Source organism: Microtus oregoni, unplaced genomic scaffold (assembly GCF_018167655.1).
Source record: "Microtus oregoni isolate MIOR12 unplaced genomic scaffold, Mior012 000005F_ref0000423, whole genome shotgun sequence".
Taxonomy (NCBI): Eukaryota; Metazoa; Chordata; class Mammalia; order Rodentia; family Cricetidae; genus Microtus; species Microtus oregoni.
In genome coordinates this window covers 57,911,424-58,040,836 of record NW_024543064.1, presented here as the reverse complement: position 1 = coordinate 58,040,836, position 129,413 = coordinate 57,911,424, and the positions used below count along the sequence as shown (strand labels likewise).

General features: G+C 42.2%; 1 long non-coding RNA gene across 3 annotated transcripts; it reads left to right on the top strand.

The window, feature by feature from the left end:
• Positions 1-30,846: 30,846 nt before the first annotated feature.
• LOC121448484 lies at positions 30,847-99,309 on the top strand. Of its 3 annotated transcripts, none has more exons than XR_005974368.1 (5): positions 30,912-30,960; positions 69,160-69,337; positions 69,905-70,023; positions 98,043-98,144; positions 98,605-99,309. It is a non-coding gene; the product is annotated as an uncharacterized LOC121448484 (long non-coding RNA). The 3 variants fall into 3 exon arrangements; XR_005974366.1 differs by having other exon boundaries at positions 98,043-98,178; XR_005974367.1 differs by lacking the exons at positions 69,160-69,337; positions 69,905-70,023 and having other exon boundaries at positions 30,847-30,960; positions 98,043-98,178.
• The last annotated feature ends 30,104 nt before the right edge of the window (positions 99,310-129,413 follow it).

Sequence of the window (129,413 nt, the reverse complement as noted above, 5' to 3'; positions counted from 1 at the left end):
TCACACCTTGCGACAGATAGAGCAATTTTCTGTTGGCCATGCCTTACTATTTAGTCAGCCAGAAAAAAAATAGTAAAATATTCCAAGAATCCTGTTTTGCGTGTTTTTACTTTTTTTCCCCCTTTGAGCTGTGGTTGTAATTCTGAAGTTAAAATAATAATGTTTCAGAGACAGAGATAACGTCACACATACAAAAGTAGGTCTTAAAAATAAGATCCCTGGACGTGGGCTTAGCTACTTGGGAAGCTGTGACAGGAGGGTCCCTGGAATCCGGAAGTTCAAAGACCGCCAGTGTGTAACTAGCCAGGCCTCCTTCTACAACCCCGAAGGTCCGGTTCCACGTGTCCACCGTATAACTTAGTTTGCCCTCTTACCTGTTTTAACCCACCTCAGCCAGTATTTGATTTTTAGTTATCATGTGTAATAAAGGGCATTTACGCAGGAATAATGAAACAATAAAACACGGGCGTGGTGCTGGGCCTGTCATTAAACAGGCTGAACCTGTCATTAAGCCCTTCTCTGAAGATGTAAAGATCAAGTGCTGCACTTCCCCCTAATCTTCCTAGGGGAGTTGGGAGGAACATACCGTTTTACAGATTTAAAATGTTACAACTGATGCTGCAGTGAAATTGGAAGAGAGCCACAAGCTGTACGCCTGTTGCCAAACAGCTCTGGGGAGATGCGTGAGGATGACTGGGCAGTTCTTATTTCCAAAACAGGTTCAGAGTGCTGATGAGGACAGCCCTCAAGGGAGGCTGTTTTATTTTTAAAAAAGCAAAGGCTTCAGAACCCACCTTCTGGTACCCGTTTGTGAGATTCCCCTTGAAGTAGTATTTGTTGATGGCTGCTTAACTCTTAGTCTTCGACAGGGAAGAAAGTCTCCTTCTGGGTGAGACGTGCATAAACTGTTTCTGTTTTTTCTTGGGAACCAGCCCCAAATATATTTGCTGTCACAGGTGTTCCCCAGGTAGAATGGGAGAGAGGAAGATAGTGGGAAATCTGAGCTGCTGGAATGAATGGCACTGGTGTTTGCTACCAAGTGGAAATACTAAACCAGCAGGTTGATATTAATGGATGTGATTCTGTCTCTGCCCCTCCCACTCCCCCAACACTGTGGTGATAGCTGTGAGCCAGACAGTGCTCATCGTTTTTATGCAGATGCTATGATTTTGAGCTCAGATTCTCATGTTTATGCCACAAGCTCTTTTACCCACGGAATCATCTTTCTAGCCCCAGGTGTCTGTCTTTTAAGGATGTTGTAGGGACTATTTTTTTCTAATGGATCCAGTAATTAAATTTAGTTAATATACTTTTATTGACTATTGACTATGTTCTATATTTTAACTTTTAATATGGATACATTTTAATATATATATTTTTTTTGATTTTTTTTAATAATTTTTTTTATTAAGAAAAGAAGAAAAAAACATAAACAAAAAACAAGTTTCCACCTCCTCCCAGCCTCCCATTTCCCTCCCCCTCCTCCCACCCTTCTCCCCCTCCTCCCACCCTTCTACCCCTCCCCCCACTCCTCTCCCCCTCCCTCTCCAGTCCACAGAGCAGTCCAGGTTCCCTGCCCTGTGGTAAGTCCTAGGTCCTCCCCCCTCCGTCCATATCTAGGAAGGTGAACATCCAAACTGGCTAGGCTTCCACAAAGCCAGCACATTAAGTAGGATCAAAACCCCGTGCCATTGTCCTTGGCGTCTCATCAGCCCTCATTGTTCGCCATGTTCAGAGAGTCCGGTTTTATCCCATGCTTTTTCGGTCACAGTCCAGCTGGCCTTGGTGAGCTCCCAGTAGATCAGCTCCACTGTCTCAGTGGGTGGGTGCACGCCTCGTGGTCCCGACTTCTTTGCTCATGTTCTCCCTCCTTCTGCTCCTCATTGGGACCTTGGGAGCTCAGTCCAGTGCTCCAGTTATATATATTTTTTTAACCGAGGTATTTTGGTATTAAGAAAGAGAGGAGTTTAACTCTGGATGAAGGTTCAGGGAACGTTTTAGAGGAGTTTTATTGAAGATAGTCTTTATCTGTTTGCTTAATTATTTTAGTACTGGCTACTGAACCCAGGGCCTTTCGCATACTAGGCTGCGTCTCCAGCATGTGCTGAAGTTGTTAAAATAGTCACCACAATCACATTACTTCATGTAATCCGTGAGCTTTGGACTTCTTAGAAGCTTGCAAAGTCAAAGGTACTTTGAACCAATTTCTAAGCTACTTTCTGTATAGTTAACGTTTCTGGGGATTAAACCATTTATAAATAAGAAAATAAAAAGAATTGTTTTCCTTTAAAGGGAACACAAGAAAATCACAGTAATACAGGAGAAAAGCAAATGAGCAGAATGATTGAGAATTTTTCCATGAGGAAGAAATGGGAGCTTTGCTCAGCGGAAGGAAAAGCATTTGGGGTAGGGGCAGCGCTTGCGGAGCGCGCTATTGCAATTACCAGCACCAAGGACAGCGCCAGCCCGTCTCGCCAGTCTGGGTGGTCCTTACCGGTAGCAAGCAGAACTCGAAGAACGCCAATCTCGACGGTTTATTGCCACTTCCGCCCCCACCTGGAATTTCAGCATCTGGGAGGCTGTGGCAGGAGGATTGTGGCAAGTTTGAGGCCAGCCTGGACTACAGGGCAAGACCTTGTTTTAAAAGCACAAACAAGACAACAGGAAACATCCTACGAGGAAACTCGATGGGCTTTCCCCCTAAAAACCTGCTCAACTTGTTTCCCATATATTATTGTGTTATTTACTATTATCTCTATAAAGAATAATATTCTTGAAAGAAGGAAAACAAACACTTATTCTGTTTCCTGTTCCAAGTGCTTTCAAAGCAGTATTACATTCCACCTCCATAAAACTCCTATGTAACATACACTCCTGTTGCAATTTTCCAGATAAGACAAAATTAATCAGAGAAATAAGTAACTTGCATATTACCTAATCACAGAGGTGGGATCTAACCTGTGTGGCTTCAGAGCCTCTGCCCTTTACACTAGGTAGTATAGGGCAGCACCTGTGGTAGGCTCAACAGGAAAGAAGCAGGAACATGGTCAGCAATTATTTTCCAAACTATATTTTTTTCAGGTAGCTCACACCATAGCACACCCTTAATATAAGACTTGAGTGATGGTATTTCATATGTAAGACTTATATGTTAATGTGTTTGTCTTGGACAACAGAGTGAGATAATTAGGCATTTTATCTGTCCCTGGAGCCCAGCTGCCTTCAGGATGAAGGACAACCTCATGTTTGTGACTCAGACCCAGGGAGAAATGAAGCAGGGTTGAAACATAGCTTCAGCGGAAGGGTTTCAGCCATATCCTGGTCGAGTGGAGTGCTCACAATTGAGGAGGAAGACAAGCCAAATGATAAACTGGCTTGAAGTTTGGAGAACGGCTAGAGGGAATGGGTAAAAGTGGTTCCAGTATTGTCTATCATGCAGGTCACTGAGGTGTTGATGTTACAGTGTGTGACACTGGATACGAACTCACTATGAAAGTGGAAATGGAATTAGGTAAGTGGCCGAGAAAAGTAGTGACAAAACGGTGTCATCTGTGTGTCCAAGTACAGTGCTTCCTGGTGAGGCGAGAAGGAAATACAGAATCATTTCTGGGACTCTTCAAATTATATACAACCCACCTCCTCTTCAGAAGGCTTAATTTTCTCTATTCCATTAGTTGGTAATAATTATTACAGGATTCACATATCCCACTTTGTGTTTTTTTTTTTATGTCATCATGCTCTTCTTTCATCCTTCCCTTCCCTTCTTATCCTGGGCTTTTGAGACAGGGTCTTACCAAGTTGCTCAGTCTGGCCTTGAACTTTGCCCTCCCCATCTCAGCCTCCTAAGTGCTGAGCTTGTAGGCATGCACCCATCGCTGGTTTCTCTGGTCCTCTCTCTTATTGTTAGGGGATTGAGGAACAGTGGTATCTTTATTGTCTTTATTTTGCAGGGGGACTATCTCGAAAGAGGACCTGCTCTTCACCACTGCTTGGTCATCATCATCCAAGAAAGTGAGGACAAGCACTAAAGTGTTTTCCGACGCACTCGTAAGTTTTCAAGGTGATGAGTTATCTCTAGCATATTCTGAAAATGATTAATGGTTTGAAGATTGTTATAGATTTAATTAGTTTGCTTCAATCCTGTAGAATTTTTGCTGATGTGTGAGCTCTGTTGTTGGTCCTTTGTATGTTGGTTCCTGAATTCTTTTGGCATGACGCCAATGGTCTTGCTCAAAATCTCTAACTTCTGATGGTGTGTTCTAGTGTTAATCTTGCACACTTCCTGTTGTATACTTATTACCAACAATTTCTTTTGAGTAGGAAATAATACTTAAAAGCCACAATCTGGGTGTTGGTGGAACATTTTTGCTTCCAGGTTGGTCACTATATGTCTTGGCCCTTGTAACTTTATACATGAAACATAATTGGCTCTTTTTTTTGTTTTGTTTTTTCAAGACAGGGTTTCTCCATGTAGCCCTGGCTTTCCTGGAACTTATTCTGTAGACCAGGCTGGCCTTGAACTCATGGAGATCTGCCTGCTTCTGCCTCCTGAGCACTGGGATTAAAGGAAAGTACTACCACCTCCCGGCACTTAGTTGGTTCTTAACTCAGAATAATTATATATAATTTCATCAATATGAGCATCCAAGGAGTTGTTAACAATTCAGTAGCATGGGCCTTTGGGCAAGTATGTCCTTGGAATGATTACTACTACCAAAGAAAAGCATCAGATAAATATCCAAAATGCCCCCATAATATGCCTGTTTTGGAAAGACCACATTTAAATAATGTATCGGTAATGAGAGATGGAATCAAAATACTATTTAGCAAAATCAGGAGTTTTCCACCTCTAGGGGACAGTTGCTTCCCTCTCAGCACTGAGGCCATTCCTTCTACACAGTCCCACTCCTCTCAGCCGTGTTGGGTGGATTTGGACTCCTTCCAGTGCACACATGGTATATTGTACTCTTACATGTAATAACTTGCTTGTTAATTATATCACATCATGTCTGAGCTGTGGAGCTCATTCTCTAAAGCGAGCATATCTAGTTGAAGAAATATAAAGTCACACTTGAAGAAGAAAGATTACTGGGCCTGTGAGATGGCTCAGTGGGGAAGGGGATTTGCTGTCAAACCTGAGTTTGATTTCTGGATCCACACAATGGGGTACAGGTCTGTGTTGGTTGTTCATTTCACCTAACCGTCATCAACAAGTGTTTGTTAAGTGCCCGTCATACCTCAGACGCTCTTCTAAGTCTTCAAAGCTCGCCAGTGACCAAGAACAACAGCCACACCCCCACCAAGCCAAGCCCAGCATGGGTCCTTTGGCTTTTGTGTTCTAGCATGGACAGTAATTTCTGCTATAAAATTAATCACAACACAGAAATATAAAGTCACACTTGAAGAAGAAAGATTGCTGGGCTTGTGAGATGGCTCAGTGGGGAAGGGGACTTGCTGTCAAACCTGAGTTTGATCTCTGGATCCACACGATGGAAGGAGAGAATGGACTCCTACAAGCTGCCCTTTAATCTCTACGGGTGTGCCATGACACACACCTCACTCCCCCAAAAATTAATGAATGTGAAAATGAAAAAAGTTTACATATCATTTAACACCCTCCATTTTTTTTTTGGGGGGGTTTTTTGAGACAGGGTTTCTCTGTGGCTTCGGAGCCTGTCCTGGAACTAGCTCTGTAGACCAGGCTGGTCTCGAACTCACAGAGATCTGCCTGCCTCTGCCTCCCGAGTGCTGGGATTAAAGGCGTGTGCCACCATCGCCCGGCTCACCGTCCATGTTTTATACTTGCAATAAAGCAGGTTAAGACTGGCTTGTAAGAAATGAGTATCCAATCATGTATAGTCATTAAAATATTTATATTATATAGTAAATAAATAATAAAACAATTATCTTAATATTTTTTTTAAGTTGACTGCTAAATGACAGCACATCTGAGAAAACCTTGGCAGGGTTAAAGCTTTACAACAAGCAGAACTTGGTTCGAAAATGAAGACAGCATTAAATTCTTTTGATTTTTGTCGTTCGTAGATTAGAAAATACTCAGGCATTCAATAGTGAGAAATCTAGATGTCATCACAAACCAAGACATAGTCGAACTGAAAGCTTCAACCAAAGCATGGTAAGCCAGAGTTCAGTATCATTATGATGGCAGCAGTTTTAGGATTTTAACCCTGACACCCTCATCTCAAAGCCTTTGATGTGGTCATCAGCCACATCACGCTGAAATGAAAGTGACGAGCTAGTTAAAATCAAGAGTTAACAAAAGCATGTGCAGCAAACTCAGGAATTTTCATTTGGCATGTTGCTTTTACATTAGTACTTGAAATTAACAGTCCAGGGGGTGGTGGTGGTGCATGCCTTTAATTCTAGCACTTGGGAGGCAGAGGCAAGCAGATTTCTGGGAGTTTGAGGCCATTCTGGTCTACAGAGCAAGTTCCAAATCAGCCAAGGCTACAGAGAGAAACCCTGTCTTGAAAAATAAAAAAAAAAAAATAAAAAAAAACTGAAAAAAAGAAAGAAAAGAAAAGAGAAAATTATCAAAGAAATATTAGTCAGCTAGAGTAGTGCACACTTAAAATCCCAGAACTCAGGGGACTGAGGCAGGAGGATTGCTTTGATTTAAGGCCTCCCTTGGATTATATAGTGAATCCCGGGCCGCCTGAGGCTTCACAATGAGACCTCATCTCAAAAACACGTGTTAACTATGCTCAGGAAACTATGTTGCTGATTGTGATGAACTTTTCAAACGGCTTAAATTGGGACAATTTTAGCATAAACAATAGGATGCAATTTAAATTACACTGAATTTGAGAAAAGATCTGGGGTGGGGGAGTCTTTCAGAAGTGTGGTACCTAGTATAGAGTGAGTTCTAGAATTAGAAAAATGTCATATTTTGTTCCCTCAGTCCCCTGTTGGAGTGGCAGAACCACTGATAGAGTGTAGTTAGGGGAAAGAATATTTTCATGATCGACCTCGGGTTTATTAATGAAAGACAGATGGAAGGGAATGGAGGAAAGAGAAAGAGAGAGGGAGGAAGGGAGGAAGGGAGGGAGGAGGGGGAGAGAGAGGAAGGGGGAGACACACACATACACAGAGGGAGGGGGGACAGGGAAGGAATCTCTGAAAGAATATTATGATAACCACACAGTACAGAGGAGGTCCTGACCATATAATCTAAAGTCCATCTGAATGAAATTCTTAATAGACTGTTTGATCCAAATTTAACCAGAAAGGAACTGGCCTGAATTTCACAGGTCTGGATTCTCTGCAGTAGTGTGCTGCTTCCCAAAGAATGTAAGAGAATATTGGTGGCCACAGTGTGGCTTCCCCTCTGGTCTCTGCTCTCCCGACCCCCGCGTGACTCACTTTGTAGAAGTCACTGTGAACATACCACTGAGGCACACACCTGCTGTTGCCTGTGTCTTCTGGAAGCTGGTCTTATTCCAGGGTTGGGTGGAAACAGAAATGTAATGGAAAAATAACCCTTTTATTTTAGTCTGTATCCTATCAGAAATAGTTCAGGGACCAGTTTTCAGGTACGTTCAAATTTCCATTTTATTGGGCTCACTGTGTTAATTTAGCTCACTTTGTAATCACCAAGATTTGAATGTTGTGATATTAATATCACACTGCTCAAATTAGTATTGTGATTCATGATTCAAATTGCAATATATTCTATTATAAAGTGGATTATGGATAATCTGACTATAACAAGTATTGATTTCTGTATGGTGCCATTCCACTCATAGATCTTTAAGATTCTGGATCCAAAGACGTAAACTCAAAAGTTCTTCATGAAGGGGAATGAGTGAATTTTAGTTGTTTCTGCCATGTAGTGTATGCATGCCTGTTTCTGAGGTGAGACTTGGCGTTCCAAGAGGTCATCAAGCGTTTAGGGACCACAGTGAAGCATCTTGCTGCCAGGGAGGTCACACAGTGGGCACAGTGAGAAATGCAGCCAGCATGTCTGTCAGAGCTGCTTTGCGACTCTTAACTCATGGCAGTCAACATGGCTGCCATCAGGAAAACAAGCAGCAAATGCGGAAGTAGAGAAACTGAACTCTTGCCCAATGCCTGTAGGAGCATAAACTGGTGCAGCTACCGTGGAATGCAGTATGGAGCTTCCTCAAAAAAAATTGAAAATAAGACAACCATATGACCCATCTATGCCACTCCTTGGTATATTTCTGAAGGGTTCTGTGTCAGCACACGGCAGAGATGAGTGCAGGTGTGCTTGGCTGCAGTATTTACAACAGCCAAGAGAGAGAACCAGCCTAAATTCCAGGCAGTAGATAAGTAAAGACAGTGTGGCCCTTACGTATGACGGAATTCATTCAGCTGTGCAGAAGAATGACGTTATGACATTTCCGGTTAATTGGATGCAACTGAAGATCATTAAGTTATATGAAATAAGCCAAAGCCTGTCACACGTGGAATCTAGATTTAAACATTGTATGTGTGTAGGACGTGAGGCAGAAGGAGCACTGGGAGGCAGTGGGGAGCAGCAAGTGATAAAGGATGATGTGCAGCATAAAAGCAGAAGAATGGGGGACATTGGTGGGGTGAGTGAACAGCAAGACTGGGGATGTACAGTGTGGAAGGGTAGGTGGGTGGGTGAGTAAGAACAAGGTATAATGATATATGTGTGTGAAGACATCACAATGAACCCATTTTTTGTCAGCTAAGCAAAGCAAATAATCATTTATTCATTTATTGGTGAGCACATAGGCTGACTTCACAGCGTGTCTACAGTAGATGTGGGTGTGCAGGTATTTTTATGGTGAGCGGGCTTGGATTCCTTTGTGTGCATACCCAGGAATGGTACAGAGCAAGATCATATGGAAAACTTTATTTTTCAGTTTTGGAGGAACCTTTGCACAGATTTCAGCAGTGGCTGGATCAATTTCCCTTCCCCCCTAGAATGCGGAAGTGTTCATTTTGCTTTGCATGTTTGCCAGAATTTGTCATTTGTTTCTTGATCCTTATTATGACTAGGGTGAGAAGGAACCAGTGTAGTTTTTATTGCATTTCTTTTCTGGATAAGCATATAGTACTTTTTAATGTAGTTATTGCCCATTTATATCTCTTCTTTTGAGAACTATCTATCCAGTTCATCAAATAATCACTTTTTAAGCAAGCAAGTGCAGTTAGATTTGCTGTACTAGTAACAAAACATGTCCAGATACTTCCTTAAACCACTATCATGAAGTGCAATGAACAGGTAATTGGTGTATTTATAGAGCGTATTTATATTTTACACAGTCACTGTATTGCTCCACTATGTTTGTTGAATTCTCAGACCACTATTGTTATTTTCTTCTCATTAATTCTTCTCATAACAATTTAAAAATTATTAAGCTATTTTAAAGTTGTGTGTGTGTGTACATGCGGGCATGCATGTTGAATGCAGATGACTGTAGGCCAGAAGCATCAGAACCCCCTAGAAATGCAAAGTGATTGTGAGCTGCCTGACATTGGGTACTTGGAACTGAACTTGGGTCCTTTGCAAGACCAACACATGATCTCAAACATTTAATGTTATTTTCTAAGTATTTTTCTTCATAGTGACTCACCTCCTTAAACCTCTCTCACCTCACTTTAAGCAACTTTATCAGTAAGATCATGGATTTTTGGGCAATATCATATTTTCCTGATGTGTTCCACAACACAGACCTTAAGCAACTTGTGAGCTGCTGTGATGGTAGATATCTGTAGCCAAGCACTTGGGAGGCTGAGGCAGAAGAACTGCTCCTACCATGCCACCAGCTCCACTAAGGAAGAAAATTTCAAAACTAAAAGTCAAATTATATACAGTTAGACATGAGAATGTTGGAGTCTTGTAATAACTTAAAGATAGACCAGACATAAAGACATGAGCGAGCCGTGACCCCCAGAGTGGATTTCCGCAGCTGAGCTGTTCCCGCCTGCCAGCCTCTGTAACTCTTGGCCTCTTGTAATCACCCCCACTTGAGTAACTTTGGTGCCGTGAATGGAACATGACAGCCTTGAGAACCTGCCGCTTCCCTGATGGAATGCAAATTGTTGTTGTTCCATCTTAAGAAGACTCTTTCTGGCTTTGATAGGCAAGTCGCTGTGGGAGAGGTCTTACCTGATGCGATCAAGAGGGTAGTGTCTGGACGGCAGACAGCAGCACGCAGGCCTTCAGCTCAACATCCCTCAAGGGAACAGATCCTGCCTGTGATTCATCCCTAAGACAGCCCTTGACTGAGACCCCTTGACTATAGCCTCGTGAGAGACCAACCATCATGACGCAGTGGCCCCAGTGGAGATGTCCCAGAACCCTTTCAACAGCTCACAGATGTTTCATGGCAGTAGGTTTTTGTTTTTTTTACTCTTGGGGAAGGGGCAACTTTTTATTGGCAGTATAATACTAGTCTCCACACTTGCCGTCAGAAGGGTTGCAGTGGAAGTGGGAAGCGAACAGTCCTGACCTCAGGCCTCAAGCCCCAGGGAGCACAGCTCTAGTAACCACAGCTGACATTGGACATCTTTGCTTCTTCTCCTGTTCTCCCACTGTCGCCTTCCCTCTTTCTTGTTATGGGCTCTGTGCCTTCCTGTTCTTTTAATTAACAAGACAGCTAAACCCATAAAGGGAGCCAACACAGAGTAGATTCCTGCACTGGTAAAATGTCCCCTGTAGTTTGTTTCTGCAGATGCCCTGCTAGGGCTTCACATGGTGCACACACGTAGGTGGTGCTAGCAAGGGTTTGTTTGTTGAATCATCTTGAAGTTGCTTCATCTCTGTCCCTGCCACCCTGAGTTCTCGTTTTTTTCTCACGGAGGGAGGTGGCTTTGTTCTTTAAAGAGCCCTGGTCGCATCCTTATGCTCTCTCTGTGTTCCTCTGCAGGAACTTGATGGTGCTGATCAGTATCACAGGCTGAGTCAGATGGGAGCCACTTTTCCTGCAGGTACCCCCCCCCCCCCGAAAAGGATGCTCTCGCAGTGACCGTGGGGAAATGTCATCTATGCTTTGTGTCACCTTCCCCCACCCTGGTTTTTCTAACCACGACACTACCTAACACTGTTTTGCTTTAGCGGATTGTTTACTTTTCACCTGCGCAAAGCTGAATGAAGCTTTGATCGGTGGCAGGGATAGAGTAGGCTGAAACAAATAGTGTGTCTGAAACAAATTGGATCACAAGCCCGAGACCGCATGACAGCAGGATTTAATAACAGCACTTCTCAATGCACATATGCAAACGAGGCGCGCTATAGACGCTTTCTGCAAGTGCTGACAAGTCGGACTTACCCTGAAACCTGCCTCCCCAATAAAAACCCTCCTAATTAAAAACAAGCCTGCCCACAAAAGCATCTCATATTATAACAATTATTTGCAACTGGTACAAGACTTGATTAGAAACTTCGCAGCAAGCTTTCCCAGGTAAGAATGTTTTGTCTCCACAGTAGGCAGCTGTCCCGTGCACAATATTGTGCGGACTAGAGTAGAGAGACGTTTTCTCTCCAGTAATGAGTACCAGATGATCAGTCTAACAGACGCCTGCAGTGGCACGGTGGGACCTAACTTGTTCGCTGGGTACCAAGACAGCGTATCGGGTGCCAGGTGATTTGTTAGGTACTGAGGTGCTGTATCAGGGCATCCTCTCTGCATCCAGGGAGCAATCTTTTCATTTTTTTTTTCTTTCTGGTTTATATTGAGGCTTAAAGTGGTCTCTGGGATTTCCCAATGATTCAAATACTAAGTAGCAACTACCATCTGAGCTAGATCCCAATCCCTTTGACCTGTTTCTTTTGGGATTTTCTTTGGTTCTAGTTTGTTTTGAAACTTGACCACATTTTCTTCTTTGTTTCTATTTTTTTTTCTTTTTTTTTTAGAAAACTTGTTATTAGCCAGCCTAGAGATTTCTGAAAAATGAAAACTCCACACCTACTACGAGGGGTGGGTACCACAGGCATGAAAGATGGAGGAAGTGGCAGGGCCTCTGCAATGACAGTTCAAAGAGATGCTGAGACCCAACCCTGAAATTATTTCTAAATTATTATTTATTAAAATTATTATTTCTAAATTATTATTTCTAAAATAATAGAGCCTGCCTAAGAGTGACCTCCATAACCCTACCAAACTGAATGGTACTTAGTAGCTGTGTAATTAGTGGTAGCTCTAGTTGCTATGACCCTCAGTTTAGTGTCCTAATTTCTCTAAGCATTTCAGAGGACTGTTGCCTAACTAAATGGCTTACGTTTACATTCCGCTAACCAGTGTTGAAGGTGCTTGGAACTGTTTTACTGGTTCATAATTAAAGTGCCTTTTTCATCTGGACCAGGAAGCATACTCGAGAGTGACCTACACATGGCTGAATCCTGTCATCTCTCACTTCTGGATGTTTGCAGTGTGAGTGGGAAGTCTGAGCGTCTCAAACTCTGTCTGTGGTGCCAGAGGGAGCACCGGTCCATTTGTAGCTTGCGGCTGCTAGCACAGTGGCTGTTTCTCTGTCTGTGTGAAAGGCCACCAGCTTTTTTTTTTGTGCTGTCGGGTTGAGCCCCACATCCTGCGTAGGTCACAGTGACTTTCTGCTGTGTAATTCCACCTCATTTCTAGAGATGAGTTTGGCTCTTGAGAGTGATAGTGGTTTTTTTTTCTTAAAGCATTTTTTACATACGATATATTTTGATCATGTTTTCCTCTTCCTCCAACTCCTCATTTCCCTATCTATCTGACTTATGTTCTTTCTCTTTCAATACCCCCCACAAAGTGCAAAAACTAAAATCAGAACTAGCAAAAGAATAATAAAACAAACAAATTTTTATTAATAAATTTTTATAATTTATTTTATTCATTCATTCATTTCATTAATAAATTTTCCTGTGAGTCTTAACCCTTACAGGTGTGAACTTACTTCAACAGACAATTTTGGCCAAAAGAGAAAACTGTACCAATCACTCCAACAAAGAAGCCACAGGACAGGGTCTAGATACTGATTTTTTTGTTGCCATCACTGCATTTTTTAATTACATGTTTTTCATTTATTTTATAGACTGACCACATTTTCCCCTCCCTCCTCTCTTTCTATCTGTCCTCCTCCCATCTACTCCCCTCCCCATCCACTCCTCTGTCTCCGTTCAGAAAGGGACAGACCTCCCATGGGCGTGAACAAAGGCACATCAAATTTAGACAGGACCCAGCTATCACACATATACAGAGGGCTTGGTCCCATGCAGGTTCCCCAACTGTTGGTTCTGAGTCCGTGCCCCAAATGCTTGGTTGTGGATCTCTGCATCTGCTTCCATCAATTACTGGATAAAAGCTCTCTGATAACTATTAAGGTTCTGACTACATTCTGACTACAGTAGATGTCCAGTTTCAGCACCCTCTCCTAGGCGTTTTAGCTGGCATCATTGTTGTGGATTCCTGGGGATTTCCTCGGCACCAGGTTTCTCCCTGATCCCAAAATGCCCCCACCCCCATCAAGACGTCACTTTCATTACTCCCTCCTCTGTCCCACCCCCAGCTGGCTTCCTGTGGCCAGACTACCCAACTCTGATCCCTCATGTTCCCATCTCCTCATCCCACCCCTGTCCCCAGTTTTCCCAGGAGATTTCTTCTATTTCCCCTTTCCAGGTAAATCCATGCATATCTCTTTGGGCCTTCCTTGTTAACTAGCTTCTCTGGGGCTGTGGGTTGTAGGCTGGTAATCCTATATTTTACTCCCAATATCCACTTATAAGTGAGTACATACCATGTGTGTCTTTCTGGGTCTGAGTTACCTCACTCAGAATAATTTTTCTAGTTCCATCCATTTGCCTGCAAATTTCATGAGGTCATTTTTTTTTTCCAGCTGAGTAATACTCTCCATTGTATAAATGTACCACTAGGTTGTTTCCAGGTTCTGATTATTGCTTATAAGGTTCTGATTATTGCTTATAAGGCTGCTATGAAAACGGTCGAGCAGGTGCCCTTGTGGTATGATCAAGCATCTTTTGGGTATTGATTTAACAATTGTAAATTCTTCATTTTATATGCAACTTTGATTCCTGCCAATGGAAGAGGTGCTCAGTTTTCTCCCCCTCTCTTTAAAACCCCTTTCTAGCTCTACTTTTCGCTTCTTTTCTCTCACGATGAAGACTAACAACAGGTGGGAGCAGACCTGATAGCAGGCAGGCAGCCCATTTAATCGCATAAGTTGGCTCCAAATGAACTTTTCTATGTTTCAATTAAAGTATACTGTACACATGCTAATTAAATGGAAATTTTCAGTATGAAGGTAGTGCTTGTGAAAATGGGCAGTGAGAAAAGGTCTCAAACAACCAATAGGATGGAGAGCCAATACTAAAAATCTTCACACGTTGTATATTTGTATATAATAAGACAATTAGTAGCTAAAATAAATAATTCAAATAACAACAGAAGAAAAATTGTAAAAGCTTAATTTAGGTCAATATAATTCTGGAAGTATGGTGAGATGGTATTTCAGTTGCAACAGAAACAGGGTTAGTCTAACTGGTTTTGTGCTGGCGACTTTGTTTACTGCTATAAGTGTGCAGATATTCCAGTCTTTCAAAATTATCATTATTCTATAATTCATTTGTTAATGATTACTTAGGTGATTTCTTAGTTTACTTGTAGTTGATTCTTCATAAGGGACTCACACATTTGCTTCATGGATAGTGTTTCTTCTGACTTCATCATAGATACTCATATCTACCTGAGGCCAATTTCCATGGCCTAATTGCTTAGAGATCCAATCAGGTGGTTAAATTGAAAATTCAGAAGAAGGCAACACCACGTCCTGATTCTGCGAGGTCAAATTGATCCAAATGTGAGGGACTTGACAGCAGGCAGCCCTTCAACAATCTAAAAATCCTGTGCAGCAGTTCGGCACTCTCTCTCTCTCTCTCTGCTGTTTTTGTTCAATCATTTGTGTACGTATTTGGCTTCCTCACTTGTCTGTAAGGGGAGGGGGACCATGCCTTATCCGTCTTTGTGTCGTTCATGACTTCTAGTACAAGGCCTGGCCCTGAGTGATTGCTCAATGTGTATTAGAGAAATATTTATAGATGCACTAGAAGTCTTAATTAGAGTCCTGAACCCGAGCAGTCAGCTTACTGGGTGGGATCAAGAAGAACTACAGGGTTTAAATGCACTCTGGAAGGTGGAGTAGCTGGTAATAGCTGCCATGCCAGTTCAGCGCTTACTCCGCCAGTCCTTTCCCATGCTCGGTGACTCTTAGCCTGGCATGTTTGGGCAGGACTCTTTACCTGCTTTGTATCATCTGCATTGGTTTCCAGTTCCAACAAGAGCTGTCTGCACACAGTGTAGCTGTCGGACCATAGTATGTCACCGTTCTTTTTACATGTGGCCTCCTCTTTTAGAAACAGGATAGGCATCTTCAATTCACGCCGTTCCTGTTCCGTGTGCGTTGTAGATTAATTTTAGCCTGCTCCCTCTTTAGCTCTCACGACATTCAAGATATTTTCCAGCTCTACTTCCTGTATCAGAAAATACAGACTGATTTACCACAAAGGGAAGCAGAGATTGGGGGATAGTATTTAAATCAGGCAGAGAATCATATCCTGGTTTGGAAGGAAATAAAAACAAAGTGTTGAATGAGTTTTTTTTTTTTTTATATCTCACGCATTATTCTATATTCCACTTGCAGGATAGCACATTAAGGTCTTGTTCAGCTTTACTCTTTGATTTCGGAGTGAGTCTGGGAAAAAGACAATAATACATATTTGGGGCTTGATTTAAAATAAGAGGCTTAGTAAAACTCTGTTCTACAGTTAGGAAGAAATGAACAGGCAGGGTAACCGGGATCAACTCTGAGCACTGTTCTGCTAGGAGCACGGCATAACAGTTGAAAGCACTAAAAACGTTCTTGCCTAAGTGCTGTGCAAAATCTCATCACAGTTCTGTCCCTCATGGTGCTTACATAGTCATAGTTCTTAGCTGATAGGTAAGCTTAAAGGTGTAAAAAATAAGATAGCTTTTGGGGAGCACTTTTGTTGGTGCTTAGTCTAGTTTCCTTGTCACTTCTGGAGGGCACAGGAAATGCAGTCCTGCGTAGGAGGTCTGAGTTTGCCACCTAGAGGAGAGCTGGGAAATTTAAGTTTTCTCCAAGTTACTAAAATTCATTAAATTCACTAATGTTTCTTCATTTACTTACTTACTTATATAATTATTCAAAGCATGGAATATCTATGAGACTTAATTATAATTTTTGCCAGGATAAACTTGATAAACCTATTCAGGATAGAGCTCAAATTATCTGCGATGGGTGTTTTATGTTGTCTTTAAAATCTTATTTGGAAGAACATGTAGCCTAATCTTTAGATGTGTCTAAGTATCTCTTTTGGGGATGAATATTACATTTAGTTTGGGGGCTATAGCAAAACTATGTATTTTTTGATAATATTGTTTCTTTACTTTTTCCTTTTAAGTCTCTGACAAGTTTGAGACAGACAGGCAAATGTCATGTCTTCTTGTTTGATGTGGATAAGATATAATTTCTTCTTTAAAGAAATCAGAGGAACACAGGACATGGTATCACATCCCTTTAATCCCAGCACTGGGAGACAGAGTCAGATGGATCTCTATGAGTTCCAGGCCAGCCTGGTCTACAGAGAGATTTCCAGGACAGCCAGGGCTATGCACAGACATCCTGTCTCAAAACAAAAACAAAATAAAACCTAAATCAAAACAAAACAAAAAGAAATCATAAGAGAATAGTTTAGTGAGAAAGGCCAGTAATTCTGATATACTTCATTTTTAATTTCTTTACCAGTCTATATTCATTTTACATAGTATTAAGCTTCACAAGGACACTTTTTAAATATTTATTTATTTATTTATTTATTTATTTATTATGTATACAATATTCTGTTTACATGTATGCCTGAAGGCCAGAAGAGGGCAACAGACCTTATTACAGATGGTTGTGAGTCACCATGTGGTTGCTGGGAATTGAACTCAGGACCTTTGGAAGAGCAGGCAATGCTCTTAACCGTTGAGCCATCTCTCCAGCCCAAGGACAATTTTTCTTTTACATTTGTATTTTCCCACATTCATGTTTTCTTAGTCTTCCTTTCGCTTCCTCTTTCTGCTTCCTGTGAGTCCCTGGCGTTCTCCTAGTCTCCCTTCTATTCTCGTGTTACAGTAGTTCCTGAATGGTTTTATTCTGGTATATTTTATTTATATATTTGTTATTTGATAGGGTTTAATCCTATGGTCTTGTGCATGCCAAGTCAGCATTCTACAGCTAGCCTGCATCTGAAGTTCTGTTCTAATATGTTTGAAGTGATAGGGTGTTTAGAATAAAGTCATCATTTTGCAAAGTTAGCATACATGTATGCTTATGCCACTTACTGTATTTTTATTACTTTTAGAGCTAACAAAAGATTTTTTTTCTTCTTTAGCACACCAGTACTGCCCAACATAGTGAATGCATGTTAAGTACTCGAGAAATAATGATCTCATTGCTAGCTTCATTATTTTGGACTAGAGCTTGATCTGAAAGCAATCTAGACATTGATTTATCTGAGAAAATTCATAGCAAGAATATCTTCTTTGTCAACATTTCTTGTCAGTATAATTTATAATTCCTTTGCTAAATAGTTCTAGGAAACAACATATGAAAATACTTTAACAAAAACTTAAAACTGCATCTAATTTGTAGAGGCCCAGATCCATTGAAAGTAGATTAAAAGACTAGACCTTGTTACTGAATAGAGAGGGTAATCACTAATGACTGGCCTAGAGCTGAGCATTTTGTCTTTAACAGCTTACCTGAACACACCATCTCATCTGTCTGTCTGTCTGTCTGTCTGTCTGTCTCTCTCTACAAGGACCTGCTCAGTCAGTCCCCTTCAGTACAACTCTCATATATCTTCCATTGAGATTTTTCTCTCTGTCTTTGCCCTTCTCGCCTTTATGTGGGAATAAGATTCAGCCCTCCACGTACAAGCAGCAACCTGTCACTGTGTTGGCCATTGTTTCAAGCGTACAAGACCTTTCTGGTCTGAACCTTAATGTTGGTACGTGTAGCAGTATTGTTCTGAGTTGTCAATCATGAGGTTCCGAGAGATGGGAGGCAGCAATATTTTCTGCACTTTTTGAGTAAGGAAATGCAGGTGACTGAACTAAGAACGGAATGGTCGATTACAATGGATATCCGCTGAACTCATATACTTCCTCTACAGTCAGCTTAGAGATGTGGCTGAGCCGTTTAGGCATGGTCCACTGTCTGGTTTCTTTGAGGCCTCGGCTCTTTAATGAATTTCATCAAGTCTTTAGGCTCTCAGAGTTTTCTCACTCTAATTGTTGAGATGAACTGTGATTCTGATTTCCCCATTTGGTGTTTTGAAACCCTGATCCCTAAGTTCTCAATCAGTACAGATGTAATTACTTAATTACTTAAGATGAGGTCATACTGCAGTAGCGTAAGCCCTAATTCAGTATGACCAGTGTCCTATGAGAGGAATTTTAGCCATAGAGACCAAGCAGGCCAAGTAGAAAATACTATCTGAAGATTAAAATTTTGCCACAAGCCAAGACATTACCACAAACTAGGAGGGTGGTCTGGAGGAGAGCCTTCCTTCCCGAGAACCTAGAGAGGGAATTTGGGCTGCTGGCTCCCTGACGCTGGTGTTTAGCTTTCAGAGCTGTGATACAATGAATCTCTCTTTCCTAAGCCACCCAGTTCGTTGCCCTTTGTTACTGGAGCACTAGAAAAATTCTGTTATTTTAACAGGGATGATAGCGGTGGAATTGTATAACCATGCAATCATGTTTTTTAACTCTTGTGACAATCTTTCAGTGTAGATAATAATGTCTTATCTGTACGAATTAGTAAACTGGCTCTCAGAATAATCAAATGACAAGCTTAAGATATCGCGGCTGTTTCATTATGGTGCCAAGTGACTCCAGTCTTGCCATCATCCTGTTCCAGACTGCAGTTGGAGGTGTGGGTGGTATCGATGTGCTGAGGAGCAAAATCAGACCATCGAAGGAGTAGGGCGAGATAGGCCTCTGAAGCCAAGCAGTCACACAGCGTACACTAAATGTAGTGGCGTTGTGCATGGACATGGATTCTCTGTACCCTTGGTTCTGAAATTTGCTTATTAGTCTAGTTAGCCTCATTATGTAAGAGGAAGCAGGCCACGAGAGACAGTGGCATGTCTGTTGGGCCTCCTTGTACCTACCTGGGTATTTAATATCCGCAAATCCACATGCGCCTGAATGTAGAAATGTAAACTAAATTATGGTGACACAAAGCTCTCCTGGAATCTGGCTTGATTTTGAGGAAGTTTTTGTCAGACTGGCAGGAATAATATTGTCACTTTACAGCTGAAATGGTCAAGAGGTTCTCTGCCCTCCCCACCCACAGATCAGTCCTGGGTGCAGTAGGGATCCCCTAGGGTTTCCCATTTCAATCCAGTGGCAGCAGCTTGACTTCCTCTGCCCTCTCTTTGTCCATGCTGTGTGTTTCCACAGCTCCCCCACCCTTTCCCAGGACATGACTGTCTAGCAAGGAAGACCCCTAATGTGAGAACAGAAAACAAAATGGACCAGAGAGGAGGATGGCAGACAGGAGGGAACACAGATGTCCTGTAATTTATTCACAGGGAAGTCTTTGTCACACTGTATCCAGAAAGTTCTTGTCAATGTCTCATAGGCATCTTAGTCCCAGGACACTTTTTCTCTACCAGGAAGAGTTGCTTAGGAAAGAACAAAAATTTTTGTTTGGTTCCACTCCAGGGCCTAGGATAATGCACAGGGAAAATCGTTCTAATTCTGCTGTTGAAGGCCGACAGATAATGCGTTCTCTGAGCTTTGAACATTTTCGGTAGAAATATGGCTGAAAAAAAAAATACCAGATGCCAATCTTATTTATGTTCCGTGTTTTCTGCCCCTAATGTTATTATTATTATTTTTTGGTGATTAACAGATGGAACTTTATTCAGATACTAGATTTCATTAGTCAATGCACTTGTCTTTTTCTTTGTAGGAAAAAGGGTTACCTATGTAGCATTACCTAGGTAGAATTATAATGTAGAACACCAAAAAGTCACATGGGGCCACCAGAGATGTTTTGCTTCTTTCCTAGTAGGAGAAGGAAGCTATATGGGATGGTTTTTCATTTCTTCCCATCCCTCTCCACTCTTCTAAACCCCAAACTGAGAGAAGGTTATACTCCTAGGCCCATGCCATGCTAACAGAAGGAGCACTGTGGCACTCTCCTCCAGCCTTAGACACAAAGTCTCCTGCATGGCACACTGTGACTGAGCACAGCCTGCTGTTCTTAGGAGGAGCACGGGCCTCCAGTGCTGTACTCAGTTGTGTGGTCTTTTTCTGCTGCTCTTTGAACCACACGGAAGCATGTGTTCACAGAGCAAGCTGCTACACAATCCGCTCTTTACTGAGAAAAATGAAAAACATTAAAAAAAAAAGTGCCATGACTTTGTTTGCTAAGCTAAAAATAAAACAAATGCCAAACGTCTAAAGACTCGTTAAAAACAAAACAAAACAAAAAAACTAGCCACAGCTTCCTCCTAAAAGAGATTATTCCCTCCTTAAATCCCCAATGTGTGGGCTTTATACATGTGAAAGTGCACACAGAAACTGCAACAGTTTGTTCATGTGTGCGATGAACACGCCACCTTGTCTTTGTGCTCCCCTGTCACCACCCAAAGGTTTAGCTGAAAAACTGGACCTTTGTTCTCGGCCGGTGGATCTGTGTCACAGGGGGAGTCAGGTCTTCAGCAGTGGCGACCTCAACATCTCTCCGTGTAAAACTATAGCACATGTTTGAATTTACTGTTTGGTTTCAACTGTGCCTTCCTTAATAGCAGCTGGGACAGGAAGAAGCTGGGAGAAGCCCCAAGTCATTTAATCTTGGCAGTTAGTGATTTTCATTTATAATAAAGCAAAATAATTTGTAGATGCTACAACCCAAGTAACTGTCTCAAATCCAACATTACCCTTCAGCTTAAAAATACTTCGTTATAATCTAGGAAGCTGAAGAAGTCCCTGCCAGTCCTCTTTTTTTCTTGGGGAGTTAGCAGGACAACCACACCCCTGGGGTTTCTTTCTGGGTTTGGGCTGGGAAGGTGCGGAGGGAAAGCTGTCCTCAGAATCGTACAGCTAACATGCAGAAAGACACCTACCTTTTAATAGGGAGAGGGGCTGGATAAAGAGGCCACTGTCTCTAGAAAAGTCTCCCAAGTTTTGAACCAGGATTTTGTTGAGAGATGAATATAAAAACACCCTGATCTGGAAGTTCTCCGTGCATCTTACAATACATGCTCACTCCAAGAAGATCAAAACCTTCCAAATAATGATGTTTCATGACTGCTTGCCATAAAAAGCTGAATCCATTTGACTTATGTTTTTTTTTTCTACTGAAGACAATTTGCAGATCCAAAAGCAGCTTTTTCATTTCGAGAGGGGGAAAAACTATGTCACCCAGAAGCAGTAGGGAGTAGCCCTGCTCCTGAGCTTTAATTTATGTGTGGCTAGAGTTCAACTTTCTCAATATGCCATGATCTCAGTACAACTGGCCAGACTCCACAGTGGGCGATCCACTCTATCTTAGCAGGGCAGATTTTGCTCTGGGAATCTGTGAGCCTAGTTTGCTGTGTTGTACAGAGAAGTTGCCAGACCTGCCTGGCTTGCAAGAGGACTTGTCGAGCAGGTTCTGCAGTGAGATCACCGCCAGCTCAGTTTTATTGGGCTTGGCTGGGAGAAGTCAAGAAATAAAAATGGCCTGACTTTGAGTATCTGAAGTTATTTTTCCTATTTTCTCTTTCAAATTCCGTTTACCGTCTCTCTGGGGGATGAAACCTTCATTCACAAGTTTATTGACCACTTCACGAAATATTTGCTGAATACTGGCAAACCTTCAGGAACTGACCTGACACTAGATACCTTGATGGGCATATAACAAATATTTATGAGTATTCATGAAAATGTTATAATTCACTGATATCAGCAGTTCACACCATTACTTCCTGTCTTTAAAAAGCAGAAACTGCATAATTGCTCTTGGAAGGGGCTGGCAGAGAATGGCCTTTGAGCTGCCAGCATATCACATGACACCTGGTCTACACCTTACCAGCAATTCGTCTCCCCACTGCACCCAAGCTCCACATGGCCCACTCAGGCCACCAGTGCAGGACTACCAGGGCATGAGTCCAGCAGACCAGTCTTTGTTCAAGTGCTCAGACTCAGTAGCAAGGTGACCGTGATGTAAACCGTGGCCTTGTTCCACTGGAGAAGGTTCAGCAGAGGTCTTTGAATCTTTGCCACCAAAGCTCTGATGTTTCTGCAAGAGTGACTTGAATTCTGACTTTTTCTTTTACGTAAGCGTACAAGAATGATGTTTAAACTCTCCAGTTCTGTCCATAAAATGCATGATTTGGTAACATAGTGCCACAGCTATGTGCACATGACTTGGGAATCTGTTTACAATGGTGTTTTATGGTACTCCTTGGAATATGCTGTTATTCTGATGCGATTGCAATGCTTTTTAAATAAGAATTGTAATTCTGTTTTTTTTAATTAAGGGCTTTAATTTTTCATTAGAATTGTAAAGGACTATAAAGTTTATATTTAGGTTTTTAAACTTTAAATTACTTTTTAACAGCTATTATAGCTTTGTCTATGCTGTGCAGGGCAATTTGTTAAACTTTGTTTTTATTTTTTAAAGCAATTGAGAGTTTGTGTTCTCCATGAATTTTAAGCACCAGGACAGTCTGTCTCCTATTCTGTCCCCCCACCCCAAACAGTAAGAAAGCATTGATATTGATGGAGTATGAATTACTTTAAGGCTTTTCCACGTTTACTGTCTTTATGTGTTTTTCTTTAGCAAGAACTGTCTGAATAAGGAAACTGTTCTGATTGGAGAATTATGTTTACCGCCTGTGTGGTTCTTGATTGTCTACAGATCTGTTGGTGTTCAGATGTTGGGCATATACTAGTGTACTGATCCAGATGAAGCCTGCATTTGCCTTCAGAAATGTATAGTCTGGTGAGCGAGAGATGTGTCCATTTGAAGATGTGGTCCTGCTTCCCCTCTCCCTGGATGGTAGAAATTGCTGTTTATGCTTCCTTTCCCTGTCTCAGACATCAGTGATGCATGTCTTATCCTCAGGCCCTTTGTGCTGTATCGCTATGATTCTGGAAAGGTGCTATTGTTTTGAACTTAGTTGAGCTTGTTTGATAACAGAAATAATATTGAATCTCTGGATTGATGTGCTGGTTAACAGTATTTCCAAATCAAAGACTTTACTCTAAGTATTTGACTGCTAAGTAAGTACCGCTGTCCATATCCACTTCCAGTCCGGCCCTCAGTCTTTCCCACAGCGGAGGGGAACTCTTCCTGTATCATCAGTCCCGGGGATGAGTCTGGCAGAAGGAAAACATACAGCAGTGGGAGCCACAGCAGTGGGGACAAGAGCAGTTTATGGAGGACGTCACACTGGCCATTTCACTTCTCATTTCTACAACTTCTTTCACGCATGGACATTTCAGAGGCACGGGGCAGAGGGCAGGGAAAGGGGGGCGGGGGCGGGGGCGGGGGCGGGGCTGGGTAGCTGTAAGCCACACATGATGTGATACTTTCTGGCTACTTCTCTTCCTTAGTGAGTCGATATTTCATACCCTATTAGCACATGCAAATTATACCTGATGGTGGAAGGGAGAGTACCGGCTCTCAGCATTTGCCGTCTGTGAAGCAAAGGAACAATCCCAGAATGAAGACATTGGTGCCAGTTACACTGGACGAACTGACGGCAGAAAACATTGTTTTCTTTCCCCTCTTCCAGCTGTTTTTATTTTTTTAGCCTCCCTTGATGCTAGTCAGCAAGAATATTTTTTCTTTTTTTCTCATTTTTTTAAATTTTATTTTTTTTAGAAATGAAAACTATCTTTTTCATTTTACATACCAATCCCAGTTCCCACTCCCTCCCCTCCTCCCATTCCCTCCACCTTTCCTGCCACCTCACCCCATCATCTGCAAGAATATTTTTTCATGATGAACCCTGAAGGCATTGCTCAGAAGTCTTTGCATTCAGAGTCCGTAATGCCAACTTATTCTTGTTATTTTTGCTGTTCTTTTGATGGTCTCACTCGTGGCCCAGGCTTACCTAGAATTCACCATGGAGGGCAGGCTGACTTTGAATGTGGGGCGATCTTCCCCCCCGTCTTAGCTTCCTAAGGATTGCAGGTGTGTGTCATCACCTCCAGCACCTACCTGCCTGGTTAGACTCTGGAGGAGTCATCTTAGAGACTATAAAAATAAACACTTTAATAAACATTGTCAGAAGACATGGAAGTATTAACATCGAACTTCCGCATATTACAAAGGAAAAATCTGAACCTCAAGGAAATATGGCGGCACCCTCCCTCGGGTTCTGTAGTTAGCGTCACCAACATAGGAGCGGCACTGCAAATCGCTTCTTGGCCATTTGGCTAAAATCATCTAGAGAGTTGTCGGGGGGGGGGGTTGTTTTTAGAGATATATCCGTTTTTCTTCCAGTGTTTGGTGAGTTGTAAGCATAACTCTTTTTGTTTTAGGTGTTTTTTTACTCTGCACTCTTTCTTAGCAGTGTGTCTTACACGTGGCTGATGGGGCCTGATTGCTTTTTAACTTAATAAATGCTACAACGGACTCCATAAACTTGTTTAATTTTTTTTTAAAGACAAAGTCACACGAGCCCAAGCTGTCAGTGAGTTCACTTTGTAATTGAAGCTGGTTTTAAGCTCCAGATCCCCTAATTCATCTTCTAAGTGCTGGGATTACCAGTGTGCACTACCATATCCATATCTGGACTCCAAACCCAGTTTTTCATTGTTCTTTGTCATGGACTTTCCAGACCTGTGCCTTAGTTTATTTTCCTGTTCCTGCGATGGGGTGCTCCGGGAAGAGGAACTTAAGGGAGGCTGGCTGTATTTGGCTCTCGATTGCAGGTGGTCAGTCCATCATAGCAGGGAAAGCCGAGACGGCAGGGACTTGAACTGGGCAATTGCCTTACGTCCGCAGCAGAGCAGAGAGCAGTGATTGCTGCATACACGCCTGTGCTCAACCACCTTTAGTTCTGGCTCCAGAGGATCCAACACCTCTGGTCCCTGCAAGCATCGGCAGACGCATATACAGACCCCCCTACACAACTAAAAATAATAAAACAATTCTTTGAAAAGAGGAAGATGAAAAATCTAGAGTTGTATTGACTAGGTTGATTAAATACTATAATTTGCATAAATGGTAGGAGTCACAGGACATAGTGAGTTATCATTAGCAATTGTGAAACATTAGCTGCTGTGGTAGTTTGAATGTAGTTGGCCCCCATAAGCTCATAGGGAGTGACTCTATTAGGGGCGTGGCTTTGTTGGTGTGAGTATGGTCTTGTTAGAGGAAGTGTGCCACTGTGGGGCGGGCTTTGAAGTTTCCTATGCTCAGGATACTGCCCAGTGTCGCAGTTGACTTCCTGTTGCCTGAAGATATAGGACTCTCAGCTACTTCGACAGCACCATGGGTTTGCACCAGAGCAAACAGAAGTGGACACACACACCCACCCCTAACTCGGAAGCAATCTCTAATTGATAACCACTTGCAAGTGTAAATTTAGTTTCCTCCAAGGGAGCTTCACTGGGAAACAAACCACTCTTAAGGTTAGGGTGCATGCCCATCAGTAGATGATGAACAGACAATGAACTCAAAGGTGTCTTTGGAGGTTCCTTGTCTCACAATGTCATTTCAGAGCTCTTCCTATTTTTTTTAAATTATCTTTTAGTCTTACTATATACATATATGTGCATACCATACCTATATATTTACCTCTTTATACCTTCTAGGTCCCTTGCTTGTAAATTTAATGTTTTATGTGATTCCTGAGTGTGTGAAATGAAATGAAAGTGTTTCTGTGTTTATTATATCTATTTCCTATGCCTTTTCTAGGGCTCTTTTCTTTCTGCTTGTTTATTTTGTCCTATTCCAAAGTATTATCTTTTGTTTTATCTTATTTTATTATTATCCCACAGTAGCCTGCTTGTTTTGTAATAAGAGACAGAAAGGGTGGTTCTGGATGGTAAGGGAGGTGGAAAGGGGCTGTGAGAAGAGGAGGCTGAAACTGTGATCAGAATACATTCTGTGAAGAAAAAACATATTTTCAACAAAAGGAAAACACCAACAAAATTATTATCATGTATCTAACTGAAGTATTAGTAATTCTATAGGCGTGACATTAGATTTGATACTGCTTTAAGAGTGTATTTTGGAGGATGAATTAACTGGTGAAGGTCAGTGTGCATCTTCCACTTTGTCCTCATTTTAAAAAACAACTTAATGAAAAAAGCAAAACAGCCTGCTTCTCTCACCGCAGCCCCTTCCTGTGTCTCCTATCAGTTTTTTTCTTGCTTCTTTCTGTTCTTCTTGGCATCTGGGCTTCTTCTTGTGCCAAGTGAGTCATCAGAGAGGAAACATTTAACCCACATTGCTACCCTGGCTGGGAGAAAAGGCTTGAAGGCAAACGTTGCCCGCATAAGCTTCTTTAGGACCCTGATGTGACTTTCCTGGTTCTTCTGAGGACATTACTGGGAATTCAAATTAAAAAGTAGTAAATTGCCCAATTTCATATATACATCTTCAAAGATCAAGTCCCATTTTAAACTTTTTTTCTAAAATTGTGAGGACGTTTCCCTGCATCAACATATATTTTCTTACTATTTAGTCTCCTGCAAAGGATTTATTTTAAAAGCACAAGTAATAATAATGAAGAGAAATTATTTAAATTTAAAAATTTATTTTTATTTTGTGTTTATGGATATTTGCCTCCATGTATGTCCATGCAGTGTGTGTGCATGGTGCCCACAGAGGTCAAAACAGGACGTCAGATCCTGCAGAACTAGAGTTACATATGGTTGCAAGTCACCTTGTGGGTACTGGGAATCCAACCCAGGTCCTCTGGAAGAGCAACACATGCTTTTAACCACTGAGCTGTCTTTCTAGTCCTAAACAGTTGTTTTGGAAATGAGAAGAATAATAAGTAGAACCATAAAGCAAACATGGTGTGCATTCTGGCCCAGAATAACTACTTTCTGTTGAATGCTGCACCCCAGACATAACACCCCACACCCCTCAAAACTTCAGAACTTCTCTTCTTCGCAAGAGACACTGCTTTGAGTCACTTAGGCTTTGTGGAAGTTAGTTAATGTAATTCCGTGTTGATAGTTTTTGGTGCAAGTGGAATTTGCATTCTCTGGTAGTCTCCAAACCATACATAACCCCTGCCCTGAAGCTTGTTTTACAGCATAGAACTTTCCTGGTATTGTCATCAGATACACACATCCCATTGTCTAAGGAGTCAGCACCAGTATGTGATGCAGACTTCAGGGCAGTGGGGTGGGGGGAGAGGGAGAGAGAGAGAGAGAGAGAGAGAGAGAGAGAGAGAGAACAGAGAGAGAGAACAGAGAGAGAGGGGGAAGAGGGAGGAGAGAAGGAGAGAGGGAGAGAGAGAGGGGACAGAGAGAGGGGGAAGAAGGAGGAGAGGAGAGGGGGGACAGAGGGGGAGAAGAAAGAGAGAGGGAGAGAGGGGGGTGGTAGAGAGAGAGAGGACGGGGGCAGAGAGAGATAGGGGACAGAGAGAGAGAGAGAGAGAGAGAGAGAGAGAGAGAGAAGAGAGAGAGAACAGAGGGGGGCAGAGGAAGGGACAGAGAGAGGACAGAGGGGGCAGAGAGAGGGGACAGAGAAAGGGAGAGAGATAGGACAGAGGGGGACAGAAATAGAGGAGAGAGAGAGAGGGAGAGAGAGAGAGAGAGGACGGGGACAGAGAGAGGACACAGAAAAGGACAGAGGGGGGCAGAGAGAAAGGGAGAGAGAGAGAGGACGGGGGGCAGAGATAGAGGGGACAGAGAAAGGGAGAGGGGACAGAGAGAGAGAAGGGACAGAGAGAGAGAGGGGGGACAGAGAGAGAAAGGGAGAGAGAGAAGAGAGGGGACATAGAGAGGAGAGGGGAGAGAGGAGAGAGAGAGAGAAAGGAGGGAGGAGGAGAGAGGGGACACAGAGAGGGGGAGAGGGAGGAGAGAGAGGACAGAGAGAGAAAGGGAGAGATAGAGAGACACAGACACAGAGACAAAGGTATTCACACCCACTGAAGCTCCTGCTCCCGTTAGCTACCTCTCCTGACCCCGCATTTCTCCAAAAATTTTCCCTCCTCCTGCCCAGTGCAATAATCTCTTCTGAGTTACAGTGTGTGCTCTTGAGTTACAGTTACAGCTCCTCATGGCATGTCTGAGTTTGAATTCAGTGTCATCATCTGAATATGTGCTTTTCTTAGAGTTGGGTCATTTTAAAGCTCTTTGAGTTAAAAATATTCTTAGATATTTTTGTTTGTTTTTCGAGTCAGCGTTTCTCTGTAGCTTTGGGGCCTGTCCTGGAACTAACTCTTTTTTTTTTTTTTTTTTTGGATTTTTCGAGACAGGGTTTCTCTGTAGCTTTTTGGTTCCTGTCCTGGAACTAGCTCTTGTAGAACTGGCTGGCTTCAATCTCATAGAGATCCGCCTGCCTCTGCCTCCCGAGTGCTGGGATTAAAGGCGTGTGCCACCACCGCCCGGCTCGAGATCTTCCTTTTTTCCTCTCAGTGATTTCTTCAGTCACCAACAATGTTAGGCAGCAACAGGAGAAATGAATGGAGTTTGTAAACGCCTTAAGTGGTGGGCTGAGACATGTGGGGGAGCACACGCGAGAGAGGAGGTGGGGGAGGCATGGGCGTATAAGAATGTCCCATTACTCTAACCTCGAGTGTTGCCTCTGTTGCCATTTTGCTGGCTGTTTTGCCAGTGAATACTTGTTCCTAAAGATGCTATGGGATCCCAGGGGAGTCATTCTGGCAAGAGGCATAGTAGTATCCTGGCTATTCTGCCACGACTCAACAAATGTCTATCCATTGACTGTTATTAAAGTCTTAGTTCTCCCATTCAATGATTCAAATCCCTCCTGATAGCATCTCTAAATGTTTTCTAATGTCTGGGCTAATGAGTTATGTGCTTCTTTTCAGGGTCAAGCGGTGTGATTAAATAGATCCGAGGGCTTTCCTGAGTCACAATTGGGGTACCTGTCTGACTGCTTGGAAACCATATGTGGTAGCTGGGGGAGGCAGAAAACTACAACCTTAACTGCAGGAAGTTCTCACACAGCTTATTGCCACATAGGAAATGTTCTTGCATCCTCAGTGGAAAGGCTGGAGCCTTAGGGAAAGTTCCTTTCTCTTCTGTACAAATACAAACCTGCCTGTGGCACTAACCGAAGAAACTCAGCCCTTCCTACTCAGTGTATGGCCCAAAGGTGCTTTCCCCATCACCATCCTCCCTTTGTCCTCTGCACTTGGACTCTTCCCCGTGCGTCTCTCTGAAGGCCACCATCCAGTCACCATCTGCTCTTACCCAAGACGCCACACAGAGACTGGCTCTCACAACAGCCAGTGCTGTGGGCCAACTGTTACTGATAAGGCAAAAGCGCTCCAGCCTGGAGCAGGGGCAGAAGAGAAACAGGGACCCCTAACCTGTAAAATAACACATTTCCATACGATTGTGAGGAAAGGGAACCAAAATAATGCCTGGAGCGCTTTAAAGATTGCATGGATGGCACAGTGTATGACGAGTGCTAATAACCATGTAACTAGTTATTAATTTTTCCTCAGAATACTTTCTTTAGGGGCTGGAGAGATGGCTCAGAGGTTAAGAGCATTGCCTGCTCTTCCAAAGTTCCTGAGTTCAATTCCCAGCAACCACATGGTGGCTCAAAACCATCTGTAACGGGGTCTGGTGCCCTCTTCTTCATACACACAGACAGAATATTGTATACATAATAAATAAATAAATATTAAAAAAAAAGAATACTTTCTTTAGCCTTGCAGGAATTTAAAAGCCAGTGTCTTCAGTAGATTCCACAACTAGGACTTGGAGAGGAAAAATATGAACAACTCAGACCCCACCTACCCACCCCAACCCCCCCCCCCCTTTTTTTTTGCTTGAAATCCTCACATTGGTTCTGGAGGGATGACTCAGAGGTTAAGGGTGCTTGCCGCTCTTGCAGAGAACCTGAGTTTGCTTCCCAACACCCACATGCCAAACACCCAAGAGGCTCACAGCTACCTGTAAGTCCAGTTTCAGGGCTTCAGTGCCCCTCTTCTGGCTTCTGTGGGAACCCACACGCCTGTAATACACACACACACACACACACACACACACGAGAGAGAGAGAGAGACAGACAGACAGACAGAGACAGAGAGAGACATACCACCACACACAGAAAGACATTTAAAAAAATAAAATATTCAGATTATACAAAGTACTTAGCAAGATGATTACCAAGTCTGGGTCTTTTATGCCATTCAAAAATGTATTTAAAGTTGCACATAAACCACAGTTACAATGTGCACACATACACATTTAAGCATGTATGTATATGTAAGCCTTCTATAGCATTTTGCCCATCTCCTGTGATTCTTTTTACAGCCTTGTCATAGTTTAGAGCATCCCATTTTATGGGTCAGAGGGTAAACCGAAAAGTATCCTGATTGGCTTATGGCCTTGCCGTTCATTAGAGACAGAGTTGGAGCAATTAAACCCCTTTCCAGTTTTCCTCCTTTGTATAATTCTCTGGTAGGAGAGGGACATGCACTAGAACTTGGCTACCAAAGTCGTCCTGATTGGTAGGTAAACCAAAGAAGAGATGTCTGTGGATGCAGTGTGACTTAAGTGCAGTTAAAAGTGAAAACCCTGTAGGGAAATTTCTCCTTAGCTGACAATAGGTGTTGCCAGCAGTGCCCTGTATAGCCGCGTAGCAAACAGCAGGCTGTCAGCGAGAGCCTCCTGGATGTTTCCTTAGGGAGCAGCGATTGCTTTGGCTGAATTCTGCTGCAGCGGTTTTCCTGGCAGCACAGAGTCTGTAGTCCAACAATTGGAGGAGGTAACCATTTTCTAATAACCACTCCAGGCTGTTGGCACCTAACTACCTGGCACTGTCTGTTCCGTGCAACTTGTAAAGTCAATCTGCTTGTCTGACTTTGCTGGGAAACCTGGTACTGCCAATGAAGCGCTTTGCAACAGCTGGATCCAGCGTCTGCCCTGCAGGTGTTCAAGGCGGGAGGTGAGATCCGCTCAGACAACTGAAGAGCAGAGAGAGGATTGAGAGTGTTTCGCCTTTTGCAGCTTTTCTCTCTGTTTCCACAGTGCTTGAAATCCGGATGTGGTCCTGAGTGAAGGACTCCAGGAAACACTTGGATGTTCATTCTGTCTCATTCGCCTTCTTGAACCTCTCATAGATTGACTTCATCCTGTTTCGGAGTCTATAGCACCGTGTTCCACCCCACCCCCCCTTTCCTGTGCACTCCTTCCTCTGGTTTGTGGGCTCTGCAATTGCTTCATCTTCCCCCTTTGAGGGACTCGCTGAGCTGAGGGTGACTGAGACTTTCTGTGCTTCAGCCCAGGCTTTCCTCTCCCGAAGGAACTCTTTCCAGTTTGTCTATAGCTCTCTCTCTTTTTACTCCTCTAGTTAAGTGAGAGTCAGCTCCCTTTTCAAACTTGAGTTCCTAATGTTTCCATCCCCAAAGAGTTGTGCTTATAAAATGAACAGAAATGTGTTAAACTTGGGATTGACTTGGTGACTTTTGCAAATCCCAGATAACTTCACCGTGTCGCTGTTGTGAAAGAACTTGCTTAACAATCTGTTAATTTGTCCGAACTTTCTCTAAGAACAATTATGTACAAAGCCTCTTAAAATTAATGCTCTGAATTTGAAGTTGGCAGCTGCCTACTAAGGCTCTGGAAGGCTCCTATATCCTGGAGATTATGTCTTCTTATGGCAATCCTAGGTGTATATTATTTAAGGAGCCCATAATTCATGAGAGCCTGTGTTTGATCCCCAGCATAGACAAACAACACCCCACACCACATACATTTCCAGGAAGTTTTAGGGCAGCAGTTCTCTCCCTGTGGGTCACAACCTTGGAAAACACATATTTCCAATGGTCTTAGCAACGGAGACACCTCTAAGTAGCAAAATTGTGGTTTGAAGTAATAACAAAGATAGGTTTATGGTTGGGGGTTCCTAAGACCATCGGAAAAATGTATTTTGATCACAGGTCGAGATCTTGCTGTTTGAGGAAGTTTTTTTTTTTTTTTTTTTTCAAGACAGGGTTTCTCTGTGGCTTTGGAGCCTGTCCTGGAACTAGCTCTGTAGACCAGGCTGGTCTCGAACTCACAGAGATCCACCTGCCTCTGCCTCCCGAGTGCTGGGATTAAAGGCGTGCGCCACCATCGCCCGGCTGTTTGAGGAAGTTTTAAAGGAGAGCCTTAAAAATACTCTATTAATGTTAGTGGTCAGAGAGCCCTTCCCCCACTGAGGACAGTTTATAATAGTACCCACATTGAAACCTCCCAGGGATTTTATGTTTAGCTCATACATGCCATCTCTCATCACCAGCCTTATGTAAGAGAGAGCATCGACCACTGTCGGAACCTTGTCTTGAATTAATTAAGATACTATGGTTAGCCATCGACATTTCACTAGCCGTGTTTTGAAATAAGATCTGCTTTAGTCTGGGCTTAAGTGATGATTGTGGTTCTCCAAGCAAGGCAGGTTTTGGTAGCCGGAGAGACAGAATCGCCTTACTCTTATTTCTGAATTTCTAATAAATTTGTACTTGTGACTTTAATAGGCTTACTGTTTCTTTCACTAAAACTTGAAGATTTTAATAGTTTCTCCTCCACACACAAAAAAAGCCACAAACTTCAGAGTTACCTTATCAAGCACTCTTGAAATTATGAAGGCACAGACCATGTCTGACTCCCTGAGTCACTTCCTGTTTTGTTTTCAGAGCCCTCCATGTTCTCTAGAGCAGAATACCCATTTAGTGAGTGAAACAAAGGCATGGCATTAGAGACAGCCGCGTTTTCATGGTACTATAGGATGAACAAACACTAGTGATGCATCTGGGAGACTGAGGTAGGAGGATCATGGGAGATTAAGAGCAGCCTGGGCTACACAATGAATTCCTGAGCAGCCTCAACTATGTGTAAGGAAAAAAATCCATTAAAAACATATTTAACACTTCCTGAGAAGAGATTTGGTCTAGATTTTCAATTACTGAAGTATTGAGACCCCCCCCCCCCCCGTGGGTGGATAGAGCTGAATCTTACAGGCAAGTTGAAGGCCCAGGCATCCCTTCTAGACATCAGTCATGGTTCATGCTCTATGAAGAAGACTGTCCTTTCATCTGAACACCTAGAATCTGGCCAATTTCCTGCTTTGTCTTTGGACATTAGTCAGCCTGCAAATCTCTCATTTGTTTATTTAGTCCAGTGCAGTGCCATGGAAACAATAACTGTTGTTCTTAATTCTGCGGGTTAGAGGGTAAAGATGTTACACGAGGAAGAAGACACAGACACGCGGCGGTCCCACGTGGGTGCACTTTAATGGGGGAGGGGTAACAGGCAGGTAAGGGGTGTGCGGACACGGTGGGAAAGGCGGGGAAAGAGAGAGAAGGGGAGAGAGAGAGAGAGGGGGGGGTCGTAGGACCCTCGCTTTTTAACGAGGAATACAAAGGCTTCTGGGAGTCCAGGAGAATGCTGGGAGCTGTAGTTCCGCAAAGGAACAACATTTCACCCTTTTGGTTTGATTAAAAAAAAATTGGGGGACCTTAAAGGGTAGGGAATGGGGGTGTAGTCCAGTCTCTCATGGCTGCTTCCTGCTGGCTCTGGGCATCGGGGGGATCCAGGGAATGTCCGATTATTCTGGTGATGTCCCACTGGTGTCTGAGGTCGTTGGTGTCGCTGATCACTGGTGTCTGGGATGGCTGATTGTACCGCTGGCATTTGAAGTCCTGGCTGTCGTCTGAGGTGGCTGATTGAAGAAATCTGTCTGGCTTTTCCTGAGTAGCTGGGTCATCATTAAGATGCTGGAAGGCAAAAGTTGCATTAATAAAAGGAAAAATTAAAAAAGGGGGGGATCTGGGGTGAGAGGGGGAGAGGAGATCCGGGGTGAGGGTTTCTTAGGATGTCCGGGGTTAAGAATGATAAAAAAAAATTAAATGATACTTATTCCGTTAATGATCTGCTTGTGTTTGATTTGTTTAGGTGGGTTGGGCTGGCATCCTGGAGCTTAAAGAAAGTGTCTTAAAAGAAATAGATTTTAGCCGTATATTCCTTAACATTTCAGTGGCCACTGCTGCAGTCAGTGGCTGACCTGCTATGTCAAAGAACCTTATTGAGAATCTGCTTACCACCTGAGTCCTTGACTCCGTATTTGATGATGGTACCTGTAACGACAGCTAGATGGTTACTTATGAATTTAAAGAAGGGAGGGTGTGTTAACACAGCGACGGATGGGGACCACTGTTTTCCTTAGACTGTAGTAGAGGGGACTGAATCCGGCGTCCTTTGGAACTTAAGAGAACAAGGTCCCGTCTGAGTTACTGTGTATGAAGGATTATCTTGAGCTGTGGAGATAAACGGTTTAAGATGTGACAGGTGAATCCAATGAGGAATTCCTTCAAGCTTGGCAGCTGTGGGAGTTAAAAGAATTACTCTGAAAAGGCCCTGCCATTTAGGGGAAAGAGGTGAAGGGCACTGGCCTGGAGGTGAGAGTAATACCTTATCTCTTATTTTAACCGGCGTTGGACATGTATTAGCACATGGTCGAGGTAGTGAGTGATCTGTGAAGTCCCACAGTAGTGAACGTAAGTGGAAAAGGAGGGGAGTGAGCAGGTGGTCAGGAAGGGGAGAGGTCCCCGATGAGAAGCTGGGGGTTAAGACCGGCCGCCCATACATGAGTTCAAAGGGTGAAATGAGAAGGGGGCCCCTTGGAGGAGCTCGGAGCCTGAGAAGAGCCAGGGGCAGGAGTCTTACCCAGTCGAGGTGGAGCTCCTGTGACATCTTAACGAGGGCTTCCTTTAAAGAGCAGTTAGTTCGTTCTACCTTTCCTGATGACTGAGGATGGTACGGTATGTGAAAATTCCAGGGGATTCCAAGCGCTTTAGACAGATTTTGAGAAATTTGAGAAGTAAACTCTGGACCGTTATCTGAGAATAAGAAGTTCAGCAGCTGACAAAGCCCATATGCAGGGTGCCCAGCCCCGAGTGGTGAGGTCCATCTTCTTTGACAGGTAAGCTACAGGTGCGAACGAAGGTCCCAGTTGATGGCCTAGGACTCCCAGGGCATAGCCCTCTTTTTCTGCTACGTAAAGAGAAAAAGGGCGGGTTAAATCCGGAAGATGGAGAGCTGGGGCTTGGGTAAGGGCCTGTTGGAGTCTCCGGAAAGGTTTGGTGATGGGGTGAAGGAGGGGCTCATGCAGAGAGCCGAGAGCTGCTTCATATAGGGGGCGGGCGAGGAGAGAGAATGAGGGAATCCAGGATCGCAGGAAACCGGCCACTCCCAGGAATGACAGAACCTCTTCTTTGGTGGAAGGAACTGCAAGAGATTGAATTAGTCTTTTTCTGTTCAGGGTGATAGCTTTTTGTGTTGGGGTTATGGTTAACCCCAGATACGTTGCCTGAGTGGTGGACAATTGAGCCTTAGAAGGCGAGACTCTGTAGCCCTTTTTGGATAAAAAATTTAATAAGGTGGCGGTGTCAGTCCTGCTAGTCTCCAAAGATGGGCTACATAGCAGGATGTCATCGACATAGAGTACCAGTTTTGATTTAATGGGGGACAGTGAGAGCAGATCAGAGGCCAGAGCCTGGCCAAAGAGGTGTGGGCTGTGCTGGAATCCCTGAGGGAGGACGGTCCAGGTTAGTTGTGTGGAGAAATTAGTATCAGGATCTGTCCAGAGAAGGCAAAGATGTTCTGAGACTGAGGGCTAAGAGGAATAGAGAAAAATGCATCCTTTAGGTCTAAGACTGAGAAGTGGGAGGTCCCTGAAGGAATGTTAGACAGAAGTGTGAGAGGATTAGGTACCACTGGGTATAAAGGAACAACAGCAGAATTGATGAGCCGGAGGTCCTGAACCAAACGATAAGTTCCGTTAGATTTTTTGACAGCCAGTATAGGAGTGTTAAAGGGGGATGAGGTGGGGCGAAGCAGCCCCTTCCTCAAGAGATCAGAGATTATAGGTCGGCAGCGCGCAAGAGCGTGAGGGGAGGGGTGAAGTTAGGCGCAAGGCGGCGGGTCGGGTTAGGGCCTGAGGGGGTTTTGGAAGACTGAGGCGGCGGGATGGGGCGGGGAAGTGACCCGGAGGATTCTGAAGTTGATTTGGACAGCCTGCGCCTCCTGTGACGGGAAGAAATTGTTAGCTGCCTGCGCGATCGTGTCCGGCTGTGGGAGAAGTTGGGTGAAGCTGGATGGGAAAGGCTGGGATATATGAGATGGGGGGAATGAGATTTTTCGGGGGATTTAGAGGAGCGGGAAGGCGACCCAGAAGGATATTTATGTGGAACTCCTGGAGACCTAGGAATGGAACGTTTAGAGGCGACATGGGGGAAAGGTGCAGGCGAGTAAACCTTGGAAGAAAGAGGAATGGGTGAGCCGCTGTTGCTCGACTGGGCGGAGCGAGAGTGAGTGGCCCCTCGAGGCACGGTGGGGGGGTGTGGAGGCAGGGGGTGGGGGTTGAGGTTTGTCTGCGGGATCCATGGCTGCGGGAGCAGAGGGTCCCTGGAGGGATGGCATTGATAGTTTTATGGAGGGACTCAGGGCATGAGGTTTGAGAGCTTCCAGAAGCTGCCCGAGAGGGGAGGATGGGGGAATTGGCTTAGAAGACTTAGAGCCCATGACTAAAACACAAGCCTGTCCACAAAAAGGTACCGGGGTACCTCGAACACGGCAGCCACGAGTACAGGCGTTCGAGTACTCGAGGGGCATGTTAAATCTTAATTGGCCCAAGCCCAGCTACCGACGGGAAAAAGCCCCGGCTGGGAGGAGACAATTAAGCTTTCTGGGGCTGACCGTACAGCCCAGAAGGCAACACACCGGAGCGGGCCGGAAGGAAGAGAGAGAAAGATTAGAAAAAAAAGAAAGGGAGAAGCTGGAAGCACCAAGCTTCCAGACGCGGACGGAGGCAGGTTTTAGCCGAGGGCAAAAAGCCGGGGGGGGGGGGGGACGGGGGAGGGAGGTCAGCGACCTTGCCCAGGATGCGCCAAAGAAAGCCGGCAGGACAGTCTCTGAGCGCCCCGGGGGGAAAGAAGCCAACTTAGGTTAACTCACTGATCAGTCGGTGTTGGATGGCCATGGTAGACAGGTGGAGGTGGTTGCAGGCCGTCGGTTCAGACCTTGTGCCGGTGAAGCCCAGAGGCAAAGCCTCAGGCACCGGGACAGAAAGGTTACCGAGTCAACGGCAGCACCAAAATGTTGTTTTTAATTCTGCGGGTTAGAGGGTAAAGACGTTACGGGAGGAAGAAGACACAGACACGCGGCGGTCCCACGTGGGTGCACTTTAATGGGGGAGGGGGGTAACAGGCAGGTAAGGGGTGTGCGGACACGGCGGGAAAGGCGGGGAAAGAGAGAGAAGGGGGGGGGAGAGAGAGAGAGGGGGGGGGGTCGTAGGACCCTCGCTTTTTAACGAGGAATACAAAGGCTTCTGGGAGTCCAGGAGAATGCTGAGAGCTGTAGTTCCGCAAAGGAACAACAATAACCATTGCTTTGGCCTATGTTGGTGCTCGTGACAAGCAGTTATCTGCATTGGTTCCCCTCTCAGTGATTTTGTGAGTTAGGATTGCCGCCCTTCCTTCCTTCCTTCCTTCCTTCCTTCCTTCCTTCCTTCCTCTCTCTCTCTCTCTCCCTCCCTCCCTCCCCCTCCCTCCCTCCCTCCCTCCCTCCCTCCTCCCTTCCTTCCTTCCTTCCTTCCTTCCTTCCTTCTCTCCTTCCTTTCTCACAGATGAGGAAACCGGGCTTAAGGAAATAAGATCAAGCTCACGCAGCTGCTACACGATGCTCTTCCCCACGTAGATAACTGATGCCTCTTTGTGAATTTAGAGCACATGGCATCCAAGAGAGGCTTACTATGCACTAAAACAGATGTAGACGATCAACAGGCAGTGCCAAGCAGGTCACAGTCTCTCAGAGCTTGTCACAGTGTTAATGGTCGCTTCTGATTATAAACCTACTTGATGTTGGAAATTTCTTTTTATGATAACTCTGAGTTGTTTTAAAAGAGGTATTCTTGCCTTTGTTTTATATGAAAAAAAAAACCCCCAAATTCAGAGAGGCTGAGATACTGGTTTGGGATGATGTAAACAGCACGCGATGCAGCTGACGATGAAATCAAGGTTGTACCTTACTGAAAGCTTAACTCTTTACGCTCCCTGACTTCTTGCTGTGATTAAACTCAGATTTGTTATTTATCATATCCCGGCCACTTTTTCTTAAAAATATTTCCTTGTTTTTATTGAGGCATAGTTGACAAAAATTCTAAATGTTTATTGATCCCAGGATGATGCTCTGGTATATGTATAACACCGTAAAATGGTTATATCAGGGTAATTTACAGTCCATCACCTTACATATATATCAGTATTTTTTTGGCGGGGGGGGGGGCGGTCATGAGAACATTCCCATTCCTCTCTTTTCAGTCTTCTCTAGTTCTGCTAACTGACTCCTGGGATCCAAGGTTCAGACTGGTGCAGTCTTTGTATTATAGGTTTATCGTTTAAAGTTCATTGATTACTGTTGCTGCTCCACCCACAAGACTCTTGCAACTTGCTTTCCTCATACCCAAGATCTTGGGAAAAGATTAGTTCAACGAGTCTTTAAATGGTTATTAGTTCATCTTCAGCTAAGGTATGTGGCAGTAAAGTTGCTCACGTCTCCCTGCTTTTGCTTCTTTTTTTTTTATTCCTCCTCCTATAGTTGTAAAGTGAGAGGGGCTTGAGAAAACACTATTTCCTGAGAATTCTCACCCTCTTACATTTCTAGAGGGCTAGGGAAATAGATAAGTAGTTTCTGAGAATTTGATGTGGCCTATCCCATGCTGATCATTAGAACTCTGAAATGATGAAAGATGTTGCCCTTTGAAGAAATCTTTGGATATTTGAGAATTATATGTTTTAGTTTGAGCCATTTAAAATCTGTACTGAACACTTACTGCATCCCATATACTTGAGCACAGCACTGTAAAACAGTGTGACTGGGACACAAAGAATGAAGAGTATGTATAAGTATATATGTACATATATCTATATCCCAGATGACCTGATACATATGTATCATTATGGAATAAAACAATACAGTTTGGCACGCAGTGTTCTGTAGGATGTTATGAAGTGTTGAGATCATTTTTCTTCGTGGAGTTGGGACCTGCAATGTAGAATGGTAGACTTCTTGCTCTGTCTTGAAGGATGGGGAGATGAAGCTCCCAGGCAAAAGCATAGTAGGAGCAAACTGAGCAGTGAGATAATGGGGGACAGGCCTGGTGTCTCCAATCAAGGTACAGGTAAAGAAATGGAGGGCTGAGGTTCTATGGTGAATAAGGAGACACATTAGTTCAGTTGACTAATCTTCCTGTCACCACCCCCTTCTGGCCCTCTGTCCTCGGTCTCTTTCTTGGCTTGTTTTTATTACCCTGATCTCCCTACGTGTGGGCTGATGCCAGCAACTCTGTTTTCCCCAGACGCTAGCCTTTCAAGACCTTTGAATAAATGCCCTCTGCACTCTAGTGACTGCCAAACCTTGAAGTAAATTTCTCCATGGTTTAATACGCGGAGAATGTACAACAAAGTCTCTACTCAGTATCTTCCCTTTGAAGTTTAATTATCTGTGCCCAAATCGCTACTCCAGATGCTTCATTTCTCCATCTGTTGATGCCTGTTCTCCAACAGCGCTCACCATCAAAGGTAGTCCTGTGGCTTATTTTCCCCAAACTAGGAGTTATTCTAAAGTTTTGTATTTGTTCACATCCCTCTCAAATGATAAATTATTTCAATTCTACAACTACCTAACCCCAAATAGGTGGGTGCCTTTTTTATTATGAGGTTGTAATGGTTTCATGGATTATTTTGATAAAGATGGGAGTTCAACCAAAAGTATCTACTCAATTGAGAAATACTTTCATCTCTTCTCTAGAAGTTAACTTATACGTTGTCTAGAAGAGTCATGTATTCTTCTGGTTTCAGGTATGTTAGAGTTTGTTTTCTGCTACATTCCCAAATAGCCATTGCAGCCTCTTGCCTGTAGACAGCCAGGTACAGTATGTTAATTTTACAAGTACATATATATATATGTATTTTATTCAGTGGAAACTGCATTTTAAAAGCGCACACTTTTATCAAGATAATTTAAAGTCTTGAAACATGGGATAAAGATTGATACAAACTCTAGTACAAATGGCACTTTGGCTAGGCACACAAGACAAGACAAGAAAAGAAGATATAGTTCTGGAAAGGTGATGTCTTAGAGTTTCTATCGCTGTGCGGAAACACCATGACCAAAAGCAACTCGCGGAGGAAAGGGTTTATTTGGCTTATGCTTCCACACTGCTGGGCACCATCAACAACAGGACAGGGCAGGAACTCACACAGTGGTAACCTGGAGTCAGGGCTGACACAGTGACATAGTGGAGGCCGCTGCGTACTGGTTTGATCTCCGTGGCTTGCTCAGTCTGCTTTCTCATAGCAGCCAGGACCACCAACTCAAGGGCAGCACCACCACAACCAGCTGAGCTTTTCTACACCCATCACTAGATAAGATGATGCCCTACAGACTTGCTTACAGCTGGATTTAGATTATGAAGGCAATTTCTCAAACGGGGTTCCTTCCTCCCAGAGAATTTAAACTTGTGCCAACTTGATGTAAAACTAGCCAACATAGGTGATTTAGTATATAAAATAGTTTAAATTTGTTTCACCTCTCTGTAGGCCTCAAAATTTATACTAGGACTGGAGTTAGTGGGCTGAGCATGCAGTAGCAGCATGCTATTCCAGAGGACCTGGGTTTGGTTCCCAGCACCCACATCATGGCTCACCATCTCTAACTGCAGTTACAGAGGACTGGGGTCCTCTTCTGGCCTACGGGGGCACCATAGGGTACCATATGTGGTAGGTACACAGGCACACATGCAGGTAAAACATCCATAAACATAAAACCATTTTAAAATAGTTATTTCTTATGTAATTCTCATGCAAGTTTCAAGGTATCTTTATTTTGATCGATGATGATAGAATTGTCACCCCTTGCATTCACTTGTCCTTAGTACTCCCAGTGAATGCCATCACCAATACAGAAGTGTCATCATCAAATTGATGTGAGTTCTAGGCCAGGCTGGGATACTTAGCAATGCTGGGCGTGAGGAGAAGTGGGTAGGGAGTGCCCAGAGGGAGGCGGAGGAGAAGGAAAAGCAAGGAGAACGATGCTTCAGAGAGAAATGTGAACTTAACAAGAAGACAGACGGAACCATTTCTGAAAATGGCACTCAGAAGGACTGTGTGTCTGTATTTCCTGATGGACTTTTCAGTGAGGCTGCAACACAAGCTAAGCTATAAACAGAGTGGTTGAGTTAGTCGGGATAAATCATGGTATGCTGTGGTTACAAACAGCCTCAGAAACCTAGTGCATAAAAACCAGAATCGTTCTCACTCAGGCACGTGTTCACACAGCATCCACACGGGCTCTGCTTGTTGAACTTCCTCCAGAACACAAGCTGATGGAACAGCTGTCTTTTGGTCACTCTAGCAACTTCAAAAACCAAAAGCTTTGAAGAGACTTGTATTATAATTTATATCTGATATGGAAGTTGTGGTAGTTTGAATGTAATTGGCCCCATAAGTTCGTAGGGAGTGGCACTTTTAGGGCGTGTGGCTTTATTGGAGGAAGTGTGTCCCTGTGGGGATGGACTTTGAGGTCTCATATATGCTCAAGCCATGCCCAGTGTCTCAGACCACTTCCTGTTGCCTGTAGGTCAATATGTAGGATTGCCTGGTCCTTCTCCAGCACCATGTCTGCCTGGTTTCTCTTTATAGCAACAGAAATCCTAACTAAGACAGAGTGAAACACATTTCCTTATTTGTCTGATTTTATTCTTATTTTACGTATATGGGTGTCTTATCTGCATGTATGTTTATCTGTGCACTACATGTGTGCAGTGCCTATAGAGGCCAGAGCCTTGAATTCTCACCACTACAGTGTGGGTGCTGAGAATTGAACCCAGGTCCCATAGAAGTTCAGTAAGTGCTTTTCACTGCAGAGCAATCTCTCTAGATCCTGAAACATGTTTTCATGTTACTGGTAAGTTAGAACTAGACTCAGCCCCAAACAAGGGGTGGGTAAGATGAAAAGCCTTGGCAGTCAGCATGAATAAAGGCCAGCGAGAGATGTGACTTCGAGTTCGCGGTTCCCTTCCAAGCTTCCCATTTCTAGAGCTCTGGAAAAACAACCCACTTGTCAATAAAGAACTGAATGAATTGGATTCAGTTTTCTTTAATTTTATGCTTTAAGTTGAAAAACAGCTGTTTACAAGGAAGTGAGGGCTCATCACCATGAGTGCAAAAGTAAAGATCTTAGGGCTCTAATTCCAGGGATCTGACACTTTCTTCTGACTCAGGCACTAGGCACACACATGGTGTACATGCAAATATGCAGGCAAAACACTCCTTATACACATATAATACGTATGGGCGGGGGAGAGCTGGCCCTGAGATCATAAGGGCAGGAGAGCAGACCCTGTCCCCCACCAGCTGCAATACTCAGGAGAGCAGGCCCTGCCATCTCACATGGGCAGCACAATAGAGCCAACCCCATTGGCATGGGTGAACCAGCCCTGGAGTTGTGAACATGGGAGAGCTGTCTGTATTGCCCATCTGTCATGTGGTGGCATGTGTGGGGAGAGGTGCCTTCCCCTCTTGCCCATCAATGCCTGAGGCAGGTGGGAGAGCTGGCTCTGAAGTTGTAAGAGCAGGAGAGTTGTAGCACTCAGGAGAGTGGCACCTGTACCATGCCTGGGCAGCACAGGAGAGCTGATGCTAAAGGTGCAGGCATGAGAGTTCCGAAGCTGAGGACATGAAAGCAGGACAACTGGCCTTGTCCCTTGCTCCTTGTTGCAAAGGGTTAACTTTTCAGGAAAATGCCGGAGAGCTCTGAGTTGGCCCACCCCAACACCTACCCCATCCGTGATCTGCCTGAGCATGTGAAGGGACCAGTCGTGGAGACCAAAATTGCTGGATCTCCACAACACAGGGCAACAGCAGGATAACCAAGAGGAGTTCTAGTGAGGGCCCTGCATCAACAGTGTAGCAAAACCCAGAGGCCTCGAGCCAGACCAATGACTCTCTGCAATGAACACTTGCAAATAAAGATGTTTGGTTAATACAGGGTTTTCTGCATGACTCTGGGTGTGTTACCCTACAGCTTCGATGATGAGATTGAGTTGTTCCTTCTGTCTGTCTGTCTCTCTCTTTTTTACTTTTCTCTTAAATTTTATTTTATTTTAGGCAGGAGGTTGCAAGAGCAGAGGGTGGATACAAAGGGGTGGGAAATGAATTGGATGGAGATGCATGACGTGAAAGACAAAGAATAAACAAAAAGAAAAAAATTGAGACTTGATCTCACGTTGTCTAAGCTGAAAAAAAATACATTGATAAAATGAAGAACTTTCAAAAGTTTATAGACTTTCTGGCCACTAACATGGATTATTTTTTCAAACTCATCTGGAATTACATTTATAGTGTTTAATCAAGTCTGTCAGTTCCAAAGATTTGTCTGTTAATACCATTCTGTCACTGGGTAAAGAGCAGTCCTGGGTTAAAAGGGTACTTTACTTGGAATAAAAATTTGTACAATGATAATTTTTGACGTTTTTTTCAAGGTTAGGTATGCCTATCTATTTAAATATGTGCAAAATGTGTGACCGTGGTCATATCCCTCTAATGTCTTAGTTTTCTCTGTAACAATGGGAAATAGTAACACCCACTTTTACTGTTGTGAAGACTGAGTTTGCTCAAGTATGTAAGACATTTAGTCCTCTGTAGACCTTTAGCAACTGCTCAGAAATGTTAGCTATTCTTAGGGCATCATTCGCATTATTGTGATCCTGGTATACTCAGCCTTCAAAGCGAAGCTCTTTGTTATGATCTGAATGTGAGACACCCCCCACGGACTCATGAATTTGGGCTCGGCTAACAGTGCTGTTTTGAGAAATGGCAGCACTTTGGCAATCATTACTTCTGCTCCCTAGTACGCTAAATTGTGAGAAGTGACCAACACACATCCCCATCGGCACGGGCTAAGTTGTTAACTGTGCCTTCCCTGCCAGGATGGGTTGTATTCTGCAATAAACTGCTCCTCTCTTGAATTGTTTCTGTTAGGTATTTTTTTTTTTGTCACAGTGCTAACTAAAAAGTAATTAATATACCGTACAAAAAGACTTTTGAAATAAGTGAAGATCAGCTCTTTACTAGGCAATGAATTTCAGAAGGATTCTTTGGGTCTTTATATAAATTTTTAATCATATTGATTTGCTTTGTGTGTGTGCATGGTACATGAATGTGGGTACATCCATGTGAAGGCCAGAGGACAATTTTCAGGAGTCCATTTTCTCCCTCCACCATGAGGTTGCTGGGCTCAAACTCAGATAGACGGGCTTGGGAGCACACACTTTTCCCTACTAAGCAATCTCACCAGCTCTCTCTGGAGTCTTCAGACACCTGCCTACATAAGTATTGAGTTAAACAGGCCTATGAAGGATTGTCTCTGGAAGGCCTGGTGTTTTTGTGTCTGTCCACTCTCTTCAGTTCTAAAGCCAGTCAAGTCACTGTCTCTATCATTCTCATACAATAAAATGCCTGGATCCTTATTCTCATAGAGGGTGAGTCTCTTTGTTTCTGGTGATTGAAAAGGAGGATCCTTAGGATGCCACTGAAGACATCACGTTCTTAAACATATCTTTGCTACCTGCAAGGGCCAGATTCTAACACCTCATTTCTGGTCACATTTCATGTGGAAAGGAGTCAGTGATCTGTTTGAGGTAAATTTAGGCAGTTGTCATGTCTGGGTCTGCATGTGTTGTCATCCTTTTTTGTTTGTTTGTTTGTTTTTTTAAACACCTGGGCTGTGGGGCTGTAGCACACGTGCCTGGGCACTAGATGAGAATGACATGTCCTTACATGGCTGTAGGGAGCCTTCCTGCCCACCTTTCTATGGCCACACTCTCATTTGTGTTTCTTAGTGGTGTCCTTGACCTAAAAAAACCTCCTGCAAATGAGGCAAAATTCTTTTTTTTTTTTTTAATATAGGTTTGGAAGCAGATGGGACTCTAAATTGGCTTGGCCACTTACTAGTTGTACATTATGCAATCTCTTGACCTCTTTCAGCCTAGCTTCCTTATTTGAGCAGGTTGTTGTTCATTATTTGAACAGGGAAAAGGGATTGGACTTTAGAGAAGATTAGGAGATAATGTGGGTAGATATTGTTGGTGAATTGGGTGGGGCAAAGGGAGGGAGCAAGGATGACTACCAAGTTCCAGGTTTCTATCTCAAGGACTTGAACTTGGGTGGTGTTTTAGTGCAGGGGAGATAAGAGAAGGTGTGTGTGTGTGTGTGTGTGTGTGTGTGATACAGAGAGACAGAGGTGGAAAGGGGAAGACTAATTGTGATTTGAGTTTAAAAAAGTTGCTCGTATATACATGTGTGTTTTCATTTGTGTATGGGTACAAGTGAGTCATGGCATGTGTGTAGCCAGAGGACAACCTTGAATACTGGTCCTTGCCTTCCACCATGTTTGAGACAGAGCCTCTGCTGTTCACTGCTGTATAGACCGGCTTCCTGGCTGGTGATCTTTCAGAGATTTTTCTATCTTTACCTTCTGACTCACTGTAGGAACATTGAAATTACAGATACCTTTCACCACGCCAGAGTTCTCATGCCTTCTGGGGATTTGAACTCAGGTCCTCATGGTTGTGTCCCAAGCACTCTCATTTCCCGAGCCTGATATGTGATTCTGAGGTACTTTTTAGACAATGTGGAAATGTTGACTTGAAATTTTTATGATGCTTAGAGGTTTTCAGACCTTTCAAAGTCCTTGTATAAACAGAGTAATATAAGTGAGGCAAACCTCTGCAAATAAGAGAGCATTGGATGAGCCACGAGAACATCTTTATTTACTGGTTTCCCCATTGGGAATGGGGAAATTTGGAAAAAACATTTTTTTTTTTTTCGAGACAGGGTTTCTCTGTAGCTTTGGTGCTGGTTCCGGAACTAGCTCTTGTAGACCAGGCTGGCCTCGAACTCCCAGAGATCCGCCTGCCTCTGCCTCCCGAGTGCTGGGATTAAAGGCGTGCGCTACCACCGCCCGGCTGGAAAAAACATTTTTGTGTTATCATGAGCCTCTGACTTTCCTCTTCTTGAAACATCAGCTTTTGAAATGAAGAAGAAATTATGTTGTCTATGTAAAATAAGGTGACAAACCTTAGTAAGGTTCCTCGGTAGAGACAGCAATGCATTTTTAGCCTACGGAAACCAACACTTACCCAGGGGAATAGAGAATAGAGTTAGCTAAGTAAAAAGATCGAGGGGAGTTCTTGAGGTCCCACAGTCAGACAGTGAATGTTTGTTCTGACAATTATCTGAATGGTTAATGTTGACTCCGCGTTCATCCATCTAGATTCCAAAATAGCTTTGATCTTGCGGTGAGAGTTTGCTGTGTAAATGCCATATTGAGAAACATGAGTGGACTTGACGGTGCTGGGGAGTGACTAACTCAGATGTCCAGTGACTTGTAGTCTTGTTTAGGAGGTTGATAGACTCCAGAAATGAAACAGGACTCCATGAGTTTGGAGAGTGGGTGTGGTCATTCATAGTCAAGAGCACTGAAGAGAAGGGCTAGAGGATGGATAATTTGTACTTGTGATTTTGGGTGGAGAGTCTTTCTTTATCATTTTTGTCAATAATATTTTTTGAGATTATGAATATAATTACATCATTCCTCTCTTTCCCCTTTCTCCTGCCCAACCTTCCCACATATCCTGCCTTGCTTTCTTTGAAATTGATGGCCTCTGTTTTTAAAATTGTTGTCAGACAACCATGTTGAGACTTCATGGCTGTAGCTTTTGTCTTTCCAGAAGACAAACTCTTACAGCAAATTTCCTATTCTTCTGGTTCTTAGAATATTTCTACTCTGTCTTTTGAAATTATCACCTGAGCCTTAGACGTAGTAGTTGTAGATCTATCAATTGGGACGGGTGAAGCTACTTTCGGTAAGGAAAAACTCTGTGCTCTCTCCCTGACTGTGTGAGGGCACATAAATACCAAAGGCTCAAGCTGCTACATCGAGGTGCGGCTATTTCAAGAGAGCAATCAAAGTGGAAGGATAGAGTTGAGGACAGGGGAAGTAACTTGGCTTTCTTCTGGTGAATGAACATTCCAGAAATGCGAGATTTAATTGGGTTAGGTGACCACAAATATCGCTAAGATGGAATGAGTCATTTGGTGATACAAATGCCCGAGGATGGGAGGCGGCAGCCTTCCAAACAAATCTGTATGGGCTCCTTGTGATGCAGACCTCCGTGCAGAGCAGAGGGGCCAGCTCAGCTGTTCCTGGAGTGGAAAAGTATTTTCATTTATCATCTCATAGTAAGCCTGGAAGGTGGGCACAGCAGTAATAATAGGCTATCTACTATGCTTCTACCCTTGGAGCTATAGAGACTCAATACAGTCATTTGTGCAAAAGTTCTTTTAACAAGCTTAAGTGGCTACACATGCAGGTTCTATTGTTACTCGTGCCTTTGAAGCACTTCTCTTTGAGTTTTTCAGGGTATCGAAACATGTTCTCCAAAGCAATTAGGGCTTCCCTTTAACAAAGCCAAGGCTGGCACCTGGGTAGATGCTCTATGTGGATTTTGAAGTTTGATGTGGACTGGCATTTTTCCCTGGAGTTGAACACCTCGTTCTGAAGCTTCTCGTGGTCAAAACTTCATGTCTTTGCCTGTCTGCTACAAAGGCCACACTGGCATCCAGGCCACCCACCAGGTTCCCCTTTCCAGCCCCAAGGACACCTGTAGTTGTTGTTTGCTTTATAGAGTGAGCTGAAAGGCAGCCCCAAGCAGTTTGCCAGCGTGGCCGTGTTTTCCGGGTTTCCCTGGCGCGTCAAGAGGAAAGTATCCACTGGACTCTGGGAACAGAATTCTACATGGTCGAAAGTGTTTTCAGATTTTCCCGAAGCGAGGCAAATCTGACCCTGTCCAAGGAATGTCCCTTTCCCAGCGCCTCCGACCATGCTTAATCCTTAGATGTTAAATGTTCTGGGGAAGGGAATAGAAGCTTCAGTGGTGGGGTGAACGGCAACTCCCGCTTCTCCCTTCTCGAGCAATTTCACTAGCTCCATCAATTTTTCTGTTGTCACCCGTTGCTCATGTTTTCCTTTCAAGGCTTGGGACAGAGTCTGTTCTGCAGAGAACATATTCGTTGGATTCATTGGGCATACACCATATGAATTGTTTAGTACAGCACACCTCATCAGCTGTTACGACGAGAACATTTTTATTTAATGGAGAGATTAGAACCTATGTGGTATGCTCACTTATTTCACTAGATTTATAACATTTCATGGTGCATATACCTTCTCCTCAGTGTTTTTACTCCCCGTGTCTTTATTCTGGACATAAGGAACACTTTTTGGCTCCAGGTAGAAACTCGTCAGCCCCAGGAGGATGCCACGGGCACAGAAGTTCTTTGACCTCTCAGCGACTTTGTTTGAGGCTCTTCTCGTGGTGCCCTCTACCCCTCTGGCTCCTACAAAGCTAGCTTTGTATCAAGGAGTTATGAACTGCAACATTTTGAGTGATAAGAGCGCTGAATAAAAAAAATAAAAAGGCTGTGATTTGGAAAGAGAGCACAGGGAGGTACCTGGAAGGGTTTGAGAGAGAAAAAGGAAGGGGTTCATGATGTAATAAGATTTAATCTCAAAAAAAAAATTCTTAAAAGTGCCCAAAGTAAACATGTTTCAACAATCATTCTTAGCTCAACTGTGGGTGTTGCTTGCAGTTACTCTCGCAGTCAGAGACTAGCTTTTTTTTTTTTTTTTTTTTTTTTTTTTTTTTTTTTTTTTTTTAGTCAAACAAAACAAATCTAGACTGTTTCATTTCTTATCCAGGGGCCTGGGCTTAATCATTTTCATCTTGGGACTCAGTGCTGTGGCCAAGGTGATGTGGTTAGAAGGAGGTGTCATATCAAACAGTGAAGCTTCAGAAAGTGCGAGCAAAAGTGAGTCATAGAAACAGCCATCTCAGTTTCCCCCTCCTATTCAAGCTCCAAAGTGTGTTGCTTATCTAAAAGGAAGACAAAAAAGATGAGCACTGACAAGCAATGAAGCATCCGTGACTTTTGGAGAGAGCTTGAGATGTGAAGGTAACGGAGATGATCTCTCCTAATCGATGCAGCTCACAGCCAACTCAGTAGGTCTATCGGGACCTATTGACTACATTCCTCTTGGAAGGGACAGAAAGAGTCCCAATTATCTCAGTATTTCCAAAACATACATATTTCTTTAGAATTGGTAACGGACCTGAGAAAGGAAACACTGAACAAAGAACTCCTGCAGGAATAAGAAAGACGCCATGATGGGAGGCCATTTAACTACTATCATGAGCTGTATCTGTAGGGGAGCTGTGATCGGAAAGAGAAACAACATTTGACTAGGTCTCCAGCTGGGGTACCAACAAGGCGGTGGGAGACTTTGCTTGGCAGACGAGGCAACGCGGACTGTGATGGTGAGTCTTGACTGCCAATTTGAGTAGACCGAGGAAGGCCTGCCTAGGAGGTTATAAAAGCACACTTCCGGGTGTGCCAGGAAAGGCATTTTCAGAGACAGCTGGCCTGAGGGATAGTAGCTAAGGTAGAAGGGAAGCCGGAAGAGAACAAAAGGAAGAGAAAGAGGAAGCCAGCAAGCATGTGGAGGCTTGATTTTTCCGGAGCACTCCTTGTTACTGCCTCCATCCGCCACGGACAGCCGATATTAGTTTCCTCAGCTTTTCAATGAAGATCCACGATGATGACTTCCCAGGATTTCCAGGTCTCCGGTTTTGCTCAGACAGTGGCTTCATCCCTGATCCCTCCTTCCAAGGCTTCCATCTTGGAGTGAACTACTATGGGTCCTTGGTATGCTAGTGGCCATTGTGTGAGTATTCAGCCACGGGACTATTAAAGCCGAGCTAATCAACCCTATTTCACGCGCATATGTATATTCTTTCTAGAGAACTCTGAGTAATACATGTACAAAGCTTTGGTTTGAGAGCACACAGTCACTAAAGCATTCTAAGAGTGTACTTGTTCCATAGCTGCAAAGTAAGCGCATTATTCTTTAGAGACTCGTGCTGAGCTTTCCTCCAGAGGCATAACCACTAGTTTCTCTGTGGTTTTGCAATGGTAATATCAGAGTTACAGCACTGGATGGGATCTTATAGTAAATGAGGACACATTACTTCTGAATTTGTTTCCCCAAATCATAAATAATCAATCAAATAAAATACCCTCAGACTTGGAATTTTTATTACTTTAATTTAACAAGATACCTGTGGGTGAGCAGCATAATAATGAAAAGAGATTTACTTTGACTCCTAGCTCTGAAGGTCCAAGATCAGGAGGCTTCCTCTGAAATGGCCTTCCTGCTGCAAGAGTTCTAAGGTGGGCCAAGGCATTGTTTGACAAGAGTCAGGGAATGTGTGTGTGTGTGTGTGTGTATTTGTTTGTGTGTGAGAGATTGTGTGTGAGTGTGTGAGTCTGTGTGTGTGAGAGTGTGTATTTGAGTGTGTGTGTGAGTGTGTGTGAGTCTGTGTGTGTGAGAGAAAGTGTATAGTGTGTGTGAGAGTGTGTGTGATTGTGTGTGTGAGTGTGTGTGTGAGTGTGTGTGTGTGATTATTTTCTCTAGTCTCTCTCCCTTCTATAAAGCCATCAGGTTTTAATCATGAAGGCTTTACCCTAAAGACCTTATTTAGTCCTGTCCTGTTCCAAAGTTTCTACCCTCTAAGTAGGCCACAATAGGGATTAAGTTTTAATACATGCACCTTTGGGGACACATTCAAACCACCTCCGAACCACAGTAGGAAGTATCTTCTACTGAGATTGATGGTCCTAGTCAAGATTGGCAGTGACATGGTGGACAGGTCACTAAATGGCCTGTAAGTGGACTCTAGTATGGAGTGGCCACAGCCAGGTCAGAAGCACAGTTGGTTAGGATACAGTGACTTCATTCCAGGAGCCCGTGTTTTAGGAGATCCTGTGGGTAAGTTGATGTCATCAGATGCCCACCACTGAAACCAAAGCAAGGGCAGTGAAGTGTTCTTTCTCCTCGTTACTCATTACCTTTCTTTTCCACTTTGGGCCATTTAGACTCTACAATGAGGTAAGAGACACGTGGGGTGTGTGAAGTGGTAACCCCCACCTTGGCCCCTGTCCTGCAGCGCCGTTTCTCCCCCTGCTCTCCCCTGGCAGAATAGCCTCTGAGAAATCTCTGGGGAGTGGAGGAATCAGAAGGAATATTGTGATTACATATATATTTCTTGAAGCACACAGCATTTTCTTTTCAGCCAATTTGCCCCTTCTGGGTAGGGAATACCTTTTAGTGGGACAAATTACATGCTCAACAAAACCCCATTAACTGTATAAAATCCACCCTGGTTTTCTCATCAGAGACCTTCTAGGACAGTGATTGTCTGAGATACATATTGTCATATGTAATATGTGGATAATCGGAAACACTGCTGTGGTGTTCTGGTGCCTCAGGTTCAGTGCTGATGGATTCTTAATTACTTTATGAAAACCAAATAAACAGTCTTTTTTTTTTGAGAATTCCATTTATGAATACTACATTGGCCTCATTTCCCTTTCCCTTCTCACTCTTTCTTAACTTCATGGCCTCATGTTATTTATTAATTTTACACACATACATGTATATTTATAAATATAACTAGCTGAATACATTTAATGTTGCTCACTAGCCTATGTGTTTAGTTAGGGCTCTCCACCTTGGGATTGGATAATCTACCCAGGGGCCTTGTCCCTTGGGGAGACTACATCTCCCTCTTTAAGCATTCACAATTAATTGCCTGTAGCTCTTGATCTAGGAATGGCACCTTGTGAGATTTCCCATGTCACTGTTGGTATTTCAGTGTTGCCGCTTCTGGGTAAGGGATACCTTTTAGTGGGACAAATTACGTGCTCCACAAAACCCCATTCACTGTATAAAAATCCACCCTGGTTTTCTCATCAGAGCGAATATCACTTGTCATTTTCAAGTCCTCTTTGGACAGGAGTACTGTTGAGATTTCACAGGTGCAGCTTTTCGGTCTTACGTATCCCACAGCGGATGTCCTGATATTCTGGCCCTTCCAGTCCTTCCACCCCCTCCACCACAATGCTGTAGATGTACCAGCTGGGAACGGGAACCACTCAGTCAGTTGTTCTCTGTGTTTTGACCAGTTGTTGCTCTACGTCTACTGCTAAAAGAGGCGTCTTTGGTGATGGGTGAGAATGCACTCTTACCTGCAGGTATAAGAATGAGTGCTTCAAACACAGAAATGGTGCTGGCTTAGGAAGGTGGCAGTAATAGGTTTTCCTGTGGGTTCCAAGGCCTCACCAGCCATCCACAGTTGTGTCGGTTACAGTGCCAGGCATGAGGTCCCTTCTATGGAGACGGCCATTTGTCGTCCCCAGTGTTTAAGTGCTACTATTGCACTTTTTGGGATAGCTTGTCATTGTGGCCATTGTTTGGGTTTGTAACTGTTACAGCTGGATAGGAGTATTGATTGCTTTTTTTTAAAAAACCAGAAAGTACAGTGAAAGCTAGTGGTCAGTGGGGCAGCTTCCAGGTCATGTCTAGCTCTGTTTCTTCAAGCCCTGTGCCTGAAACATGAGGTGCCTTCAGCAGTAGGGTTTTACTTCCATTGTCTGGAATGCAACCTAGGGAAGTGGCAGTAGCCTATATGACTTTGGGAGTTCCTTACATGCCCTGACCAACAACTGTAAAGGAGGATTCCCATGCCTGGTGCTGGGACTTTTGTTAGGAAGTCTGTGATGGTTTTTGTGGGGCGTGTCATCCCAACTGGTATAACTTCAATTAAATTTTATATGTACATGTATGCACATACTCATATATATTGTAGGTTATTTCCATTACACATAAAGTAATATAACTCCATGTGGCTGTAAAAAACATCCTTAGGGTTACCTACCCCTGTTCCTTACTCCACCCTTCTCCAGAGTTCCTGTACCTCCTCAAATATGATCCCTTTTTATTTTCTTTGTATTCGTGGTTATTGTAGGTTATATACTCACATATAGCCAGAGCTAGGATGGAATTGTCCTGACAATGGTTTAGAAAGCTTGGTCATTCTTCTTTATAGAAATATAAGAAAGTAAATATATTCTTGTCAGGCACTTAGAGTTGGATATAAGAAGGAGATACATTATTTTTAGTTGTGTTTTAGGCTAAAGATTAGGAGAATAATGCTGTTAGGAGGAATTGGAATTCATGGGTTGGCTGATTGTTCGAGTCATTGGAATTTATGGAATGGTTTCCATTCCAGATGCTGTATTTGGCCATGGAGACAAAAAGATGCAAGGTTCTTGCTCTGCAAATGCCGCCAGTCTCTAGGAGAAGGCATGGAAGCAAATTAATGCTGCATTATGACAAGGCATCCAGTCAAGACAGATGGGAAGGTCTAAATCATTTGGTTAGAGAGGAAAACTGTAATCAAGAACATTTCCAAGGGGGAACAATACTTGGGTCAATAGGCCAGCATTTTCTACAGCAGCAAGGAAGGATATAGAGCTCCCACGCAAAGGCAAGAGTCATGTGTCACACAACATGTGAATGGAACTCTAATCTGACAGAGGTGAAGCAATGAGTTGGTGTCAGACTTCCAGTATGGGAGTCGTAGGGTAACAAAACTCGCCCCTGGAGAATAGAGAGGTGTTAGATTTCCTGAGAACACCTCATGGATTCTCACTGGGAGACAGCATCTTGTTAAGGAGTCCAGGCTTGGCTGAAACACTATATAGGAGTCAGGCTGGCCCTCGGCTTACAAATCTCCTGCTTTTATGTCCCCTGTTTTATGTTCTGGAGTTTTAAGTGTTCCCTACCACAACTAACAGCTCAGTCACCATATAAACTAAGATAGACATAGCAGGGGAGTTCAGAATGGGCTATGGAACATGTAACTGTCCTAAGAGGCATTTTATCCCTCGTAGTTACTGATTTTGTCTTATAAAAGAGATTGTAAGCATTTAATTAATTTTTATGAACAAGGTAATCCTCTGCTTGTGTGGAGAGCAGCTCTGGTCTACTACTTATTCTGTTGATCTACAAGTTGTTTTGTTGCTTGAAAGTTGAGATTTCTGTTGCAATCTTTGAAAAGTCCTAGGAAAGTTTAGTTTAGATGTGAACTCAGCAGTTAGAGAGCCAAGGCTCCACTTCCTTTCTGATCATTGTTACCTAGGTGATTTTTCACAGACAACTTCAGTTCTCCACGCCTTAATATTTTTCTATTAGTAACACGAGAGCAGTGGTATCTCCATCCAAGGGCTGCCCCATACAGGGATTGCCTCTAGCACAACCTAAGTCAATACTATTAGACAACAGATTTTCAGTAAGTTTCCCTTTGTACTGTGGTCAAATGATATGTTAGGTACCAAAGAACCAAAGCAGCAAGACCGTAGGACATTCTAACTTGCAAAGTTGATAGCCAGCAGAAAGAGGTACCATGGATTTACAATCTTGCTTGTACAGAAGGTAATGTGACAGGGTTTGTCACACATTTGTGGAATTGGAGACATCATTTAACTCTCTAGACTTGTTATTTCCTTATGGCAAAGTTAGGGATAACACCATTATCTTAGTTCATTGAGAGTGATGGGTTGTATCAAGCGTGAAAATCTTCAAGAGTTAAGAACTTAGGTATAGAAGCCAATGCCCATAGGGTACAATTGGCGCTGAAAGGTAGTGTCACAGGTCATTATTTTTTACACAGTATAAATTACTTTGTATATCTCTCTTAAAGTCTTATTTTTTTCTTCTTAATAGTTTCTGTAAAACTAAGCCTGTTTTTAAACTCTGTACAGGAGGCAAGGACACAGTATCTGTCTGATAGTCAGATAAAGAAATAAGAAAAAAAATAACTTTACTATTAAAAACAGAGAGTCGGCCTCAGTTTTTTTGTTTTTGTTTTTATTTTTTTTTAACCAAGGAAATGATCCTTTCCCTATAAAGCATTGTTAATTTTTAGAACCGTGTTTTTACAATTCAAAAAATTATATGAGACTTTGTGGGTATAACTCTTGACATTCACAGGAGACACAATCTCACAGCAACTCCCTGTCTTTCTGGCTCTTAATAATCTTTCCAAAATGTTTCTTGAGCCTTAGGTGCAGGAGTTGTACTATATCTTTATCCACTGGGACTCTACAACCCTGCATTTTGATTGGTTGTAGTTTTTTTGTAATGGTCTGTAACATGAGGGCCGACTTGCTTGGGGTTTCTGTCCCACCCGGTACCCCACAGCCAGCAAGCCCCAAAGAAAATCACACAGAGATCTCCATAAGTTATAAAACTGATTGGCCTATTAGCTCAGGCTACTTATTAGCTCTTGTGGCTTATATGAACCCATTAATCTTATCTATGTTAGGCACATGGCTCAGTACCTTTCAGCCAGGCAGGTTACATCTTGCTTCTCGGTGATCTAGGCTGGAATGGGAGCAGGAGCTTCCTGCTTCCCAGAATACTCCTGTTCTCTTTTTTCCACCTCTACTTCCTGTCTGGTTTTCTCGCCTATACTTCCTGCCTGGCCAATCAGCGTTTTATTAAAATACATGATTGACAGAATACAGATAATTCTCCCACACCAATGGTCTATTGCAAAGAGAACTTTCTTCATGAGGGGTGAGGAGCACACTTACCTGTGAGTATAAGGACATATATTAGATTGTAGATAGGAATTACGCTGGTTTAATAAAATGGTGATTGTAGCTTCTTCTCCAAGATCCATGACTTCACTTGCCTCAGGTGGTTGACTAGGTTTCTAGTACCAGGAATGGTTTTCTTCTTGTTGGGCGTGTCTGAAATCTTGCTAGAGAACTGTTGGTTGCTGCCAACATATGTGTGCTACTTCACCCTTAGGGTTATTGCTCCATGCTGGTCATTGATGTGGTTTGTAAGCATCATAGCTGGGTAAGACAGTTGGTTGCTTCCCTTCTTTAGAAGCTTGCATAGTGACTTCTGGTTCATGAAAGTTAGTCTTCAGGGTGGAGATCAGCCCTGGAAACATACAGGAAAGTAACACTATAATTAATATAATACAAACTGAGCAGATTACACTTGTGTATTTAGTTTTGTATATGTATACGTATATGTGTGTAATAGCAATTAACGAAAAAGGAGACCATGAATTTGAAAAAGGGTAAGGAGGACAAATGGGACAGCTTGGGAAGGAAAAGGAAGGAGGAAATTATATAATCTTGTTCTAATCTCAAGAAATAAATAATTTATACAAAAATTATCTGGGCATTGTAAATCGGTTACATACCTCTTCAAAATATTTCTAAGAGAATTTGTGTGCCTTTTCTGAGAAATTATGTATAGTAGTAAAAATCCCCCACGTTTCCACACCAAATCTTGTGTATTTGATATTCACCACCTCAAAGAGCAATACCCCCTCCCAGCCCCGTGCAGCAAGGAAAGAACATAGGGATTTCTAAGAAGACACTGGTGTAATTTCTGTTAACTAGAAGTGAGTGGCAGTTCTTGGAAAGTCTCCAGAATGACCTGTTTGTAACATCATTAGTTTTTTTTTTATGTGAAAAAAACTTGTTATCCCATTTAGCTACCAGAAACGTTCTATTTACCTCCTAAATCCATAAACATCAAGGGGTGTATTAAACAAAAATCTATGTCTACTTTAAATTGTTTTGAAAACCTATATTCATGTGGCTGAAATGAGACCATGCAAGTGGAAATGCATCGTAGGATGGGTGTTCGGTCACTGAGTGCAGCAGGGGAATTTTAATATTGGATTCTTAGAATTTGAATTCCATACTTCAAACTGAAGAGAGATGCTTTGCTTCACTTTGCATGCATGGTCAATGAGCACCTATATATATCATACTGGTAAATGCAGTCTCAAATAGAACAAATTTAGAAGAAAAAAAGACAAGCTGGACTGGTCTTATGTGAAAAAGCTGACTTAAAAGGAATCTAAGAACTATTCCTAGCCTAAGCCCCGAGGAGGGGTGGGTACAGGGGAGCCTTTCGGAGGCACGTGGTCCTCCGCGATGGTAGCACACTATCCGCAGACTTCCAATTTCACTTTGTTTCCTTCTGCTCCCAGTCCTCCATGTCCTTTCTCTCCGTCTTCCTCTCCTTTTCTTTTCCCTCTCCACTTGCCCTCTTTTCTGCCTCTCCTTTTCCTCCTCCTCTCTCCCACCCCTCTGCTTTCAAGGTCTCCCCGTGTAGCCCAGGCTAGCCTCCAACCTGAGATCTCTCTGTCTCAGCTTCTCAGAACTGAGATGACTGGTGTGCACCCCCTGCTAAAGATGTAGGTGTATTTTTATTACAGATGCCATTGTGGTGAGGTGGGAGCTGGCAGAACACTGGTGATGACATTTACTGGATAGGACAATGGTAGAGAAGATGATTCTGAGCGTCAGCTGTTGGTCTTGAGGAAGGTTTCCTGTAAGGAGGAATTCTTAGCAGCATTTGGGAGAATGAGCAGGAACTGCTCCAAGCTTGTTTCTTAAAACCAGAAACCCAGGCTGTGAGCTTCGGGTCTTCATTTGGTAGGGAGAGGGTGAGAACCAGCCATAATGTTGTTACTGGAACAGGCTTGCCAGTGCATGTAGCTTCTGGAGGACAGGCATGGAGGAACAGGCTGAGGGGGTTCTTCTATGACCAGCCCTTTCCACAGACAGCAGCACCAGCAAAGGAGGAGGGCCAGCTGAGGATGCGCTACTCACCTGAGACAGAGGAGCAGAAGGAGATGGGACTTCCTCTTTGTAGAATACATTCCTGAAATGCTTCCACTGTAGAGCTGGGAAGTGATGGAGAACAGGGTATTTATGTGTCTGCATGAACAAGGCTCCGTTCCATCTTGTACAGTACCCGGGGAATGGGCAAGGTAGGGAGAAGTGGCAGTCTTGCTATTTTTGGAGAGTTTGTGTCTTTCTTAAGCTAGGTTTGCTTGATAGTTAAGCCAAATACTAATACTCCCAAAATGAACAATCTTCTTTTCCTTTGTTGAACATAAATAAACAAATAAAATAATAGATTCTTTCAGAATAGCACAGAGTAGGGCTATCTGCAGGAAATATAAGCCACCTGTATAAGCAAAAGTATAGACATGCTGCAAAGTTAAGAAGAATAGATAAGCTCATTTAATTAAAAATGTTGTGAATTTTCCTAGTTGCCTGGTTTCCTGATAACCCCATAATGGCCCCTCTTTCCTTGCTCTCCCTCTCTGTCCTTCACCCAACTAATCTTCCTGATCCCCCATGTTCTCCTACCCTCCTTCCCCCTCCCCCAACCCACACTGCCAATTTACTAAGGAGTTCTTTTCTATTTCCTCTTTCCAGTGGGATGCATGTATATTCCTCTCAGGGTTCTCCTTGTTTCCTGTCTTCTCTGTGGACTATATTCAGGTTATCTTTTGCTTTATGTCTAATATTCACTTATAAGTAAGTACACACTCTGTTTGTCTTTCTGTGTATGGGTTACCTCCCTCAGGATAGTTTTTTCTAGTTCCATCCATTTGACTGCAAATTTCAAGATGTCATTGTTTTTTTTTAACCACTAAATAGTACTCCATTGTCTAAATGTATCACATTTTCTTTATCCATTCTTCTATTGAGGGGCATCTAGGTTGTTTCCAGGTTCTGGTTATTATGAATAATGCAACTATGAACATAGTTGAGAAAATGTTCTTGTAGTATGAGAATCTCCAGAAATCCACAAGAATGATCTCAGCTAAGAATCTAGGCAATAGTGGAGAGGGTACCTTAACTGCCCTTTCCCTGTAATCAGATTGATGACTACCTTAATTGTCATCATAGAACCTTCATCCAACAACTGATGGAAGCAGAGGCAGAGATCCACAGCTAAGCACTGGGCTGACCTCCTGGAGTCCAGTCATAGAGAAGGAGGAGCTATGTTATGAACAAAAGGACCAAGACCATGATGGGGAAACCCACGAAACAACTGACCTGAACAAGTGGGTACTCACTGACTCTGGACTGACAGTTGGGGAACCTGCATAAGACTGAACTAGGCCCACTGAATGTGGGTGACAGTTGTGTGGCTTGGGTAGTTTGTGGGGCCCTAGCGCATGAACTGGCTCTTTGGAGCCCATTCCCTATGGAGGGATACCTTGCTCAACCAAAATACAGTGGGAAAGGCCTTGGTCCTGCCTCAAGTGATGTGACAGACTTTGTTGACTCTCCATGGGAGGCTTCACCCTCTCTGAGGAGTGAATGGGGGTTGGATGGGGAGAAAGTGAGGGTAGCAGAAGGACCAGAGGGAGAGGGAAATGGGATTAGTATGTAAATTAAGATTGTTAAAAAATGTTATTGTGATCGAGTGGAGCATATCTTTAATCCCAGCACTCAAGAGGCAGAGGCAGGTGGATCTCTGTCAGTTCGAGGCCAGCCTGGTCTACAACCAGGACAGCCAGGGCTACACAAAGAGACCCTGTCTTGAAAAAAACAAAGAACAACGAAAAATATTATTATGAGCATAAAGGGGTGGCTTAGTTGGTACATACTTGCCTTGCAAGTGGTGGGGTCTGAGTTTGGTCCTGGTACCCACATAACATAGCTGTTAGTATTCAGGCATCTGTACTGGCCTGCCCTTGGGGTTTTGACAGGATATGTTCTCAGCTGCAGCCACTAAGAGCACCTCCTGTGCACATTCACTATGTTCCCTTTTAAAATGGCCCTGCCCACCTCCCATCTCTCTCTGTCTGTTCCTTTCTCTCTCTGCCTGTCTCTCTGTCTCCCGCATCTTTCTCTGCCTCTCTCTTCTCTTCTACTGCTCCTGTTCCCAGAGGCCAGTCTCCCCCTCCCCCTTTTTATGTTCCCTTTTCCCTTAATAAAAACTCCTCCATGTGAGTTCTGTCTCACGGCATCTTTCTCTCTTGAGCTGCTTTTTAAGTTACAGCAATAGCCGTGCGTGGTGGTACACACTTGTATGTAGCCACAGCGCTGGGTAGGCAGAGACAGGGGGTCCTGGGGTTCACTGGCCGGGCAGTCTAGCCAATGAGAGACCCTGTCAAGAAGGCTGATGACATTCCTGAAGATGACCCCTAAGGCTGCCCCTTGGCTTCCTTACACACAGAAACACTCATGTCCGTATAAAGCTGTTGTGCGTATTGAAGATATACACCACAAGAGTACGAGATTCAAGGATGTAGTGAAATAGTTAACAGAGTGAAACAAATTAACGTTTCACATAGCTGCCCCTTTTTTCTCCCTGTGGTGAGAACAATAATTAGCTCATTTAACAGAAATCCTGACTGCGGTGCATTGCTGGTGGCAGTGGTCCTCACACTGTATGTCAGACTTTAGCGCTGTTGCTTTTAGAGAGACTGATTTGTTTCTTCTTGACCCCTATTGCTCCATTTCTGTCTCTCACCTTGCCTGCAACCATTTTTCTATCCATAAAAATATTTCTCCTTTCGCAGAGAGAAATCAAAATAAAATTTTTAGATTCCCCATATAAATGAAATTATGCAATACTCCTTTTAGTTAGACTGATTTAATTTTAGCATACTTTTAATATATTTCACTTATATCAATATCTTTAAATTATCTCTTTAACATATAGCCAATATAAAAATATTGAAATGTTTTGCATTCTTCTCACATGCATATTTAATATCTGGGCTATTATTGTCCACTTATAGTTTGTGTCAGAACATTGGATTGCTACTAGAAATAGCTTCACACCTGGAAAACGGAATTCATGTATTCTGATTGTTTTCAACCTACCTAAAGGTTTTACAATAACTGAACGTCAGTTTAATATAAGTAATTAGGTAAAATGAAAACAAAATTTTAATCTCTCACTTCTCTTAGTCATGATTCCAGAGAAAGGCCTTCGTTGAAACTGTATCTGACTACAAAAATGGAAGAAAAATAGTCAAAATCATATTTTGTTCATTCTTAGCGCTTTTTTTCTGAGATGTTTATGAGGCAGAGATTTCATAGGTAGTTGTGTTGTGAAGTTCTGGGCATAGCTACGGAGTGCTTTAGCCTATCACATGCTCCACTGCTAAGTAGCTCTCTGATATTTTGTTTCTAAGAAGAATGAGACATGTTTCTCTGGCCTGTTGGGTCTTGCAGAGGATGCTTTGGGGAAACCAGTGGACCCTCTAATGTATTTCTAGAACTTGAATGGGTCTGGTCCTTCTTTATGTTCTTATTTCTACCCGTTTTTCTTAATTGTGGTATCTTAGACAGGTTGTTATTAGACACAGCACTTGACTGTCTTGATGCTTCTCTTGATGCCATTGCTAACTTGGGATATTTTCTTACTTTTAGGTTTTGCATTTTTCTTCCTGCCAGGTTTGGTAGCTGTTAGTCATTTCACTTATATCAAACCTATCCGTAATTGAAATACCCATTTCTCCTTTTCCTGTACAAGTGTGAGTAGTTTCATAATGCTCTCTGAAACACCTCAGTTTCAAAAAAGCAATCAAAAAGCTCTTTACCCACTGTCCTCCACCCCCCAGATACTTTTTGAAGCAGTTAGGCCTGTCTTTACCTGATATGACAGTTAAAGCTGTGTCACAGTCATTTGGGGCAGGAGAGATAAAGGGACTTAAAGAATCTGGGGGTGTGTCTCAAAATCCAGTAAACGGCAGATCTTATTAAAACTCGGCCAGATCAGAAGAAAGTTCAGGGCTTTCCATTTCGATTAAATTCTTGTAGGCTATATATGTATTTAAAATTATTTTATTATTGTATTTTTTTGTGTGTAGTATGAGTGTTTTGCCTATGTGTCTGTGTGTATATCACATCTGTGCCTGGTAGCAGGAAAGGACACTGGACCTTCTGGAACTCAAGTTACAGACAACTGTGTGTTCGTTGCAAAGAGTCTTTTGTCTGGCTCAAAGTCCCTGATCTCCACTACATGCTGGATGCTGGGTCCCCACTAGGACTCTTCCTGCATATCCCACTGGCTCCCTGTGTTGTAAAGATCCTGCAGCTTTGGGTGTGTGGGTCAGATCCCTTCACGTGCTCCAGCAGATCATAGATGGGGGTGGATGTTTGGACAGGCCAACTCATAACTCTGGATCTGGGCCTAGGAAGCTTTAGGGTTGGTCTGCCAGATGGGAGATGGGGATAGTTCTCCCATCCTTACAATTTTATGGCTGGCTCACCTACACCTTTGCTAACAGGGTTGGCTCTATTGTGTTGCCCTGGTGAGGTGCAGGGCCTGCTCTCCCAAGGGTTGCTGCTGGTGGGAATCAGGGATGGGTCTGCCACTCTTATGACCACAAGACCAGCTCTCCCACCTGCTTCTATTGTTGATGGGAGGATGAGGGGGTCACTTCTTCCCTGCCCCTGTTGCTACAAGACAGATGGTAATGGGGCCAGCTCTCTTATGGTCACAGTTTTGGGGATGACTCTCCCATACCTGTGCCAAGAGTGTTGGCTCAATTGTGCTGCTCTATATATTAAGTAATCAATTCAGTGTATTACACATGCTTTATTTCTTATAATAAAATCCTTTTTGTACATTTTCTTCCTGTGAGGTGGGTGTGCATTTTTCTTTTCTATAACCCTGTCCTGAGAGCCTTTAAAATCTTAGCCAAAGCTTTTGTATGCAGTGTTTTAGAGCTCCCATTTCCTTCAGGGAAGTGTATAATCTTGGGGTTTCCCCATGATCTGATGAAATGAAAAGCATTAATGATTGGTGTAAATTTTTTCTAACATTGTTTGGATTCTATGAGAGACCAGGGGAAAACCACAGCATAGAAGCCTTCTTGGGGGAGGCAGCAACACAAATACCAAAGCCTTGGACAATCACCAGAAAATCTTTCTAGTTTGCTGTCAGATTTTCTTTTTGTAATTTTCTTTCATTCATTTTTGTCAAAATTCAAGAGATAAATGAATAGCACCAAAATTAGAGATCATTTAATTTCCTTTCAGGAAAGCTGGAAGAGGGTGAGATTGTCCCTGTTTTTGGCAAGGAAAGGATTTGTGGAGCTTTTGTAAGGCTTGGTCTGATCCATACAATTTATATCCTCAGGCACTGACCCCAAGCAAGGTCAAAGTGCTTTTGTTTTCATAGAGTACAAATTTGCTCCAGATTCACTTACTCTTTGCTTCTTTCCAATGCCCATGTTAACATTCTTCTTAGATACCCTTCTTCATTGTCACAGCATCTATCTATCTATCTATCTATCTATCTATCTATCTATCTATCTTGCTTCTTAATCATGGGTTCATCAAGCCCCATATTGCATTCGTTAGACTTCCTAGAAAACTAACTGCCAGAGTGTCTTTTTAGTAATCTAGCCACCTTTGATGAAGTTTCAGTACAGTCATCTAGGGCTGCATTCTTTCCAGAAATGAATCTGCCTGAATCTGCCTATTCACTAAAGGAAAGTAGACAGCAGGTGGAGGAGCCAGGTGCCCACACTGCAGCTCTGAAAAGATCCCTTTGGGGTACTCCCAGTGTCTCGGAGGTGGTGCTGGGTGGCTAGGCAGAATGCATGAGATGTCGGGGATGTCTGGCTGTATGAGGTCAGAGGCAGAGCCCTGTTTGTGTGTGTAAGACCGCGTTTTTTCCCCCTCGCCTGGTGGTAATGTTGCAAGAACAGACTTTCCCCTCCTTGGCTCCCTGGGGTAAAATGGCTGCCAAGGTATTTTGGAACAGAAACTGAAGAATGTTCTGGCCACTGCAAGACAGTAACAAGGGTCCTTTGATATTGTCTGTGTTCTCGGTGATCAAGCTGGCATCTGTTTTCTTCTTAGGTTCTGAGATGTCATAGGCTATTGCTGGCTTGTGACCTGACTGTTTCTTTGAAGGGTGTACTGTGGGAGTTGACTCCTATTTGGATTGGAAGGCATGAAGGAGCAGCTTTTTACAGAGGAGTTCTCGGGGAGTCCACCAGGGAGGAGGAGGAAACCAAACACAGTGGGAAACATTTAACAATTAAAACCAGCCCTTGCCTGTGTGGTCCTGTAATTTACAATATCACTTTGTGGAAATGGACGGTTGGGAAGAGCCTGACAGCCGATAGAGCCAAAGACCTGTTATAGCCTGGTCTACAAGGCAGTTAAGAAAGTGACAAAATCTTCAGGAAGGATGTCAAGGACGAAATTAAACAGCTACGATGACCGCAGGTCACCAGACTTCTGGACCATAGCATTGCAGTTACATGACTGAGAAAATAGGACGCTTGGCTAAGCCCAGCCCAGAAACAGTTCTAAAATGTGTTATGATTTTCCAGGGAGCAAGCACTTTTTATTCATTTTAAGTCAAGTTTTTATTATCTTTCAATATGAAAATATTTTTAATATCTGTAACTATGAAAATGTTTTGGATAAAACCTACGTTTCATAATTCAATATATAATTATAAAATGAAAAAATATCATTTTATATTTGCCTAATCTTCTTTAAAATATAAAATATGGGGGGTTGAGAGATGGTTCAGTGGTTAAGAGTGTGTACTATTCTTACAGAAAACCTGAATATTATTCCCAGAACCCATGTTGGATGGCTCACAACTGCTGTAATACCAGCTCCAGGGTTCCAAAAGCACCTATAAATACACACATGAAAACAAACAAAAATAATAATTATTTGTTGTTTTTGTACCCTAAAAATACCTTACATATCTTAATAATATATAATAGGATATATTCTATATACAGTTACATACAATTATAATATATTAATATATAAATATATGTTATAAAATGCAGAACAATACATATTAATATATAACACACATATTTTTACATATAAATATATCCTAATAAGTCTTCACAAAACAATAACAAATGTATAAAATGTCAATAAGCAGAAAAATTACCTCTGTTCCCACCACTCAGAGTCAACCACTGTTCATAGTGTGGCATAATTTTTCCTTTTAGTTTTCCTCTTATATGTATGTATGTATGCATGCATGTATGTATTTATGTATTCCTGCCTCTTGACAAAGTCTCACTGTGTATCCCTTGAATGGCTTGAGACAAACTATGCAGACCAGGCTGGCCTTGAATTCATAGAGATTCACCTACCTCTACGTCTAATGCTGGGATCAAAGGCATATGCCATCATTCCTGGAATGTTCTGTTTCAACCAAAACCATAATTTTTTCTAGATTTACACTTTGTCATGTTTGTATCCTTCCTTCCTTCCTTCCTTCCTTCCTTCCTTCCTTCCTTCCTTCCCTTCTTTCCTTCCTTTCTTTCCTTCTTTCCTTTTCTCTTCTCCTCTTCTTTCTCTTCCTCCTCTTTTCCTTCCTGCTCTTCTTTTTATTGAGCACTTCTGCCTCTAGTGTGAGGCAGTGTGACAGGTATTTGTCACCTACCTGACCTTGTGGAGCTATCATGGTAGTTGTAATGTCTACTTTTGTGAGCTGTGACTGCATTTACTTATTCCTGTTTCATTATGTGTTGTTCCATATCTTGTTGAATTTTTTTTTGTATCTTATGAAGAATGAGGCATTATATCTTGAGGATTTTGGAATTTTGGATTAATTATCTAGATTTGATTCTCTGGAAAGTTCTTCAAAACCTAGTGGATTTGTGGAAGAATTCCTGTGTGAGTTGAAAGGATGGAGTTAAGTATCTGAAATGGTATATCCAGCCTTTAGTTGACACTTGAGGCGTTAAGTTCTTCTGAGCTTAGGGTCCACATGTAATCTACAAGATCAGTCCTGATTAGGATTGAGGAAAAAGAATCTTAGGGTGTAAAGATATAAGTAGGGCTAGGAAATAGCTCAAGCCTAGCTAAGCTTATATGGCCCAGAATTTGCTTCATAGTACTCTAAATAGGGAAACAAATGTGTAATAGTTTCACTATGAGCTCGGTGTACTATTCAGACTAACTCAGAAAATTCAAAGAAAGGCCCATGCTCATTGAACCGCAACTCCCACCCCCTCAGGGGTCCTGTCTGGAGGTACACTTCCCAGCTGCACAGTCTCAGACATATCTGTTGTCCTGTCCCCCGACTACTCTAAAGCTCAATTTTCTCATGTGGAATCCAAGTGACCTCTTACAGTGTTGTGACTTTTATAGGAGAAAATATAAAAGAACAAACAGAATGGGTGGATTCATAACAGATGCCCAGTGGAAGTCACAGCTATCCTCCTCCTTGCTGCTGTGGCTGCATCTATTTTGATAATCTGTCTACCATGGCTTTTGCGCTGCCATTCCCTGTCCTCTAAACACTCTCAGCCATTGGTTGTGTCTTGCTTCAAACACAATGTATTTTTATAGAATCAAATATTTTACCTTCTGACTTCTTAATGCTGTGATCCAGAAGACTTACCAGTTCACCGAAGATGACAGCTCTTTAGGCTAGCTTCCAGTTCATTTCTTCTCCTGGATGGTTTATGATATGTTTATGATATGATATGATATGTTCCATATAGGCCAGCCTTACTGAAGCTTCCATTTTTTCGGTTCTAGTCTTAATGGTTTGCTTGTACCTTTCTCTCCTTACTGACTTGCTTGTTACAGCATGTCTGGAAAGCAATGATCTGTCTCGACACAATATCATTGTTCTTTTTCTAACAATAGCAAAGATGACTGCTGGCTGAATACCTCTTTAGTGCTGGGCACACAAGTCTACCAGGGTCTTCAGCCTCAAGGGGGAATATAATTTTCTTCTTCTATGGAGCATCATGGTGTGGTTCATAGACATCAAGTAACAAGCAGGCTCACTTACGTGGAAAGTGGCAGAACGAAAGTTGAAGCTTCATTGCCGAGCACTGCACTATAGTGTATAATGTAGGAATGGCTGGCGAACTGTTTAATCTTTTATATCTGTCTGATCTTATACTAGATACTGGCTTAGTCAAGACTCAGAACTTTACTTTAGGAAGCAGCATATTATATATTAAAACAACTGGTTCATTCCATGGTTCACACCTAAGATCTGCCAGATTATATGCCTTAGCCGAATGGGGATATTTATTTTAACTTGGCTTTTCCTCTACCCCCACTGGGATTTACTCAAATGCCAATTAAGTAGAGTCAAGTACCCCATGTCTCACAGAAATCAATATCATCTCTGTGTTTCATTCATAACCCAATATTAAATCGGTGCTAAAATTTTTCTCTTCATACTCTGCCTAGTACTGTACTCTCAGCAGAAGTGCATCTTTTTGTAATAGAGGCTAATTAATACAAAGACCCACAACCAGCCAAGGGGCAGAGAGTAAGAGACTATTCAGTGGTCAACTCGATTGAGAGAGGTCTGTATCATAGCCTTTCCACCCCAAGGCTCAGGCATCATAGCAGGAGGGATGGGAGCAGAAAAATTGTAAGAGTCAGAGCTAGTGAATGTCTGTAGTGAAACAGTATTTGCTGGGCACGGCAAAACTGTTGTACACAGGAACTCACAGTGGCTGGGACTGTAGGCATATGACTCATACAAGAGCAAGCCAGCAAAATCTCAGTATGGATTGGGGAGAAGCCTCATGAAATTCCCTTCTAGGTGAGATGCTAATGTCAAGTAATGGCTGTCGGAGGAAGGAGACTGTTGTCCATGGATGCAGTAGAGAGGTCACCCATGCTCCAATAGATGCTCCTACACTTATGTACATACAGGCAGAGCTAAATGGGTCTTAAAAGATAGAACACATGAAGTTTCGAGGGAAAAGTGGTGGGGGTGTAGGAGAGGATTTGGAAGGGAAGAAATGGGAAAGGCATTTGATCACAGCATGTTTATACGCATATGTGAAATCCACAAACAATAAAAATGGGTCATTATCAATATTTATTTGGATCAGTTCATAGATTTATACAAGCAACCTTCTAAGGTAAAATTTATTACCTTTATGCCTTAGAATCTGAAGTTTAAATGAAGAGACTTAGGGAGGTTATATAAGTTGTCCAAGATAATGCAGAACCAAAGCATTAAGCCATGTTTTGTTTTTTTCTTTTTGATCGAATTGCACATGGTAGGAAAAAATCCTACCCCTAAACTACATTATCAGTCTTTGAGCCAAAACAATTGTATCCCAGTGTCTTTTGGACTCAGAGCTTTTGGGCGTTCATGGTGTCTCTTGTGTCACACAGTGAATTTCTATATACTATTCTAAAGGAATCAGTATGACTTACGACTAATACATTTTCTGCAGGGTAATTCCAGATTCTGTCCAAACATAGAAAAATTCATGTTGAAAATGAGGTCAAGGCCTTTTTGATAAGTGGGCTACTTTAAAAAATTATACTTAAGTGACTTCCCAAGGATTGGTATGATTGGATGGATCAAAGCACCTCCCCAACTTTATCAGCACCATATGGGTCATCTACATTTTTTTGTACTCTCAAAATGGGTTGAGAGAGATGTGACACTGGGTTCTGTTTCTGTGTGCTTTGCCTCCAAACACTGCCCCCACCTCTCTCTCTGTGTATGGTGTGTATGTGTATGACACGTTTATATATGTGAGCATAGGTGTGTGCAGGTGTGCATGCGTGTGTGTGTGTGTGTGCGTATGAAGTACAGAGGTCTAAGCTGGTTATCTCCCTCAACCGCTCTTGAATAAGGTAGGAAATAGCAATGGAAGTAGGGTCCCCGGCTCAACCAGAGCTCACTGACTTAGTTAAGTGGGCCAGCCAGGGAGGTCTAGGGATCTGTTCTTGCTTCCTCAGCCCTGGGATTACAGATGTGGGCTTCCAGACCAGCTTTTGAATGGGTACTGGGGAGTCCAAATTCAAGTGCTCTTGGTTGTGTAGCAAGGCTCTAAACAGAACCCTCTCCCCAGTCCCTTCCTATAAGCTGTGGAGGCATATTTACTTTGGCACTGATTATAACATGAGCAATTGGTAGTCTAGGTAGAAAAGATGTTTCAATACCAATGCTGGTTTTTTTTTTAGTTTTAGATAAGTACAGACATCTGCTATCTTTTCTTGGTAACACTGGCAAGCATGGGATGCACTAGTAAGAAACACACCGGTCATTACGAAGCCTGGCTGGTTAAGTTGATGTGCTAAAGGAAATCGCATTCTTTTTCATATGATGAATCATACAGGTGAAACTGAGTGGCGCCATCTGGGCCAACAGCTATAGCAATCGTACTTAATCTCCATCAGTGACAGATGGCTAAGATAACGCTGACCCAGATGACGGCTCAGGCTGCACTGCCTCGGAATTCAGGTTTGAGGAAACAGACATGCAGATTCAACGATGGCTTTTCCAAACATAACAGGGTAAGACTATCATCACTTTAATAATCCTCAATAAACAGTTGCTTGCTAACCTTCAGGAGAACAGCAGCTTCTACCAGTGTTTAAAATATTTGGGCTATCCTATATTCAGGCAGAAGGATGTCTATCAGTAAGAGTTGGGTGCCTGACTTGCCTCAAGCATATACAAGTGAGAGTAAGGGAAACTTACCCAACTGGGAAAAGGCGGTCTTAATGTAAAGGTGTGTCTCTCCAGTCCAGCCCAGCCCTGGCCAGGGAGGTCCTTGTTCTTTGGGTGTGCCTGTTTATCCCTACCACACCTACTCCTGTTCTGGCTCCACAACAAAGAACACAAGTACTCCCATTTTCTTTAGATGTCTGGGTGTCTTGGGATTGCTGGCAGTCCCTCACCTCCTTCCCTTCCCCTGTGTGTCCAGATAGGTGCACAGTCTCTTGTTTATTCAATTCCTGGCACATAGTAGGTGCTTAATGCCTACTTTTTTTTTCTGGATTTGAATTTGACTTTTCTTTTTATTCGTGTGTCTTAGCTCCACTCTTTTAATTCATAACCTACATATTTTTGTCCTTCAGAAGTGTCTGTACAAAAACCCAACAAGCAGAACCATCCAGTGGAGAGAGCCTAGATCTTGGGGTCAGAAAGGCCTGAAGTCAAATTGCCACTTGACCATTAGCTGCCATTATAAACTCTAGTAAGTTACTCTTTAGACTTTGATTCATGCACGCGTACCTTGTTATTAAAAATGTTTAAGTTGCTGTACTAAATAATAGGGTTCATTATGATACCTTTACACATGCAGACCATTGTGCTTTGATTACATTTTACATCTTTAAAATCGGTATTAAAATGTCCTTATTAAAACATTGTTGCTAGGACAAAGAGAAAAATCAGGATTCATAGGATATTACAGTGTTAGCTGCCTAATCACATTGTTGGACGGTCACTCCTGTCACTCCACATTTCAGGGCAGATCCTTCCTAACCATTTCTTTAATCATATTCATTGTGGAATGGAGCATACGGCACCAAATTTAGCCTTTGAAAACATTTAAAACACAGATATGTGGGGTGGGGGGGCATAAGGTAGATTCGTATAGCCCATTTCAAGTATGTTTTTTTTTTTTTTGGAACTGAATTTACTCATCAAATCCAGATTGAGCATGCACAAGTCCTATGCTCCAGGTAAGATACAGTTCTCCAGGTGTCTCTTTTGCAAGTTATACAAAGATGTATACTAAATTTTATGTTGTTTCTTAACTCCTCGTATAGTGGCTACTCTGAGACTTTTAAAAAAGAGCAGATGCTTAAAATGATGGCAACAGCCCGTTCCCTTCTCCTCTATTGTGTCTGTTTGGTCCACAAGATCTGAAAGTTTAAAATGCAGAACAACCATCAATCAGTGTTTGTAAACCCTGAGCCCACTCGTTATTTATTTTGAAATTTTACCCTATCTGGACGCTTTAAAAAGAAAACCTGTAAGTTAAAATACTGTCCTCTGTGTGCATGTTCCCTATATAGTTTCAGTATTCTACTGTTGGCCATGACAAACTAATACTTATCTCCTACATCATCTCAGCATCTTGGAGCACCTTGGAATTGTTCAAACCCGCTGCTAGTCTGAATGGATAGCAGCAATGTGGGGTGCCCGCTTAGTAGCCAGTTCCTTCACATCCTTGTCAAGTGATAACTCTTCATTTACCAAGCCCTGTGGTCTTCATTAGTCCTTTCTAGCCCCAAGTAAATCAGGATGTCACTAAGGCAATTTTGGCTATTTCTTTCCTTTTCTGGGGTGGGGGTTAGGCAATCAACACTTGATTTAGTATGAATGTGGAATGCAGCCTTGCTTAAGAAATGGAAGGAAAAAAAAATGAGAAACTTTGGGTTAGTTTCTCTTGGTCTTGGAACAAAGCAAAACACAATGATTCATAATTTCTTGAATCTGGTCAGTTTTGGTCATCATTGCGTTAGAAAAGATGTCTTGGAAGATAGCATAAGACCCTGTAGGGATAAGCCTGACGGACCCGCTGACAGGGTATGGTATGTATGGCAAAAGAGAGGGTAAGAACCTAGGTCCTTTGTTAAGATCGCTGCCCCGCTGCCCCAACTGCCCCGCTGGCCATGGAGATGGTTCTTACTGTCTGAGCTATTCTTAACTGCTTTCTGTTACGAGCATCTGAAAGTACACCAACATCAAGAACAGCTTGTACTGTTTATGCTTTCCTGGTCCTTTCTCTTCAGAGATGCTGCATAGAGATGCCTGCTGCTAATTATAAATATTTGTCCTCAATAAACTGAATTTCCCCCCAAATGTCAACTCTCCTTATGAGCAAATTGTCCTTGCTTTCACCAAGTTTCTTTAATTTATCAGCTACTTTGTGATTTTTATCCTGTCCTTGTATCATCTGTACTAAAAGTATTATCCTTTTTTTGTTTTACTAATATTAATGTTATCAAAATTTTGAAATGAATACTATCCCACAATGAACAAATCTCACAAACATAAATTTACATTTTTATTTGATAGTTACATATCTTGTTACTATGTAATAGTAAAAATCACATATATTTGCACCAGATTTTAGCAATGGAATTGTAGTTTCAAAAATTTAGTTGTGTGTTTCTACGTGTGAATTTTAGCTCATACATAGTTTCAAATTTAAGATATGAAAATGCAATGAGACATTTAGTATTTTTTTCGTTTTGAATCTATTTCAGTAACATAATAACTTTTAGACTCATCTATTGTCCTTCAAACGTCACCTTATTTTTATAAATTAAAAGTTTATTGTCTTTGAGAACTGCATCCATTGTATTTTGATCATATTTACCCCCTTCTCCTCCCAGATCTACTCCCCCACTCCAATACCTACCCAACTTCATGACTTCATTTTTAAAGAAACTCATGCAGTCTCAATAGCGCTATCCATTTACTGTTAGGTGTGTGAGCATCCTCTGCAGCGTGCTAGACCTCCCAGGGCCACAGGCTTAAAGATAGGTAACTCTGCCTCTATTGGCAGCTGTTAGCTCCTGTGCATTCAGTATCATTTCTATAGTTTGTTATCCCCTTTCATTTGTAAATGAGATACACTTATTTAAATAGGAACTTCCTGTTTTACTATAGATGGAAAGCCAGTATCATTTGTCTTTCAAGGAAGATCATCATCAAAAGAAATTCCATGGGCTGTTCTTACTATCGAAAAGAGTGTGACAGACGTGGTAAAATTATTTCACTACCAATTAGGCCTATTTGTTTTCCATAATCAGAAGAACTAAAAGAAACTGTCCAAGTGGAGTCCCTTACTGTTTAAATGTGTCTATCAGCATGTCAAAGTCATCTAAAGCCACCCGGTAGCCCACCAGTGATCCCCTGCTGGGACACTAACTGCCTTCCGCAGACTCCTCTGCAGAGCCCCTTGTCCCAAGCCGTACCTGCTAGAGTGAAGTTCAAAGGGACCCCCCCACCCCAGGAGAAGAGACAGCTAGCAAGCAACCCTTCATTGCTCAGATTTTGGAAGGTCATGGAAGCAGTTAATACATATATGTACTTTACACGTACCCACATTATACATATACACCATGTATGCAAGGAAAAAAAATAGCCACTTCTGATTCTCTTCATTTCAGTAGTGTTGAAGTTTGTGGACTCATATGACCCAGTGAGAATTTCTGATCAACTATAGCTTTTTTTTTGCTCAGGCAAAAGCATGACTGCATTCATATACCTATGATCACACATACACTGCTATAGAGATATGATCATACATGTGCACACATGGAGCTTTCACAGCTCAGAAGTTTAGAACTCTAGATAGCAGTCTGTATTTTCACATGTACAGTTTGATTCAGTTCACCGAAAACTGTGGTTGGATGTAAAACATGGGTTTTGAAGGCATCTGCCAATGACTAAGAGTGGTGTGTTAATTTAAATGTGCTAAATTGGAGCACTCCTTTCCCCTCCATGGCTGCTTTGAATCGACATGAGTTTCCCTGGTACTGCCTTCCGAGAGGCTCCAAGAATGAGGTCAAACTCTATAAAAGGAAAATCGACCAACCCTTAAAGTCATCCTGGTGAACTTTAAACACCACTGCATGTACCTAGTAAAATTGTCTCCGGGCACGCCGACTCCCAGGCTTGGGTGGAGTTCACATGGGTTGTTTTGCTAAAACAAACAAAAATGACTGCGAACATTGGATTGCTTTTGTCTGAACTCGAGTGTCTGGATGGATCAGCACAGTAGTGTGCCGCATACCTGTTTGTCAAACCAAAGAGAAACCCAAATAGACACTTACTCCTTACAGGTGAACGCATAAATTCCACATGGTTGTAATTTGTGGTGGTCCATTTGCTCTTCAAAACCACCCCACACATTTTCCAGTCCAACAATTCTTCCTTTAAAAGGCATGGGATGAACAACAATGTTAACTAGACCATTTTAATCTCTAATTTAAAAAGATATCTTAAAATTCAACTGTAGATTTAATAAGACACACTCTCATTTCCATACATATACAAATTTCATTTAGTATATGAAACTAAAAATCATAAACTGAATATATTTCTCAAGTTTTTAATTTAAATTTATCATTATATCGAGATAGTAGTTAATTTCAAGCAATTATGGATGGCTAATTCAAATTTGAAAAAAAAATTGAGTTAAAAGTAGTGAAACATAGTATATGCATGTATGAAATTCTCAAACAAGAAAAACGTAGTTGAAAAATATCAAAAACTGATCATTTTAACAGGACATATTTTTTTGCACAGCAGATTTTAGAAAAAATAGCATAAAAATTGTACAGCAGGTCACAGGCTCATTACTTCAGTGAAACCCTTTGTTTTACGTTAAGATCCACCCAACAATTTTCTTCAGTTTCATGTTTGCTCATTCATGACTTGGCCAAAGACATATCAAAATTACCAAATGTCTCAAAATGTTTTCTAGTCAGGCAGTGATAGCACACGCCTTGAATCCTAGCCCTCAGGAGGCAGAGGCAGGTGGATCTCTGTGAGTTCAAGGCCAACCTGGTCTACAAGAGCCAGTTCCAGGACAGTCTCCAAAGCTACAGAGAAACCCTGTCTCGAAAGAAAAAGAAATGTTTTCTAATGCCAGTAAGAATGAAGTTAATGTGCTTTACGGAGTTTTGAGCTTCATTTTGTCTCTGGAAGGGTCTTAGATTTAATATCTTAATAATACCATGAATTCATAGTAGCCACAAATGAAATATGAAAATTTCATTACTTTTATCTTTGAAAATTGTTTTTTCAAGAACACACAAAAATTAGCTAAATTTAGTCAAGATGGGCATGTTACACTGATTTGGGCACATAATTTAACTTGTTGTCAATTAAATTATAATATTGCCTTTGTGGCCTGTAAAAATGTAAACTCAGTTGCTTAAGGAGTGGGTTATCTGTGCCAACATTTTCTCTGCTGATGTTGGAGATAGAAGGTGAACTTTGTGAAATGCTTTAAGACATTTTTAGTGAATATGTGGGAATGTGATTTTAGCAAGACAAGATGAGCCCCTTTGGGTTATAGAAAATACAAAATCATTTTCTCTCATTTAATGATCAAAATGTTTGATGTGACCATGCACACACAGTGTTTGTTGCACAGGATGGAGGTTAAGAATAAGTGACATGAGGTAATAAGAATAGGCTGAGAGCTCTTTTTAGGAATCTAGCCAGGTGGTGGTGGCGCACACCTTTAATCCCAGCCCTCAGGAGGCAGAGGCAGGTGGATCTCTGGGAGTTTGAGGCCAGCCTGGCCTACAAGAACTAGTTCCGGGACAGCCTCCAAAGCTACAGAGACACCGTCTCGAAAAACAAAAACAAACAAGCAAAAAGAAAACTCCAAATCACTGAGGTCATTATTCTTAAGAGCATATAATATATACATGTCTATGCATATGTGTACATGCATAATTATAAGCAATATCTTTTAGTATTGATTGTATTCTCAGTGATTAAGCTGTGTACCATTTACACGAGTGCTTCAAATTGGTGATCAACCACAAATGTTCCCTCACAAATAATCTCCTTAAAGCAAGAGTCAACCTTAAATTTCACTAATGATTCCATCTAGATTTTTCAGAAATCATTTTGGTTCAGTTCAGTAATCATAGAGTGAGTGTCTTAGTGTGTGGTCCTGGGCTACTAACGTAAACTTACCTGAGAGCCAGTTTTTAAGGTCTAGACTTCTGAGCCTCTGAGCTACATCCGTTTCCCTGTTAGCTGAAGTTCCGGTAGGTCCAGCATGGCTCACACATTAGGAGACTGGAACCATCGCCCTAGAGGTACAGTCTGGAGACTTCATTTCTCTCACTCGAGAGAGTAGTGAATAGCTTTCCCGGCTCCATGGGCCTGGAAAACTGCTGTTTCCCTTTTCTTTTTGTGTTTTAACGGGGAAGGGAGAATTGAGCTGAAACGCTGTAATTCCTCCGGGACTCCGTCATCTTCCTTTTCATCAACATTGTCATGAGCATTTACCGTATGTCAGGCTCCGCGCTAATCGCCTTGCAAATGCGATCTCATTTAATCCCAACAGTGGGTTTTATGATTGATAGAAAACAGGAGCTCCAGTTCATACAGCTCCCTCAGGACCCAGCGGGATGCCAACTTTATGACTCTCAGGGATGGCTCTTCCGTAGCTGTGATCACCTGAACATAGAGGACTAGCAGGGTGGAGAGAGAACATTGGTTGTGTGCTCTCAGCCAGCCAAGTACTTCACATTCATGGCTGTTATTTATTTCATGCAAGAAGCCATGTTTCTGCCTTCCTATTACAGTGCTTAAAGCTGGGCTTCAGGAGCTTGAACGTTCACCCAGAGTCACCTCGCTGCCGATGGAAATAGCTCTTATTAGGGTAGGGACCCAGCTCTCGGTAGGGTAAATTCGAGGGATATTGCTTTTCTCCCTTCTCCATTAAACCCAAGTTTTTGGCTAAGCTTTCAGTCATAAAACTGTGTGATTTATGGCAAATTAGTAAACTGCGCTGTGGCTTTGCCGATTAATTTGTAAGATAAGAACAATGTAGTGGGGATACCAAAGGGACTTTTTTTTTGAGAATTATACGATTATGAATAGTAAAATTCACTTAAAAAGTGCTCTGCTAATATCATTAAATCCTGAGGGCAGAAATTAGGTGCAAAACATTCCAGTGTGAACTTTAGGGAGGACTGAGAGATGAGCTTCTTAGCGAAAGCAGTGAGCTGTGCCCTCTCTTATAAGATGGGAGGCTGTATCCAGGGTTGGAAGAAACACTTGTAGATAAGAGGGAGTACTCAAAATCACACCAGAGGTGGTGGGGAAAGGAAAATCCTGGAGAAGAAGAGGTAATTGCACTACCATTGAGCTCTTGTTTACCAAAGGAAGAAGGCCAAGACTCCACTGCAGAGATCTGACTTGAAACAATTACTTTTAATTAAAATAAATCATGATCATCACTAGAAGATATATGTTACCTTTTATTTGCTTAATAATAGGAAGTGTATGTGTGTGGTTTTGACCTGTGCAAGATTCCTACAAGACAGTTTGAATAAAGATATGAGGGCAATTAAAGAGAAAGACTTAGAAGGCACATTTTTAGACTCAGGACGGTTCAGCCATATACAGGAAAGCTAAAGGAACAGAAGAGAAACCACAGAGGCAATTGGTTCTATAAACAAAGAATCACCCACCAACTTTTGAGGTGCATGAAATGACTTGAAATGACTAAAAAACAGAAGAAAAATGGGTTAGAGGAAATCACAGAATGAATTAACTCCAGAGGTGATAAAATGTAAGCACTTTCAAGAAATAGACTTCACAAGAATATTTGAGTGCCCCTTTTTATTTAGGCCTGAGCTGGATGTTAAAGGAAGCAAAGTGGGATGGTCTCTACTCTTAGGCTCAAAGTCCAGAATGGCACCCTGGTCCTCCTCCTGACATGTGTGCATGGCAAACTGAGTTGAGGGTGACAGTAATTTTCTGGGTATGAGACTGTGTATCTGGGACCTCTGCTTGGCCAGCCCATTGGATGGTCCTCAGACTCTGGTTCCTGGCTCATGTGGAGATCTTTAATAAAAGCGATGACGGAGGTCTGTGAGTGGAGTGTGGTGATTACCTAAGTGATACACACAGAGGTTCAATGGCTTGGGGTAACGGACTCGGGACCATCTGAGGAAAAACAGTCAAAGGCAAGGAGAGAGGATGAAAGCAACGTGGGCCACAGTCACGCTTGCCTGCAAATACAGGTCTGCTACTCCAGTATCCACATGTTGCCAAACTTTTAATAACCTGCCGCTTGTAACTTTATAATAAAACAAATTAAAAGAAAAATAACTATTTACTAGGCCCCAAATGACCTCATTATAACACCGATTCTAGATTTCTATGTAGACATCGACCAAAAGTGAATGACTGAGTGCATTAATGAAATGCTGCCCTCAAACGGAACTTGATTACAAGGCTAAGCGTGGTTCTTTTATAGCTGAGTGTCCCCCAAGAGCCTGCTCCTCCTAAGATGAAAACCAGGTAGGAAGCAGGATTGCTGAGGGCTCCCTGTTCATGCCTTGATGCTCTGTGTAGCATTCTGACCCCAGGCAAGGCAACGGACCTTTTCCTACGCTTGCTGGTTGTTTGACTGTGACTTGTTAGTAACATTCAGACTGTCTTTCACCATTTTAGTCATGTTGTGGGTCCCCTTAGAAAGAGCTGAAGCTGTGAGTCAAGGAGTCACCTCTCACTTACAGTTCAAAGCTGAGATGTGAAACAGAGACTAAAATCCCCTTTCCCACGCACTTGTGTCCTGATTACGATCCTGAAGAGACTTAGAAGGCTCCAGTCCATTTAAATATTATGATGAAACAATAACAAAAACATTCCCCACCATATAGACATGGCAGTGTGTATTTTATGTTAAACAAGGGTACAAGATAAAGTCTTTATGATGGTTAGTATTTAAAACTGAACCGTCGAAAGGAGGGGAAGAATTTTATTGAATGTGGTTACCCACAGAAGTTGGGGAGGGCTAAGGGTGTGAGTAAGAATTAGGTGTATAGATCTTTTGTTACCTGATTTTTGAAGCAAAGTGTATCATATGTTTTCAAAAATAAGGCAAAAAATGGAAGAACAAACTCCACTTGATATTTCAATATGGCCAGTAGTGTGTTTGCTTTTGGGACCATTCAGTCCCTTCTTCAGCAGATGTTCCAGATGCTGATAAAGCTGCCACGCTTACAGCGCCAACCCTGCCAATTACTTGAGATGTTCTCTCCACTTCAGTCCCCCCAGCAGCCCTTCCATATGGGCAACACTGATCATGTTTTCACAGGGGAAAACCAAGCACTGGGAACTGATCTAAGATCAGAGAGGCTGTCTTTTCAGAGCCCGTGACTGGCATCTTTCTCCCTTCTGAGCCAGTGCCCTTTCTCCTATACTGAGCCGACCACACCTTTCATACCAGGATGTGTTGATCACACCCAGAGACCAAAGGACACATTGGTTTGATTCACAGAGTCGAACGCTTACCGTTCGAGAAAGACAGCAGTGGTGGAGACAGGCGAGAAGGCAAAGAGACCAACTACCAGCAAGAACCACGTTGGATAGAGTTAAACACAGGCAGCCCTGGCATTCAGAAAGGGCATGTCTTCAAACTGCGGAAGTCTGTGGCAGCTTTCCCAGCGATGGGCCTTGCTATTTAGCCAGCAGAGAGGGGGCTTAAGTCCATTCCTAGCAGCGGGAACAGCCTGTCTGAAAGCACAAAGTTCTAAGAGAACCCTCCATTTCTGAGGACTAGCCAGTAGTTTGGCATGCTGGGAGCACAGAGTAGTGGAGAGGAATGAGGCAAGAAACGGGAAGGGGGCTCGTGAAATTTAAAGTTAGACTTTACCCCGAAGCAATGGAAGACTGGGAAGGAGTTTAAGTAGTTGAGTAAAAGGGAATGAAAATCTAGAACTCTGGGAAATTGGCAGGGTAGATGGCTATGGATAAAAGGGTCCGTGTTTGATGATGAAAGATTGTTTGGAAGAGCGTTATATCACACTTTTTATTTGTTTTGTTTTTGGTTTTTTGAGACACGGGCTCTATGACATAGTGCTAGGTATCCTGGAACTTGCTATGTAGACCAGCCTGGCCTCGAACTCGCATTACAATTCATAACAGAAGCAAAATTACAGTTATGAAGTAGCAGCGAAAATATTTTTATGGTTGGGGGTTACCACAACATTAGGAACTGTACTAGCGAGTCGCAGCATTAGGAAGGTTGAGAACCCCTGTTCTAAGGGCACAGTGCAGGGAGTTTTAGTACATGTGCTGAGTAGGGTAACCAGCCTCACAGTCATTTGGGAACATTTCATCCCCCTAATGCTCCTCAACGCCTGTTTCCACCCCCAGCGAACCACTAACGTGTGTTTTGTAAATGGCTTCATAGTTTGTATTTTATGTAGAAGGCATTTTATATAGAATCATTCCTTTAGGATGTTTTCAGGCCTATAAATGGTATCAGCTTCAGCCTCTCTGCGGATAATAAGTAGTGTGTGGGAAAGCCATACGCCATATTTTGTTTTTCCATTAAGTGACTGAAGGACATTTTAGCTTTCCCTACCACTCGCCTGTGATGAGTAAGTCTGCCAAGCATTCCTGCTTATGTCTTTGTGTGAATATTCTTTCCCTCTTACATGGACCTCAGAGAGTAGGCTGTTACATGGGTGACCACTATTTGACTATTTATGGAATTGTCAAACTGATTTTCTGAGTGCCTATGTCATTTTATACTCAAACAATATACTAAATAATGTGCGAGGGTCCCCACTTCTCATTCTTGCCAACAAGCGTCTGTCCTTTTCTTTTGGCAGACTTAAGTTTACGGTTTCATTAGCATTTTCCTGATGAATATTGATGCACGGCAATGTTTTGTTAGACATTCATCATCTGGTGAAACATCTATTTAAATCTTTTGCACATTTAAAAAATTGGGCTGCCTGTCATTTTACTATTGAATTAGAGTTTTTGGTAGTCTAAATTCTCATTTGAGAATAATACTACATTATTTAAAAAACACATTTATCTCTATATTCCTAAAATTATTTTAAATTCCTCTAACTTTCAGAGGGAGCCTTCAAGGGAATCACTTTTTACATACTAGTCCATGACAAAAAAGCTATTATGAAAATTGGTGTTTTCCTTTGTTATTGTGGTCTTCCCTGACAGCTGCTATATGAATCTTGGCTTTGTAGACTTTTCGTCATCCTGCGTCTTCTTCTTAGCAGTCCTTCATAAACAGACAGAAAAAGTCCACCTAACTGAGCTACATGCTGCTTTGAATTCACCACGAGAATCTCAAACTAAAATTGGGAGTTGGAGGAGGCAGTGCCAGTTTTTTTTTTTTGTTTTTTTTTTTTTTTTTTGGTTTTTCGAGACAGGGTTTCTCTGTGGTTTTGGAGCCTGTCCTGGAACTAGCTCTTGTAGACCAGGCTGGTCTCGAACTCACAGAGATCCGCCTGCCTCTGCCTCCCGAGTGCTGGGATTAAAGGCGTGCGCCACCACCGCCCGGCTGGCAGTGCCAGTTTTAAAGTTTGTTTTTTTTCTCAGTTTATAGCTTATATATTTATATTCAACCTGAAATAACTGTTCTTTCCAGCAAATATGTGTCAATGCTTATGATGAAAGGTCACCCTTTCATGGAAAATTGTTCTGTTTTTTAATATGAATATATGTATATTTATATATATATATTGAATGTATACTTTTTCTTTATTATTTTTATTATGAATTTTTTAGTCCTTTTTTTCTCATTTTACATATATCCACATTCCCACTCCCTCCCCTCCTCCCGCCCCACCCTTTCCCCAGTGCATCTCCCACTTTCACTCCTCAGAAAGGATAATGCTTTCCTTGGGGAGTCAACAAAATCTGACACTTCACTTTGAGACAAGACCAAGGCCTTCCTCTGTAAATCTAGCCTGAGCAAGCTATCCCTCCAGGGAAATGAGTTCCAAGATGCCAGTTCAAGTCCTAGGGATAAATCCTGGTCCCACTGCCAGTGGCCCCACAGACTGTCCAAGCCTCACTACTGTCCCCCACATTCAATGGTCCTAGTTTGGTCCTATGCAGGTTTCCCCGTTATCAGCCCAGAGTCAGTGAGTTCTCACTAGCTCAGGTCAACTGTTTCTGTGGGTGTCACCATCATGGTCTTGACCCTTTTGCTCATATTATTGCTCCTCCCTCTCTTGGACTGGTCTCTGGAAGTTTGTCCCAGTGCTTTGCTGTGGATCTCTGTATCTGCTTCCATCAGTTGCTGGATGAAGGTTCTATGATGACAATTGAGGCAGTCATCATTCTGATTACAGGGGAAGGCCAGTTTAGGTACCCTCCACTATTGCTTAGAGTCTTATCTGGGGTCATCCCTGTGGAATCATGGGAATTTCCCTAGTGCCATGCTTCTCACTAGCCCTTTGATGGCTCCCTCAATCAAGGTATCTCTTTCCTTGTCTTCCCTCTCTGTCCTTCCCCCTTCTTGAGCATCCTGTTCCCGCATGTTCTCTTCCTCGCTCCCTTTCTCCACTTCCCTTTTCCACACTCCCAATCTTTTCAGGAGATCTTGTCTGTTTCCCCTTCCCAGGGGGATCCATGTATGTGTATGTTTCTCTTAGGGTTCTCCTTGTTACCTAGTTTCTCTAGGATCATGGCTGGTTATTCTTTGCTTTACATCTAATATCCACGTATGTGTGAGTACAACCATATTGGTCTATCTGAGTCTGGGTTACCTCACTCAGGAGGGTTTTTTCTAGTTCCATTCATTTGCATGAATATTTCAAGATGCCATTGTTTTTTTTTTTCTGCTGAGTAGTACTCGACTGTGTAAATGCACCACATTTTCTTTATCCATTCCTTGGTTGAGGGGCACCTATGTTTCCAGGTTCTGGCTTATTATGAATAAAGCTGCTATGAACATAGTTGAGCAAATGTACTTGTGGTAAGGGTGAGCATCCTTTGGGTGTATGCCCAAGAGTGGTATTGCTGAGTCTTGAGGTAGATTGATTCCCAATTTTCTGAGAACCACTACACTGATTACCAAAGTGGCTGTACAAGTTTGCACTCCCACCAGCAATGCAGGAGTGTTCCCCTTACTCCGTATCCTCTCCAGCATAAGTTGTCTTTGATGTTTTTGATCTTAGTCGTTATGACTGTTGTAAGATGGAATCTCAGAGTTGTTTTGATTTGCATTTCTCTGATGGCTAAGATGTTGAATATTTTCTTAAGTGTTGTTCAGCCATTTGAGATTCTTCTGTTGAGAATTCTCTGTTTAGACCTGTACCCCATTTTTGATTGGATTATTTGGTAATTTGATGTCTAGTTTCATGAGTTCTTTATATATTTTAGAGATCAGTCTTCTGTCTGATGTTAGTGAATATCTTTTCCCATTCTGTAGGCTGCTGTTTTGTCTTAGTGACTGTTTCCTTTGCCTTACAAAAGCTTCTTGGTTTCAGGAGGACCCATTTATTAATTGTTGCCCTCAGTATCCATGCTACTAGTATTATATTTAGGAAGTAGTCTCCTGTACCCATGAATTCAAGTTACTTCCTACTTTCTCTTCAGTGAGGTTCAGTGTGGCTGGATTTATGTTGAGGTCTTTGATCCATTTGGACTTAAGTTTTGTGCTTGGGAATAGATATGGACCTATTTTCATTCTTCTACAGGTTGACTTCCAGTTATACCACCACCATTTGTTGAAGTTGCTTTCTTTTTTCCATTGTGTAATTTTTACTTCTTTGACAAAAATCAGGTGTTCATAGGTGTGTGGATTAATATTCAGGTCTTTGATTCAATTCCATTGGTCTACCTGTCTGTTTTTATGCCAATACCAAGCAGCTTTCATTATTGTAGCTCTGTAATAGAGCTTGATGTCAGGGATCGTGATGCCTCCAGAAGTTCCTTTATTGTACAGGATTGTTTTTGCTCTTCTGGCTTTTTTGTTTTTCCATATGAAGTTGAGTATTGTTTTTTCAAGGTCTGTGAAGGATTGTGGTGGGATTTTGTTTTCTTCTAATGCAGAGAGACAGTCTCTGATGGAGGAGGGTCAGCTTTCTATCTGTTGATTTCATTGGTTAAGCAATAAAGAAACTGCTTCGCCCTCATAGGTTAAAACATAGGTGGGTGGAGTAAACAGAACAGAATGCTGGGAGAAAGAAGCTGAGTCAAGGAGTCGCCATGATTCTCCCACTCCAGGCAGACGCAGGTTAAGATCATTCCTGGTAAGCCAGATCGTGGGCTACACAGATTATAAGAAATGGGCTAGTCCAGGTATGAGAGTTAGCCGAGAAAACGCTAGATATAATGGGCCAAGCGGTGTTTAAAAGAATACAGTTTCCGTGTAATTATTTCGGCGCATAAGCTAGCCATGCGGGCAGCCGGGTGCTGGGGACTCAGCCCCGCCGCTCCTATTTCAACAAGTCTCTTTCTGTCTCTGTCTCCTTACCCCCTCTCACAGCCCACCTGTGTATTTTTAAATGGACAGAGTGCAAATTACACCATCACAGAAAAAGAAAGAGGAGTTACCAAGAAAGATGGAGCACATCACTGTGTCAGGCATCCACAGAGCCTTCTCTCTGCACACAGGGTAAGTCATGGCGAGTGTAAGGAACCAGGGGGAGGGTGGAAGAGAAAGCAGGCCTTCATTCTCCGCTGTCATGCACATCTTCAGAAGTTTTTAAAGGGTCAGTTGGTTCACGAACCACAGCTGGCCACTGTGGTTACATCTCAGAACTTAGCAATGTTTGGTCATGCCCACAAAGTGCCCTTTGCCTGTTTGGATTTCGAACCAACACTTAAAATGCAGGAAATTTAAAGTAACAGTTCAGTAAAACAGGCGAGATTTGTCCAGACCGAGCCGCGTCGTCAACAGTATCAGCGAGATGAACAGAAATGATGGGCACTGCCTTCTGGTAGGGCATCATCGCGTTTCTCTTTTGCTGAAGTGCTACTGTTTTCTGCCATGTGCTTGCCTTTCAAGCTGCCAGAATACTAATTATTTAATTAGTTTCTTTTTGATAGAGATTAGTGTTAGGTATGTTTCTTTACATGAGCCTCTTTGCCGATGCAAATAATTCCAATTAGAGCAAATTAGACTGAATGAAAGATGCCCATGTTTAATTAACGTAATGCTCCCCGGTGGACCCAGAAAGCGTGGTGAGGGGAAGAGAGAGAAGGGAAGACCACACAAAACCCACATGTTCCTATGTAGCCTGTGGGAGTGGTCCTGACCCTCCCTGGGGAGGGGTCACTGCTTGGCGGGCTTTCCTGGAGGTGGAGTAGAGACTAAGGCAACTCCCAGGAGAGGGAGGCTTCCAAAGAGGATTGCTGGGGGCTAGCATGATGCTTACAATCAAACAATAAGGACTTGCTTTATCGCTCAGGATGGCCAAAACTTGCTAGTTAATTCAGACTGGCTTTGTAATTAATGGCTATCGTGCCCGAGTCTCCTGAATGTTGGAATTGGAGGCATGAAGAACCATGCCTAGCTGACTCATGAACATTAATAAAGGACATTAACACTAGAATTTCCCACCCACCTGCATTGTCTGCATTATTCCTCACATGACATGTTTGTAACTGATTACTTCTCTGTCTGTCATCCAGTGACTACAAGCTCCGTGGCTTGCAGGCAACAGAAATCAATATACAGTTGTATGGGTGGGAAATTCGGTCAGGACATCAGCCGGGCCTTGCCCCTCCCAGAAGCTATGTGGGAGAATCTGCAAATCCCTAGGTCTTCAGAAAGTTTTTTTTCCTGGTAGTTACTTCTGCAACATCAGCCATCTCTTCTTGTCCCATAGCCTCTCCTCTGTGCTTCTACACGGACACTTATTCCTGGATTTCTTGCCTTCCTGGACCACCGAATGAAGTTAATTCATATCTAGCTAATCCTTAAGGTCCATTTTTTCCCCCACAAAAATCACATTATCAAGCTTGAAGAGTTAGGAGGAATATTGGGGGGGGGGATTTACCCACTGCATTAGCTAAACTGTATAATCTTGGAGGGCACGGAGACAGAATGAGGAGTTGAAGTTGTAGCCTTTCATCAAGGTAAAGAAATGAAGACAGGATCAGTGAGGGCAAGTTTATCTTCATCCTGGTTTGCGAAGTGAATCAAACAACCTTAGCCTTTGGACCTTCGCACATTTTAGAGAGTGCTCAGTTCCTCCAAATCACCGGTTTACCTTGACTTACTGTACCGTATGATTGATTGCTCGACCTTAGCCATGGATCTACCTGGATCTGTGATCTCTTAATAGGTTTACTGCTTTCAATAGCCTAAAGCCACAAAAACCGTCAAAAAGACTCTGTGAACATGGCGCTTGAATGCATGCAGACACATGACTGTTTGCTGTTAAATGAAGGATGATGCTGAAGTCAAAGGCTAGGAAACTAGGCAGGGTTCAAAAGCATACACTCAGCGAGCCAGGCTGCAAGCTGTCTGGTAGCTCTGTCATGCCACAGCAGCACCAGGAAACCACTGCCCCTAAAAATATCTCCCAGTTATTTCAGATCATGGGATTGTAAAACACCTCTGAGACAGTCCTAAGTTCAATTGAAGGCTTCAGTTGGAATAGTCAGAGCTCTGGGGAATTTGAAGCGAATCAACTAAGCAGGAGTATAGTAGCATATAATGCCTCCATAACATAGAACTTCTGCTCATGCCTGCTGACAGATTACATCCTGCATTCTAGTGTTTCCTATTGGAAAAAAGAGTGTGTGTGTGTGGGGGGGGCAGAGGGCTACACAAACAGCCATACTTAGTCTCACATAGATCTCCATCACAACCAGGGTTTAGGATTGTCAACGAAGATCTGGATTTTTTGTTCGTCCCTTTGCTTTTGTTTCTTTCTGGTTTACTGGAGCATGATAATCAGGGCAGTGAAAAGCCCAGGCCAGAGGTTGGCCAGAGTGTAAACCTAGGCTGCCTTGCTGAGCTTTGGGTTGAGCAAGGAGTTGAGGGGGGCAGGAGGGTGGTTGCCAGAGAGAGCAGCCTGACATTCTTGCATGCTGACATCAAGCTCCCAAGTTGTTGCCCTCTGGTGAGTCAACAGCAAAAGGCCTACATGGCCTGAGAGCAGCTGCCCAATCAGAAGCTGTGGTGCCATACCTCAGAAATGATTCCAAACCTCAGCCTTCTGCACAGGCATCAAACGGCTCCTTCTGAGAAAGAATGTAGACATGATTAAAGCTATAATAAACACAACCTGTAATCACAGCAACAATGAGATAAATTCCGCATTTCCCCCTAATGCCAACATGCTGTATTTTCCTCAGCCGAAGCAAGAGAGCGCATTGATTAGCGCACTGGGATTTTCTGCTTACTGAGCTGAAGATGTCGTCGAGCTGCACTGCTGTCCTGCAAAGGTGGGCTCCGCTCATGGTTGTCGCTACTCATCAGGCATATCCCGAGATTGCCAGCTACGAGTGTGAGAATCCAAGCACAAATGTGCACACAATACATTCTACACTGAAGTCAAAATTAACTGTAGACCTTGCTTTCTCATCTCATGAATAGAGGTGGCATTTCTGTCCAGCAGTTTCTTTGGCTGTGTTATCCACGGAGCAGAAATCGCTGGGGAAGTACAATGGATGATGCAATGCAAGAGGCAAATTATTTCCTTAGTGCAACACAAACCTGCTCCTCAGGTAGAGCGGAGCCCTTCCGATAGTACTTTCCCCATATGGCACTGCCATATCACACAGCCCATAAAGGGGAATGGCACTGTAAAGATTAACGAGATTTTGCTTGGCAAGGTCAGGCATCTAGATGACATGCTGTAAAAGGGCTAGAAGGAGAAAAGGGATCTATATAAGACTTTTGTCAGTGGCTTTCCTGACAGCCCTGCCATCTGGTTTGGACTCTCATTTGCCCAAGTGAAGATGCCCCCAAAAGCTGTGTGGCTCTGCAGATGAAATAGCCTCAAACCTATGCCTATGGTATGGTAGCATCACTAAGAAAGAGACAGGAATTGGCTAGGATATGGGCAATAGAATACAGTCAGCACTAAACTCCTCATGAGCCTGAGAGCTCTCCATCTGCTGTCTCCTGCAAGTCTGAATTGTTTATTCAGCACTCTTTACCTATTTGGTTATTCATTCAAAACGGTGTTTCTTCACATTCGAAACACTAGGTGTTGGGGGCATGCTGCTGTTTTTCTTCAGAAAGACTAGTAGTTTACATGAGGAAGCAGAAATATTTGTTAGATAATATAGCAGTCTTCCACTATATACCGCAACACAGCCAAAACTCCTGTGAAATGTGCCCGTAGGCTCATGTTTTGAACACTTAGTCTCGGTAGGCTTTGAGAGAGTCCCCCTGGTGGTCTTCTGTTGCCGTCTCCGATGGCTGCGACTAGAGCTGAGTGGCTCTGCCATGCCTCCTTTGTCAATGATGGACCGAACTGTCTGAAACCATGAGCTGAAACAAATCCTTCTTCATGGTACCGCTAAGACTATTTCATCACGTTAACGTGAGAGCAATTACTACAACGCCTAAGAGCTGTCATGGGATTTGTATGTAAATTTCTGCATTGTGGTTGAAATGCAAGTTTCACTCTAACTCCTGTTTGGAGGAAACAGAGGTCTAGTCAGACAAATTAGCAGAACTTAGTAGGAAACAAAGAATAAACCTAGACAATTTGACTTCATATCTGATCCCTTTAGTAGCCAGTTACAGATTTAAGGGAAGATGATTGACCCTGTGACATCTCCAGTGATTTGGGTCAGGTCATAGCTCTTTACGTGAAGGTTGTGATGCTGATGTCTTGTATGTAGATAGAGGTGGCCATACGTATGGAGACCATGGCAGATCTGTCATCAGGGGAAATGCAAGTGATTAATTGATATTAGAGGTTTCTACAGCCTTTCTGAATTTCATTATTGAGAAGCAAAACAGTCTAACATTTCCTGACTTAAATAACAAGGATCATATGCATACCTCATGAGTTTTGCAGTGTGGGTGGGTTTGTTGAGATAGCGCCTCTCTGTTCCATGAAGTGCCTCTTGGGTTGCATAAAGGACGTCTGAGCAGCTGGGCCTCTTCATGCCTCCCTATCTTGGAGTGATCTCTTTACTGGTCGGTCCCTCAAGCATGGCACTTTCAGATAGCATTACTTATTATATAGCAATGTAGGCTGCCTAGAGTCAGTTTCAAAAGAGTGAGCCAGACAGAGCTGTATTACCATTTATAACCTAGATCTGGAAGTTCTATAGCCTTGCTTGTGCTAGAATTAGTTAGCCGAGGGAGTTGTCAAGTCATTTCAGGAGTGCCATAGACTCTGAACGTAGAGGTTCCAAGGTCCAGGAAAAGCATGTGTAACTAAAAATGCTTTAATGAAAATATTTAGAAAGTTGGCTGGCATAACAATGGTAACATAATGTTGTGAGAATAGATTTGGAATATTGAGCACTGACTTCAGCTCTGTGCTCTGCCACTTACAAGCTCAGCTCCTTATACCAGGTTGTTTTACTTTTTTGAGGCTCAGTTTTTCTATCTAGAAAATGAGGACACCAGGACTGATATTTTAGAGTTTTTAAAGATTAAGTAAAGTATATGAATCTCTTGGTGTATGGGCCTGGCACAAATCTCAACTCATATGTAAGAATTGAGGTTACTGATGGGCCAGAAACAAGATAAACAGCTGGAGAGGGTGAAGGGTAGATTGTGGTACACTTTTGAAGCTAATGACAGTAAGATGGTCAAACAATAATACCCCGAACTTACTGTGACCTATCTATAGTTCTCAATTATTTAAAGAGTCTGTCACTGAATCTTAACAATAGCTAATAAAGAATTATTGTTATTTTTTCTGTTAGATGAGGAACTTAAAGATCAAGAGGTTAGGAAAATTTCCCACATTGATAGGTAGCCAAGACAGGACACTTTAAAAATGCATATAAAAAACCCACTATGTTCCACATACAAAAGAAAATGTGGTATTTGTGTTTCTGTGTCTGGATAATTTCTGCAATATGATGACTTTCAGTTCTATCTTTTTTCCTGAAAATGACGTAACTTGTTCTTCAAAGGCAGGATCTGAATCAAGATAATGTTTTTAAAAAGTCAGAACCCATACAAGAATAAGCCCGTATTCAAATTGAACATTTATCAGAAGCCACTAAAATATTTCAGCAGGGTAAGCCATGGTCACTTGTTCTCTAGAAAGTAATACTGGATATAGTTCAGAGCCTGCCAGCAGCTAAGTAGCAATTGTTCTAGTCTAAATGATAAACATCTAAATATCAAGAAGCCAGTAGAGTAGGGGATGAGGATGACATTTAGGGAAAGCGGTGACAATCACTTAGACGGCTGATTAGACATAGAGAGTATGAGAAGCAAGGTCTTAGCAACAGGTAACTCTTGAGTGTAAGCATTGCCATATACACATAACCCAGGGCTCTGCGTGGAAGAAAACAATAACTATGGGATGTCTTCTGGCCTCAAGAATATTTCCTAGGCATTTGTACTCTCAGTCTAGACTGAAAACAAACAAAACGGATTTCTCTGAAATGCTGGAAACCCTCCCCACTTGAAGCTCTCAGATCTCTTACCTTGTAAATCTAGCTTTCAAATTCATGCTGGACTTCCTTTCCCACACCCCAGGTCCTTGTAGCGGGGATTACAATGATAGTGTGTGTGTGTGTGTGTGTGTGTGTGTGTGTGTGTGTGTATGTGTGTGATTGTTCCTTCCACATCAAGGGCTTTGGGAGGATGACATAACACTGCTTTCTCCTGCTCTGACATCCTCCACCAAGCCCTCCAGCTGCACCTGCAGTTTGTTTGTAGCAAATGACCTACTGGGTATTCCAGTCTCCAAATACTGCCAGAGATTGTACCATGACATGGTCTTTGGGCATCTAAGGCAAACTCCACATGGCATCTTTGTTGAATATGTCGTTTTGTCATTTAGTTTCATTGTGAACTTCTTTTGGACCATGATAGGTACTTTGTAGTAGCAGGAATGTGTGCTGCTCAGTAAGGCATTCCATATCTCAGATGGAGGAATTTATTTATTGGTAGGTCAATGTCTAAGAAATAAATCAGTTATCAATGAGAAAGTGTAAAGCAAGCTAAGAACTCAACCTCCGGGAGTATCAAGTTTTCTGACAATGATATGTATATAGTTTCCAATTACTTGAACTAAGGTAATTTCAAATGTTAAAAATGCTGCTGTAAGTATGTAAGAGACATGATCCCTGTCATTTGTTTCTGGCCTTTCTTCTTTGCCTGTTTTCTTTAATTTGTGATTAATCTGAAAAATAACTTTGCTTTGCTCCAATACCACATTTTGAATAAATCACCGCCTGCCCCATTCGGCTATGGAGATGAGTGTTTTGTTTATTACATATTTCCTCTAGGTATAGTGGGTGCTGTGCTTAGCCTAGTATTTCTGATAAAAAATTTGAGCAGAGAGTTTTATTCTAATTGTTTCATTATTTGTTTATGCATTTACCTGGTAATTTATAGCTATCAAGTCAGATTTTGGCAGTGACCATCTCTGCAATTATGATCTAGGTCAAGCTACAACAAAGCATACCATCAAGCTTGGTCACAGGCCGGTGGGACTCAAACCTTTAGAAAACTGAACTTGGCTTTGCCCATCAAGTTATTCTTTTAGAGAAATAATATACTATGCCCCAATCACAGCTCAACTCTTTCATGTACAAAGGAGAAAAGAAACCTGAACAGATTTAAGATTCAGAAATCCAGAAGCGGGTTATATTTAATTGGACATTTCTGATAAAACCAATTTAATAAGTGAATGGTGACAAATGGCTGACTTATAAGGCTACACCTTCTTGCCATGGCTACCACCAAGACTGTGGAGAAGCAACAGATTAGCGTATAAACGCTTTAGGAAAGCCTAGGTTTTATTCAGAACAACTCCTGCTTCCTCTTCTTGCCCGTCCTCCCACTTCTTTCCTTCTCCTCCCTCCTCTTCTTCTTTTTTTCCTTTTTTCCCACTTCTCTTTCTCCTCCTCCTCCTCTCCCATCTTCTTCAACAGGGTCTCACTATGTAGCCCTGACTGGTCATGGAGATCCGCCTGCCTCTGCCTCCCAAGTGCTGGGGATTAAAGGTGTTCACCAGCACGTGGCCCACAGAAGATCTGCTTGTTAAGAGAACCCTAAACTCTCTGAAAGTTAAGCCAAGGTGTGGGGGGGGGGGCAGGAAAAACATAGCTTGATTGTCTAAATTTCTCCACCTTTAATTAAACCTTGTACCTAAGAGTTCAACTTTTTTTTTTTCTGAGAAGGAAATCTCTTGTTTGTGACAGTCTCAACAATATAACTAGTCTCCAAGTATACAGAGCAAATACGAGGCAATCATTTGTCAGTCATAAAGATAAGCCAAGGAATGGAAACACCTTTTCAGGTCACATCACCTGACAGAAACTTCGTAGGGGTTCTTTCCTGGTTCAAGAGTTCACCCCCAGACCCACTTTCTCTGCCAGCTGGCTCAAGCTGATAAGAGCCTAAAGTAAAGTTTCTTTCCAAGATTTCATTTAATTGTCCTTGTGACATAAGGGTTGTGGGGATTCGTCTGGACAGAGAGACGTTTCTGGTTGCTCCATTTTTCTTTTGAACAAATAATTGTCTCTCTTGTTTCAACAGGGTAAATAGAATTTATTTACATAATTTCCATAGATTTCACAACCTCTTTATGCCTAGTGAGTTTTCTCTGAGTATGTACAGAGAGATATTGTATACTCAGCCTCAGATTGTCTAGGGTTAATGTGATTCAAGAACAGAATAGCTAAGTAAGAGCAAGAAATACCTGCTCATGGAATATATCAGATTAAGGTGAGAGTGTGTTTATTATTATTTTTCAATATTAACCAGGCCTCTATTCTTCCCAGGAGCTTGGCCCAAAAGATGTTCATTGAATGTCTTGCCCGGAAGTGGTCTGCTAGGCCTTTGCAGCTGTAGCTGTGGCTGTCCTGGAAGGGAGTTCCCATGCTTGTCTCCCCCACCTCCCCTTCCACTCCCATCCACCATCCCCTCTGCTCTGTCTTCTTGATGGCAATTGCTGGATAGTTTCTATAGCTTCTGCACTTAATCCATTAATTTACCGCTGACTTCCAACCCCCTCCTTTCATATGCTAAGCCAACTGGCTTCTGCAAACCTTGCTTCTTTCGCTCTCAGTACAGCATCAAGAGAAGAGAAGGTGCTCTCTAAATTCTATATTCTTGTGTTTTCAGGGTATATTTAAGTAGGCATGGATCTGGCCTGTTATTTACCTACTGAGTCATACCTACAAACTGGTTACTCTTCTTCAGAGGGCAGTCTTAACCCTCTGGTATCACACAATGGAAGGAACACATTCTATTCTTTGGTGTAGATCTCCACGGGTGCCCAATGTTTGACCTAGTACAATCTTAACTGTGACTGAGGATCCAAGTATCCTTTCTTGTACCATCCCTTGAAAGAGTAAAGCTTGACACACATCAAGATGGATCCTGTAACAAGACTGTGGATTTTAAGTGTAATCTCCCAGAAGTCACAGAACACAGCAGTGTAAGCAGACAGAGATGTGTTTTGTATTTCCTTCTTCTAATGTCGTAGGCCATAATGTTATCATTATGCCTCTCATCTTTAATCAAGAACTTAGATTATGCTAGACCCTACTGTCAGTCTTACTTTTTAAAAAATATGACATTTAGTTATTATACATATTAATTCTGTTATGAAATCACCTTATATAGGAACTTAAAAATATATTTTATGGGAAAAGGAGAAAATAAATACCCTACTCATAGCTTTAATTTAAAGAAAACATTTTTATCAGTTCTCCAGTGCCTCTATGTGCCCTTCTCATGGCCTTGCTTCCCTTCCTAGCTATGGAAGCAACTTCTGTCTTGAGTTTTGTTCAGACTGTGACCTTGTTAGCCTAGCTTTCCATCTGTGTATGAGTGTCAGGACAAACTCTTCACTGTGCTTGTTTTTGACGTTGATGTCAATGAAATCCTGAAGTATAAATTCTTCTTGAACTTAATTTATTAAAAGTTGATTTTGAGACTCCCCAGTTCTCATGTGTACTACTGCAGTTTATTCATTGTGGCCACCGAATAATATGCAGTTGGGTGATTTTTACAGCCACTTATTGTGCTAATTGGTTTGTTCTCATTGCATTATGTATTTTTCTGTTAGGGGGCCTGTAGCCTGAGCATCTCTGAACATGGTGGTGTGTTAGTCAGGTTTCTTATTGCCATGACAGATACCCAAGAAAGAAGGTTTAACAAAGGGAAGGTTTAGTCTTTGGTTTACAATCTTGGAGGTTCAGCTGATGATTGGTCTGGTGCCTCTGATTCTGAGGCAGCTGTGAGGCCGAGTACCATAGCAGGGAAAAAGCAGTCCAGCAGAGAAAATTAACTTCTGGAAAGAGAGAGGAGATTGGAAGAGAGATGAGAGGAGGAAGGGGAGGGAGAGGGGGGAAACTGAAGGAGAAGGAGAAAAGACTCCAGGCAAGGTCCTCAGTGGCCTCTTTGCTTCTTGCAGGCACCATCTCGGCAAGTTTCTGCGCCTTGACATGTTATCAAATTATGAGCCCACCAGGATTGTTATTGATTTTTCTACAGTCCTCATTTTGATGATTGGATCCACCATCTCAGGACCATGGCTTTAACACCTGAGATTTTGGGAACATACTTTCTATCTAAAGCATGACTCATGGCCTAGGTCCATTTATATCTGTATATACACCTATATCTGTCTGTCTGCCTATCTTAGGATGCACCAGAAAAGTAAGGGTCAATTTGCTTAACCTCAAAATGATCTGGTGGCATTTTTAACCACAGTACTCAGAGTATCCCGATTTTTTTTTTTTTTTTTTTTTTTTTGAGATAGCGTTTTTCTGTACCTTTGGAGCCTGTCCTGGAACTAGCTCTTGTATACCAGGCTGGCCTCAAACTCACAGAGATCCACCTGCCTCTGCCTCCTGAGTGCTGGAATTAAAGGCATGTGCCATGACCACCCAGCTTGCATCTCCACTTTATTTATTTATTTTTTTAGATTTATGTTTATTTATTTATTTTTCTTCTTTAAATTATTTATTTATTTATTAAAGATTTCTGCCTCCTCCCTGCAACCGCCTCCCATTTCCCTCCCCCTCTCCCAATTAACTCCCCCTCCCTCATCAGCCCAAGAGCCGTCAGGGTTCCTTGCCCTGTGGGGAGTCCAAGGACCTCCCACCTACCACTGCCAGGCCTTGGTTCCTGCTCCCACCTACCACTGCCAGGCCTTGGTTCCTGTTTTAAGCTCCCAGGCCGGCAACATTCTTTGTTAGACAGAACTGGCCTTCAAACCCTTCTGACTCACTTTGGTACCTTATGTCTCTCTGACTTCTTTCTTTTACTTTTTCTTTCAACAGAAGAGTTTTTAAGAGATTATGTCACCAAGGCCAGCTGGACTGTGACTGAAAAAGCATGGGATAAAACTGGACTCTCTGAGCATGGCGAACAATGAGGGCTGATGAGAACCCAAGGACAATGGCACGGGGTTTTGAACCTACGTAATGTGCTGGCTTTGTGGGAGCCTAGCCAGTTTGGATGTTCACCTTCCTAGGAATGGACGGAGAGGGGAGGACCTAGGACTTACCACAGGGCAGAAAACCCTGACTGCTCTTTGGACTGGAGAGGGAGGGGGAGAGGAGTGGGGGGAGGGGGAGAAGAGTAGGAGGAGGGGGAGAAGGGTGGGAGGAGGGGGAGGGAAATGGGAGGCTGGGAGGAGGTGGAAACTTGTTTTTTTTTTCTCCTTTTCTCAATAAAAAAAAAAGAGAGAGATTATGTGATTAGGATGCATCCATGGGTATAGTTTTGCTTAATGGTCTGCTATGCTATGTAACATCTACCATTATTGCTTCATTGTTAAAATTTAAATGTAACAGTATGCTAATATTCATTTACATAAACATTCCTATATCTCTTTGGGGCTACAAAATTTCACAAACGTGAGGATGCTAAAGCAATAGTTAAATCTAAATTATTGCTTTTTTATAATAAATATATTTCTATTGGTTGAAAAATTAACATTAGATACAAAATTTTGTTTCTTTTTTTCTTTTTCTTTCCTTCTTTTTTTTTTTTTTTGAGACAGGGTTTTTTTGTTTAACAGTCCTAGATGTCCTGGAACTTGCTCTTGTAGACCAGGCTGGCCTCAAACTCACAGAGATCCGCCTGACTCTGCCTCCCAAGTGCTGGGATTAAAGGTATGCACCACCACCGCCTGGCAAATGTTTCTTTTTCACTTGATCTGTTGAGTCCAAATGAAAATAGAGCCCCCTTAAAAAGATCCTGAACGCCCATGAGGAAGACGATCCATGCATGGCCACGTGGCCAGCACCTGAGCACATGGCCTTCTGTACTTCCACTTCGATGCCCTCGCTCCACATCACACAGCCTTTCCTGGAAGACCGGTCAGAACGGGATGCAATTTGCTGAAATTCTTCCACTAGAGAAGGAGGTTGCATAATTAGCTAAATACCTTCATCATCTGAACCTAAGCAAACACAGAGCAGGGACCACAGGATCAAAGGGAGGTGGTGATTGGTGGGGGGCGAAGTTGATTCCATCTGCACAATGAATGGGAGTTTCTGAATAACTTACGACCTTCAAAAAGTGTTTACTGTTGCTTGAGATGGGATGAAGGGCATCTTAACTTTTTTTATGCTTCTGGGTAAATAAACACTGGAAAGAAATAATATAAAAATCTGCTGAGCATATATATATATATATATATATATATATATATATATATATATATATATCTTAATACATATGAATTGAGTTATCACTGCTGTGCTACCCTGAAGGAATTCATTTGTTTTCTAAACAACCTTTGGAGTAAATGTAACTTTGGACATTGATTACTGACACCTCCATCTGCACAATCACAGCCATTTCTGACATGCTCTAGTCATTATAAATTTCCCTCAGACTTAGGTCAAAATTCATGATTTTCCTTCCTAGATCAATTATCTTAGGCATATTAAATACTCTAATTTTTCTTGTCCCTTAAAAACAATACTGTGGGACCGACGACTGTAAAGAACATGGGAGAAAAGAAAAAAAAAAAGAGAGAGATCCTAACATTTAAATTCTAAGAAAGTTTGACAATGATGACTGAAGTCCTCGTGACAAAGTGAACTGTCAGAGGGTCCCACATCCAGGAGTGGGCCTGCCTTTGTCTCCCTGTGGTGTTTACATTGGACGGATGCATCCATGGAAAGCGTAGCCTTAGAACACTGTTAGAGTCAGAGGCCAGGATCGGGGACATCAGTCCACTGTATTCCCTGAAGTGGTGATCATATTTGCTATCACAGACATTCATGAAATAATAATAATAATAATAATAATAATAATCTTCAAGTTTCCAGTTACTCAAAGGGATAATCATGCAAATTTTCCGCTTCCCTAAAGGGATGATTCTCACACGTCAAACTTTATTTAAAATACTTTTACTAATTTATCTGATGATATTTAGTTAAACAAATTTACCCTTATCATCCTGATTGCCTCTTCTGTCTTCTTCCTGCAAACACCATTGTGAAATATATTACATATAACACACACGTACAGACTCATACACACTTATGTAACAATGGTGCTTCCAGGGAGAGAACAGAAGAGGAAATCAGAATGGCGATCAGAATCAATATATACATGAACACACACAGATAAATATATATCTGGGTATGAAGCCCCTAATTCTCAGTGCCCAACAAGCGGTGATTACCAGCTCCAGCCTGTAGAAATAGAGAGAACAAATGACCCCAGTAGCATACTTCTGAGTTTGTGATTTCCTAATAGATTAATTGGACACTAATGATTCTGAGTCACACAGATTCTTTTTCCCTGGCAGCTTGGAGCTAAGCTAAAAGATTTATATTAATTGCTTGTGATTTGTTTGGGTTGGTCCCGCTAGTCCATTGAAGGGGAGGGGTGTGGAGAACACATTCCTTACAATGACTAGAGACTGTTCCCATGAGAAGAGTACCCTGAAACATTTATGCTGCAGTACAGCAAATCTAGAATGACCCTGGAAGTCTTGGGTCATATGGCCACTGTCTGGTCTATCTTGCCAGTGAGAGAGATTTACCCTTTTTCTTTTAACATCAAGCACATTGACAGAAAAAAAAAAGCAATAATTTAAAAGAGAAGAGGGGTGTGAAGAGAGAACGATGCAGAAAGACAGAACTTTTAGGTTTCTCCTCAAAAGCTCACACCCATGTCTCCTCCTGAGTTGACTTGTGTGGCCACATTGCAGGGCTTATTCTGTGGTGAGGGCGAAGGCACAGGAGCACACCCAGGGGTAGGAGGGGCTGCGTTCCCTAAGGCCCCTCCAGAGTCCTTTCTGGATGGAGTCATTGTGCCGCATACTCTTGGAATTCTTGGTGACTTTCCAAGGTACACAGGGCACATCTTCTTGGAGGGTTCATTTATTTCTCCAACAGCCTGAAAGGGAAGCTCTTGTAAACGAAATCAAATCAAGATGCTTCGACCATTGGAATGTAAAGTTCATCTGCATTTTAAAAATAAAACACAAGCCTTCAAAGATGCGGGCGCATTAGGGCCCTGCTCAGATTCCCCACTGACTACTGTCATTCAGTTTTCACTTATGCCTTGTGACAAAAGGTTTGAGAAGGATACCTGGGGCATTAAAGGGTGTAAGGCATTCTCTTACCCTTTCTGTCTAGAGCTGGACTGGACAACATTGGAGATTGTCAACTTCTGGATGTTTGACAACTACCTGAGGATATCCTGAAACCGGATAATTCGATGAGAATACTCAATGCAAAGTAAGACTCAAGGCAACCCGAATTATTCAAGTAGGTATGGAGATGAGCCAACACTGTTTCTCGAACACTGTTTATTGAGTTCTTGCTATGTAGTAGATGTTGTTCTAGAAACTACGATAAGCAAAGAACAGAAAATTCCCTTCCAGGTCATCAGGAGATAGAAGGAGAAAAGAGGGTAAGAGAGGATGATTATGAGCCCAATGTATTCTTTTATTTTTTTCTCTTTTAAAACAGGGTCTTACTATGTAGCTCTGACTAGCCTGGACCTCACTATGTAGGCCAGGATGGCCTCGAACTCACAGAGATCCACCTGTCTTTAACTCGAGTTCTAGGCTTAAAGGCTTGCACTAGCATGCCCAGCAATTTTTAAAAATGTGTATGAAGCTGAAAAAATTAAAAAAAAGAATTCCTACTGCCAGCCACAAACTTACCTACAAAAGAAATTCATTTCCTTTTCTAGAGCATCATAAAGAACCCAAGGAAGAGTGAAAATGGACAAAAGCTCATAAATAAGAAAACAAGCAAAAACTTCAAAATAGTATGACATTCAGGCAGCTAGGATAGATGTGGAGCATGGAAAGATCACAGCCTGCTTGGCAGACAAGGAGCAGTGGCCTCTCTAAGATGACATGTCATCTACGAGAAGGAAGTGATCCTGAAAATAAAAGAATCAGCAGCAAGTCCAAAGAATGTGAAAGAACTGAGGCTTATAGAGGGGCAGAAAGGCAATGTGGGCCCACGATGGATGAGGGGCACCTCGTGGGTGAGACAGACGGAGAAGAGGCTGCAGACGGCCCAGTGCTCCTGGAAAGAAGTATTCTAGCAACACTGCAAGTTCCTGGAGAGCTTTAATCTAGAGAGTATCATAACCACACTGGAGAGCAAGACTGAATCTTCCTGAATAACTGGCTTAAAAACTATTTAATGGCTATGGTTGTGTATAAACATAAAACGTAACACTGACAAAGGAACTCTACTAAAATTAATCTTATTTAAATAAGGGGAAGACAGAATAGGGGTTGGGTTTTTTGAAGGATATGAGAAAAGGTCTTTTAATAATAAACAAGGATCCTATTCCCTTTGGCTGTATACATTGCTCAGCCTAGATGTAGTAGGGAGGGCCTTGGATCTTCCACAAAGCAAAGTGCCTTACCCTCTCTGAGGATTAGAGGGGGTTGGGTGGGAGGGTGTGTGGAGGGAATGGGAGGAGGGGAGGGAGTGAGAATTTGGAAAAAAATAAGTAATAAAAAATTTATTAAAAATAATAAACAAGAGACTGCATTTTATTAGCAGGAGAATGTTAAACATATATAGGAGTTTCAGTCAAAAGAATTGAAAAGGGGTTTTGAGTATATTATAATGGGAAGCCTTTTTAGACACAAACACACACATATCTATACACATATATATCAAATATATAAATTTGATTTTTTTTATATGTTGGCGGTTGAACCTCATGCATGCTAAACACACGTAGAGCTCAAGCTTTTTTGGTGTGATAAACAATGACAATCTGTTACTGAGACTTTAATCTACTTTAGCCTAAAACATAGGGAAGTATTCACAGAGTTTGAACAGCCCCTTAAAATGGCATTTAAGTAGGCCCAAACTCAAGTGTACTGCCACAGTGTTCCCTTGATGAGGGAATTAAAAGTGGGGTGGGAGACTTCACCTTGAAAATGAAGAGTAACTTTTTGGTGAAAGCAGAGAATGCCGACTCATTTGCAAGTTCCAGGTAGAGGTAGGTTACAGTTCAACCCACCTCGGGCTGATTGGTCTCCGCGACGGAACTACACAAATAGGAAAAAGCCAGGGACTGACTCAGCTCTAGCCAGGGCTGCTTCCCCTGCTGAGGTCTGTCTGGCATGACCTCTGCTGTTGTCCTCGGACCTTGCTTCCCTTCTCCTTTGTCGCCCGGGAGAAACAGGAAGGAATGTTTATTAACAAGGCTGGCTGGGGTCACACCCAAGGCAATATCAGATTTTTACCTCTCCTGGGCCTGGGAAGAGGTCCAAAGATCAAGGGCAGCTCCCAGTTAGTAAGAGGAAAAGAACAAACCTCAGAGAACACACTGCCTGCTTTAGCACAGTCCCAGGGTGCCATGACAGGTCTCCTGAATGAGATCTCATTCATTCCTCCTGGCCAACCTGGGGCTCTAACCCTGTAACGGGCCACTAGGACCCTAACCCCCAAGGCCTTTGAGATGATGGCAGAGCAGTGTTTGGCTCCCAGCTTGACTCTCAGGGATGCCCCTCCTTGGCAGATGTATGTAACATCTGGGTTGACTGCCCAGCTGGCCTCCTCAGCTCCCGACTCTTCCTTCCCACTTTCTCTTCCAGTCCAATTATGTCCTCATAAGTAACCAGCTTCAGGGATGGGCCTCCTTATGTGCTGGAGAGGTGAGGGAAGGAGAGAATGGGAAGTAAAGGAGGAGGAAAATGGGACAGGAGTGGGGGATTTTTTTAAAAAATATTTCTGGCATGTTCCCTGCCTCACCCCACTCAACAGGGAGGAGAGATACAAAAAGAATTCTTGCTGCGAAGGGTATAAACCAGCCCCACGCGTGCCACCCTGTATGAGGACCTCAGAGATGCTAATAAGCCACTTGAGACAGTAAGGCACCTGCCTTTCTGTTTCCATTCCTTATTGGCCCTTGGCTTGCGAGTAGACATGCTCAGGGAGAAGAAAGGACTCCATGGCATCAGGAGGAGGGCAGACTGGTGAGCTTCAGCCCCTGAAATAAATTGGTAGGAGTGGTTGCTTAGGCTGATCATTTCCCCACCTTTCCTTTCTCATAGCTACACACCTCACAGTCAGACACTTGTATCCTAGCAAAGAAACTCAGTTCCCTCAATATGTGCATCTTGTTAGGTCAGTGCAGGTCCACCTGGGTGCCCTGTGATCCAATAGCATGCAGCTGTCCTGGAAATCACTCCTCTGCTGCCCGGTCCTCTGATCTACTCTCATCCCAGCAGCTGATTCATATAGGACTGCTTACATGGGGCAGGGAAATCCATGAAAATTATTTGTTTGAATAATTCTTATTTACTGGCACAACTGTGTCTATGGCTGTCTGCCAGCGGCAATCAGAAACTTACTTTGAGAAAGTGCCAGGGTTGGTTGGAGTCTAGCCACTGGGATAGTGAGAATTCTTATTCCACCACGTTTTCCCCTCCCCTGTGACATTGGAAAGGAACCCAATATTCCTGTGCTACAACTCAGTCACTGAATATTATGGGTGTAAAACTGTGTCTGCCTCATAAGGTCATGGTGAAATCTTGAGGAATATTACATTGCACGCTTGACCTGGTAGATAGAAAGTGCCTATTATGATTACAGTGAAGACAATGGACACATAACTTTAACATTTAACTATGATATTGCTTAATCAAGGTTAAGTATCCTAATTTATAATGGGGTTGTCCAAACACAGTAAAGGTTCCTGGATTTCAAGACTGTAACTTTATTGCTCCCTCCTTTTTATGCTACTTCCTTTGAAGAGGCAAGCTAGTGCCAGCGGAGGGGCTGAAAACTTCACGGCATTGTACATGCTGGCTTTACTCTCGCGTGCCCTTGGTCTGTGATCCATCAGTCAGAGGAGCACAGAAGTGTATGGGTGGAAAAGGGGAGGAAAAAGGCAGGAAAAAAGCAAGCAAACAAAACAGTCCCATTATTCACTTCCCTAAGGTCTTCTATGAAGCCTGACCACTTTTCAGATACCCTTGTCTCTGCTCTTCTCGAGGTATGGAAGGATTGTCACTGCTCCATGGCTGTCCTGGTCATTTCCCACATAGACCTGCAGAGTATGGTCGCAGCAGGGGGCCTTTGAAACACAAAGCTTTTGAATGAAAGCTTTGAAGATGCTTGCCAGAGTGAGTCAGTCATGACTGAAGGAGATCGCCCTCTATGGACTACTTGTTCATAATAAAATCAATTCCCTTACCGCACATGGCCTTAGTAATGCTACTCAGGCAGAGCTCTGCAGGCTTGAAGCTGACTGACATCCAGTTCAGTAGATCTCAGATCCAGTAGATCTCAGATCTCACCTAGACATCATGGAACGTGCTACCAGGCTTAGCTAGCCTTTCTCACATTCTGCTTTGAAGTTAGTTAGTTAGTACCTTCTGGTCTTGGGCACTAACTTTGAACTTCTAGGAATTCATCTTTGAAATCTAGGCAATACAACTTTGCACATAGGTTGTTGTGAGGCCTTAATGAGGTTTATATTATAATAATCTCTATTATAGATGTTCCGCAAACATGAATGCCCTTGTTTTATCCTTTTCCTGTTTCTTTTCTTAGTTTCTCAGGGTTGCATAGGAGTCCGACTTTCTCAGGGCTAGGTCATTTTCTAGAAAGCAGTCAGACCCTGCCATAGGCAAAACTACCCTCATGTGCTTAGATGACTTGAGACTTGAAGGGCCAGAGTTGGCATTTAGAGTTTGTTTTATGCTGGTCATCTGCATCAGAAATTTGGGCCAGCAGAGAACATGGGAAATAATAAGTGTTTCCCAATGAGTTGCTGCATATCGATGCTTTGTAACATGTCGAAGACTCTAGGATTATGTAGTCGCTTTTAAGCCTTTCCCTTCTCATTTTACAGACTAGAGAAATGAAACACAGGGAGGTGTTACTCAAACATATAAATCAAGAGTTGAGCAGAGGCAGACTGGAATCTGCCCAATGAGATAAATTTCTTGCTTAAAAAAGAAGCAATATTATTTTTAGAATATTAAATTAACATTCTAATAATGATTCATATGTAGATAAGCAAGATGAAGGAAATAAAACTTAACCCCACAATGATATGTTGTCATATACCTTTCTGGTGTTTTCTTCCATATTCTTGTCATCATTGTTTCTTATTACCATCTGTATCACAGCAGCAAAGCATAGGCTGCCTCCATGGGGCCAGATGCTGACGTAGACATAGTGCACGCATTACTAGCAATCCTAATAGCAGCCCTAGGTTGTGGTAACTATTAGCCTCCACCCACCAATGAAGAAACTGAAGCCCCGAGATGTAGATGTAGTGCTACTCTAAAGTGGTCGGGATTTAACCTAAAGTCAACAACTCTAACACAGACACATATGAAAAAATAAAGCTATCAGGGCTATAGTACCAGGCATGATTTCTGTCTTGTTCAGGGGCCTTATAGCTGTTGGTTGCTGCTGAGATATAAGTATGATTTCTGATCATTTAGGGGTATCGTGCTACGCTAGTTCTTATTGCAGCTTGCAGGGGTCACCACTGGGTATGACTATTAACCGCTTTTTATCTTCAGCAGCTTGCATAGCATCTTTTACTACTTGAAGGTTAGTCCTCAGGGAAGTTAAATTTCAGGTCAGTTCCAGTTTTCTTCCTCTCAGTTCTGTGGTGTCCTCAGCAACAGAGACTTACTTTCAACTTTGGGAGGCAACCAAGGGCAGTAGCAATAGCCCCTGGGGGGAGTATTTTGTACACCCCTGACCAACAACATGAAAGGTTTCTCATGTTTGCTACTAGAGTTTTTGCTAGGAATTATATAGCTTTTGTGGGGAGTATTATCATCAAAGTGATATAACTTTAAATAGTATTCTTGTGCATACACATATGCTTATTTGTATTATACGTATTTTTAGGTAAATATACAATAATATGATTCCCTAGTGATTTTTCAAGCATTTTTAGTGTTATTTATCCCTAGCCCCTCTCTCTTTGTTGGCCTCCATTTCACTTCTCTCTTTTATTGTCCCCCTCCTTCCTCCCCATTTAAGTCCCAATGTCACAGAGGAAAAAGTAAGTGGTGGAATAAGAATTCTCACTATCCCAGTGGCTAGACTCCAACCCTGGCACTTCCACAACTCAAGGAGTGTTGCACATTAAAGGTACTGATTGCACAAGAGAAAATAGTTCTGAAGTTATCAATTTTGCAACCGGCTACTTTGTTGAAAGTGTTTATCAGTTCTTAGAGGTTTCTGATGGAATTGTTAGGATCACATGTACAGAATCATGACATCTTCAAATAGTGATAGTTTGACTTTCTCCTTCACTAATTTTATCACTTTTATTTTCTTCCCTTTCCTTACTGCATGAGCTAAGAGTTCAGACACTGTATTGAGTAGAAGTGGAGACAGCGGACATACTTGTCTTGCTCTTAGCAGGAATGCTTTGAGTATATCTCCATATAGTGTGATGTTGAATATAGTCTTTGTTATGTTGAGACATGCTCCTCCATCGCCCGCCTTTCCATGACTTTAGTCATGAAGGGATGTTGAATTTTGTCAAAGGTTTTTTTTTTAATGCATCTATTGAAATGGTCATGTGACTTCTTTCTTTGAGTCTATGTGACAGATAGCATGAATGGATTTATGCATGTTGAACTATTCTTGCACCTCTGACATGAAGCCAGCTTGTTCATGATGATGATGATCTCTCTGGTGATCTTGAATACAGCCTGTCAGTATTTTATTGATAATTTTTTCATCCATGTTTATCATGGAGATTGGCCTACAATTTTCTTTGTGTGTGTGTGTGTGTGTGTGTGTGTGTGTGTGTCTTTATCTGAATTTGACAACAGAAGTGATGTGGAGATGGGTGTGGGAAAGTCTCCATACCTCTGCACTCTCTCTGAGTTTTATGACAGCAGGACCAGGAAGTGAGCAGTGTAAGTTTCCACCCAAACACCCAAGACGTGTCTTCTCTAGCCAACCTGATGAAAGGTATGTTTTTTGCTGAAGGGTAAGGGAGCAGATGACGGATTTTCAGGGCAGAGGAGTAAGTTGTCCGGTGCTACTGCTGTGATGGTCCAGGTCCAGGCATGATGACACTGAGAAAACAAGTTTATAAAGACAGAAAAATCACAGGCAGCACAGCTCTGAGGAAAAAAAGTCAAAGAGAGAGGAGGAGGGCTATCATCAGTATCTTAAAGCCTGTTGTGTGGGCAGGGGAAGGGATTGATCTGTGTTGTGATGCAGGGCGGAATGAGAATGAATGGATGCAAATAGAGAAAGACTTAGAATCAAATCAGCTGTACAATGACAGTAAGTTGACTGCAGTTACACATTTCTCAGTCCCTAATGATAGAAGTCTTAAGATCATGGGAAATGATTTACTTGAAATGATATAAAAGGAAAGAATACAAACTGTAGAGCAATAAATATTAAATTAATCTCCTTCCTAAGATCAAAGAATGTTTTGTGTGCATACACAAACAAACCAGCTGATAGTTACTTGTCTTGTGTTACCATTTTCCCAGTTTTATAGGTATATATTCTAAATAATTTAAACAGCTCCCTCCCTTTCTAATTAGTAAAAGCTTAATTTTATTTCATGAGGTCATTACTAAGAATCATGATTTGAATACCCATGTGTGACTTAAAACCTCAACTTTGTTCAGAAAACTTTTAGCTCACATATTAAGGAATTTTGATGGAAATAGGAAAACAGAGTGTGGTGATAATAGGAGTAGAAAATGCAGTTTTAGGTTAAGAACCTTAAATGAGCAAGCAGCCTATTGCAAAGCCACACTAGGAAGTGACGGAGGGGACACTTAAGTCAGTTGGAACTGAATTGTCATAAAAACAGAAAAAGAGCAGCCAGGAGTGTGGTCACTGTGCAAACTCCAGATGGAGAATCAAGATATATTAGTCTTTCTCTTTCTTCTCCTGACCTGATTTTAAGGTTCTTTATAACAAGCAAAATGTTCCTAAAATCTATTCCCTTCCATATTTTAAAGGATTTTTATATTTTGGTCATTTCTCATCATTTAATGACTTTTATTTTTCTGGAACTAAATCTCCTCTTTCTACTTTCAAGTTCTGTCGGAAGTCATATCTACCCTGTGAGACGAGAAATGACCATGGCTATGACCACGTCACAGCTCAATGTAGTTCCAGCCCAGCTGGAAGTTGATAGCAGTATTTACATAGTCAGTGTGGTCTGCCTCCAGGAGAGAGCTAGGTGTTTTATGACCACCAGCTTTATGAGTTGTAGCTATAAAATCATCAATCTTTTAAAGCAAACATGCCACAATGTCTGCATCCAAGTGGGAATTGTCCTTCAGGGCCATGACCTTGGGAAAATTTCATACACATGGGCATGAAATATATTTAAATACTTCACAGAAACATCCGTGAAACCCAGTTTCTCACGGTGTCTCTCACTATCTGCCTGCCTCTTTCTCTATCTTTACCACATGTACACACAGACAGAAATTCTTAATGAAAAATTTCATATTGCTTGTTAATCAATTTTATTTTATTTGGTGTTTTTTGTATGTGCATGTAAGTACATATGTATTGGTTTGTATATGTGCATGTGGGAGACAGAGGTCAACATGGAGTGTGTTCCTCAAATGCTTTTCACTCTTCTCGCTCATCACATGAAGGTGTCTTGTTGAACCTAGTGCTTGCAGATTTGATTAAGATCCCTAGCCAGTCTGTCCCAGGAATCCTATCTCCACCTCCTGATCACTGGGATTGCCCACTTGGCTTTTATGCAATTGCTGAAGACCCAAACTCCAGTTTTCATGTTTACATGTCAAGCATTTTATGTATTGGGCCATATCCCAAGCTCAATTTTATTTTTAGGTTAATTGGCTATGAATATCTCAGATTATTTGAAAATCAAATCCATTCTTTTTTTTTTTTTTTCATTTTCCTGAGACAGGGTTTCTCTAATGATGTGGGTTGTCCTTCTGATTATGTGTTGCTTTTATTGGTTAATGGCTAAAACTTCTTTGGGCTATGGCAGGGCAGAATATAGCCAGGCTGGAAAGATTTTTAAAAAGAGTAGGTGGAGTCAAAGAGATGCCATGTAGCTGCTGAAGGAGACAGTTGCAGGAACTTTATCCAGTAAGCCACAGCCTTGCAGCAATACACAGAATAATAGAAATGGGTTATTTTAAGATATAAGAGCTAGCCAATAATAAGACTGAGCTAATAGGCCAAACAGTGTTGAATTAATATCATTCCTGTCTGATTATTTGGGTCTGGGTGGCCAGGAACAAACGAGCAGTTTCCATTTACACTCCAAGTCCTGGATGTCCTGGAACTCTGTAGATGAGCCTGGTCTTGACCTCAAAGATTTGCCTGCCTTTGCCTCCCAAGTGCTGTGATTAAAGGCATGTACCACTACCACCCTGCAAATCCATTCTTCTAAATGAAAAACGTTACAATGAAGACATTACAAAGAAAGAAATGCAGGGAGACAGCTGACTCTCATGACTACATTCAAAGAGGTGATATAAAAATATTTGGAACCTTGGCAGTCTCTTTAACATAAAAGATGACCATCCAACATGCTATATTGAAAGATGTCTTTAGATGTCTAAATATTATAATGTTTATAAGGTGAAAACTAAATATACTTTATATCTCACCTTGTATATGTGTTGCTTCTTATAGTAACTCTGTTCTGAATTAATGACTGCCACCGAATTTTCTTTCTATTGCTGGGATAAAATACCATGAAAAAAAAACTTGGGGAAAAAAAGAGTTTATGTGACTTGGGTCACAGTACATTGAGAAAAGCCAAGCCAGGGACTATAGCAGAGGCAATGAGAAATGCTACTCACTTTCTTGCTTGCTCATGTCTTGCTGTGTCTGCTCTCTGATATACTCTAGGATCACCTTCCCAGGGAACACTATTTACAGTGAGCTGGGACCTTGATCATGAATCAGAAAAAGTTCCACAGACTTGCCCGTAGGCCGGTCTGAGGCAGCGTTCTTCAGGTGACATTCCTTCTTCTCATACATGTTTAGGTTTGTGTCAAGCTGACAAGAACCAAGCAGCACAATTGACTAATTGTCAGCTTGAAGCACAAAATCACAACTTGTTCCCCAAATCTCATGTTAGCATTATTATCAAAATATAAAGCATACATAACTTTAAAATTGCCATAGTCTTTAAAGAAGTCCCATCACCTCAACGTTCAATGTCACTTTAAAATATCCAACATCTTTTTAAAGTCCAAAGTCTTTCTAAAAACCCAAAGTCTCTTAACTGTGGACTCCTGTACTCTCTACATGTGTATGTTATGCCCGAAATCGGGAACCTGAATCACCACCACAAGACCAATTCTGATGCAAAAACAAAGAGTCTTTATTCACAGGTTAACTCGGGTCCCTCTATCCGTTTGAAGGTGGCAGCAGCAATGACGAGAGTAGCAGCAACAAGAACAGCCAAGGAGAGGTCCTGAGCAGCGAACAGAGGGGGTTTATATAGGGGAAGAGGCTTGAGGAATTCTGGGCTTGGGATTGGCTGGCCCCTAGTGAGATGAGGGGAATTCCAGACTTCCAGGCTTGGGATTGGCTGCCCACTATGATATAGGTGGGGGCTTTCCAGGCCTGAGGGGATTCCCAACTGCCAGTAATTGCCAGAGGGGAATTCCAAGCCTCTACGGGCTCAGTGATTGGTCAGTTTTCCTTGTTCTGGGATTGGCTGGTTTTGTGTCAGGGGCAGAGGTGGCTCCAATTCTGGGGCCAAACTGTGTTGCTTTCTTAAGTTCTTTTTACCTTTGTTACCCTAATTTTGGGACCATTGTGAATATCTTTGGCATGCTCTGAGTCTAGAGGCTTAGTGCATTCTTTTGGTCCTGGTTTCAGGATCTGAGGACTTTTCTCTGGCTCTAGGTTTTGGAACAAAGTACTTCTTCCCCAGATCTGGCCTCATTTTCAGGGTTTTTTTTTTTTTTTTCTGGGTCGGAGCTTGGAGGCAAACCATTCAGGGTCTGTGTAGGGGCTACAGATCAGGGAATAGTTTGGGTCTGGAGCTATCTATCTATCTATCTATCTATCTATCTATCTATCCATTCATCCATCCATCCATCCATCTATCTATCTGCCTACCTATCTAGTTATAAGACATAGGACTATAATATATAATATATATTATATTCATAAGAGGCAGAGTACTGTCCAGTACATTCCCATTCAAGTAATATACTGCTTCTTGGCCTGCCTTACCATGACTGCCTCAGGCTTGGTTTCCTCCCTAGGGAAGCTATAGCAATAACGTTCATCTTCTCCTCACGGTTGGCTCCTGCTTGTGGGGCAAATATGATCATACAAAAGGAGTCTAGACATGCCCGGGCATGAATATGTGAGCATGCACAATATTAATCTCCCCATGAGCCAGCCTAGGTCTGCCCAGAGGTCCCAACAGCTGCAGCTAAGTGATAAGAGAAGATGGCCTAAGCCAATCAGAGACTGTCACGATGATTACCTGACTACAGAGTGGCTGCTCCCCCTCCCTTGGTGGCTGCAAGATATATAAGGTTTTTCCCCTTTCCTAAAATAAATGAAGCTTGTTGTTTTTCAACCCAATCCCCAGTGTCTGCATTGTTGATGCCACATCTACTTGACCCCTCCCCCAGAATCCTAATGGAGCATAATAACACCTACTCTCTGGCTAAGGTTCTCCAACATGGCTTGCCTCTGCTGGCTCCTAAGCCTCCAGTAAGTATTCTGGTTGTAAAGGAAAAGGGTCATGGGAGCTTCTTGGTGCACTCAACCAAATAAAGAAAAGCCTAGGATCAAATGGCTTCATAGTTGAATTGTGTCAACTATACAAAGAAGAGCTGTTATTACATTATAAACTTTAAAAAAAGTGATTTAACACAGATTGAATAGCCTAAACCCACCACAAAGAGATTCTTTTATTGCATCTCCAGTACCATCTGTCTGTCTGCTGTCTGTCTCTTACACACACATATAAATATACATGATTCATAATAAAATAGAAACAAAAAGAAACAGAAATATATATATATATGTGTGTTTGTATATATACAATGATAAAAATTTTATTTTTGTAGGAAAATAATAAAGTAAACTGCATATCCATTAACAGTAGAACTGCTGAATAAATTATCATTTTTCTGAAGAATCAAATCTATAAACATTGAAAAAATTAAATAGAATTTATGTACATATGTTCAGAGTTCTGTAAAACAGCATTAAGTGAAAGAACCATCTTCAAAAATTGTATATTTCTCCTTTATACCATAACACTCCCTGCAAATTTAGGTAAAATTGTATTTCAGTGTATATGTGCATTCTTGTTAAATGTCTAGAAAGCTGTGGAAGGATGAGTTCTGTTGGAGGTTGTGATATAAGACATCCTTTTATTTGTATACTCTCTTGCAGGATAATTTTTGAAATTGTGCATATTTCCCAAACCATAAAAACAATTTGAAAATATAAATTATACAGAAGGGTAATGAACTAAGGTGTGGTTGAAAAGCTTTATCCTTATTTATTTATTTGGAGATTATAATTTAATTATAACATTTCTCCCTTCCCTTTTCTTCTTCCACACCCTTCCGTAAACCTTTCTCTTCCTCTCCTTCAAATTCATAGCCACTTTTCCACTAATTGTTATTACATGTATGCATATATATGCATATACGCACATATATGTATATACACATATTTGTAACCTGCTCAGTGTGTATAATGTTACTTATATGTATACATTCAGGGATGACCAATTAGTACTGGACAACCAACTAGTGTGTTCTTTTAGAGGAAGACCACCTCTCTTGTTCCTACCTTTCCTCAAGCTTTTTCTGTAGGGTTGAGGCATACTGAGCCCCCCACCACCATCCAGTTTGGTATGTCCACTGGGGCCATCCTTGTTTGGCTCATGTTTGGGTGATCACATTGGTGAGACTTTATGGGTGTAGCTTCTGAAATTACTTGGAGACCACACCTCCTAGCATACTCCTTGATCCTCTGCCTTGTAAGATCTTTCGGTCTCCTCTTCCACAATGTTCCCTGATCCTCAGGTGTGGGAGTATGTTGTAGATTTATCTATTGAAACTGGACTCTACAACTTTGAATTCTGATTTATTGTAGTTTTCTGTAATGGTCTCCATCTGTTGTAAAGACAAATTTCCTTGGTGAAAGGTGAAGACTACTACATTTATCTGACTTATAAGGACAAATGTTTATAGATTGTTGTTATGGATTAAACTGCTTTAGTAGATTAGTAGTTGTAGATTCTCCTCTGGTACCCATGATTTCACCAGCACTGAGAGTCAACTGGGTTTCTAATACCAGACATGGTTTCTCTCTTGTTGCATGGATCTTAAACCCAATGAGAGAGCTGTTGATTACTGACAACGTCTCTGTGCCACTACTGAACCTGTACGGATATTGTGCTATGTTGATTGATGTGATATTGTGGTTCATAGGCATCATTACCATGTAAGACTGTTGATTTTTTTTCCCCCTTCTTTGGAGGCGTGATGGATCCTTTGGGTATCACGAAAGCTAGTCCAAAGGAGAGGGCATTCAAGTCTAGCTCAGACTTTCTTGAGGTCTGTTTTTGAAGTTCATGGTGTCCTCAGGAGTAGGGACTCAGTCTCCACCTATGAAGGGTAACCAAGGGCAACAACAACAGGCTGTATGTTTTGAGTCTCTTAGATATTCCTGGCTTTGGCCTTTTTTTCAAAGAGAAGAGCTGAATACTGATTCTTGATGACTAGGTATAGCAGGACGGGAATAACGTGGGTGAGTGCGGTATTAAAAACAGTCAAGTCAAGCACGATCGGGCACTTGCCAGCTGCTTATTTGTATAGAAGAAGGAAGCAATGACCCGGTTCAAGGTGACACAGAAGGACATTAACATGGCCGATAGGTAGCAGAGCATGAAACCAGGGAGATCCTCGGTGAACTCTAGTGGCCATTTCCTGGACAGGTTGCATCATCAGAAGAAGCTGGAGAGAGGCAGCCATATGTCAACTGGACTTGGTTTTGAAACACAATGAAGGGAGGAAGGAGACCAAGAGATTTCTGGAAGTTCTTAGAACAACCTCAGTTAGGGGGAAATTGTCTAGAGCGAGGGAAGAGGGACCACTTGAGTATGTCTGTGTCTGTCATAATGCCTTTTCTTTGTTCATCACAATACTTTTCATTGTTATTTCATGCCACAAGTTGAACATTTCTTCCTGGTTTGTCAGACTTTCTTTTCTAATTACAAGACTAAACACTAAGATTTTACTTGTAAATGTAGTTCATAGAGAAGATTTAAGATTTCCTGGTCGTGCTTTCTTTTCTTAGCTTTGAATTCTCCAGATGTGTGACCTGCTGGAGGGTGAGCCCACTGACCTCTGAGGGTCTTCTGCAAACTGTCGTGGCCAGTGGGTTAAGGCTTCCAGACAGATGGTCCCTGCCCTCACTACTTTGTTTCATCTGAAAGTACCAATCATCTTGGAGGCTCCAGGGAGCTGTTGTGCTCAGGGGACATGAAGCAAAGGGCTTCGCTGTGTAGTCTCTGGCTCCTAAAAGCGACTGTCTCACTTTCATGCACATCATATTTGGAGCTGAGCTGACAGATGACATTTCTCTGTCTACCCCCGATGAGTCGCGGTGCTCTCGGACACCAGATTCCACTGATGGGTGTGGCTTGAAGTTGAGAGTTTATGAACTGTGCAGCTTCTGCTATTGTCTGCAGCATTTCCTCTCTTGTCTCCGAGTCTCATACTTTCTCAGGCAAGGTCAGTTTTATGTCCAGATAAATGTCTGGCTTGTCTTACTGCTAGGATGAGAAGAGTAGGGGAAGTGGGCTGGGGGTTGGTAGTTGTGGTATTCTCTTTCTGGCAGGGATCCTATTGTGTGTGTGTGTGTGTGTGTGTGTGTGTGTGGAAAGATATGTCCCCTATAAAATAATACAGTAAAACAGAATAAAAACCGGAACAATGACTAATCTCATTAGGAAAGTGATTCTTGTTCATTCGGAGTGAGGGAAATAGGAATAACGTTTGGGGAAAGAAACTATAATCATTAAAAATAGGAAAATAAGGAACTAGTTGCAGGTGAAGTCCATGAGAACATGGAAGTTCAGGCGGATCAGTTGTTTTCGGTTTGTCATGGGGTCAGAAAGAAAGGCAGTCTCCTCCCACTAAATCAATAAAGCCTATTATTTTGTTTTGCTCTGTGAATCACCAAGATTATTGAGCCCTGGTATATAGAAAGCCAATTTTCAAAGCATTTAAACCCTCACCTTCTGGGAAGCATCCTGAAAACCAGCAGAACAAAAATGAGAACCCACAATGTGTGCGTAGGAGGGAGTGCCCTCAATAGGATTAGGGCTTCTTCTGGCCACCCGCTTCTCTGTAAATGTCTGGTGTCAGATCGATTTATCTGACTTTTTAAAAATAGATCTGTGTGTCATTTTTGAGATATCCTCAGTCTAAACAATAGGGAAAATACATGCGCATATTTAATCTACATATAACAAGACACATAGCATGGAGTGAATTGGATACTAAGAGCATGGTGTGCTCTATCTAGGACATAGTATTACGGTAAACATCATTTGAGAGTTTCTTAATCTGTATTGTTCTGCTTTTGCGTGTTCCTTCCTGTCTTTGGTCTGAGTGACCTGCTGATCTGTGCCTGTGTCAGAGTGACAGGTGCCGTCCTGCACAGTGTGGAGTTTTCTGGCCACTTTCTTGAGGCAGAGTCGACTATCACTCACATGACGAGCTGTCCCCTGCACCAGCTCAAAGTCTACGTGGACTCCACACTGTGTTCATGCGCTGTGCTGGCGGATTCTTTCCACAGCTTTCAGTGCTTTAGGACACGTGATGTGGCGTGATTCCCCTGCAATTCAAGGGTGATTTCCCCATGGCCATGCTGGTGTCTCTGTGGAAGTGACTAGGGCTCAGGGGGAAGGGCTTTAGAGACATCTGTCACTTCTGATGAATTAATCAGTTCCCCTTGAGGAGTCGCACCTGAGTGCTGTGTTGTTGCCTCCGCTGCTGAGCTATACTGAAAACTGTTTAGTGGAATTGACTGATATTCTAAAAGTCATGTAAATGAGCGACCAAGGGCATGCACATAAACAAACGTAACATGTGACTTGCAAGCAGAAAAAGCCACAATTTGAATTTTAGTTGGAGGATAAACAGGAAGAAAATTGATCAGGAGCATCTGCTAACTGTCAGGAACATTTTACCAGCATTTATCATTTAATTTTTTAAAACAAACCTTCAAGGCAGAGGCACTGTATACTAGAGAATAGGCAAGGGAGACTCTGCAATATGTGAAATAGCATGCCCAGGTTATGGTGCGGAGAGATTGTGACTCCTATAAATGTCAGAGCTACACCCATGAATTGTCATCAACATGGCTGCCTACACAAGCCCTAAACAGCAATGGCACCAATGGACATGCTAACATGGAAGGGAAAGGCTCCCAGGTCCTCAGCCTTAGTTAGACAAAGAACTACGGTTAACTCAAAAATGCTGAGATTGGGAGAAATGGTCTTTTCCAGGAAATAGACCCATTGGTTGGCTATCCAGTACCAAGTAGTCAGCTCTGAGATCATATACAAACAGGCAAAATATGGACTGAGTAGGCTGTATTTATGTATTTAAGAGTATATATTTATATATGTATCATATAAAGATACAAATAAGACATAAATATACATATATATCTTAATATATATGTAAAAATTAAAAAGATGCCATGAATTTGAGAGACAGAGAGAAAGGGAGGAGAGAGAGAAAAAGTGAGCAAGAGGAATACATGGGAGGTGTTGAAGGAATAATGGGGAAATGATGCAATTATATATAATTTCAAAAAATAAAAATCTAAATAATTCCTCACCAAGGACAAGAATTTGATTAGTCTTTTTCAGGGCCAGGCTTCATAATGAAAGAGTGAGATGAGAATTTGTTTTTGACAAGGAGTCCCTTGTCCTTTCTGGTACACTATTACACCCAGCACCTGCTCTGTCCAAAGCACGGGTTTCTTGTCTATTAATAGCCTTTCTATTAACAATACACAGTGACTTTCAATATGCCAAGCTTGCTGGTGTTTTCAAGAATTGAACATTTGCAGAAAGACATCTAGAAAGTCTTTGGAGGCTTGTAAACATGTTATATGATTATATGCTCTATGATTAGCACAGAGGCTATGGCAGAAAGGGAGGGCATATACCCGCACCGAGAACCTATTTATCACTCTCATAGGCGCTTAACACACACGTTTTGTTAACCTTGACAAGGGTCAGAGGTCAGAGAAAGTATTTCCAGTACGGTTGTAGAGCCAGTAGGATTTACAACTTCTCTGTATAGGCCTTAACTTTTCAATTCCTGTGATCTAGTTTGAAGAAGCAAGTATGTAGAGTTTCATACCTCAAATGCCTCCATGAGAAAATTAAGTACTCTCTCTGAATTACTTTGTAAGGCCAAGGGGTTAACAGAACCTCCTGCTCTTCCAGAGGACCAGAATTCGGTTCCCAGTACCCATCTCAGGCAACTCCTAAGCACCTGTAACTACAGCTCCAAGGGATTCCTCAGGTAACACACCACAGCGTATTGACTTAGGGGTGCTTAGGATACTACCTGTAATAAATGAAACCAAAGGCTATCAGGGTCCCCCTTCATTACGGAGATTGGTTTTTGATGAAATACAAATTTCATCACATTTTCATAATAAAATGTTTAACCATATTCTAGGGGCAGTAATTGGTATAAAGAAAAACTGGGTACCTAAACTGACTTGAAAAATTTATCATCTAATTCCATGCTCTGTAAGATAACGGCCTTAATTATGACCTGTCACTAACTGGCAATGAGTAGCAGACACTTTACACATGTATGTTTGTATCTTAAGCTCAGTTTTTACTCCAGTACAAGGTGGATGTTTTATCTTCTAATGCAAAGTTTTAACAGGTTATCTACAGTCACATTTTAAAAAGCACAAGAGTTGAGATCATGGCAAATTAGCTATCAAAACAAGATAAAGCAGAGATAGGAGAAGTTCACCTTGGAAGTAAAGCAAAGCTAGTAGACGAATGTGAAAATGTGAAGGTCAAGAGATGAAATCAAAAGACCATTGGGAGCCATGCGGTTTCCAGGAGGGCACATGACTGGTTCCAGTTAGACTGGCAAGGGCAATGAAAGGGCACAGTCACCACAGCGAGACCTCTGGCTTGTCTGAGAGACACAGCTGTCCTTTGAGACTTGGAGTGTCTGCCCTGGCTAGCATAGCTCATGTTCTGAAAGACATGGGTACCAGAGGAGAAGGTCTGCTCTGTCTGTATCTTTTCTGTTATTCATAGAAATGCAAGGCAGACAGGCCACAGACTTATAAAAGATGAAAAAGAAATTCACCAAATATCTGCATGAAAATTTGCAAGACATCGTTTCACTTCAGTGTGTCTAGGATGTGGGTCTACTTTAGATGTTCCCAGTAAGGAGGTTTTCTGTTTTGAACAGGCCCTGATGGGGCCCTCCCTCGCTCCTCCCAAATCTGTCTCTCTTCCTTAACAGTTTAAAAATGTGATTTTGGTATAAACACACATGGACTGGGCTTGTAGCTCTGTGGCAGCAGCAGAGTGCTTGCCTAGCATGTGCAGATCCCTGAGTTCAACCCCACACCATCAAAAATCATATGTACATATTTTAAAAACTCTGACAAGCTCGCAAACAAGCAGGTGTGATTGTAAGAATTAAATTGGAATTTTCTAAGGTAGTTTTGTTAGCAAGCTGAAGAAACTCGGTCAAATATGTCTTCTGATGAGGTCATCTGAGACTTTCAGATAGGACAGTACTGCTTGCCTGTTTTCTTTGTGAACAGAGAGAGCTTCCACGGCAGACACTCACCTTTAGTTCAGTCGTCACTTGGGAGCAAGTCTGTTTTCCCACACTCAGTTTGCTGACCCCTTTTGCCTCAGAACTGAGCATATTTCCCTGGTTCATATTCTCTAGAACAAGTCGTGGGAGGAGAAGGTAAGGTTTTCATTAGAGAACTGACCTAGGACTCTGTACAGGGGTTTCTGCCTTTATGTATCTCATGCAAGAAGAAAAGACAAAACTTTAAACAGTCCCTTGAATTCACTCTTGTCCTAAACATATCATTCCTTTATTTAACTTGCGTAGATCTTGTATGTGCTCTATTTATTTCCATCTCAGTGCTTCTATTCTCTTACAAGTGCATGTGAATTGCTAGATGACTTGTCCTGATTTTAGATCAAGCATGAGACTCACAATAGTTATGGGGTGACAAAAAAAATCACAGAAACACCTTTGCTCAGAGCAGAACATCTGTGTTGGAGAGATGATAGATACCAATACAAATAAAAACTAACACTGTGTATTCATTCTCTACCATCATCGTACCGAGCTCTTCCTTTGGACCATCTCATTTGATCTTTGTAGCCTCTCTTCTGGGAAAGTTCTATCTTAAGTATCAATCTACAGACGGGGCACAGAGGCTTAGTGGGGTTGGTTAACCTGCGTCAGAGTCGTAAGAACTGAGCTCAGATTCCAGCCCAGGATGAACACAGAACCAAGGCTCTGAAACACACACAGAGCTGCTGCTGTGCACAGCTCCAAGGCCAGACAGGAGCACCGTGAGATTAAGCTATAGTGCTGAGATGGGATGGGTAGGGGTGAGGTTGGGATTAGCATGGGGTCATTAGCAAGATCAGGGAGAAGATGAAGGAGGTAGGGAAGAGTGTTCCTCAAAGGGAAGGGAAGAAGGGTGGTCAGTGAGCTAGACAGAAAAAGGTAATGGGAGAAATTGAAGTATATACCTACGAAGTTGTAGGAGAGTGTGAGGAACAGCTACTCTAAGCCTTAGGACAAATGGCAATTCATTGAGGTGGCCTGTGATAGCAACAGGTTTGCTGGAGCACCTATTGGGATTAGTATAAGTTATAGATTTTTGAGAGTCTCATCTTCCAGATACATTGAAATCGGGTTTCCTTTCTCAGCATGAAGCATGACACTTTTTTTTTTAATTAAAAATTTTCCACTTCCTCCCCTCCTCCCATTTCCTTCCCCCTACCCACCTCCCCCTCGCTCTCCAGTCCAAAAAGCAGTCAGGGTTCCCTGCCCTGTGGGAAGTCCAAGGTCCTTCCCCCTCCATCCAGGTCTAGGAAGGTGAACATCCAAACAGACTAGGCTCCCACAAAGCCAGTACATGCAGTAGAATCAAAACCCAGTGACATTGTCCTTGGCTTCTCCGTCAGCCCTTATTGTCAGCCACGTTCAGAGAGTCCCATTTGATCACATGCTCCATCAGTCCCAGTCCAGCTGGTTTTGGTGAGCTCCCATTAGATCAGCCCCACCATCTCAGTGGATGGGCGCACCCTTTGTGATCCTGACTTCCTTGCTCATGTTCTTTCTCCTACTGACATTTTTTTCTCACATCATTTTTCTCTCCAATCACCCGAGTGATTGGTTGAGGGAAGTGACCGGTTGGGGGAGAAACACTAATTTCCACATCTGGGTAATCGTAAGCCCTCTTTTCCTGAAATCTTACATGTAAGCATCAAGTGTGCTTGATTTAACATTGAAAGTATGAATGTACTATCTGTATTCAATCCTGTGATGTTTTATAAGTTATCATATACATGACATATTTGATAAATGTTTTATCTGCTATGACTTTATTGGATTATATAACATCATTTTTTAAAGGTACACTTTGTTTTGATGTTTATTTTTATCTTGGCACTAAGATAAAATAGGATACTTAAAACATCCAAGTAGAGCTAATATATGCCCAGAACAATGGTTATATGTACTTGTATTTAGAGTTGATTCATATTTTGAAATATATTCTAAAATATAGAAATACCACATTAAAAAATCAAGTCACCAAACTCTTTAATAACACATGTTTACTTTGAAATTTTTAGTCTTTTCTACGAGGTCAGAGATTTCCGTTTTTGATGCTCAAGTCTTCTGACCCTACGGATTGTTTTCATGTTTCACTGCAGTCGTGTGAGACATTTTTACTTCAAAGGAAAAATGTTATGAATTTATAGCGCTATTAGGACTCAAGAATCTGTTTTGTTTTATTTATTGAGACAGAGGCAGCGAGTAGAAGGCACGCTGCACTGAAAAGAAGCAGAGGGATCCTGATGTTTCTCTTCTAGACAGCACAGAAACTGAGAATTGCCACAGGAATTTCTCGGCATTGTTCACCTCTTGACAATCTGTGGGTTGTACAAAGGACAAATGACTTTCTGAGGCACGGAGAAGGCCAATTTTAGAGGACTGTCCAATCACCATAGACAAATATTTGTGTTCCTGGGGATTATTTGATTTTTATCAAAGCAAATTGAATTAGAAACATAATGTGTATTAAGTCATTGGTATTCACCGTCTAACTCTTTTTCCCACAGACATTGCCGTGCTACATCTGAGCTCGAAGTCATCAGTTAGACACACCATGTAACGATCCTTATCGTAGCTAGACAAAATAAAAGCCTCTTAGAAGCTGCTTCACAAGATAGCCGCATAGCTTTCCTCGCTGGAACTTGTTAAGCAAATAATGATTATTAAAAAGATTGGGCCAGTCTTTTACACCACTTTAAGACGAACAATCTCAAGATGTCTAGCCTGTTCCACATTTGGAGAGACTGTGGCATCCAGAGCATGGAACAAAACCTCAGGCAACCTTCAGTAGCTTTTCTTCAATGCTCTGTGAACACTGATGCTGGCTTAGCATGATATGTCTTCCAGGCACACCCTCTGTTCTGGTAATTGTATAAATGATTTTGTTTGTGCCTAAAACTGTTCAAAAGTTCACAAAAAACTTTGCAGATATTGTTCATGTCCACACTGAAGTTCGTAAAGGCACAGATCTCAGTGGCTGATGTGTAACGTCTCTGCTCTTCATGAGACAGTTATCCTCTGATTACCAATAGGACATATATACAGGTTAATATGGTTAACAAATGTAGCATAGATTACAGATGTTAACACAGGTTCATGCTAAATACCCTTTCATGCTTACAGTCTTGCCGAGCAAGAAAGAGCTAAAATCAAAAGAAAGATCTAGAGGGGGAGGCGTGGTTAAGACACACACAGAACAGAATCGAGCCCCGCAGGCAGGACTGAGAGCCGGCTGTGGTCCTTTCTGCAGCTGTTATGTAAGGTACGGAGGAACAGAAGCTGCTGTATTAGTCTGCACACAGCATGGCCATTTTCGGGAAGATCCAGGGAGAACAGTTGATATTCCAGGCCCTTGTTTTATATACGAACTGAAGAAACCAGAAATTGAAGCTAAGCCAAGAGTTCAATATAAGAGACTGTAAGATGCAGTGTCAGCAATTCAGGACAATTATCTGGCTACCAGAATTTATGACACCATGGCAAAGAAGTGCCCGAAGCAACTGTTTTGCATTCCTGATTTGTGTCCAAGCATGTGGAGGATTTTGGAAGGCAGAACTATTTTTATTTTATTTTATTCACATTATTTAGACATCCACTATGTTCCAGACATTGTAATAGGTGGGAGAAGAACTTTTAGTGAACTAGATCACACAATGCACACACACACACACACACACACACACACAAAACAGAGTTGGTTAATGAGTCGAATTTATTGGAAAAGGAAAACACAAAAGTGCCAAGAGGAGTCAGATTGAAAGGGTACAAACAGACAAACTGATTACATGTATATTTCCATAAAGAGGACATATACTAGAACACAAAGAATGGAATAACTCTAAAAAGACATATATATATAGAAGTCAGATCAGGAAGAAGTGATGTTGCTGTGTGTGTGTGTGTGTGTGTGTGTGTGTGCGCGCGCGTGCGTGTTTGTGTGTGCCTCAACAAGGAAGTAGATATGTGTGTGGGAGTGTGGGGGAGCCTCTACAAGGAAGTAGATATGTGTGTGGAGGGGCAGGAATCTACAAGGAAGTGATGTTTGAAGATGTAGATAGGTCCAAGAATAAGCAGATATTCCAGTACGTGCAAGAATACTCTCGAGCCTCTGTCAAGGATCAGTTGCAAGGGACTACAGGTTAGAAAGGTCAAGATCCAGGGGCAATAGAGGCTAGTCAGCAAAGGAGGGTATTCTGAGATGAAGGACGGGGAAGCTCGCAAGAGCCAAATTGTACAGTGGGAGGAACAAAAAGCTACTTGACGAGAGTAAGAGATTGGCCAGCTGACCACTTCTAAAACTAGATTAGAGATAATGTCTGGAAAACAAATTTGGGAAAGTGAAGCAGACCACTGGTGCCAGTTTGTGTTGTTCAAACAAACGTTGGGAGAGGTAGGGATTGAAAAGTATCCCCAGGGCAAGGCATGCAACCTGGGGAACCTGGGGATCTGTGGTAGCAACTGGGAGGATTTTCCCCTCTGGGCAACGCTGGTGCTGCAGTGAACAGCAGGAGCTTGGAAGTGAGTCACCCAGCGTGGGCTTGTTGGAGATGAGTGTGGTGTGGGTGGGCCTGGGAGGGTATTTGAATGGCAAGATGGAAGAAGCAGGAAGGTCATCCATCTGCAAAGTGAGTGAAGCCTTAGGCTCTCCACGGAGCACTTTCGAAGGTTAACAGTGCACGAGGCTTTCCCTATGAATTTTAAGCAAATGTGAACATTTGATAATACCAAGCAAACAACAATAAAAATCTCTTGGCTCTTCTTAATGGCTTGAATTGTAGTTTCTGAAATGATCCATTGAAGTCCTAATGCCTGGTACCTCCAAAAATGTGCCTTTAGTTGGAAAAAGGATTGTTGTAGGTGTTATTAGTCAAATTAAGATGAATTTATTCCAGGGTAGCCCAGTGAGTTACATGTCATTGCACACAGAAGACACCTGGACACAGAGACACTGTGGGGAGATGGCCACATGAACACAGAAGGACTCACAAAGCCTGTGACGAGGGAGGCAGCCTTGGCATGATATACCTGCCAGCCAGGGAATGTTACCCATTGATGGCCATCATGGGAACTATGAGAGAGGCTGAATAAAGATCCCCTCAGAAAGTAGCCATGCTGAAAACACTTCAATGTCTCTATTCCCAACTCTGTGACAGTTTCTCAGATTTTAGCGATCCGACTTCAACAGTCCTAGGAATCTCACCTTTTTTACTATCTTCTAGTCTTTTCTCTCAGAAAGAAACCAGATTTGTTTTTTTTTTCTGTCCAATATTCCCTACCCCTTCATTTTAAAATTATCCAAAAATCATGAAAATATTTTGATAGTGAAATATTTCAAAACATATAACAGACTTCGTTCTTTCAAACATCTAGATTCATCAGATGACAATCTTTTTTGTATTCACTTCTACTTTTTACTGTCAGAAAGAGATATTGCTGAAGTTCTTCCTTCTCCCAGCTTTCTGCCATTTCTATTATCATCCCTGATTCTTGTATATTTGTAAGGCTGTATCTAGAGCAACACTTTATGTATAAAGACTTTCCACTGTCACTCAGGATCATTCAGCTCATTGCCTCCTATGGTGCTTTATATACAGCTCATGGCAATGATAATATTATGTTTTAATTGTCATCTCTATCTTTGAGAAAAAAAAAAGTCTTGCTCCTAAGCCATTATCTGATGTCTATGCAAACCTAACCCTTGGTCAAAGTGAATTTGAATTCACAATGTGCTTATAAAACCATTCTCCTGGACTGGTGAAACGTCTCAGTGGGGACAGTGGGACCTACGTGGTAGGAGAGCACCAAATCCCATATGTTATCTTCTGACCTCTTTCATTTATATACTGTGGCAGGTGTAGTCCTCCAACCATAGCTAAATAAATGTAATGAAAAGTGTAAGGCCTTAATCCTGGATGACCTATCTTTCTTGCTTTAGAAGTTGTAACTTTATAAATTTTACATATTTAACATAGTGGAGTTATGATTCCCCCCAATTCTTCCTTTCCTCCTCTTGGAATATTGTTGGTACTCTGTTTCCCTTCTCTCTTGCTCTTGGACTTGATCGTGTTTTCTTAGACCAGTGGCAAGCAGCAGAAGTGACTTCATGCCGGTTCCCAGCCGAAGCTTTGTCTCACCAGTCTCTCCTCCTGTTCCACCATTAGTCCCAAGTCACTGCAGGACCCAGAATGAAGCCAACCTGAAAGTCTGACTGCTGCAAAGCCTTCCGGACCCTCAGTAAACCCACAGATGGTGGTGATTGAGAATTGGCGATTGTCACACACCCTTAAAGCAGGAAGAATTTCTCTAGTACAGTAGAGTCAGAACTAAAGCATACACAGTCACACTGGTCATCTACTTTTTCAGCTCAATTATTATTTATTTCTAGTAAATATTACACACACACACACACACACACACACACACACACACACCCCTCCCTCAGCAAAAGCTGTAGAGACCCAAAAATGTGAGCTTATCTCAACCTTGTCTGAAGGTCAAGAGTTTTAGCTTGTTCAAAGTTATTAACAACAAGTGTGGCTACACAAACCACACCCTGTGGTTACTTGGTCTTTTTCACATTAAGATGGCCCATATAGGTAGATCCACTCCACCCTGACCAATGGTCAGGATATTCAAGCATACTTTTGCTTCTTCTTCTTCTTCTTCTTCTTCTTCTTCTTCTTCTTCTTCTTCTTCTTCTTCTTCTTCTTCTTCTTCTTCTCCTTCTCCTTCTTCTCCTCCTCCTCCTCCTCCTCCTCCTCCTCCTCCTCCTCCTCCTCCTCCTCCTCCTCCTCCTTCTTCTTCTTCTGGTTTGACCTTGGGAGTGGCTGCTTTCAGGATACTTGGTCTAGGGTGGGTTCACTGCCTAAAAACAACAGAATGCTAATGACTTGATGCCTCAAAGTATTGAAGCAAGTAACTGTTGTAGTTACCCTTGGTATCATGTTAAAGGAGTCTTTTGTTTTCTTCCCCCTGTTGTATCGTGGTAGAAAAGCGTATGGAAAATTAAATTGCAGGCGAATTTCAACATTCACTGGACCTCCCTCCCAATACCTTTCTGTGTTTTCTGTTTTATCCTTTTCACTTGTGTCTTCGTGCCCTTTTCTAATCCCCAGGCCCCTGTCCTGGTAAGTGGTATTTTCATCGAAGCTGGTCTCTGACAAAAAGCATATTTCTTTTACAGACAAAAATAAGTTAAGCTGTGGGAATCGACATCCTCTTATAAGAGCATGGTGTCCTTATGAGGGAGATAGTGAGGGCTGAAGACAAGGAGGTGGCCGCCTTCATGGTGCGAAGGAAGGCTTAGTGACAGCAGCAGCAGACGCTTCAGGGAAAGGAGTTTCTCTACTTGGAAGAGTCTCAGACAACTGAGACCCATTTTCCCGTACTTGCTCAGGATCAGCCCAACAGTTGCCTTGCCTTTCATTTGCGTCCTGTTTTTTAAGTTCCTAGAGAAAGACTGAAACAGGCTTCGCTTCCCCCCCCCCCCCAGGGGGTAATTACATACTCGGCAAAACAGCAAACTTGGACCCGAGGCTGTCAGTGAAATCTGGTTTCTCTCAGGTGAGAGATATTTTGGATCTGGAAAGTTAAGAGGGGAATATGGCTTTACCAGTACTGGAGGGAGCTGTGGTCAGCACGGAGCTGATAAAGGCCTTTGTTTTCCGTGTTTTGATTGGCCCTGTGAGATGCCCCAGCGGCTCACGAGTCCCTCTGTATTCCTATTAGAGGGACCTAAAAGTGCTGACACAGGCTTGCAGCTCGGCCCCAGCGGCTTGCCAGGGTAAACTTGTGTAATGTACTGCACATCCCTCCTAACAACAGAGGCTCTTTTGTCACTCGAACAGAGGCTATTAAGAACATGAGTCATTAAAAAGAGCTTTAGAGAAGGCAGCAGCATTTTCCAGTACTATGGCTTTGGGGCGCTTCACGGAGCCTCAGGGCTCCGGACAAACGGAAGCATTTCTCCAATCGCTAACAATCAGAATTGATTTAAAAAAATATCCCCAAATGCCGCTTCTGGATGTTAAAATATGTCCATTTTTTAAAAATGAGAAAGGAGTTAACAAGCCTTTTCCTGAATTTACATAAATACGACAAAAAGAATATTTTCAAACCTTAAGTTGGCCTGGGAATCTCTGGCTTCTTCACAATAGCCCAGATAATTTCTTTCTCTTTCCCCTTCTACTCCTTGTGCGTTCCTCCCCCCCTGCTTCCTGTGGTTCGGGCTGATCTTGAACTCCTGGTCTCTGCCTCTCAGGTAGCTGTGACTGCCTCCTAATTTTTTAATATATTCAAAAGTGTAAGTGTGGGAAAATGAGGGCTAAGAAAGTCTTCGTTCTACTTGAATGAAAAGACACTGCTGTTTAATTCTGTTTCCGCTAGAATTTTTCTACAGCACTTCTGTGTAGTTAAGATTACACAGTCTGTGTAATTAATTTTGTTTTCTTCATTTTCTTTGGCTTGTGTTGCTCTATTCAGAGACTGAGCATACGGCTCAGTGGCCATGCTTGGCCTCTTGCCTGTCTTTTTGGAATCCAGCAACACTAACATATTTGCAAATTCAGCTGAATGAGTAGCTTCAACGGAGCCTATACAGCTTCACAAAACTAAAATGTTTACTTTCTGGCCTTTTACACAAATAGCTTATAAATCCTTAGGATGTTAGAGTCACATGTTAATAGCATTTTAAAGGCTCTCATATGCATACATTAGCCATACATGTTTGATGTTCACTAACATTGCCTTTGGAAACTATTTACTCTATTGTGCAGAGCCAGCTGTATATAAAATTCTATACATATAGTACTGGTATAACATTTCTAAATTTAAATTTAAATCGTTCATCTGTTTTTTGTTTGTTTGTTTGTTTTGGTTTGGTTTTTCGAGACAGGGTTCTCTGTAGCTTTGGAGCCTGTCCTGGAACTCGCTCTGTAGACCAGGCTGGCCTTGAACTTACAGAGATCTGCCTACCTCTGCCTCCTGAGTGCTGGGATTAAAGGTATTTACCACTACTGCCTCGCTAGTTCACTTTTTATTAATTTGTATCTAAAACTTTTTGCTTTTTGACAATTTCATATAAATGTATAAATATACACACACACAGTAATGCACGCATGTAATGAATGTTGGTTAAGCTCAGTCCTCATTACCCTCTCTCATTCTTTTCTTCCTCTGAAACCCTCCTTCTTCTCACCAAGTCCCCTCCTGCTTTCATTCGTGTGTGTCCCACTGAGTTCAGTTGTGGTTGCTGGCATAAACATCTATGGAAGTTATTTACTAGAGCATGAAGAGCGGCCTGCCTTCCCCCCCCCCCCCTATAACCTTTAACCATAACCATCATCAGCAGTCCCTCAGGGAGGGGTGGGGCCTTGTGAATCGTTCCCTCTTTCATGATGAAATGTTGGCAGGCCCAATCTTGTGCAGGTCCAGTGCTGGTGACCACATTGTAGTGAATGTATGAATCTTTTTACAATATGCTTCCCCAGCCTGTGGCCTTCCCCTTCTTTCTACCTCTTCTTACTTGATGCCCCCTTAGGGTTGGAGAGGGTTGGAGAGGCTGATATAGATGATTCGGTTAGTACTGAGTATTCCACTGTCCTTTGCTCTAACTTTGATTGGTTATGAATATCTGGGTTAACCATTATACACTACAATAAAAAGCTTCTGACAAAAGCCAGGAGAAGCACTAATCTTTGGATATAAACATGAGTATTTGGAAGGCAGTTTGACCACATGTCCTTTTAGCAAAACGACAGGAGTGGGTGTCCAACAAACGTCTGTGATCTGTGCAGCCACCATCTCTTAACGAGGCTTACAGTAACAGACATTAAAGCCGGAGGGCTCACCAGTGTTGAACAGCTGACGGCAGTGATTCCCAGTTCCCAGAATCCAGTGGCCACTATTTCAGTGTGGAGAATAGGGTCTTTGAACTCTTCCCCCTTCCAGGGTTGGCTGTTGACAGGCCCACTCTTGTTCAGGTTTATTGTAGGCCAGGAGAGTTCATTGAGTCCATGATTGGAACCATAGCATCATGCAAAGAAGATGGCATTCTGTAGCCCTTCCTCATCTTTCTCTCTTCTAGCTCTTACATCTATTTTCCTCCTCTTCTACAAAAAGCATAAACTCATAATTGTTGCTTTACTCTGAGTTTATCCCCACTGCCTTTTCTACTTTGTTTGAGATTCAAAACAAAAAGAAACAAAAACATCAACAACTTGATGTTATTTAATTCACATAAAACTTGCTTGATTTATAGCCAGGTGGTGGTGGCACACTCACTTGGGAGGCAGAGGCAAGAGGAGCTCTATGAATTCAAGGACTCCTGGTCTACGTAGTGAATTCGAGCCAGAAAAAGTTATATAGTGAGACCCTCCCTCAACAAACAAACAAACAAACCCTAAGCAAAGTAAATAAACAAAGTGACAGCAACAAAAACTCCAATTCCTTATTTTTTTCAAAGTTTAAATTTTTTTCCTAATAAAACACTTAGAAAAAAAATCCTATTGTTAAATTTTAAAATGTATAGAAATTTTTATTTCCTCAAATATCTCTCTTAAGTATCTCCTAGTTTTTCTAAAAAATTATTCTAAAGAACAGTTTGGATCAAAAAATTTTAAAAGATAGTATACAGGATTCTAATAAATCCATACTTAGTTATCATTATTATTAACATATGTTATTATTTGAATGTAATGTATTCAACAGGGTCACAGTGTTTGGACAGTTGGTCCTCGGATGGTAGCATCATTTTGATAGGCTGTAGAAAATTTGGGAGGTAGGGCTAAACTAGAAAAAGTAGATCCATGCTATAGAGATGGGCTTTGAAGCTTATAGCTCAATCCCACTTCTCATCCCATCTGTGCTTTCAGATCCATAAAGATGTGGATAAGCAGTTATGCACTCCTGATGCTTCAGCTTCTATGTTGTCTCTGCAGTGAGGGATTATATCCTCATGGACAAAAGGAAATCCTTCCTTCCTTAAATCGGTTCTTGTTATCTAGTAGTCATAGGAAAAAGAAAGGCAGCTAATACAGGAAATCTGTACGAGGAGTAGGGTTTTATATCAGAGAAGTCCTAGAAGGTAATCAGTAAATCTGATGGTATGATGGATGACATAATATGGATAGAAATGCAATAATGAAAACTGTTCGGAGAGGAACAAAGCCTCTATCATGAACTGGGGCAGAGGCCATTAACTCTATATTCTCTCAAAGACTCTGGCTGTATACTACCCAGTTCCTGAAAATCCACACGAGGCTTTAATAAAAAGTGGTAGACTAATTTGTTTGATGGAGGGAATTTCAAGGCATCATAGCATTTAAGATGTAATATTGTTATTGATTAATGCATTTATGAAGTTTGTAGAAAGATTCAGAACAGGAAAAAAGTAGAAAGATATGAAAATGTTCAGTTTGTTGAGGAAAGGAGTATGAATACAGTAAAAATTATGGATAGAGTGCTAAAACAGGTATGGACAAAGTCTCTGTAACTTCTGAGATTGGCACCATTCAAGAGAAACTAGGACTTTGCAATAACACAATAGGAAAAATTGCTTGTAGATAAGATCCCATCCATTAACCGTATTCCATGTGTAACAACGCAAATTCACTTAAGACTAAATGCCTGAGAAAACAAAGTTTCCAGAAAATCATGCCAAAGCAGGGCTACTTAAAGTGCTCTCATGCACAAAAAGTACACACACACACACACACACACACACACCACACTGAAGCTGTGGGTTAAGTGTGGTAGGCTTCAACTCAAGATGCCTACAGACCTTGTTGACATCATCATATTTTGCCAATTTTGCAAGTATTGAAGATGCAAAGCTGAAGGATTATAAAGTTGTCAGTGATGTTCCAGAAAGCTTCAGAGGCCAGATAACACACAGCAGGGACACATACCTGGCTTGAAACCCATGGCTGGGCTCTCTGTGAAATTCTGAAGGGGAAGTCCAAGTCAGAATGGGGTGCCCACGCTATAGGGATTGTTACAGTATGCTAAGTCCACCAAAGCAAGCTTCAGGTGCCAAGTGGAGTAGAGCTAGCCCAAGAAAGAGGCTACCTTTGCTGCAGGCTATTGAGTTCGAAAGGTGTGGCTACCTAAGTTCATAAATGCCAGACTCATTTCAGCAGTATTTGATGTTTGTTCTGCTGAGGGTTTGTCTTGATTCAGTTCTATTTTTCTTGTTATGCTTTATTGTTCTTTTTTTTTTTTTTTGTAATGGGAATGTTTCCTCTTCACCATCAAATACTGGAAATTTATAATTTATATTTTGGTTTTATATTAGCTCACAGTTAAGACTTATATGAAACACTTTGGACTTTGAACTTTAGCACACTATTGGAACTATTAAGGACTGGGCGTACACAGAGAGATGGAATGAATTCACATTGCATTGTGAGAGGGACATAAACTTTTGTGAGGCCAGGGGTAAACAGTGAGAGATAAAATGATGCATTTGGTGTCAGGTTTGGAGCTGTGATGGTTAGTTTGATTGTCAACTCAACTAGATTAAGAAACACTTAGGTATTAGTGGGTCGCACCTAGGATTTGTCTATTGTGATGTTTCTGGAGGTTAACTGAGAGATGACCGGCTCTCAATGTAACCAGCATCCCATTGGCTTGAGTCTCAGAC